Genomic DNA, 101,609 nt, shown 5'->3' with positions numbered 1-101,609 from the left:
GTCATTCGACCTGCAAAGGGGTCGCGACCCACAGGTTGAGAACCGCTGCTGTAAGCGTTCTTCTCAGGCCCGCCTCTGGCGAACATCTGGCCATTTAACTTCTCGGATCCCATCCTGTTCCCCCCCCCAACGTCCTACCGTTCGCCGGTCCCTCCCTTAACCTGTCCCCCCCCCCCTCCCCTCCCCTCCCCCTGCTCTCCTCCTCCCTCGGGTCCACGACTGGCTTTTCTTGAGACCCTCGCCCCTAGAGTTCCCTCCGTCCTCTGTGCTCCTAACAGGAGCCCTCCGTCCACAGGCCCCCGCCCGGGAGCCGCCCCTCCCCGCCCGGGGGGCGCGCGGGGTCCTCCGCCCGGCAGCCCGCGCGGTGCACTCTGGGGGAACATGGCCGCTTCCGGTCTCCCTCCCGGGCCGGCGCCGGCCTGACCGCGGGTCCCGCGGGCACTCCGCCCCCCGCCCTCCGCCCGGCCGCCGCTCCGCCCGCCGCCCGCCGCGCCATGGAGAGGAGCTCGAGCTGCGAGAGCCTGGACTCCCCGCCCGCGGCGGCGCGGCCGCCCAGCGCGGGCTCCCTGTCCAGGTAACCGGCCGCCGCCCGCCCCGCCCAGCGCCCGGGGGAGGCGAGGCCCGGCCGCTGCACCGTGTCCGCTCGCGGGCTCGGTTCCCCCGGCGGCGCGACTGACGTCCCCCGGACTCGGAGCCACGTCCTCCCTCTCTGGGGCTCGGAGGCTGGTAAAGAGGGGGCACCCCGCCGCCCCGGTGTCCCCTCCCCAGCCCCTGCTCGCTCCGCTCCCGCATTTCCTCTCTCATCATTTTCTTAGACAGCCCTCCCCTCCCCTCCCCGCTTCATCCCCTCCCCCCTCCCCCTTTCCATCCCCTCCCCCCTCCCCCTTTCCATCCCCTCCCCCCTCCCCCTTTCCATCCCTCCCTCCTGCCTCCCTGTCTCCGCTTCTCTTGCCCCAACTCCCCTCTGGTCTCTCTTCCATCCGCCCGTTTGCCTTTGGTCTCTGGGTTCTGGTCCACCCCTTTCCTCTCTTTTCCGTCCCTTCACTTCCTTATCTTTCCCACGATTTTCCCTGCTCTCGGGACCCCCCCCCCCCGTTTTTTTATTTTTTATTTTTTGCTTAAAGATGTAAATACAAAAGCCCGCAGTGCTCGTCTGGCCGGTCTTCCCGCCGAAAGGCGCCGTCGGGGACTCTGAGCCTCCTCGCCCCGGAGGGAAGGGGGGAGTTTCCTCCTCGGTCGCGCTCGGTCCCCCCGGTTCTTTCCCTTCTCCCCATGGGGCTTCCCCTCCCGTCACCTTGAGAATTTAGGGGGCAGCTTTGGAGAGAGCGCTTGCGAAGGAGTGTTCACTAGACGGGTTTTAGGTGCGGTTTTTTTCCCCCTTTGGTTTTAAAATAGTGATTTAACATTTCATTAAGTAATTGGAGATCTGTACTTGTTATGTAGCCACAATGAAATCAGGTTCTTTTTTTTTAAATCTTCACCCAAGGATATATATTTATTGATTTTTAGAGAGGGGGGGGGGGGAGACATCGATGTGAGAATAACATGCATGTGAGAGAGAAACTTCCACCTGGGTCTGTTACCTCCCCAACCGGCCCGATTGAGCCAGCAACGTTATGATGCTCCAACCCACTGAGCCGCCTGGCCAGGGTGAACGCTGGTTCTTTTCCGTTGGAAAATAGTGCACACACAGTTTTTCTTTTCTTTTCTTTTCTTTTCTTTTCTTTTCTTTTCTTTTCTTTTCTTTTCTTTTCTTTTCTTTTTTCTTTCTTTCTTCTCCCTCCCTCCCCCCTCTCCCCTCCCCCCTTCCCTCTTCCCTCCCCTCCCGTCTCCTTATAAATCGAAGTTGCTGTGTCTTTTTAAATTCATGTTGGACTCGGATAAATATGGGTGATGCTGGCATTTTCCTGTTGCTGTTCAGGGCCTCTTTGGGAAATTATTCGCTGATCCCACCGTTCTAAATTAGATTCCCTCCTCCAGGCACCTGCCCATCCCTTGTTTGGAGTCCTTAACAAGCGCCTATAATGGTTGGTTTAATTGTCTTCACTAGGCTATACTCCACTAGGCACCAGGACCATAGCTTACTCAGCTTCAGGTCCCTGCAATTAACAGAGACCTTGCATAGCAGAGTTGCTCATTAAATATTTCTTTGTTTTTAATTTGGAGATCAAATTATCCAGGAGAGAATTTTTCTTTGGTGTGATTATGTATATTCTGCATTTGTTTCAAGCATTTTGTGTTTATTAGTCTGGCATTTAGAAAGCTGAGGATTGACATGCTCAGTATAAAACCATTAAGAGAACAGATTGGAAATTCATTTCATGCGAAAGTCACAAATGACAACTGTGGTTCAGCATAGAAGGTAAAACCAGTGAGGAGACCCGTAGTGTCATCCAAGCCAGAGGATTTTTTAGAACCACCGGAGGCAGCATAGTCCGTTAGAAAAAGGAAAAGTACTCAAGTCTGGAGGCCCAGGCTCTCAAGGTCTTGTCTCAGGCCATGATTTGGGCTGTATCATGTAACTTCGCAGGTGTGCAGTTTTCTCATCTTTTAAAATAAGGGGGTTGATCTAGCAAATCTGTAGGTTCTTTTGGAACTTAAAATTCTGTCACTATTTTGGTAATACAAGAGAAATGCATTCTTATCAATTATTATCATTCTTGTCAATTATGAACACATTCTTCTCAGTTATTAAGATGAGGGCATTCTTATCAAATACTCCCTTTACAAATAGCCTTTGTTATGGGTTTCTGAAATTATACTAAATAAATGCTGTTGGTTATTATAAATTAATGCACCTAATTGTGCCACTTTGAAGCACATTTATTTCCTAAAGAGACCGCCTAGCTACTGTCATTAGACTTTATATATCTATTTTAACTTAATAAAAAATGATGTTACTGACTGAATAATTTCAAAAAATTAAGAACTGCTTGAAAGAATTTTGACTGTCATGTTAGCCTCATCCTCTCTGGACAAAAAGATAAGTATGACGCTCTACTTTCCACATGATAATGCCAGCTTTCATTTCTCTCCTCTGGAAGGTAGAAAGATAACATTTACTGAATCTACTGTATAGAATTCACCCTTACTAAATTATATCTTTTAGTTCATGAATCACACCTATTGGTGGCACTCTTTAATCAGCAATATAGAACAGCTGCATTTCAGACACTTGTTGGAAGGCTTTTAATCTAAGCTAACAGTCACAGGTGATTCTAATACAAAGGCAGTGGACAACCATGGTTATACCTATGTTAAGTAGCTATCCAGACTAAGTTTTTACTTTTGTTAGCCTATGGTTAACCAAAATACCCATGTTTGAATTATGTTATCTTGGCCTTTTGCAGAAATGTTGCACTTAAATTGTAGCTTATTTTTATACCTTCTGTTTTATATAATTAGGAAATTTTTAATTTCAAATTTTCAGTTAGGAAATTGCCTTATGAATTTGTCTTGATATCTCCTGGAAAATATAGTTAATAATACTGTTCCATGTGTTACAGATTGACTCTTACACACCAGGTTGACATAAATTTCTGCTCAGTTTAGTTCCAAGGAAAATTGTGCAAAAAATTAAGTGTGCTTTCTGTTTGTTTGAAAATGGAAACTATGTAACTGCATTGTCCTCTTCAGTTTAGCAAAAAGACTTAAGTCAGATTTGTCAGTGAAGTTGTTAATATACTTATCTCTGATTTCTTCAAATACTTATATTAGATGGATTAAGTTTAAATACTATGTTATGTTTAAATATGCTCGTTTGTAAGGTGTTTTGGGAAGTATATAAATCTGAAAAATAATACACAAACTCATCTGTTTGCCTTTTTTTTTTTTTTAATGACACCCTCCATTGAAGTTGGATGACTGACTTGTGGAATCTGTAGTTCACAGTAAACATATGTAGACTCTGTCTCTCTCTCTCTCTCTCTCTCTCTCTCTCTCTCTCTCTCATCTCTCATCTCTCATCTCTCTATCTCTCTCATCTCTCTGTCTCTATCTCTATCTCGACTTGTTATTGCCTTCCAAGTTGTCACAGGCCTGATGCCTTTGGTCACAAAAGAGCAATTTCATTTTTTCCTTTGATTAAAAAAAAGTCAATTACAGTTGACATACAATGTTTCAGGCATACAACATAATGGTTAGATATTTACATAACTTACGAACTAATCTCTGATAGGTCTAGGACCCACCTGTTCCATACGTGGTTATTACAATATTATTGACTACATTCCTTACGCTGTACTTTACATCCTCATGCATTTCATTCTTTATATGATATCCAGATAGCAGTTTCGTAGTTAGTATCCTTAAAAAAATCAGTTTTCTTTTGTGAGTCCTGCTTGGTATTTGCTCTGCTTCAGTGAGCTGTTCAGCAGCTCTTGTATATCCTGCTACTTATTATCCATTCTCCAACATATGAAGCCCCACAGAGAGTTGTGAAAATATTCACTTCAGCACAGTGATAATCTGGCTGTATTCCATAATTCTATTCTTGTTGGTCTTGCTCTGATTCTTGATATAAGTGTGACTTACACAGGCTGAAGATAAAACAATAATGTAGGCTAGAGATGATAGCTGTCTATGAGCGCCTCAGAATTGTACGAAAATTAAATTGAACACTGTATTGGTACTCTTCTGCCTTCGTCTGGTTTTCTATTTTTCAGTTTGTACACTGTTATAAAATTTACTGCTTGAGTGTGTTCTTTACTTTTACCATGCATAATCAAATGCTAATACAGCTGACCCTTGAACATAACAGTTTGAAGTGCACTGGAACACTTTTATGTGGGTTTTTTCCATAAATGCCTGTGCTGTTTCAGATGTAGAGGGCCACTGTATGTATTTATCTACAATGCTCTATATAGGGGACTTACGTATTCCTAGATTTTGGTATTTGCGGGGGTTCTTGGAATCAGTCCCCCACAAATACTGAGGAACAGCTAAGTTTTTGGGAAGTCAAAAGTTATGCTTGAATTTTCAACTGCTTGATGGTCGGCATCCCAATCCCCTGCATTGTTCAAGGGTCAACTGTATTATATCTAGTGCCAGATACGTATCCAGGGAACATTTGAATAAAGAAATGTTGACTCAGCGTTCATCACTTTTCTTATTTGTTGTTTCCATTCAAAGGATTAAAATGGGTTTCTCTAGCCTTAGCTGGTTTGGCTCAGGGGATAGTGCATTGGCCTGCGGACTGAAGGGTCTCAGGTTGGATTCCGGTCAAGGGCACATGCCCGGGTTGCGGGCTCCATCCCCGTGCAGGGGCCGTGCAGGAGGCGGCCGATCAATGGTTCTCTGTCACCATTAATGTTTCTCTCCCCCCCCCCCCCTTCCTCTCTGAAATCAATAAAAATATATTAAGACAAAAGGGGTTTCTCTCGGTTGAATTTTTTTTTCCTTTTTTCTCTGTTGTGTTTGACCTATAAAGTCACATCGTCAGGTGCAAGCTGAATTATTCTCCCATGAAGCCTCTCGACTTCCTGAGCTGATTTTATTTGCTGCATTGTGTTTTCGGTGTCTAGTCCTACGTATCTTCATGATATTACCTTCTCTTAGCCTACTTGTTTTTCCATTTGCTACTCTTGACTACTTTGTTCTTTTTCTTTCTAACTTACGTCGTCAGTCATTTTATTTAATGTGTATTTCTTTCATCCTTTATATATCCTCATGCAGCTATTCTCGGCGCCACTGGTTTGTTTCAGTTTATCAGCTGATTTTTAGTTTATAAATTCATTAGCATTTATGAGCACCCCTATTTACATTTAACTTAGATTAAAAGGATCAAAGGAGACGTAGCTATACCAAAAATAGTAGCCTCCAGCTGTTTATATTTTTAAGTGGCACATCTTCCTTAAAATTATCATCATTTGAAAACGGCAAATCCTGAATTTGTTTGCATGAATTTTGATTGTACCTATAGTCTTAAAGAGGTAGAAGAGGTTTTAAGATTTCTAAAACACATTTTGTTGTAAGGTCTCATCTCTAGTTTTATCTTCAAGGTCACTTAGAGATATGTCATCAGTAGGAAATGTGCTTTTTTGGGTTGTTTTCCAGTGGTGGTGATGGATTTGTGTCCAATCAAACATTCTTACATTTCCCTTGTGACTGACCGTTGGTGTGTCTTCTGAGGCAGCTGGCTAGGATTAGTGGTAGAAACTATCTATAGCTACAGAATGAAGTGAAGCTAACAGGTTGACCCTCCAATCTTGCTCTTATTATTAGCACCTTGAGCCAGACATTGAACATACTGGTAGCCTAAAAATTATTTATTTTGTATTTCATTATTCCAGGACTCTAACAGAACTTCAAAGTCCAGTATTACTATGAGCTAATCAGTATTGTGTAGATTTCTTGAAAGCACATTTAAAGAGATTAATTGCTAATCAAAAGTATATAAATTAATACTAAAGCTGAGATTGGGGCCCATATACATTTTTTTTCCTCCTCTGCTATCATCAGTAGTTTTCTATTAATGTAGATCCATAGTCCCTTGACCAGTAGTGTCAGCATTTCTTGGAAATTTGTTAATAATATAAATTCCCTGTTCCCACCTCAGATCTAACTGAATCAAAAACTCTGGAGCCCACAGTTTGTTTTAGCAAGCCCTCCAGGTGATACTGATGCATGGCAATTTTGAGAACCACTGCCTTCAATCTGTTACTAATTGTTGCCTAGTAACTCCATCAATATTAGTGGAAATGGACTAAGATCTATGTTAGAACTAACTACTATAAGCCTATTACGTGAGAGTATTGTTGTAAAATATTGACTGAAGTAGTAGAAAGTAAAAGTCATCTCTTGTAGATTAATTATATCTGATTGTTAGGGAATTTCCCTAGCTCTTTTCTTTCTCAGCCACAGATAACACAAAGCAAGAATACATGTATTGGGCTTTTTCTTAAAAATAGATCGTTGGTGACATACATTAGTGGTAACATGCATTTGAAAAAAGTGTTATGAAGAGGTAATTCAGGACATCACCTGAACTAGTAAAGCTTGGATTATGCCCAAGGGAAGGAAATAGCCCAGATACAGATGTCCAGAAAGCACTACGTTTGTTTTGGGAAGCTGCCAGGTTAATGCTATTGTATTCAGAATCTCCAGGGCCAAAGGTGGCATGGGATTCAGGCGTTGACCAGTGGAAATTCTCTAGATTTTAGAATAGAATATTTTCCCCTTTTAAGGAAATTAGTTTTGATTAGGTAAAGCACTTTGTGCCTACTGTATGATTTAGTTAAATCAGTTACAGTGGTTCTCAACCTTCCTAATGCCGCGACCCTTTAATACAGTTCCTCATGTTGTGGTGACCCCCAACCATAAAATTATTTTAGTTGCTACTTCATAACTGTAATTTTGCTACTGTTATGAATCGTAATGTAAATATCTGATATGCAGGATGTATTTAGGTGACCCCTGTGAAAGGGTCGTTCAACCCCCAAAGGCGTCGCGACCCACAGGTTGAGAACCGCTGGATTAAAAGCTATTGAGAGGCTATAGTCAGGGTTGGGAGTGATTTTATAAGCTGCTGTCCACAGGAAGTCAGGTTAAAAATGGAACTATTAAAAAAAGAAAAGATTGGTACAAGGTTATTAAAATTAAAGTGATTAGAGAAGATGCCCTCGTAATGAAAATAACCTCAATTCCCTTCCCTGTAACTTTATTACACAGAACTAATTGTGTTTCTCTCTCTTAATGTGTTTCTGTATATGCATCAACATTGTCATCACTGTAGACCATTAATGAGCAAGCTTTGTAATTCTTCCCCTGCTCAAGTACATAGTACCCATGGCAGTAATTGCTGATAAATTTTCATTCTTTCAAAGATTCTTACTGGATGTGATTAACTTGTAGGTTCATTAAATACTTTTAGTTTAGATTAAATAAGGGCAATGCATTTTTAGTATAATAAAAGTTAACTTAAAATATGTTTTAATCTGTAGATTTCAAAGAAACCTAATTATTGATACTTGGAAAACTTTTTTTTGTTTTCATTTTATTTTAAGTTAAGGTTTAGGTTTAGCAATGTATAACAGAAAATCCAAACTAACTGTAGCTTAAAATAGAGATCATTTTTTTTTAGCACATAAAAGCCCAAAGATATAGTCAGTATAGGTCTGATATAGATCTGAAGTATCAAGGACACAGATTCTTTCTTACTTAATATATCTTACTAGAGGCCTGTTGCACGAAGAGATTCGTGCAATAGGCCTTCCCGTCCCTTGGCTGCTGGCACTGGTTTGCCTCTGGCACCTGGGACCCAGGCCTTCGCTCTGGCGGGGCTCCGGCCGGAGCCGGCCCTGGAGTTGTCAGGCTTTGCTCCGCCGGCCCTGGGGCCGTCAGGCTTCACTGCTCCACTCTGCCGCTTGGAGCCTACGTATGCAAATTAACCGCCATCTTTGTTGGGTTAATTTGCATACTCCTGATTGGCTGGTTAGTGTAGCGAAGGTACAGTCAATTTACATGTTTGTCTATTATTAGGTAAGATTTTACATTCCAGTGTTATTTCATGAACCAAAATTGCTGTTGGAATTCTAACCACTGCATCTTCTTTCTAGTCTATATTGTAGCGGACAGAAAAGGAGAACTGTCTTTTGGAACACTCTAAACTTGGAGCATTTTTAACTTTCTACCTTTTTGTATGTATTATCTTGGGCCAGATTTTTATGATCCTAATCTAGGACCATAAAATAAAAGGAAGACACTTAATCATTGCTAGATCATTAGGTGAAAGGCAAGTAGAAAGCAAATGAAGAATGAGCAACTGTGCTGTTCATTTATTTCATTTGTAGAGCTCAAGGCATTGCATGGTAAAGTGGTGGTGGTGGTGAGGATGATGGCTTACACTCCTTATTCCTGGGTAGTTTGATGTTCATTTCCAAGCCATGTATCCATTTGTTTTATTTCTCCCAGAATACGCCTCAAGTTCTACTTAGATATCTTCTCTCATTTCAGAAGGTTTAGTCGCCATAAGGGAAATGAAGCTGGTCATTTTGGACCGTGCTTGTTTGTTTGTTTTTAAATATATTTTACTGATTTTTTACAGAGAGGAAGGGGGAGAGATAGAGAGTTAGAAACATCGATGAGAGAGAAACATCGATCAGCTGCCTCCTGCACACCTCCTACTGGGGATGTACCCTAACCAAGGTACATGCCCTTGACCGGAATCGAACCTGGGACCCTTGAGTCCGCAGGGTGATGCTCTATCCACTGAGCCAAACCAGTCAAGGCTGTTTGTGTATTTTTAATTGATTTTTTTTTTGAGAGGGGGGTGGGGGTGGGGGGGAAAGAGACAGCCTTAAATTTGTTGTTCCACTTATTTATGCATTCATTGGTTGCCTCCTAGATGTACCCTGCCTGGAAATGGAACTCTCCACCTTTGCACATTGGGATAACGCTCTAATCAACTGAGTCACCTGGCCAGGGCTTGGACCATGTTACTTTGTGAATGCTTTTGTACTTGTTTTTATATCTTTGACCTAAGAATTTGATTGAAAAATTTAGAGAAATCAGTGTTTCATGCATTTTCGTGTCACCTAACATAAATATTAATATTTTAAGCATGTAATGTCATACATGAAGACTTTAACATTTGAGAGTGAGTAGAAGAGGATAGAGAAATCTCCTTTGAATTGATACACCATTATTATTCATCGGCTCAGAGGGTCTACAAGTATATCCATCTCCTTTGTTAACAAGAGTTGCTGTTACTGATAACTGCAAGTGAGCAATTGTTCAAGTAGGACTTTGTTAGATGGTTGTATGTTAGCAAAAAAAAGATAACAACTTTGACTGATGATAGACTAGTGATTATAAGCCTTAATTTTCTTGAGCTGAACCAAGATGCTCAGCACAGTTCAAAAATAAGATTTTATATCAGATAGATGTCCTCTGTTACTGGTATAGGATAACAGTCTTCAATTATAACCAAAGGCAGTACCTAAAAATAAAAACACCTGAGATAAGCTTTGCTTTTCAAGGAGTAGATAGTTGTAGTAATAAATTAATATTCATATTATTAATCAATAATAATAAAAATGACAGCACTTAACATTTACTGAGTGCTTGCTATATAATGGGCGTGCTTCTAAATCCCTTAATACGTATTTTCTCATAATCCTTATAATTATATAAAATAAACAGTATTATTGTTTCCATTTTACAGATCAGAAAACTGAAAATTAGGGTGAAGAATTTGATGTTTGACCCCAAATCTGTTTAACTCCAGGCTCTATGTGCTGTAGAGAACCTGGAGATCTGGTGCCCAGGTCTGGGCTAATACTGGGCGGTAAGAGGGCTACCCCAGGGCAGGTTGATGGGTGGTAGTGACAAGAAAGGGAATTTCCTTGACCACTGCTGACAGGAGAAGGATAACGCACACAGTACGTTAGTGAGTTCAGAGTGTCCATATTTGGAGAGAATTTTCTCTAACTTGGAATGTTTTATTCTTCCTACAGAAAATAGGTTGATTTTGTTTCCTTCGCTTGATGATTAAGAGGATAGTCTCATTGCCATTTAAAAGAAGAGTTTTACATGCACCATCAGATAAATTGTGAAGCAAGAAATAAACAAGGTGCTCAAGTTTCCTCCCACCTCCACTTCTCCCTCCCCCACAGGATTTACAGAGTAATTTAGAATATTTTATTGTAGGGTTCCTTAAATATCTGAATTCCCCTAAGTTCCTTTGTGTTTGTTTACAGTTAATGTGTTAAGAGCCATTGACATTTGAATTTGAAGATCATCAGAAGTGAAGATAAAACATCTCAAAAATTATAATGTAAGTGAATCAGAAAATGAAAATAAAAAATGGACAAAATTAATATTGCCAACAGTATTTCTAGAATCCATATATTATCCTACATGAAATTTATGCATACAAATAAACAGTAACTACAAACTGTAGTTCCAGTTACAAGTTCCAGTTCTTAAAATTCTGTATTCTACCTGGTGAAAACTATGACTAAGTTTTAGTCATTGGTAATTTTTCATTAGAATTCTTTGGCTTCCATGTAGTGTTTTTTTTTCCTTTTCCTCCTTAGTACTTTGCAGTTTGACAAGGGCTCATGCTATATTTAAAATTGTGTGCAAAAAAACCAAAATTGTGTATAGAGACTGAAATCTTTGCCTTCTAGCTGCTGATGTATGTTTTACCCAATTTTAATTTTACTACAGTTTTTTATGTTTCTTAGCCAAAAATATGACCAGTTAGTTAGCTGCCTCCTCCCTTCCTTCCCTTCTTTCTCTATCCCCTCCCTTCCTCCCTCCCTCCCTTCTTCCTCTTTATAAATATTTGTTTAGCATCTACTGTGTTCTGCACAGTATGCTAGATCCAGAATTCCTAAGACCTTGGCACTGAAACAAATGATGTCATCTTTTTATACAGTTAGGGGCATAGGAGATTCTTTACTGTGTCTAGGACTTGTAATGTCCTTAGTGTGGCTGAGGCTCTCCTGCTTATTTCAATCACCTGTGGTGCTTGGTGAGCATTGAGCTTCCTAGATTCCAGCCCAGACATTGTGAATCACTGGGAGTGGGCCCCCAAATTTTCACTTAAAGGTTTTAGTAAGTGTATTCTAGTCCAACTCTGTAAGTTTGTTGATGAGGGAACAGATCTAGAGAAATCTAATAACCTACCCTACGGCACAATAAGTGTTAGAAGGCCAGGAAATATTGGTATTGTTTCCTCCAAAGTCACAGGGCTACTTCGTGCTATTTAGTGATCTCCTGACTTCCCGTTCTAGACGTCACTGCCACTTAGTGGTTTTTGTTGGGTCTGACAGCTTCACTGTGAATATGAAATCATAACATCTGCCATTGTTCCTAAAAAGATAACTAAACGCACATATTGATTATGTACATGAGATACATGGACTCTTTCTTCATCTTTAGTCAGTTACGCTACTGATTTTGATTTTGAAATCATTGGGTGGAAAAATTGTGGTAGTCTAGGTAGAGGAAAAATACTTGTTCTTTTATTCCCCATTGCACTATCCCTACTTTTTTTTTAAAATATATTTTTATTAAGTTCAGACAGGAAGGGAGAGGGAGAGATAGAAACATCAATGATGAGAATCATTGATCGGTTGCCTCCTGCACACCCCACACAGGGGATCAAGCCTGCAACCTGGGCATGTGCCCTGACCAGGAATTGAACTGGGACTTTTGGTTGATAGATCGATGCTCAGCCACTGAGCCACGCTGGCTGGACTCTGTCTCTACTTTTGACCTTTATATTTTATGCTTCTGAAGAAGAGGGGTCTGAATTCATTTTAGAATGATGGTAGTAACTAGCATAGTGCTTTGCAAATAGGTGCTTGGTAAATTGTAGTATGAATAGTATGTAGTTTGAACATAGGTAGTATGAAAAAACTTTGTTTTTTTTCCTTTGGATTCTATGAAATACTATTAGGAGTAGTTTTATTTGCTTGGTACAGAATCTGATGCTTTATATACCGAGCCAGAGACCTTAAATGATTGAAGTTATTTTATATTTTTATTACTACATTGTTGTGGTTGATATTCACAGTATCTGAGGGACTGAAATATTCTAAAGTATTTTCTGAACTATAAGTGTGAATAAATTTGGGAGTGTGTATTTTGTATTTTATTTTGCATAGTATATTAATAGAGACTTGCCTAAGCATGGAAGTTTTATGAATTTTTAAAATACACTTGAGAAAAAGCAGAATAACATTGTATTTCTATGATGACGTGTGAAATGCTTTGAAAACTGTAGTGTCACACAAATATAATGTATTATGATTTCTGCTATGATGATAATATGTCCACTGAGTTTCCTTGTGATTTAATTGAAAATGTTTACTATTGTTTAATGTAAAATAAGAAAAAAAATACATATGCTTGTTATTTGGCTTGTTCCTTTTTTTTTTTTTTTAATATATTGATTTTTTACAGAGAGGAAGGGAGAGAGATAGTCAGAAACATCGATGAGAGAGAAACATCGATCAGCTGCCTCCTGCACATCCCCCACTGGGGATATGCCTGCAACCCAGGTACATTCCCTCGACCGGAATCGAACCCGGGACCCTTCAGTCCGCAGGCCAACGCTCTATCCACTGAGCCAAACCGGTTTTGGCCGGCTTGTTCTTTTATCAGATTTTACTGAGTTTCCTTTAAGCACATGGTAGATACTTCATAGATCACCTGAAGTTCTTTCACTGTGCTAATCTAATCCAGATTGTCACTTAATATACTGTTATTATGCAAAACTAGAAGCCCGTTGCACGAAGATTCGCGCAATAGGCCTTCCTTCCCCTGGCTGCCGGCACGGGTTTCCTCCGGCACCGGGGACCCAGGCCTTTGGTTCGGCGCAGCAGAGAAGCCAAGCCTCGAGGCTAGGCTTTTCCCCTCCGGCCGCAGCGAGGCTTGGCTTCTCCGCTGCAAACCAAGCCTCTTCAGTCTTCACTCAGTGCCTGCTGGAGTCTTCAGTCTTCACTCAGCGCCTGCTTATGCAAATTAACTGCTATCTTTGTTGGGTTAATTTGCATAGTCGCTTTGATTGGCTGGTGGGCATAGTGGAGTGACACCAGTTTGCATGGTTCTCTTTTATTAGTGTAGATGCCCAGGATGATACTTCTATTTTTAGAAGAGTTTTGTCAGCAATTTTCTAAGAAAAAAGTGATTAATGAATGAATAACTGAATGTTAAGTATTATCAGTGTAATCAGAGTAGCTAATAGTAATGTTAACACATTTTGGTTTGATTTTTATAGTTACAAAGCTGTTTAACCTATATCACCTCATTTATTTCTATAACAGTCTTGTGAGGTAGGACTTCATTTGTCACATGGGTAAATGAAGCTCAGGGGAGTGACACGATTGTCCAGTGTCCCCTGCTTGAAAAGATGGAACCGAAATTTTGACTCTTAAATGCCATCTTGTTTCCACTGTGCAGCATAAATCATAACATAGAAGTGTCTTGGGATATACGTTTTGCTATTTAAATGAAACTCTAGATATTGGAAAACTTATGACAGGTTCATCTTGTCCAGCCAGCCTAATTATTTGGTGTGTACTTCTCTTGAGAAGTCTGACTCATTTTGCTACTCAAAAAATACTTAAAAGAGATGCAGGTATCTTTTGGATAACAGACTCATTCTTAGTGTGGCTACCATTGAATGCTGCCTAAAATTATTTGAGTGTTTAAATGTTTAACAGAGCAGGTCTTTAGAAGTATACTGAACTATATTAACTCAGAAAATGTACTGTGTGATATGATATAGCACAGTGTAGTGAAAAGTCTTGGTTATTTCTTAGTCTTGGGTTTTTAGTTCTGGTTTTACTTCTTAACTCTGACTCTGGATTAGTCACTTGATTTCGCTGATCCTGATTCCCTTATCTGGAAAAGGGGTTCTAAAATGATTGTCTTATCTTTATAGAATTACTAGAGGCCCAGTGCATGAAATTCGTGCATGGGTAGGGTCCCTAGTGGCTGTCGGCTGCCAGCCGGGGCCTCCCTTCCCAAGGTTCGCTGGATGGCCCTGCCCCTTGGTGGAACTCCCAGTCAAGGGGACAATTTACATATTAGGCTTTTATTATATAGGATTATTAGATCCAAACATAATGATTGCTTATAATAATTTAAAAAGTTAACAGCTATGTAGTGTGTACCATGTAGTTGGCACTGGTTTAAGTATTTTACATATATTAATTGTTATAACAATCCTGTGAGGTATAAGGATTATTGGTATCCCACTTTATAGATGAGGAACTCAGGCACAGAGAGGTTAAGTAACTTCCTCAAGGTCACACAGGTGATTGAACTAGAATTTAGTACCAGGCAGTCTAACCCCAGAATTGGTAATATGTATGGAAGATAATGTGTATGAGAGCATTTTTGCTGTTTTAAAAAGCCATGCTAATATTAAGTATTAATACTTTAAAATGATATTTAAAAAGGTATTTTATTCATCTTTATACAGATAGCGAGAAAAGACAAAAATAAGCGAGAAGATAGTATCTTTCTTATGATTTGTACTAACTAATCTGGTAAATAGGGAACAGTACTCAAAATTATGGAGGGATAAATCACTGAATGATGCCAATACTTTGCATTTTAACTTAACCTTTCCAGACTTGAAAGAGAAAGAGACATTAAATACTCTTCTTTTCCTACTGAATTTCTTAATTTAGTTTCTGCAAACAAAATAAAATACCTGTTACCTGTGCTAACATAGTGTGCTTGGAGCTCTAATGATCTGACTGGTCTTCAGTTTAGTATGACATTTTCTCAGTTAAACTGGTATGTAAGTAACTTTCTCCTCTAGGCTACTTATGAATCCAAATGAGTTTTCATTTTTGCTCTAGTTTGTCAGAGATTTTTGAAGAAGTTCTGAGAAGCTCTTTTAAGAGAGTGCTGAGGGTGTTGAGATTGATTGGTGCTGGAACCCAAGGTCCCTCCTTCTCTCCAGTTCTTACTGGATCCCCTATGGACACATAAATTTTGGCTAGCATACTTGGCTTTTGCCTGTTTTATTTATTTGTATTTCCAGATACGATCTTTGGAGAAGCAATACTCTGCAGGAAAAAAGATATATGTACACCATTTTTTATACAACCTGGTTTTTCAGACTTGCTGTTGGATTACCAAGTAATACACACCCTGACTTTTAGTTCAGGAAGTAAAGTTGATAGACCTTAAAATAAAATAATACAAATTAAACTGTATCCAAGGTCACATGTACCTTAGAACCTTGGGGTTTTCTAAACTAAATGCCAACAGGCACCAGCTGTCCCAGAGCTCAAATCCCCTTTGTTTCTCTGAAGAATACAAAGTGTAGTCTCTGATCTTTGTCAATCAGATGCCATTATGATAAGATCATTTATGCCATCTCTTTTATACTATAGATTGGTTAAATTAAAAAGTGCAGGGTTCTGGGGTAGCATTTTAAAAATAATTATGAGCTGCAAATAATTTTGTTTTGGGGGGTTATTTTTCTATTTTGGGGACTGCAAATAGTCTGACAATGAGTCTTTTGTGTCCCAAATTCTTTATACACACTAAAGGCCTTTTATTATTTTTTAAATAAAATGTTCTGCAGAATGACTAATAGAATATGAACAGTGCTTGTGACACTGTAGTCCATTGTGTAAGTGTTGAGAGTAAAATTTGCATTCCTAGAAAAGGTTTTTCACAGTCAGGATACAGAACTCATTCTTTAATGTCCTCTGGCAAATGTACTATGTGTGTGCTCAGGACATTACTACGGAGTATACTTTCCATGGAGTACTGATGAAAAATGAAATTGGAGTGAAGCGGTTTAAATAAGGCAAGTGGTCTAGACCTTATTGTAATAACTGTGGTCAGTAATGACTGTAAATTAGAGAAATGCAGCCTCTCCCAAGTCCTCTGGAGGCATTTGTTTACTATAATATGAAATGCATGTGACTTATTTCCAGATCGTTTTGAATTAAAATTAGTATGAATTGTTTATCTGTATTTCTCTTTTTCAGAAATACTTTTTTACTTTCACTAGAAATGTTTTTACTGGGTTTTGAAATATGTCAGGAGAAGAAGAATATCAAAACATTTATGACTGTTTATTACTGTGAAATACATCCAAGTGTTAATGGGACCGACAATAAAGTAATGATGATTCCACTAACCATCTGACAAACCAGCAGAACCAGAGCGAGCCCATGCTTTGATAATGGTTACATTGAAAAATACTGGTGATAGAACTGCTTTTGGGATTGAAGCTTTGGGCCAACCTTCTGCTTGAACATACCAAAAGTTACATAGGATGTGTGTATGAGAGTATATGTGTAATATATTTTTAAAAATTTTGCTCCTGATTTTTGTACTTTGATTAAGTGATTCATCTATTAACTAAAACTTCTTTAAAATTAAAAATGTTGTACATTCAGTCATCTTAGTCAAAGGAGGACAATTTACAGTGCAGATTTCAGTGAGAAGTACTTTTAGGGCCAAGTGCTTTCTTTCTTCACTTAAATTTAATTAATGAATTCCTTAATGGGAGACCTTTATTTCTGATTTCATCCTTTTTTCCCTTCTGAAGAGGGTGCTCTTGTATTTCCCCAATGCTATTTGAACACTTTCTACCAGCTAAGCATTTAGCACTAATTATTTTCTATAAATCATGCTTTTTGATCCTTATTACAGTCTTATAAGGTTTTGTTATTATATTTTATAAGAAAGAATTTAGAGAGATTAAGTAACTTGTCTGAATTATTATTTACTAACTGGTGAAACCAAGTCTCTGATGCTGAAGCTCATGTTTTCAGCCACTGACCAGTTCTGAGCTTTGTTTTCTCCTTGGGTTCTGTTGCATCCTTTATATCCTTCATCCCTACGCTCCACTGTTAGGAGGTACTTCACATACTCAGCACTTTCATTGGACTGTAAGTCCCTGAAGAAAATGAATCCGTTTTAACACTATCCCCAGTACGTAATACATTGATGATATTAGTAAATGTCTGTGCAAGAGTAAGAAAAAGGAGATTTAGGAAGTTCCTGCTTCCCAAATGGAAGGGGAGGGTGGGAAGAACCGGAGGGAAGGTGCCTAAGAGGCCTTTAGTTGGTGATAGAGGTTCTTAGTCTCCATCCTTGCAAGGTAGCTGAGGGGTGCCATGAGGCATATTTGGAGGTGATAAGGGAACCCCTGCTATCTGGAAACAAATTTCTCTGCCTTTGCAGCTTTAACAGGGATGCTTGTAAATTCAGTGGTATTGAGGCAAGAAGTAATCTGTAGTAGGTTCCCAAATTCATTTATTAAGACATAACTTTCTTAATTTGCAAGTACTTAGCTTGAATAATTCTCAGGAATAAGCATAACCAACCCCCCCCCCAAAAAAAAAAAAACCAAACTGAAACAAAATAGAAAAGTAGAGAGTACTTTATCTTATTAAATGATACTGTTTTGAAAAGCATATAGAGCCATTTCTATCCCCTTACCAATTATTCTTTTGTATAACTGTTCACCTAAATACTACACTTTAAAATAATAGAACTTTTGAGACCAAAAGGGTGGAACATTGCTCTTAGGAATAGTGAGCAGAGGAAAAAGACATTCTGTTATAATAACAGCAGGCCAGTAAATGAGTGGGAATGACTAAGAGATGATGGGATTTGTGTTTTGATCTTGTGGTGGAAAGAAAACTGTGTCACTCTGGCTGAGATAATGGCAGGGCTATTGAAAAACAGATTATGACTAGTGCTGGCCTTTCTTATTGTCAGCCTAAGTTCTGTTCTTTCATATGTAAGCATGGATATGTATATTCATTTGGTTATTTTGTGGAACCAGAAGTTAACATTTAAATAATATGGACTTGATTTTTTAAATAGGAATAAACAAAGTAATATAGTTTAGGGTGGAATGAGGAGTTGGTTAAAGAAAGGGGAATTCTAGTGAGAGTGACTTCCCACTTACAGGGGCCATGGCTCTGCAAATTTAGATACGTAAATGCATTTGTGATTGTAAAATTGTCCGCATGCTCATCTGCTTTAATTGCTCTTCCTAAGGGTTGATAATAAAAATTTAGTACATTAGACTATAATTGCAGTTTTACTCTGAAAGGTATTTTGAGCCTCTTGGAAAAAGGAGTCTACATGTGAATAAGTATAAATATAAAGAATAATTTACATTATTAAGAGTATCCCACAGTGCTAATTATATTTTGATCAATTTTGTTGCTTTTGAGAAAATATCCTCTCTGTAACAACTTCATTAATTTCTAAAATGTGTTTATGATTTTTTGACATAGCACACTCAACTAAAACAAATAAAAATATTAATGTTCTTGAAGACAGAAATTATGTTTTACCTACCCTCGAGGAATTATTACTGTTTTTGTTTCAAAGCACACTTAACTCTCCATTCTTATTAATTACTTTCAGGTTATCGAGGGCCTGGGAATTTTCTGTGTATTTATGGCTGAGCTCAGTGATGGCGAACCTATGACATGCGTGTCAGAGGTGACACGTGAACTCATTTTTTTGGTTGCTTTTTCTTTGTTAAATGGCATTTAAATATATAAAATAAATATCAAAAATATAAATCTTTGTTTTACTGTGGTTGCAAATATAAAAAAATTTCTATATGTGACACGGCACCAGAGTTAAGTTAGGGTTTTTCAAAATGCTGACACACCGAGCTCAAAAGGTTCGCCATCACTGGCTTAGCTATTTGAACCTTGTCAGAGTTTTTTTGTTGTGTGTGTGTGTGTGTGTATGTGTGTACTTTCAAAAAAGTATTTAAAGGAACAGAAGGGAATCACGATTATAATTTTATTTTTTTAATAACAACTCTGATTAAAGGTTTGGGCAGAGAAGTGCCCATGCTAAGTAAAAATGAGAACAAAATGCCATGATACTGCAGCTGTGCTAGGACCTTTCTGTGAGGAAAATTTCTGTGCCAAACCTAAGAAATGATGTTGAAGGACAAATCTTTGATTCATATTTCAAATGGGACAATAGTTTGTGTGGGAGGGAAAAGTTGGGGGCATTTTGATTCAAGATAAAAGATATGTTAAAATTTGTAAAAGCTAGTGAAAGATCAGAGGCCGAAAACTAGGACTACAGGCTTTATTAGAGGAGAAGGACCTGCTGGGCTGTCTGGCAAGGGGAGGACAGCAGCAGGTGCAGGGGTGGGCACGCCTTTTGAGGGGCGTAATGGGAAGGGGTTGGGACTTAGTTTACTCGGCACACACTGATTGGTGGCTTACTGTATGGTCCATATAGGAACAAGGGTTTAGGGTATTTGGCAGGTGTGGATTGGTGGTTCAATGTATAGTCCATATAAGGTACATGGTTAGTCACTCAGGTATTTCCGGGCTGCAGATTACGTCATACTTCGCCCACCAGTTGGGGGAAGGGAGGATCTATCAGCTAGTTTAGCAAATATTTCCAATATTTAGAACTATAGCTCTTCAGTCCATTTGTGATACTAGAATTTTATGTCTGTGCTCTGAATCATACAGTCTTAGCTTTGAACTTCAAGACCATCTTGTATAGCAGTTTCATCCCTCAGGTCTTCCTTATGACTTGAATATCATCATGGAATTGAATTCATTGAATGTCATTGATGTCATCATTCACAAAGCCAACACTTCCTGCTCCATTTTGGATACTATTCATGATAAAAGGCCTTGGATACAGAAGATGACCCTTTTTGTCGCCTGCCAATTAGAAGGAATATGGATAATAGAGAATGATTGCCTAGTTTGGAATCATAGCTGTGTGTTTCAGTTAAGCATATGCTGCGAAGTTTTTATTTTTGGTGGCTGAGGGCAGAGAGTTAGAGGTGTGGCATTTAGTGATTAAAGCAGATAGTATGGAAAGGCAATAATTTAATATAGTAATACTACAGTTTTAAAAATTTGTTTGAAATCTCTTTGTGAAACTTATGAAACTAAGAACCATTTAAAAATGTATTTGGAACATGAAACTGAATGTTTATATGTCATTGTTTCATTTTTGTGGCCAAATTTTATCCAATTTGGCTTTTGTCAAAAAATAAGTGATGTGACTTTGTGACTTTTCCACAAGTCACTTTTTCCTTTGTAATGATGGATTTGATAATCTCAAATATTTCTTTATTTAATGTTTTTCTCTATAAGTCAGTTATCCCTTTAAATTATTTTAGTGAAAATAGACCTGGCCTCTATATTTTATGAATATGTTGTAAATGCTAATCTCTAAAGAGTTCTGATTTTTATTTGGGAAGCTTTGTTGGTAAATAAATATTTATTGAGTTTTTTCATTTTATCAAACTAGAACACACAGATTTGCGTGAAAACTTAACAAAGAACTAATAAGAAATAGCTGTGAATTAAATACTAATGTGCTGAGGGGGACATCTATCCAGGGTCAACCAGGAGGAAGGATGTGAATCTGGAAAGTCTTCCTGAGGCGGTGCCTTGTTCCTTAGATAGCTCCATACATATTTGCTTTTTGCTTTAAACTTAAGTCATTTTAACAGTAACTTCCATTTTCCACATTTATTACATTGTCGATTGCAGGATGCTGGCTCCTTCCCCTTCCTGCCCTCTGGATTTTTTGTAAACAGTGGTATTTATATATAAAAGAATCTTAGAGTTTAAACAGCATTTTCACTTGATTTTTATAACTACCCAATGAAATAAGGAGAGCCATTGTTTTTATCCTTACTTTACAATATAAAATTGAAGCTCTGAGAGGCTATATATTACTTTCCATGACTTATGAGACATAATTTTCTTTCTCTTCTCCTACCTTAAACTTACATGTCCTGGTTGCAGTGGGAGAGTAGTTTATCTATGTTTTAGGATTTGCCAAAGTGTCCCTTGCATCATTGTGAAGATAAATTTTAGTATGGCTACATTTAATAGTGTCCCTATTAAATGCTTAACTTTTTGGTCATGAAATAAAATAATACACAGCATTTACCATGAAAATGGACAGGGTCTGTTTTTCTAACAATCCTATATAATAAAACCCTAATATGCAAATCGACTGAATGATAGAACGACTGGTCACTATGATGCACACTGACCACCAGGGGGCAGACGCTCAATGCAGGAGCTGCCCCCAACCCGCAGGACTCTACCTGTGGGGAGTGAGGCTGGCGAGCAGGCAGCACCGGGCCAGCGAAGGCGTGTGTGAGCAGGGGGCCCTGATTGCCCTGCTGATTGCCCCACAGATTGGCCCTGATCACTGGCCAGGCCTAGGGACCCTACCTGTACACAGATTTCGTGCACCAGGTCTCTAGTGATTTAATAATTAGAATTGGTTGCTAGAGGGGAGATACAAAATTGCCTTTTCTAGAGATTATTTTGTTTACTTGTCTTGTTTTAAACAAACTATTAACTTTTCTCTGGCAGAGATTATCTGATTATGGATGATTTACCACCTTCTTTAAGGATCAGATTGTTAGAGTTGTTTACATTGTTTTGGTGTTTCTGTTTGTCAGGTAATACATTAACCTTATTATTTTATTTTTATAAGTATATGAACTGTTCCTGGTATATAGTAAGCACTCAGTAAGTATTAACTAAGTGGAGGAGTCAGAATATTTTAAAATCAAAAAAATATGTCAGATGATAATACATATTCTAAGAAAAATAAAGGAGGAAGGGAATAGATAATGAGTGGGTAGGTTTGGTGCGGCTTACTTATAATCTATAATAATAATCTATAATAATAAAAGCGTAATATGCTAGTTAGACCAGACGTCCTTCCAGATGACCCTCCAGACAAAGCCAGGGCTGCAAGGGAAGCCCGGGTCCTGGGTGACTGCTGGCGGCTGGAGGAGAGCCGGGGTCTGGGTGCCAGAGGGAAACTGGTGCCGGCAGCCAGGGGAAGGAAGGCCTACTCTTACACGAATTTCGTGCGTCGGGCCTCTAGTTTTAAATAAAAGGACCAGGGAAAATCACATCAAGAAGGCAACATTTCAGCAAAAAAGCTGAACGAAGTGAAGGAAAATTGGGAATATTTGTGAGAAGAGAATTCTAGATAGAGATGACCAATGGTATAAAATTCTTTAAGTGGGAACTTGTCTGGTGTGTTTGAGGAAGAGCAGGAGTCATGAGGTGCAAGGGCACAGGAGGGAAGATAGGAGAAGATGAGATCAGGGAGATAAGGGTGGGGGGAGATCATGAAAGGCCTTTTAGCTATTTTAAGGACTTTGTTTTTATTCTGAGTGAGATGGGAAGATAGTGGCAGTTTTTTTGCAGAGGAGTGACACTGTCAGCTGTTTCAAAAGGATCACTCTGGTTGCTGTGTTAACAGACTGTGATGCAGAAGCTTGGAGACTGGTTATAGACAATTGGAATCATCAGGAGGGAGATGTTAGTGGTGGCTGAAGAGGCAGAGAGAAATGATTGGATACTGGACATGTTTTGTAGGTGCAACCAACCTTATTTCCTGACTAAACATGTCATGTAATAAGAAGCTCCCAAGATGACTCTAAAGTTTTTGGCTGAAGAAAGTTTAGGATAGAATTACCACTTACTAAGGTATAGAGCTGGTTTCCAGAAGAAGAGCAGGAGTTTGGTATTAGACATCCAGAATAGATGTTAAATAAGTTATTGGAATCTGCAAATCCAGAGAGAAGTGTGGGATAGCATTATAAATTTTGGTTTATCAAGTTAAGGATGTTCAAGCTATAAGCCTGGACGAGATTATTAAGCAAGGGGAAGTGTACATAATGAAGATAAGAGGTTCAAGGACTGAGTGTTAAGGGGTGTTCGAGTGTTACGATATAAGAAGGTAAGAAGCAATCATTACAGGAGACTTGAGAGAGAGTGTCTAGTGACTAGTGAGGTAGCCATAGTGTTTTGGAATCCCAGGGTAGAAAGTGTTTCAAAGAGGAAGGATCAACTATGTCAAATGCTACTTATGGGCGAGGCATAAGTGTTGACAATGGAGTATAGCAAAGTGGAGGTTCTTGATGACCTTTGAAAAAACATTTTTGCTGGCCTGATGGGAGTGAGTTCAAGAGAAAGTGAGATGTGAGGAATTGGAAGCAGTGACATAAACATCTCTTTCAACACTTGCTGTAAATAAGCTCAGAGAAATGAAGTGGTAGTTGGAGGGGTTGAGAGAAATAATAGCATGTTTCTGTATTGGTTGGAATGATTGAGTAGCGAGGGAAAATTTTGAACCAGAGGGAAGAACTGATAGAGTTTCTTGTGTAGATGAGAGAAGATGAAGTTTAGTGGAGAGCTGGCTTGAGATGGGAGTATGTACAATTTTTCCCTAGTAAGAGAAAGGAAGGCAGAGTACATATGCATAAGTGTACATAACTTGTGGTTGGGGGAACTTGTGGAAGGTCTTGATTCCTTCTGTATTTTTCAGTGAAATAGTAACAGATTATTAAAATTCAGGATGGAGAGGGTTAGGAAAGAAAAAAAAATCTGAAATAGTAGTCTAGAAGAATGAGGATATATGGATGAGGAAAATGTGGTGTGATTGCTGGGCAGTATTGCTGGGTCTAGTTGAGGTAAGTGATCATCAATTCAAAGTAAATCCAGGGCAGATGGGTGTATTTTTTTCCGAGACTATTCAACTGTATGGATGCAGGTCTGGAGTAGGCAGAGAGTTGGCTTTGACTAGCATTTCGGTGTTGCCAGGTAAGTACCATGAAGCAAGGGATTTACTGTAATGACAGGCCATGGAGTTTCATAAGTTGGGGAAAGAGAGAAGTGAAGACATGAAATAGAGTCAATGAAAGATAGTAGGAACAATGGAGGTCTTCATATGATTGAACAATTGAAGATGTTGGCTGGTGTACTAGAGAGAATGAGCTGGTGGTTTGAAATTTAAATTAAGGAGGGCTTACAGTTAATTAGTAATGCCAGTGTTAAGGGGATGATCATGATCTGAGATACAGTGGAGGACAAGATCATTGGAGCAGAGGAGATCAAGGAGCTGAGAGGCGAGGTATTAGGTGCTAATTTATATGAATACTGAAATCATTAAGAATTATGGCAATTGTATAAATATTAGAAAGAATGATGGTGAGCTTGAAGTTAATTCTTCAAAGAATCAGGGAGAGTGACGTAGATTGGTAGATAACTTCAATAAGGAGGAGGGATAGTGTGTAGAATACTGTGATGACATGAGATGAAGAGATTGAATACTTGGGGTCTTTAGACAGAGAAAGGAAGAATCGTCTGAAAAGTAGTAATGAGGAAAAAGACCCAATTTCCAGACCCAGTGGTTGGAGAGTGGTGTATGAGAAAAAATGAGGGCTTATTTTCCCATTTGAAAGAGCTGTAGTGAGAGCAGTGTCCTTGGGAAAACCAGGCTTTAGTTAGAGTAAAAGGTAAAGAGACCATTTAAGAAAGAGAGAGAAAGTAGAGGAACTTTTGTTAAAGATTGACTTTAAAATCCAGAAGCACAGCAATTGGGGGAGGGAGATGGTTACTTGAAGATGGGATCAGAAGAGGCAATTAGAGTCTGGTAGTTCTGATCTCTTATGGGAACTGCTGAAAACAGAGATCAAGGGTATAATGAAGTTAGTTCTTACAGTTTTTAGAATGGCATGTGGTGAGGCTGTAAGTGTTGAGTGGTAGGTAAGGGTGAGGTGCTGTAAGGTCCACTCACAATTCTGGGATCTCCTCTTCACTTCATCAATGGTATTGGGGCGGCTGAAGGAGAAATGGAGGGACATTCATACTCCAGAGATTTGGATTTCTGATGCCCTTTCTTAACTTCTGATGGAAGCTGGACACTGGGGGAATGAATGGCCTTATTGGGAACACAAGGAGCTGAATAAATGGCCAATTATGAAGTAGATTTTATCATCTCCATTTTATACATGAAGAAACAGACTCAGAGATGTAGAGCATCCCTCCCAACGTCTCATGACTACTGAGTAGTGGAGTAAGGAAATGAACTAGTCTTAAACTAGTCAGGGAACAGTAACATTCTATGAGATAAATTGTCATTTACTTTGAGATCCTACGGTAACACTTGGATTCATGCTGAATTCTAAATGTGGGATTTAATTAACAATTGAGTTTTTCATATAGAGTGTTTCCTGTGTTTTTTGTCCAAAAACTTTAAAAAAATTATGGGAAACAGTCCTAAATGCACTGTTTTCTGCTGGCCTGTTCTTAACCCACTTCTAAATCCAGTTTAGCTTTATCTTCTGAGGGAGCATTCCCTGATTATTCTTAACTGAACTTCGTCTTCATACAGTGAGCATGTGTGATAGAAGTATGTGGGAGGAGTGTGTGTGTGCTCATGCGCATGCACTCATTTTATCTCCCCAGTTAGATAATAAGCACCCTGAGGGTATTTCTCCTTTTGGTTCTGTACTCCTGTCAGAAGCAATGTGATATAATCAAAAGGAGACCTTCTTCTATAGCTGGTTCTGCCACTAATTTGATATTATATTTGAAACCATTCACTTCACTTTTCTGGGCTTTACTTTATTTGTAAATGAGGAAGGTTTCACTATCATGATCTCCAAGGTCCTTGAAAGTTATAATCTACTAGAGGCCCCGTGCATGAGCACAGGTAGGGTCCCCAGGCCCTGATCCCCAGGGATCAGGGCCGATGGGAGCCTGTGGGCTGTAGGCCGTGGGCCTTTCTTCCCTGGGGCCTTCCTTCATTCAGTGCCGCCCCTGGTGGTCAGCACATATCATAGCAGTCAGTTAAACTCCCAAGGGGACAATTTACATATTAGCCTTTTATTATATAGGATAATTTACTAACTGGCTAGCAGAATAATTGGTTAACTAATGCCTGATTTTGCATTTGAAAGGGACAATTTAAAAAATATTATTTGGTGTAATTCTAGTTACTTACCATACAGCTTAATGACATTGTAAGATGTGGGCTGTAGCCAAGCAGGATCAGAGAGAAATAGGGCCGGAAAGAGGTGAGTCAGATGGTACTAGCAGCAAGTATTTAGGACCAAGAACAATAAATATATGTTTGAAAATGGTCTGTTCTGAGGTGATAACTGAAGCTTTGAGAATCCATGATATTTCTGAGAGAGATTGAGTACAGAGAACAGAACCAAGGTCAGAACTTTTAACAGAATCTATATTTAGAGAGCAGCTGGAAGAAAAGAACCTAGAGAAGTTGAGAGAATATTAAAGAAAGCTAGTACATTTTAATGACAGTGGAAGTTTAGAGAGAAAATCCCAACAGGGAGGCAGTGACAGTAATGTCACATATTGCAGAGAAGAAGTTAAGGAAGACAAGCACTGAGAAATGACACGGGAGGTCATTAATGACATCCAGAAAGTAGTATCAATAGAATAGTTGAAGGTTGAATTCAATGTGCTATTAATGTTTCTGACAAATCATTGTTGAGTTCCTCCTAAATGTCCAGTGTTGTGTAAAGTGGATGTCTGTATGTATACTAACACATACCCAAAGGAGACTGAATGGGACAGGATAGAGAGCATAGAAGGAAGGACTGTCCTTGAACACGAAAAGCGTCATGCTGTCATCTAAGACAGGAAGAAAGAGAGGGAAGCCAGAAGTTGAAGACGACCATGCCTCATTGCCTCAATTTTTAAATTCAAATTAGATTATTGTTTCTAAAACATTATATAGAGTGTTGACATAATCATTGGTTTGACATATCTATTTAATAAATCCATTGGATTTTTCTCTTCTTTTACTTTTATTTAGCATTACATAATATTGGCTGCCTATTTTGAAACACTCTTCTTGGCTTTCACAATGTTTCTCTTGATTCTCCCCTCTTTCTATTTTTTCTTCACACCTACCTCCAGTCTTTATTTTATGAAAATGAATGTACTTCCGTTCACTAATTCTCACATCTCTTCTTGCTTTATATGCTGTTCCTGGGCTACATGATTCAGTCTCATAGATTTAGCTATCACTTAGCTATAATCTCTCCAGGGAGTGCCCAAACTGGACAAGTTTCATATTTCCACTTACATGATGAACACATCCACTTGGATATTTTGCAAGAAGCTCAAATTCAACATTAAAATCTAGTTTATTCTACATATCTATTCAAACTCTTCTTTATTTCTTATATCATTATGTGATCTATTACAATAGTCTAAGTAATCTAATTCAGTAGCCTGTTAACTAATATATCTTCCTCTAGAATCCCCTACTCCCTCAATTGATATTCATAACTCTAGCAGCATATATGACACTTCTGTTCAGAAATGTTTGATGGCTTCCTGTTGCCTACAGAATACAATCTTATCATGGTTTATTTATAGAACACAGCTTAACCTTTCTTGCTTTCAACCTGCCATGATTCACAAAGGCCAGTCACATTGGTTTCCCCAAATTTTTTACTTATGCTGTTCTGTCTAGAATATTTTTACTCTTCCACTCTACCACCAAATCTTACTAACAGGCCAATGTCCATCAAAACTGACACATCTTTTCATGTATCTCAGTCATATCCAATCTTTTCCTCCTGTGTCTTCCCATAGTATCTTTTAAACAACTCTTATACAGTCAGATTTGTAGACAGTTAGATAGGAGTCTGCCTCTCCCATGAAACATCATTTGGGAACGCATCTAATGTTGCTGTATCACATGTATCTTCACAATGCCACTCATCCAAAATAGAGTAATTAGTAAATCAACATTGCCTGAATGAATGAATGAATGAATGAATGCATGGTCAGGTAAAATCTAAAATGCTTTGGCCTACTAGTGTATATATGGTGTGCTGCACATTTCCCCGTTGATGTCTTGATACCAGCTCAGACTTAAGAATTCCAAGGTAGAATTCATCCCTCTTCAAACTACCTTCTTTTCTTTTCTTTTTAAAATACATTTTTATTGATTTTGGAGAGGAAGGGGGAGGGAGAGAGAGATAGAAACATCAGTGATGATAGAGAATCGTTGATTGGCTGCCTCCTGCATGCCCCACACTGGAGATATAGCCTGCAGCCAGGCGTATGCCCTGATCGGGAATCAAACCTTCCCATGACCTCCTGGTTCATATGTTGATACGCAACCACTGAGGCACACCGGCTGGGCACCTACTTTTCTTTTTTTCTCTCTAATTTGGCACACTGGTTTCTTCATCAATAAGATTGGGGTCATATTTTGTCCCTTTTCTCTCCCTTTCTCATCATGTCAAGTCAGTTGCCAAGTTCTGTTGATTTTATCTCTACAGTGTCTCTTGTATCCACTCCTATTTAATTTTTACTGCTAGTTTGCGTCTTTAGTACCTCTGACTTGAGGAGGTCTCCTAATAGTCTACTAGTAGATTTCCTGCTATTATCATTCACTCTTTGGCCTATTGTTAAAATAATCTTCCTAAAGCACAGAAACTTTCAGTAGCTTCTCACTGTTTTAAGAACTGCCCACCAATTTTGTAGGACCTGCCTCAGTTTAATCAAAACCTACCTTTTCAGGTTTATCTCTGTGTGTTTTAAGTAACCTATATTTCAACCAAAGTGGTCTGCCTCTTAAAATAGCTTTTAACATGCCCTGAATTTTCCACTTACCCTTCTTCCCCTTGCTATTCATTTGTTTAGTGAAATGGTTGAGAAGGTGTTAAAACACCTTTACTATGTTTTGGCTAACCTCAAATGCTGTCTCTTTCTTAAGCCCCTAAATTAAAGCTGTATATGAGCTTTTCAGGATCCAAACTTCCAAGTGTTTTATTTCTCTCTCATTCATATTTCATGTTCTACATTGTGTTGTGTTTTTAGTGCACTTGAATTTAGTACCTTGGAATGAAGGCTCATTAGAGGCAGCAACCCCGTGTTAAATATTTACCTCTGTTTTTCTAGGAGTTCCTAGAACAGTTGTATCTTGCATACAGTGGGTACTCAGGAGTATTGGTTAAACTGAGATATGGGATAACCAAAAGAATATGCTAGTGAAGGGAGATGAACATTTATAGTATCAGAACAGAGAAAAGACCATTATTATAATCAGGTCATTAATAATTATAGAAAGAGCCATTTTAGGGGGTTGATAAAGGCAAAACCTAGATTGCAAAGGATTAAGGAGTGAGTTGGGCACTGAGAAATTGGAGCCAGTGAGGATAGACAGTTTGTGGTAATGTGGAAGGTGGCTAAACTCTGAAGAAATGGAATATGGTCTGCAGATTTGGAAAGACTTGTGACAGAAAACCACAAGTCTCTTTGTGTAGTGTTTGAAAGAAAAATGAGTGTGCTGTCGGAAATGCAAGTGCCAAGTTTATTCCCAAGTCATGTGTTTTCATTTTTCACCTTGGCAGCAGAGAAGTACTCCACATGAGCCAGGCCACTGAAGCTAATTATGGGTTCCAGTGTACTGAGGTCACAAGGTTAGAGTAAGTGTGCAAATCACAGCGTCAGAAGTCTTGTAAGCATAACCCTGTTGGGTGCTGGCAAGGGTGATGTTCCGAGTCAATTGAGTTTATATTCCTCTGTTCCAGTTCATTCTGATGAAATTATTTAGGGAGGAGAGTTACTGAGACAAGTGTATATAGATATTTAGGGGCTCTATCCCTTTTATTATGACAGGTATATTTTGAAATGTAAGACATTTAAAATAAACCATTACTTAGCTAAATTAGAATATTTTTGAAATGTATTTTAAAAGATAATTATAGTTTCTGCTAAAATCACTTAATATGAGAACAGTAGAAATATTTAAAGAAACATGGCTTACATTTCTTGATAGGATGCCATAGCAGAGGTGTTGTATATATTTATAGAGTGATAGGCCAGAGCTCCTGAAATAAGTGTAGCTATTGGATTTAATTTTCCTGTGATTCTGTTGTACATAAACTTCTCTTACAGACTTTATTGTAAAAAATACAATATCGGAATATTTCTATTTAGTCTATGAGTCTTAACTTCATATTCAAGACTAAGTCTGTGATTACATAATTAGAAAATACAGTGTGAGGCAAAATAGGTTTACAGTTGTGAGTATGCAGAACAGAGTTTATTCTTGTATTATTATTTGTCATATTATTTTGCATAGAACTAGAAACCTACTTTTGCCCCACCCTGTATATATAGACACAAACACATATACATTTATTTTTTGGCAATTTAATTTTTCAGTATTTATCTAGATATTGTATGACCATTACAAATTATAGAATAGTCATTTCAGAAGCCCTAGATTACATTAGAACTAAAAGGTATCATTTGGGCCAGGGTTCTTAATCTTTAAGTCCCTGATGTTATAAGCAATTCATAGAATAGGTTTCATGAGAGTCTTAAGAAGGTATATAATCACCAAAAAACTAACCACTAAAGTAGTCTAGTCATTACTTTTCACAGATAATGAAACTGTAATGAGGAATGGGAATTAAGTCACATGGCCAAGGATACCGCTGTTAGCTTCATAGGACTAAAAACCTGGTTTTTCAGTTCCCAACTACTACTTTAATCATCCCAGTGGAAATAACAGATTCCTACCAGTTGTGTAACGATTATTTGTCATTCACTTAAGACATAGTATCTAAAGAAATATTTTCCCCAGTGTGATAAAAAGTTTTAAAATGGAAATGGGACCCTATATGTGGTATATAAAATAATATATACACAATAACTCATGAAAGAAAAATGAGATTTTATCTTCCCTTACCCTTGTTTTACCCCTTCCCTTGTTTTTCATTTTGTATTGGATGTTCTGATCATTGCCTCTGATGAATTTGATTAGAATAACCCAATCTTTTGATCATTCTTTCATTCATTAATTAATTCAACAAATATTTCTTGAGTGTGCTATGCCAGGCACCATGCTAGGTCCTAGGAATAGAATGGTGAGCACAGTTGACATGTTTCCTTGGTAAAGTTTGTATTCTTCAGGGACATAGATGTTAATCAGACATTTACAAAGAAATGTAAGAACAGTGGAAAGAATGAGAAGCACACAGGGCTTTGAGAAGAACTGCTAGGAGCACTGGTCTGGGACATTGGGTCAGATTTCAGTTGAGGAAATGGTGTTCAGTTGAGAACTTAAGTCAGGAAGGAGTTTGGTAGACCCATGCTCCCTGCAGAGGAGCCAGCTTATTTAAGGATTTCAAAGAAGGATGGTGTGGTTTGACTCAGGAAAGCAAGGGGGGGCGGGGGGAGAGAGAGAAATTCATGCATTGGTAGGGTCCCTAGCAGCTGCCGGCTGCCAGCCAGGGCCTCCCTCTCTTTCCCCAGCCTGCCCCACCCTCTGTTCAAACTCCTGGAGGAACTCCTGGTCGAGGGGACAATTTGCATACTACGCTTTTATTATATAGGTTGCTCATTCATATCGAATTTCCCCATATGTCTAAAAAAAACCTCTTTGTAGATGATTTATTTGAATTAGGATTCAGTCATATATATATATATATATATATATATATATAGTTAACCTCTTAATTTAGAGCAGTTTCCCCCCACTTTTACGTTTCATGTCATTGCATATCTGCAGATTTTTCCTTTAGAAGGTCCAGCATTCTGGATTGATTCTTTGTGGTTTATTTTATTGTTCTTGTATACTTGTGCTATCCAATACATTAGCACATGTATGTGGCTTTTGAGCACTTGAAATATGGCTATCTAAACTGAGATGTGCTGTAAGTGTAAAATTCATACCAGATAGTACGAAATAAAGAATAAAAATATCAATATATTTTTTCATTAATAACTTTTTATATTGACATGTTAAAAGGATAGAGAAAGGTTATTATTGATGACAACAAAATAGTTTTCCATTGGGACTGTCCTGTTGCTTTTTAAACTTTATAGAACTTGCAAGCCTTTTTTAAATTTATTTTTTATTAAATCTTTATTGTTCAGATTATTACAGTTGTTCCTCTTTTTTCTCCCCCCAGAGCTCCCCTCCACCCGGTTCCCACCCCACTCTCTGCCCTTACCCCCCCACCCCCACTGTCCTCATCCATAGGTGTACGATTTTTGTTCAGTCTCTTCCCACATCTCCCACACCCCTTTCCCCCCCAAGAATTGTCAGTCCACTCCCTTTCTATGCCCCTGATTCTATTATATTCACCAGTTTATTCTGTTCATCATATTTTTTATTCACTTGATTTTTAGATTCACTTGTTGATAGATATGTATTTGTTATTCATAATTTTTATCTTTACCTTTTTCTTCTTCTTCCTCTTCTTAAAGAATACCTATCAGCATTTCATATAATGCTGGTTTGGTAGTGATGAACTCCTTTAGCTTTTTCTTATCTGTGAAGCTCTTTATCTGACCTTCAATTCTGAATGATAGTTTTGCTGGGTAAAGTAATCTTGGTTGTAGGTACTTGCTATTCATCACTTTGAATATTTCTTGCCACTCCCTACTGGCCTGCATAGTTTCTGTTGAGAAATCAGCTGACAGTCGTATGGGTACTCCCTTGTAGGTAACAGACTGTTTTTCTCTTGCTGCTTTTAAGATTCTCTCTTTGTCTTTTGTTCTTGGCATTTTAATTATGATGTGTCTTGGTGTGGTCCTCTTTGGATTCCTTTTGTTTGGGGTTCTCTGTGCTTCCTGGACTTGTAAGTCTATTTCTTTCACCAGGTAGGGGAAATTTTCAGTCATTATTTCTTCAAATAGGTTTTCAATATCTTGCACTCTCTCTTCTTCTGGCACCCCTATAATTCGGATGTTGGTACGCTTGAAGTTGTCCCAGAGGCTCCTTACACTATCTTCATATTTTTGGATTCTTTTTTCTTTTTGTTTTTCTGGTTGGGTGTTTTTTGCTTCTTAGTATTTCAGATCTTTGACTTGATTCTTGCGATCCTCTGGTCTGCTGTTGGGAGTCTGTATAATATTCTTTATTTCAGTCAGTGTATGCTTAATTTCTGGTCCTTGTTCATATCCTCGAGGGTCTCACTAGATTTGTTGAGGGTCTCACTAAATTTATCGGCGGTTTCTAGAAAATTCTTGAAAAACCTTATAACCGTGGTTTTGAACTCTATATCCAGTAGTTTGCTTTCCTCCATTTCTGTCATTTGTGACCTGTTTCTTTGTCTCCGCATTTTGGCTGCTTCCCTGTGTTGATAGAGTGGCTTTCTGTGTTAGGTGTCCTATAGGGCCCAGTGGCTCAGCCTCCCCAGTTACCTGAGGTGGACACTCTTGGTGCACCCCCTTGTGGGCTTTGTGCACAGTCTTGTTGTAGTTAAGCCTTGATTGTTGTAGGTATCACTGGGAGGAATTGACCTCCAGGCCAATTGTCTGTGAGAATCAGCTGTGTCTATGGTGGGAGAACTTCTGTGCTGGAGACACCGTTATGGGGCAAGACTTGCTTCAGTGGGGCTTTGGTGCTCTCTGAGTCTGCCCCCTGAGTGTGCCCCTTATGGATCTGAGGAGTTGTAATCTGGATGGTCCCACTCCTTCCACTGGGTACACTGGTTCTTAGATCTCGAAGGAGGTGCTAATTTAGCCTTTGCCTGAGGCTACCCAGCAGGAGCTACGGAGAGGTCTGCAGATTCCTCTTCTTTGTTTGGGGTTTGGAGGTGCCCAGATGAGGCCCAGCTGTGAAACAGTGCAAGCTGCTGTGGGGCCTTGGACCTTCTTTTGGATGTTCTGGGTCTCTCTGACCCGGCTGCAGTTTGTTGGGTAATTTTAGATTGCAAAGGGCCCAGGCCATTCATATGCAAAAGCCTCTGCGCACAGCTTGGGTGGGGCGGGGTCTCAGGGAATCAACCGGGTGGAGCAAACAGCTATGGCTGATCCTCAGTCCTACCCTAAGAAGCCCCATGTCTCAGTGTCCTGTGGTAATCGCTGCAAGCACCTCTGAAAGCCGCCCTCGATTTCCACCTGCTGCCAAACAGTCCATTTTCTCCCCGTATGAGTCTGGGTCCCCAGAGACTTGCCCTCGAGCTTGTGTCTCCCTCCCGATTGAAAAAGACAACCGCATCCTCAGTTGCCAGCCTTTTCCGCGCAAGCCTTCGTACCTCTGCACTTTACTTCCGCACCTGCTCTGAGTCTCAGTGTGCTTTTCTCTTTCCTTCTAGTTGTAGAATTTCCACTCAGCCAGCCTTCCTGTGGCTCTGGATGATGTCTGTTTTGTCTTTTAATTGTAGTTTTGAAGTGGTTGTGTGAGGCAGCAATTTCAGGTGTTTACCTATGCTGCCATCTTGGTTTCTCCCTTGCAAGCTTTTTTTACATAAGAAAATATTTTTTATTTTTAGGAAGAAAATATTTTTAAATTATAATTTCAAATAGGAAATTTTCACTTCAAAAGCCAAGAGAAATTCCTTTGATGACATTCATCTTCTATGACTACTAGTCTGCTTGGGCTTGCTAAAATTCTATGGACTGGGTGGCTTAAATAATACAAGTTTGTTTCTCACAGTTCTGGTGGCTGGGAAGTCTAAGATCAAGGTGTTTGCTGATTTGATTCTTGGTGAGGGCTCTCTTTAACTGGCTTGCAGATGGCTGCCTTCTCATTGTGTCCTCACATGGCCTTTCCTAGGTGCTTGCAGAGAGAAGGCGGGACAGGGAGAGAAAGAGAATATAAATGAACCCCTAGGGGTTCTCTTCCTCTTCTTATAAAGTCACTAATGTTATCAGATTAACTCCCCAGTCCCCCCCCCCCCCCCGACTTCATTTAACCTTAGTTACCTCCTAAAAGCCCTGATTTCCAATTACAATCACATTAGGGGTTGGAGCTTCAACATACAATTTTTTCAGGGGAAGGGGGTGGGGCAGACAATTTAAATTTATTCCCTGGTAATGAATGACAACTTTAATTTTTAAATGGCATTCACAGTGCCAACACAAATGCTTTTTCAGTAGGAATGTTTTTTAATACCTCTAACATAATACTGTCCAGGACACATAATTCCTTGTTTTTTAAATACAAGGTCTTTAATTGTAGTTCTTGCCTTTTTATTCCTTCCAGTAAATCTTTAGTTACAGTTACTGGGGGAAATTTGTATTCTTACTTGTAATATGTTACAGCTGAAAGTAGTACTAATGAGAGGTGAAACAGTAGCTTTCCATTGTAATTTTATTTATAATGGCAGCTGATTGGACTTGGGGTAATATGTGTGCAATAACAGTTGTCATAAGTAATAATAGCTAACAGTATGTCAGCTATTCTTTTTTAGACACTTTACATTTTTTATTGAGAGCAAGGTGGAGAAATGATCTGTAGTAAAGAAAAATATTGGAATAGTATACAGTAACCAAACTATCTGAGAGGAGGAGCTTGTCAATCAATAAATGCAATGCAGTGTGACAGGTATTATGATAGAAATACATACAGTGTACATAATGGAGGAAGTAGTCACTCCTGTAAGATGGATAGCAGCAAACAGGGCATGGAAGTGTATAGAGGACATTACAGACAAAAGAAGCAGGCTTAGCAAATGACAGAGCCATGACATGGCTACAGATTTAAGGAATCTACAAGCCATTCCCAATGGCTTAAGAGGAATAGGAGCTATAGCTAGTTATGTAGACTAAGGGCTAGATCTTGGAAGACTTCAAGTATATGTTAAGGATTTTGGGCTCAATTCTGTAGGCAATGAGGAATCACTGAAGACGAATGATATGATCAGTTCTGTTTCTGAAAGATCACTTTAGTATTGATTTGGGATGATATATTGGATAAGTAGGAGAAAGGAGGCAGGTGACTTGGCAGTAGTCCAGGGAAGAGGTGTCTAGTTAAGACAGTAAAAATTATGATAGAAAAAGGACTGCAGTCAAAAGATGATAGGGAAGTAAACTCTACAGGACTTTGGATTGATTGGATGTGATGGGTTTGCTGAGCACTGCCTTGGGCTTAGCTGATATTTCTAACCATGAGTCCTCAGTGGCCCCAATGTGAATATTTTTTTTTCATTAATAGCCAAGATTTAGCACAGGACAAGGTAGGGATTAGCAGGGCAGTGGTGGCTGGTGGGTAAAGATAGGATTTGCCAAGAGAATATGAAGTGTTACACTATACATTCCAGGCTGGGTAAGGAGAAAGTGAATGGGAAAAAGGAGCAATAATGCATGACAAATGGAAGGGTTGAAGGATGAGTTCTCTCCATTAGGTTGGAGATTAGATGAAGGACAAGTTAAGAAAGTGAGACATTTGGAAAGGATAGCATCTGTAGTCAGAGATTGTTTTTTTTTTGTTTTGTTTTGTTTTTGAATTTAATATTATAGAGGCTGAGAAATGATAAAGTCCAGGGTATGACTACAGAAGCACATAGCTAAAGTGGGAATGTGGATGAGGGTTGTGGGAATTGAGGAAATTTGAGGTAGGTTGTTGCTAGTTTATCCTTAGGGACATTTAAATTCCCATGATGATGCAGCTTTGGAGGAGAAAGAAGCTTTGGAGAAGAAAGTAAGCCAGTTGAAAAGTCTTTAGTGAGCTAGGAGGAGTAATTAAAAGGTAGGTGGATGACAATAAGAGGCTGGATACCCAGATGCTATTAACCTCAGAGGAAGAAGGATTTTACATATGAAAATGGAAAAATTAATACTAGCGTATGAGCATGATAGTGGAGCTGGGGGAGTGCCGGTTTCACCTTTGGGCTTTGGTAGATGTAGGAGAAGAGAGTCTCCTCTAGAAATGGCTGCAGGAAGTGGATTCCTGGTCGAAAGTATTAGTTGAGGTGAAGAGGTGAGGGAAGAATTCTTTTTTTTTAGAGAGTTAGGAGGACGGACAAAGGGAGAGAAAAAGAGAGAACAGAGAGAGACATGGATTTGTTGTTCCACTTACTTATGCATTCATTGATTGTTGTATGTGCCCTGACTGGGGATTGAACCCACAACCGTGGCCGTGGCGTATCTGGACGATGCTCTAACAAAGTGCTCCACCTGACCAGAGCCTTGAGAGGAGAATTCTGTTGAGATTGTGAGGGAATTTATTCACTATGGAATAAAGATTCCAGTATAAATGTTAGGATGAGTTAGTAGTGGAAGGAAGACTTGGACAGGGAAAATAGATGGAGGAAGAAACATATAGTTATAGAAGCTCTGGCATTTTTGAAGAGAAACTTAGGATGACAAGGATAACAGCAATGTTTGGATTGATTTTAGTGAAGTTTATGGGCCTAGGAAAACAGGACCAAGTTGGTATTGTTTACTTGATTATATTAGCAAACTGCAGTCTTTGCTTGCATTTAAATGCCTTGCCAGTTGTTAGAAGATTCTTAATAAGGAGGTGGTCATGTTACCAAAAAGCTGTAGTCTAATGTGAAAAGTGTTAAGTGCCATTGTAGAGTATAGACAGAAGTCTACGAAAGTATAGAAAAACTTAGTTCCAGCTAGAAGTCCTGGGCAAGACTTCTTGGAAAAGCTAGCTTTTTACTGGGTTTTAAAGAGTAGGTAGGATTTTAATAAACAGATTGGGATAAAGAGGCATTCTATTTTGGAATGGCTTGAACAAAGGTATGAATTCAGGAAAATACAGAGCTCATTTGTGGGAATTTCAGAGAATAAAAGTAACTGTAGAGTGTGAGTACTTAGTTTAGTAGAAGAAGTGGATGTTTAAGATAGGTGGATGTTTAAGGTAGGTGGACATTTAAGATAAGCATATTAGAAGTATAGAATTTGATACCTGCCTGCGTGGCTCAGTGGTTGAGCATTGACCTATGAACTAGGAGGTCATGGTTTGATTCCCCGTCAGGGCATATGCCTGGATTGTGGGCTCAATCCCCATTGTGCAGTGAGCAGGAAGAAGCCAATCAATGATTCCCTCTCATCATTGATGTTTCTATCTTTCTCCCTCTCCCTTCCTCTCTGAAATCAATAAAAAAATATTTTTTAATAAAATGTAGAATTTGATTTGGTGGAAAGGTACAAGGTACAAAGACAGGCTTGTCTTTCTATCTTTATCTTCTGCTGTTCTGCTTGTCCAGCCCTGTTGAACTATTTGTGGTTTCTCAAATAGTCTGTGCTCTATGATGATTCTGTAACTTTGCAGTGCCTTTTGTTTGCTTTGAAATTCCCTTGTTTGTCAGTCAGCCTTGCAATTTCTTCTTTTAAGACTCAGTTGAAATATCATCTCCTCTGTGAAATCCTCTCTGAACTTCCTAGGTAGAGTTAGGTGCTTCCTTTTCTTTTCTCCCAGAGAGTGTGTATTTGTCCTGTCTGTCCATCTGTATCTGTATCTGTAGCTCTAGCTCTAGCTCTAGCTCTATCTTTATCTCATCTCTATCATTACATTGCATTTATTTATTGTCTGTCTCAGCCATATTCTTGTGAGCTTCATGAACACTGGGATGATAACATATTTATCTCCAGATGATAGTGCCTTGTGTGTAATGGGTTTACACATGATTATTCAGTGAATGTTCACTGGATGAAAGAATGGACGAATTTGATAAAAAGAATTAGCTGGGAATATTTTCACGAGTATTGGGGAAGTCTTCCAGAGGGCGTGTGGATGGTAAGTATACTTACCCATGCAGGAATACACAGTTTGCAGTTAATCCATATTTGGAGATAAGATTGAGTGGGCAAAGTAGGACTAGTTGGCAGTGGAAGTTTTGATAAATAATGGAGTTCTAATGAAAATTTCTCAAATCGGAAAGCCCCATTTTTCAAACATACTGTTGTTTTTTTATTTTGCAGTGCTTCTACTTCTCATTCAGAGAATTCAGTGCATACAAAATCTGCTTCTGTTGTGTCATCGGATTCCATTTCAACTTCTGCAGACAACTTTTCTCCTGATTTGAGGGTATGTATACTGTTTCTAAGTTCTGAAGAAGTATTCTCTGTTAGCTATTTGTGGCCAACACTATCAATGTAACCTTTAACTGAGTAAGCAGGAGATATTCATGGAATATTCTCAAAAGACCTCACTCAGTCTTTATAAAATATCTCAGAACAGGCCAGCAAATTGGGAAGTCTTATTTAGTTGAAAAAGAAATGTGTAATTCATCTCTACGTGTGATAACTTTTAAGTTCTTAGCCAAAAGATAAGTAATGAATTTCATTGTGGTATAAAATATTTTCATGATTACTCCCATAATGATGGCCAGTAATGGCTAACATTTATTGAGTACTTTTCATGTGCCAAGTGTTGTTCTAAGTGCTGTATGACATATCTCTTATGATATTTCTACCACTTCTGTGAGGTAGAGACTATTTTCAGTCTATATTCTACACATGATAATAACTAAAATTAGTAACCTGTCCAAGGTCTCATAGCTACTAAGTTTTAGTGCCGGTATTCCAGCTCATGTGTTCTAGTTCTGGAACTAAATCACTTAAATACTGTGCTATTTTTTCTATACATCTCATTATAGTTTTTAAGTATTCTCTGTTTATTATAGGCTTTGTTGCTTTGAACCTAACCACATTGGGAATATCCTGAAGCACTTTGTACATTTTTGGATTCATCTCCTTTTCTATAACTGCTTGTCTATGAATAATGAACAAAATGAATTTCATTTTTAGTGCTAACCCTTAAACTTATCTCAGAATCTTTTTATTCTGGTTTAGTAACTGTTTTCTCAGTGTTACACTTTCATAATTTTAACTAAAACATTATTTTCATTAATGAAGTAATTTGCTCGTGAGCTCATATTGAGAATATCTTATTTTATGCCTGTTGTCCCTTCAGGTTTAACATTAGATGCAAAAATAGCCTGAATTATTGATTCTCTTAGCACAAGAGTACCAAGGGAATCTGTTAAATTTATGCACCAGCTCCATGACTGCAGGAATTAGCTTCATTAGTGCCATATTCAGCATCTTTCACAACTTTGTGGGGTTCTCAGAATGTTTTTACTCGATGAATGAAGAGACAGTTGTTAAATGTTAAACTAAGGAGAAGATGGCTTTGATTAACAAAGGTTAACTGTACTTTCCATAGTAGAGTGCCTAAAGTGACAGAAATAAAAAAAGAAAATTAATATGGTAGCCTGCCTGTTACCTGTTTTGTCATTTTTAAGGACATCTTTGATTGTTAGGTATATTGTTGCTTGAATCGGTCTTTTTGTCAATTGTGGGAGAGAGATGAATGAATAACATGTTAAATGTTAGTATCATTTAAAAAATGCAGCCTAAGCTGATCGATGATTCTCTCTCATCATTGATGTTTCTATCTCTCTCTCCCTCTCCCTTCCTCTCTGAAATCAATAAAGAAATATATTTTTAATAAATGCAGTCTATTTCAAATACAGTGGGGCCTTGACTTACAAGTGTCCCGACTAACGAGTTTTTTGAGATACCAGCTGTCTCTCCGCCGATTTTTTTGCATTGAGTTGACAGAGTAATTTTAGTTAACGAGCTCCTTAACGAGCTCGGTCTCGAACGAATTAAACTCGTAAGTCAGGGCCCCACTATATATATTTTAGAGGTGGGGTGGGGGGGATGGATGTGCTTCTAATAATTGAAAAAAAAAAACATGTAGCCAGCTGTTGTAATAAACATTTATACATAACCCATTTAGCTTTCGCAACAATCCTGTGAAACAGACATTACCTCATTTATTTATTTTTTAAAAAAATATATTTTTATTGATTTCAGAGATGAAGGGAAAGGGAGAGAGAGATAGAAGCATCAGTGATGAGAGAGAATCATTGATAGGCTGCCTCCTGCACGACCCTACTGGGGATTGAGCCTACAAACTGGGCATGTGCCCCTTGATTGGACTCAAACTGGGACCCTTCACTCCCGGAAGCGGACACTCAATCCTCTGAGCCAAACCAGCCAGGGCTATTACTTCATTTGACTGATAAGAGAAACCTGATATTCAGAAGAGGTGAATTAACTCATGTGCTTAAATAGGCACACAGGTGTTGCCCTTATGTGGTCTCAGGTTGGTCATATTTCTATACAGCACACTACCCAGAGAGACTATCTTTGCATGTAGTCCTGTTTCTTGAAACGCGAAGTGAGATTTTTTATAATTAACAAGAGTATCCTTAATACACTTTTGAGGTAGACATAGCAATTTTTTAAAAATACTAGCGGCCCGGTGCAAAAAAATTTGTGCACTCGGCGGGGAGGGGGGGGTCCCTCAGCCCGGCCTGTTCCCTCTCGCAGTCTGGGACCCCTCGGGAGATAACGACCTGCTGGCTTAGGCCTGCTCCCGGGTGGCAGAGGGCAGGCCCAATCCCTAGGTGCAGCCCCTGGTCGGTCTCAGAGCAGGGCCGATTGGGGAGTTGGGGCGCCGCCCCGTCATGCACAGAGCAGGGCAGATCGGGAGGTTGCGATGCCACCCTCAGTCACGCTCAGGGTGGGGCCGATTGGGGGGTTGGGGCACCACCCCCTGTCACACTCAAGGCAGGGTCAATGGGGAGTTTGCGGCGCCACCCCCTGTCACGCACAGAGCAGGGCCAATCAGGGAGTTGGGGCGCTGCCCCCTGTCACTCACAGAGCAGGGCCCATCAGGGGGGTTGGGGCTCTGTACCCTGTCATGCACAGAGCAGGGCCAATAGGGGTTGGGGCGCTGCCCCCTGTCACTCACAGAGCAGGGGGGTTGGGGCTCTGTACCCTGTCACGCACAGAGCAGGGTCGATCAGGGTGTTGGGGAGCTCCCCCCTGTCACGCACAGAGCAGGGCCGATCAAGAGGTTCTATAATCGAAACACTGTTTCAACTTCAGCTCTGAGATCCCGGCTGGCTGAAAGCAGGTTTCTGGGGTTTTGTTTAGCTTCTATATTTGTAACAATGTTTCAAACTGCAAGCTCAGAGGCCGGCAAGGCAGGCGGAGAACGTTGGAGTCCTCCATCACTGAAGCAAGCAAGCCTCATGTTTGCTTCAAGCTGCCTGGCTGCCGGCCGCCATCTTGGCTGGCAGTTAATTTGCATATCGCCCTGATTAGCCCATGGGAAGGGTAGCGGAGGTACGGCTAATTACCATGTTTTTCTTTTATTAGATTGGATATTTTATTGATTTTTTACAGAGAGGAAAAAGGGAGAGGGATAGAGAGTTAGAAACATCAATGAGAGAGAAACATCGATCAGCTGCCTCCTGCACACCCCCTACTGGGGATGTGCCTGCAACCAAGTTACATGCCCTTGACCGGAACCAACCCTGGACCCTTCAGTCTGCAGGCTGATGCTCTATCCAATGAGCCAAATTGGTTAGGGCAGTGGTCGGCAAACTGCGGCTCGTGAGCCACATGCGGCTCTTTGGCCCCTTGAGTGTGGCCACGAAGTTTCAATCACACTCTACGTGTGCACCCGCACGTGGTATTTTGTGGAAGAGCCGCACTCAAGGGGCCGCAGTTTGCCGACCACTGGGTTAGGGCGATAGAGCAATTTTTAATATTACCTAATAAATGGGAATTGCTTTTCTAAATAATCAGAAAACAAGAGTGTTTGTAATAAAACCTGATCTCCCTCCGCCCCAATATTGTGAATGTTATTTTGCTTTTAGTATGTATACCTTTATTGGCCATAAAATGGTAGTACAGTCAGTCCTCGGGTTACGTCGGACTCAGTGTACGTCGTTTCGCGATTACGTCGCCATCTCCCATTTATTTATAAAGAAAAGTTCCGTCATTTTGATGTATGTACATACAGTAGGCCCTCGGGTTACGGGAGATCCGTTCCTACCGCGCGACGTAAGGCGATTTTGCCATCAGTCGGAACCCACCCACATAAGCACCTATGTCACTCACTTGGAGCACAGGCACAGCAGTAATGAAGTGAAATGGTAAAAAAAATTTAAAAGAAAGATAACAATTTTTGACCTTGTGGTAAATAAATAACAAAAAACATAAAGCACATATGTACATACGTCGAAATGATGGAACTTTTTTGTTTTATAAATAAGTGGGAGATGGCGACGTAACCACGAAATGATGTATGTCGAGTCCGATGTAATCCGAGGACTGTCCGTATGTGCTTTATGTTGTTTATTATTTACTTTGTTTACCATTAGAATACTACTTCTATTTCAGGGGTATTATGAGCTAAATGAATAACGATCTTCTGAAAACAGTGCATTAACTGGGCCAGTGCATGATGATAGATTCCTTGATTTGAGGCAAAATGAAAGTAATTAAGGCAATATTATATCTCTGTGTCTTCACAGAGCTGTCTTGTAATAAAGACAACAGTCATGTTGGGTTAGGGGCCCGCCCTACTCCACTGTATCCTTATCTTAACTAATTACCATGACCCTATCTGCAGTGACCCCATCTCTCTCATTGTCATAATTAACTAGCTAATAATAATACGAAGAAAGCAAAGGTGAGGCCCGACATCATCATAAGCATGGTCATCTGGGCAGCTTCACCAGTAAGCTATAGTGGCACACTCCCCAGGGAACACTGATCAGTTCCTGCAGGTCACTGGGGAAAGGGAGCAAAGAGAGAAATGGGCGCAGGCGCAGTGAAGTCAGGATGACTAGGGAAGGTGCTTGTCTGTCAGTCTTACCTGGGACAAAGGTAATTGCCTAGGGGCTGAAGCTACTGCAAGCTGTGAAATCTTGGAAGGTTAAAAATCTCTGGGCAAAGAATTCTCTCTCTCTTGCCTCTGGCTTTGCTCCTGCTCCCTTGCACTCTCTTGCTCAGTGACCTGTACTCGCCCGTGCGCTAGCCCTTCATGTGACCTTAAGCAGCGTTATGTCCGTGCAGACCCCAGATGCAATGGACTGCTCTTGGGAGCACAAGCTAAGCTAGCCAGATGCTGGCCTAGACTGTGCTTTGATACAGTGTGGAACCTCTGGGCAGTGGCTTTAATCCTAGCCTTGCTGAAGATAAGATTGGACTTCCTCCATGGTGGGATGGGGAAATGCAACATTGGAAACCCAGGGGTTTAATTCCACAGAAATAAATATCACTCATTCTCCAGTGCGAGTCTCAGGAAATTACTTTCCTTGCAACATTGCAAGAATTCCACTTCCACTGGCAACAGCTGGGGACACTGAGGGCACCCCACCTTTCCAGATAAGGTCACATTCTGAGGTACTGTCAACCAGGACTTCAACCTATCTTTATCTGTGGGAGGGCACAATTCAACCTGTAGCATGAAGTGATGCTTTTCAGACTGTACCTCTTAGATACCCTTTGTTGTTGAATCGTTGATGGTGATGTAATGTTATCCAATGTTTGCTAATTGTGGTTTCAGCTCAAAACCAAATTGTTCTTGGCAGTGTTATAAAAAGAAAGGGCTTCCTGTGCTTGAATTTGGATGTGCTTTCAAATGTATAACCAATAAGATCCATCCCAGATGCCAGTCTTTGACTCTACCCTGTTCAGATTTTATTTGTATGATTCATTTGCTTACTTTGTGGTTTGTCAGTTGTGGAAGAAAAAGGGGTTCTATGGAAAGTAACCTCATACGGTGATCTGATTATAAATTCCTAACTGGGCTGGTCATGGTGGGGAGTGATGCTCCAGGAATATAACTTTAAAGGCTTATTTTTGCCTTAAGCCCTGTTCATTGTTTCTGTGCATCCAAATAACATACCTTTTAAATGCCCCCTTACAGATCCCTCCTTCTGAAGCATGAGAGTCTCCTGCCTTGCTTTCTCCTACCTTCATGTAACCTTCCTTCCCTTGCTTTGATTTTTAAGTGCAGTAAAGTAACTGCAAAACTATTATCTTCTGGAGCCTTTGAGATCCTGCTCCTTGGCATAACTTGTCAGTTTGGCTCAAATAAACACATAAAGATTCTTTACGGGTTTGGAAGTTTCTTACGTCGACACAATCAAGTTGTATAAAAAAATAGACTAAAGTAAAATTGATGTAAACAATTTTCTTTAATAGAATTATTCAATGAAGAATAAGTTCATTATTTTTTCCTCTACTGTTTTAGCACATAAAGAAACTGTGGCGGATAGTTTGTAACTTCTACAGACTCATTTCTCCCTTTCAGATGATTTTAATTTAGTGTTCTGCAGATTTCAAAAAATTTCTTGCCTGTTTATCTGTCATCTGACATTCCATGTGAAAACTGATCCATAAACTTACCACTTGCAGATCCTTTATAATAATTTCCTGATCAGGGAGAGAAGGAGAGATGGGAGGTAGGTTAAAATCACACGGAAATTTACAGAGCTTGATAAAGAGGGCATGGAAGACAATGGGGAAAAACATGGTTGGGGAGAGAGCAAAACTGAATTGATTTTAGGAATATAAAAAGTATTAGAAATTTCTATCTGTGTGTTTTTTTCACCAGTAAGATTTTAATGTGATTTATAGACTTCTTGATAATAAGAAAAGGATTAAGTATTGTATTGTATTCAAAGAGCAGACCTTATATAATCTTATCTTTGATATAACCAGAACTCCGGAAGCAGGCAGTTCTAATGAATCTGATGGGAAACAGGTTGGATAGTCATTTAATAACACTATTTTGACCCAGCAAGAGAAAAGTGTTTTATGTGTTACAGGGGATTTCTCCAGGAGGGGATTTTTCTCCTCCTTTCAGACGGGGGAGAGTTATATAACTTTTTCCCACTAAAGGTATTTCCATGTGAATGCAGAAAAACCTGATGAATCAGTCTGGCTTTGCTGCTTTAATTCCACAAGCCCTTTTGTAGGCTCCTCGCATTTCTGAGTTGTCCTCTTGTTTTGATCTTACCTCCTTTCTTTGTTATATTTGCATTTCTTCTTCCATTACTGACATATCTTAAATGCAGTTCTTCTCAAGTAAAAATTAATTAATTGATTGTATTTGTTTATTAAGCCTCTGGTCACATTTAACTACTTTTTTCAACAAGTATCAAGTATTTCTCTTTGCTTCTAATACCACTTTATTTCTACTAATCCAGGATTTTGCTATTTCTCTCCTAGATTATTATCATTTTGTCTTTATTATATCCAGTTTTGTATACCTCTTTGACCATGCTATTAATCTCATCAGAGGTCTGCAGTGATTTTCCTTTACATGACTAGTCAAGTTTAAAATTCTTAATCCCCTTCCCAATATTATAAAAATTTCCAAACACACTACTGAGTTTTATGAGTTCTTTGTGTATTCTGGATATTAATGTCTTGCCAGATACATGCTTTACACATATTTTCTCCAAATCAGTAGTTTGTCTTTTCATTTTGTTGATGGTTTCCTTTCCCCTACACAGCTTTTTATATAGTCCCACTTGTTTGTTTTTCCTTTTGTTCCCTTTCCTTTTGGTGGGAAAACCAAAAAAATCATTGCCAAGATTGATGCCAGGGAGCTTACCCTCCATGGTTTATTCTAGTTTTATGGTTTCAGGTCTTATTTCCAAGTCTTTAATCCATTTTGAGTTGATATTTGTGTATGGTGCAACATAGGGATCCAATTTCACTCTTTTGCATTTGGCTGTTCAGTTTTCCCAGCACTATTGAAAAGACTATCCTTTCTTCCTAGTATATTCTTGACAACTTGTTGTAAATTAATTGATCATATATGCATAGGTTTATTTCTGTGCTCTTTATTCTGTTCCATTATTCTGTGTGTATGTTTGTATGATAATACCATACGGTTTGATAGCTATAACTTTGTAATATAGTTTGAAAGCAGGAAGTATGATGCCTCCAGTTTTGTTCTTTCTCAAGATTACTTTAGCTATTTGAAATCTTTTATGGTCCCATATAAATTTTAGGATTTTTTTTCTATTTCTGAGGAGATTGCATTGAACATTTTATGTATTTAATGTCACAGTTTACCTCATTTTATATTGTTCATGAAGAAATTATACTGGCTATAATTATTTTTAATACTCTTTCCGTTAATGTTTATAACACGGTCAGTTGGTTAACGCAGGATCCTATTACAGAATTAGACTTTTCTGAATCTGACTATATATTTACCAGTGAGTTGTACATTTTCATTTTACTATTAGCATCTTTTTGTTTTGAAGAATTCCTTTTAGCATTTTTTGTAAGGCAGATGTAATGGTGGTGAACTCACTCAGCTTTTGTTTGTTTGGGAAAGTATTTCATTTCTGAAGGATTCCTTTGCCAAATAGAGTATTCTTGGCTGGCATTTTTTCCTTTCGGCATATCAATTCATTCTCTCCCAGGTGGTAAGGTTCCTACTGAGAAATCTGTCCTTAGCAGTGGTTCTCAACCTTGGCTGCACATTAGAATCACCTGGGACTCTTTTTAAAATCCTGATTTCTGGGCCTCATCCTCAGGAAATTCTGTTTCTTTGTTACTAATGTTGTGGCACCACACCATAACAAAGAAACAGAATTTCTGGAGGATGAGGCCCAGAAATCAGGATTTTAAAAAGATTCCCAGGTGATTCTAATGTGCAGCCAAGATTGAGAACCACTGGTCTATCAGTGGTCGGCAAACTCATTAGTCAACAGAGCCAAATATCAACAGTACAACGATTGAAATTTCTTTTGAGAGCCAATTTTTTAAAACTTAAACTGTATAGGTAGGTACATTGTTATTAACTTAATTAGGACACTCCTAAGGCTTAAGGGGCCAAAGAGCCGCATGTGGCTTGCAAGCCACAGTTTGCTGACCATGGGCCTAGATCAGCGGTCGCCAACCTTTCAGACCTCATGGACCACCAGTGGTTCCCAGACCACCGATTGTCAACCACTGGCCTAGATAGCCTAATAAGGGTTTATAGGTTAGAAATTTTCTTTTATTACTTTCAGTATTCCCTCTTTATCTGTGATTTTTGACAGTTTTATTATAATGTGTCTTAGAGAGGATTGTTTTGAATTGAAATAATGAGATGATCTATGAGTTTAAGCCAGGGGTGGGCAAACTTTTTGACTCGAGGGCCACAATGGGTTCTTAAACTGGACTGGAGGGCCGGAACAAAAGCATGGATGGAGTGTTTGTGTGAACTAATATAAATTCAAAGTAAACATCATTACATAAAAGGGTATGGTCTTTTTTTTTTTTTTTTAGTTTTATTCTTTTCGCGGGCCATAGTTTGCCCACGGCTGGTTTAAGCACTTGGATGTCCAGTTCTCTCCCCTGGTCTGTAAGTTCTAATAAACTTTATGCCCCGTTTCCCTTTCTTCACCTTCTGGAACTCTGGTGATTCTGATATTGGTTCTCTTGATGGTGTCTTATAAATCATAGGTTTGCTTCACTCTTCATTCTTTTTTCTTTGTTCTCCTCTGACTGGGTTATTTCAAAGTTCCTATCCTTTAATTCACTGAGTCTGTCTTCTGCCTGTTCTATTCTGCTGTTGGTACTCTGTCTTGTGTTCATTTCGTTTATTGAATTCTTCAGCAACAGAATTTCTGTTTGGTTGTTTTTATGATTTCTATCTCAGTTTATTTCTCATTTTGTTCATTTATTGTTTTCTTGATTTAATTTAAAATTTTTTTTTAGTTCATTGAGGTCCCTCAAAACAGCTGTTTTTAATTCTTTATTGGGTAAATCACAGATCTCTGTCTTTGGGTTCAATTTTTGGGGTATTATTGTGACCTTTTGGTGATGTCATGTTCCTTTGATTCTTTATGTTTCTTGTAGTTTTGCATTGCTGTTTTGGCATTTGAAGTAGCAGTCCCCTCCTCCAATCTGTACTAGCTGCCTTCATGAAGGATTTTTTTTTTTGGTCAGCTTATATTCTGGGGCTGTCTCTCACCTTATATGATTGAATACCCCTGTTGTACAATTCTTGCTTCCTCTTGTGGATTCTTAAGCAGTTGATCTTACAGTAAACCAGGCTAACTGGTGGGAACCTCTCTTTCATTGTCACAAAGGTGGCAGTACAGCTCATAATTATGGTTTCTCCCTTGCCCACAGACCCCAGCTTTTCTGCATGCACTCTCTATCTGCCTGAGCTTGCTCTTGCTGTAGCCCTCTGAAACACATACTAGTAAAAAGAGCTGGCTCCAGAGTCAGGAAGGTATGGGTTTGGCACTTGGGGATTTGGGCGTTCCTGTGGGTCAGGTGAAGGAATCCTTGGGTGAGGTTTTTTCTGACAGCTTATGGATGGGCTTTTTGCTGGAGTCTAGAACACAGAAAACTGCATCTCTTTAATGCCTTCTGATACTCTCATCTGCCACTTTCCTGAACCCCTTCCTTCTCCAAGTAATGGACTTTTGCTTTAATACTCTGAATCCTGTGGGCAAGAGATGGGTTTCTTTAGCAGCCCCACAACTGGGGAAGTTGGGTGCTTACTCCTCGCCCTTTCCCCCACAGGGAGGGATCCCTGACTTCCTCTTAAGCTGTGCCGCTTCCTGGGCAAGGGTGATGCTGACAAAGTTCCTCTTATCCACTTTGATGCATCAAACTTGTATATATTTTTTGCCCCAGTGGAGTGCTGGAACTTCTGCAGAAACCTGGATTTCTATTAAGGCTTTCATATATATATATATATATATATATATATATATATATATATATATATATATATATATCTCTGATTTTTTACAGAGAGGAAGGGAGAGGGGTAGAGAGTTAGAAACATCAATGAGAGAGAAACATCGATCAGCTGCCTCCTGCACACTCCCTACTGGGTATGTGCCCGAAACCAAGGTACATGCCCTTGACCGGAATCGAACCTGGGACCCTTGAGTCCGCAGGCCAACACTCTATCTACTGAGCCAAACCGGTCAGGGCAAGGCTTTCTTATCTGTATGTGTCACGTCAGTATTTTCCTGCAATCAAGAGGGTTGGAGTCAATTCACAGGCTCCTGCTGATTCCACAGCCCTTACCTGGGTCTGGGGTCTGTCTGCCTATTACCTGATGCACTAGTGGGAGAGACCCTTTCCGGCTCCCTTGGCATATGGTGCTGGATTTCAAGGCTCCCACGGAGGCCCATTTATTTATGGAGAGGTGCCAAATTTTAGAAGTTAAAAGGCAACAAAATGAGGGACATCTTATGCTGCCATGATGCTGATATCATTCCTCTTAATTGCTTTTTTTAGAATAAGGTGCTCTTTTTTCTGTAGCTAAATCTAGAAGTCAGTAGTTGAAGAATTTGTGAGGTGGTGGTTCTCTTTATGTCATGCGGTCTCAAATATTAATTCTGTGTATGTTATTTTGTATAGTATATCAAATTTTATTTATGGAATTATGGAGATATTGTGTTTATTGCTATTAGATTGTAAGGTGTCATTAATCCCTATTTGTTTTAGAGCAGAGAAACAAAACACCACATGAATAGAATATTGTGAGATGAGGTGAAAACTTCTGTTGATGTGTCTGTTAAGTGATTGATAAGTATTTCTTACATTTTAATATAGCACCTTGCAAATCCCTTTATGTTTCAACTGTCTCATTTCATACAAACCTGTAAGGTGGATATTATTATCTTGATATAAATATGAAAGTCAGACTCAGAGATGTTAGTATGGTGGCAGGAATTTTTTTTTTTTTTTTTTTGGCTGTAGGGTCATTAGGATATAACAACTTAAGTCTTTGCTGTACACCACAAATTTCTTATATAGAACTCTTAATTTCGATTTCCCCCTTTCAGCTTAATTGCCCTCAGGCAATTTCCCCCCCAAAAGCAGAACATGTGGATTATATTTTTGGTGACATGGCATATCTGAGAATTACTTCCTGTTACCATCAATCATATTAGAGAGGTCATAGCATTTTTCTTCAAAGATCTGATAACATTTTGTTGTCTTCTAGAATATAGTTGATAAATTTGAAGCCAGCCTGATCTTGCTGTTGTACATTATCTCTCTCTCTCTCTCTGCCTGTGTACTCAAAGTTTGTCTTTTAATTCTTATATTTCAGAAGAATTTGCTAAAATGCACCTAGGTATATCTCTGTTCATTTTTTTAAGTTTGTGGAATCTGGTAAGCTTATTTTGATCAACAAGCTTAGAAAGTCATTATTTATTTCAAAAGCATGTTCTTCCATTATGTATTGGATTATTGTTCCTATTCTGTTTTGACTTTTTTCTTTAGGAAATAAAATTCTTTCATTGGTTCTTTATCATCTTCTCTCATGATTTTTACCTCTGTTCTTTTTCTATAAATTTGTGGAGCAATTTTTATGGTTGCCCTTCAACATAAATGCTGTTTTCTGAATAATTAATTTAGTTCTTAATTCCAACACAGATTTTGTTTCTGCTATTACATTTTTAAATTTTTTGCAGTCATTCTTTCTATGACCCATTTCTTAGTCTCAGTGTGTCTATCCTTATGGCGTTTGTTCCTGTTCCTTAGGAGATATGGCTGATTTCCTTTTGAGTATGCCAGCTAGTTTATTAATGTTTCTTGTAATGTATATAGGGAATTATTTTCAGAAGACTGCTCTTTTGTTGAGCATCAGGCTGATAGTTCCTTTTCCTTGTCAAATAATCTTTTCTTCTAGGTCCCCCCCCTTTTTTTTTTATGTTTGATGAAAGATAGCCATGTTCAAAACCAGTGATGGCCAACATATGTAGGGTACGGGTTGCCCTCCGCCTTGCTCTGTTCACTTGCTTGAGTTCTTTTTATATCTGTGGCTCTAATGTGACTTGTTCATACATAACCTCTGGTGTACACCTGTTGTTAAAAGTCTGTCACCTAGTGTAGCCTTTCTGGACGAAGATGGGGTCTTGCCTTGCCTTCTCTTCACTGCCCTTATTCTCTGGCATTTTGGTCAGAAAGTGTCCTGGGATAGGAGAGCCTGTGGTTCTCAGCATGCACTGAGTTCCCTGTCTCTTTTCTCACATTATAAAGCTTTACTTCTTAGACCTTTTATGCTACCATGTGCCTCTTCCAGAACTACCTTCCTCTCCACTCCTGTATACAATACACATATATTCTTCGATATGCAAATTCCTTCTGAAAGTAGAAATACAGAAAGAGAGGAAGGCGGTCATGGGGAACAACACTGTAGCAGCTACAAGAAAGTACACCTCTGAAATAAAGGAACTACTGCCCAGCTTTGTAAGGGCTATAATCTTTGTATTTCCAAATCACGTGGTAGACGATGGGCAGAAGATAAAGACTTTCTCATGGGGATCATTGTTTGATTTTTTTTTTAAAAGATACTGTGTTATTATTTGTATCTTTCTTAATCTAATTATGTTGTTTTCATAATCAGTAGAAATTCTTACCAGAGTTTGGTAATCAGTTTAGTTTTAATTTTTATTATTTGTAGTAGGAAATGTTTATTGAGTATATGTTATGTCAACACTGATATAAATGCCTTAAGTTATTAACTAATTTAATTTTTATAAAATCCTTTTGTGGCATACTATAATTATTATCATTTTATAGATGGGAAAATGAGGCAATAAAGAAGTTGGACACCCGGAGTAAGAGTACCTAGCTAGCATGTAGAACAGTCAGGATATGAGTCCAGGTAATTTACATATTTGCAAATTGCATTTTTATCCTGTTTTTCTGCATCCTCACAGACTCAGTCTGCTTCCTTTCTTCCTGCCTCTCTCCTTCCTTCCCTGCTTCTGTCTCTTCCTTTCTTCTATGACTATGTTACATATTAAGAACTGGCAACTAGATGTCATTAAAACATATGACCTTTTTGAGTTTTAGAATTTGGAATATAAAAGGCAAATATGTATTTTAATTCTTTAGGTACTGCAGTAAGATTACTTTATGAGATAAAATATTAAACTTTCAGAAGTGTGAATTTGTTCAGATTGCAGATTTATTGAACAGAATGAATTTGTTCTTTGTAGTTCTTAGCTTATTGGTCTTAGTTGAGCACTGAGCTATGGTAGTGATGCCTACTCCTTCCTAAGCACCTGACTTAAACTAAGGGATAATTTTTTTTTATTGAATAATTTTTAGAGAGAGAGGAATGGCGGGAGGGGGAAGAGAGAGAAAAAAAGGAGAGGGGGGGGAGAGAGAGAGAGAGAGAGAGAGAGAGAGAGAGAGAGAGAGAGAAAGAGAAAGAGAAAGAAAGATTTGTTTTTCCACATATTTATGCATTCACTGGCTGACTTCTATATGTGCCCTGACTGGGGATTGAACCTGCAACCTTGGGGTATCAGGACGACCCTCTAACCAAGTAAGCAACTTGGCCACGGCAAACTAAGGAATAATTTGGTTATCAGGAAGAATTAGATTATGCTCAATCCAAGCACCACTACACATATGGCTGTTGAGCACTTGAAATGTGGCTGGTCTGGATTGAGATGTGTTGTGTATATAAAATACACTCTGGATTTTGAAGGCTTGGTATAAACAAAAAATATAAAATGTCTCATTAATATTTTTAAAATATTTATTGCATGCTGAGATGACAGTAGTTTGGATTTATTGGATTAAATGAAATATATTAAATCACTTTTGCCTGTTTTTCTTTTTTTTTTTAAATATATATTTATTGATTTCAGAGAAGAAGGGAGAGGGAGAGATAGAAACGTCAATGATGAGAGAGAATCATTGATTGGCTACATGCTGCATGCCCCCTACTGGGGATTGAGCCCGAAACCTGGTCATGTGCCCTTGACCAGAATTGAACCTGGGATCCTTCAGTCCACAGGCTGATGCTCTATCCACTGAGCCAAACTAGCTAGTACTGTTTTTATTTTTCTAATATGGCTTCTAGACAATTAAAAAGTACATATGTAGCTCTTGTTACATTTCTAATGAGTATTTAAAAGTGTATAAGATAGGGTACCTCTTCCCTAGGAGTCTGGTGGGGAAGAAGACAGGCACTTAAAGTGGGTGGTAATTGCCAGTTTGGCGCTCATGCCCAGGAGAGATCTAGCCCAGTTTTGAGGGTCTACAGAAGGTGTCCTTTAGGGCAGTTAGCACCTTGTGTTTTCTTCCTTTTTAACCTTCTATTGAAGATTTTTAAGTCTACTTTTTGGATTGAAATAAATACAAGTCAAAAGCTTTAAAAAATGTTTGAGAATCATTTATTTTAGTGGTATTGGTTCTCACTCTAATGAAACAAACCAAGGTTAAAGTAGAAGGCATGTCTGCTTACAGAGACCACTGCTCAGCCCTCCCCCAGAACTGGCTTAGACAACGAAATGGATGGTGGTGCTACTTGCTAAGTATGGAACGCAGGTCAATTTAAGATCTGTTGAGTTCAAGGTGTCTGTGGGACATCTAGATGGGGAGGAACATTAGTCAGTTGGATGTGTAGAAATAGAGTCCAAGAAAAATTTCTGCTGACAGTGTAATTGATATTAGATGAAGTCATAGAGTATGAGATCATCAGGAAGTGAGTAAAGTGAAAAATGGACAAACCTCTGAGGAACAGGAAAGGTTAAGGCAGCGGTTCTCAACCTGTGGGTTGCGACCCCTTTGGGGGTCGAATGACCCTTTCACAGGGGTCGCCTAAGACCATCGGAAAACACACATATAATTCCATATTGTTTTTTGTGATTAATCACTATGCTTTAATTATGTTCAATTTGTAACAATGAAATTGGGGGTCACCACAACATGAGGGACTGTATTAAAGGGTCACGGCATTAGGAAGGTTGAGAACCACTGGGTTAAGGAAAAGGAATATAAAGGTCATTGAGAAAGAATGGCCAGGGAGATGCGCAGATAGTGTCAAAAGTAGCTAAGAAATAAAAATGAAGATGGAAATGTCCATTGTCTTTAATAATTAGGAGGTTATTGGGAAGAAAGTGGGCTCCCTCCTGGAAAGGGTTGGGTTATGTGAAAAACCAGATTGCAGAAGGTTGAGGAATTAATGGGAGGTAAAGAATTGTTGACAATGAAGTTTATTGTTTGGGAGTGAAAGGGGTGGAGCAGAGTGGCTTGAGGTAGCTTGTGTTTAATATGTGATGTGAGAGTGTGTGTGTGTTTGTGTGTGTGTGTGTGTGTGTGTGTTCCTTCTCTTGTTGTAAATCCACTAGAAAACTGGACTTACATTCTTGGAATCCAGTGTAGCATCTTTCATAAGGGAGCTAATTAGTAAAACATTATTGATCATGATTTTGATTAACTTAATATCTCTTTTTCAACAAGATTCTTTATCAACTCATTTCTAAATTCTCTAAATGTTAAATCTACATAAAAGCTTGATTTTGTCTGAGTTAGAATGCATTAAGGCCTTTAGACCTACCTTACTGGAAAGAAATTGGGCTTTGTAGTCCACTGAAAACTATAATTCAAATCTAGATTTTGACACTTTTTAGCTATGTGATCTTGAACTAATTGTCACTTCTGGCCTTTTCTTCCTCATCTAGGATTGAGGATAATAACACCTAACCTTAAAGGGTTGTGTAGGATTCAATGAGGAAATGTGTAAAGGGTTTTGTATATAATACCTTATACTAAGTAGGCATTCAGTAAATGCTCTGTAGAAAAATTGCAGCTTTATGTGTTACACACGCCAAAACTACAGTTTTTATAATTTAAAATAGTATGTGTAATATAATGTTATAACTTTACATAAGAGCAAGTATACTTAAAATTCAGCAAAAAATTAACCTTTAAGTAAAAAATATTTCTTTTCTTGTCCCTTCCTCCCCTTTCCAATCCAGGTCCTGAGGGAGTCTAACAAATTAGCAGAAATGGAAGAACCGCCGTTGCTTCCAGGAGAAAATATTAAAGACATGGGTCTGTAATGGTATTTTTTGCTGAATTTCCTTCTCCTTTCTGACTATAAAGACTATTCAGAACACCTTTCACCTCCACCCCTTTCACTCTCAATATACAGAGAGCAGGCTTACTGTCCGGAACACCTCCTGTCCTGTAGCACTTTTTACTGCTAGCCTTCCCAGCTATAGCCTAGGCTTAGACCTGTTGGTTTTGTTCGTATTTGGACTGCTGGGAAACATACAAACAGAATATTCTGCTGCTTCTCTGGTTTGCTTTATTTTCATTGAAAATAAGTGATTTGAAAAAATACATTGCTGAATTCTGTGAAAGAAAATGTCATTATTTTGAATTGCCACAGGAAGATAGTGGGTTGCCTAGATAAAAAACATTGAATTGCCACTTTGTACAAGTAATTTTTCTGAAAACACTTTCTGTCCTCTTTATTTTTTTCTACTCTGATTAAACTCAGCTCAGTTTTTGGGTGAAAATATTTCATCTCCATTGCAAAGCAAGCTATTTGCATATGGGTGTGTGCCTTTCTTTGTCCAGCCTATAGAACAAAGCATTAACTTATTGTATGAACTAGAAACTAGAAACATGCATTTAAGCTTTTTTTCTTTTGTCTTCATGATTTTACTTTATTTATTTATTTATTTATTTATTTAATTCTTTATTGTTTAAAGTATTACACGTGTCTCCTTTACCCCCCCCCCCCCTCATTTCTATCATATGGTAGAAAAGGAACCACCACCCTCGCCCCCATCTTCATGATTTTACTTTAAAATACCCATAGCTCTTGAGACTCAAGTAATATAATAGGAGAATAAAGTAAATGGTTTATTAACCTGGCCAGTGTGGCTCAGGGGTTGACCGTTGACCCATGAGCCAAGGGAGTCACGATTTGATTCCTGGTCAGGGCACATGCCTGGGTTGTGGGCTCGATCCCCAGTAGCAGGCATGTAGGAGGCAGCCTACTGATGTTTCTCTCTCATCAATGTTTCTTTTCCTCCCTTTTTCTTCCTCTCTCTGAAATCAATTAAAACGTATTTAATAAAATAAATGGTTTCTTAGCCAAAGTAAAACCACCAAAAAAAATTTTTTTAAAGGACTTAGTAAATGCTTAATTTTCCTTTTCCAGATGTTATTTTCCTGTGTAAAACTAAGCAAGCCAAAAGGTAACTACCTCCAAGTGGGGTGGAGAGAGAGAGAGAGAGAGAGAGAGAGAGAGAGAGAGAGAGAGAGAGAGAGAGAGAGAGAGAGAGAGAGAGAGGACTGACTCTGATGTGAGAGAGATACATCAACTGGTTGCCTTCCCGCATGTGCCTGGACTGGGGCTGGAGATCGTGCCTGCAACCGAGGTAATAGGTTTGTGCCCTGGCCCTATATTGAACCCACAACCCTTCAGTCCGCAGGCTGATGCTCTAACCACAGAACAAACAGGCTAAGGGCAAGAACTCTTTTTTCTGAACTCTGCTATCCAATCAATTACCAGATCCAGAGGAGTTGATCTCTAAGATAATTTCTTGAATTTACCTTTCCTCTTGGGTTTCATGAGCCCTTGGTATCGTATTTATGTGTATTTAATGTCAGGTGCCTATGAGAATCTTCCAGTGGAGATATCTAGGAGAGAGATCTTAGGAGATTAGGAGAGAGATCAGGGTTGGAAGTCCATATTTTGAAATAATCATAACATGGATATTAGTTGAAAAACGGGAGGAGGAAAATAAATCAGAGAGTGTATGGAGTGAGAAGAGGGCCAAGAACATAGCTCGGTAAATGTTTTGGAATCATATGGTAGAAAAGGAACCAGGGAAGGAAATCGAGGAGTGAAAAGTGTGATAGAATATAAATTACAGAGAACCACACTATATACTTACCTTTAAATAGGTACTTTACTTTCCCACTTCTGCATATTGGATTAGGTTTTTTCTCTGCATTGAGTGCTGTCTTATTATCCCTACCCGTCATTGGGGCACAATTCACAAGCCTGTGTTCCTTGAACCTTCTCTGATCTCATAGCTGAATGGACTTCCTCTTCTCTGTCCTAGAGCACGCTTTTGTGCCTCTCTTTCTGCACAGATTGCATGTTGTCATGTATTACATTTATTTGGATCTATTTTTTATCCTTATAGGTATTTATTCTCAAGGCCATTATAGTCTGTCTCCTGGAAATTATTATGGATTCTTCCTCTGTGAACTCAGTGAAAATTTGAGATTAGTAAACCTAAGCTCTTTTGGTATGATTAGGCAGTATTAGTATTGCAGATTTAGAGGAATATCTAATATACTAAATAAAATAATTCTGATTCAGAATCATCTATATAGACTTGAATATTGTGCAAAAATTAAATTTAATACATTGAAGTACAAAGCTAGAGTAATGTTGAATATGTTAATTTATGTAGAAAAGATGTTTGATTTTTAGTTGGTCTAATGTCAGTCTGTAGTTTATATGTTTTTTTAAAAGCTAGAGTAGTGGTAGGAACATGAACAGAATGCTTTAGGGAAGTAGCAAGCTCAGATACTGTGTCTTGGGCACGTCAACAGTAGAGGTGGCCTAGGCTGCAGTGTTGCAACCTTTGACACAGGAGTCAGACTATGCTACTCTAGTGGCCTCTTTGCACGATGTGGTTGGAGAGAGATTTGAATTTGTAGACAGAGGAACTGCATTCAAGTCTTAATCTTAGCAGTTACTGGTTCTGAAACATTAGGCATTTTATTTTACTTCTCTGAGCCCCGGTATTCTCATCTAAAACTTGTAGTTAATTCTAGGTCTTACATTTAACACATTAAGCACCCAGCCTGTTTTGTCTTCTGGACAGAAAGTATAGTGTCAGTCACCGGTGACTGACTGGGCGCTTAATGTGTTAAGGGTTGTTATGAAGATTGAAGGAGGGAGGTACTCAGATGAAAAGTACTTTATAAACTCTGAAGTGCTAAGCTGTCAGTGCTGGTTGTTATTACTGTCATTTGCTCTGGAAAGGTGCCTGCTCATAGTCTCCCTTTTACTTGGTACAAGCCCTGCTGAACGTAAACTCTTTACTCAGAGTGACTTAGCTGTCTCCAGCCTGAGGAGGAAGAGTAAAGTGGACGGAACAACACAGAGCCTATTGATGATAATAGTAACATGGGAATAAATCCTTGTATAATACTTTTAATTTTGAAAGCACTTTCACTTGTATTATCTCATGATATGCTACGTATCCGGTCGTCTGATTGTCCGTTTAACCAATCAAAGCATAATATGCTAATGATATGCTAAGGCCACTCAACCGCTTGCTATGACGTGCACTAACCATCAGAGGGCAGACAGTTGACTGGTTGGTCGACCAGTCAATGGTCTGACCAATAGGTCAGCTTGCTGCTGAGGTCTGGCTGATCGGGACTCAGCAAGACGGGCCAGACATGCCCTGGAGCCCTCCCGCGGTCCCCCCTACCTCCTGGCTGGCCAACCTCCCGTGTCCCTCCCTGGCCCCGATCCATGCACCGGTAGGGTCCCTTGGCCTGGCCTGCGCCCTCTCGCAATCCAGGACCCCTCGGGGGATGTTGGAGAGCCGGTTTAGGCCAGACAGTGGAATGACCAGTCACTGTGACATGCACTGACTACCAGGAGGTAGATGCTGAAGCAGGAGCTGCCCCCTGGTGGTCAGTGCGCTCCCACAGGAGGAGCACCGCTGAGCCAGAAGCCCGGCTCACAGCTGGTAAGTGCAGTGGCAGGAACCTCTCCTGCCTCCATGATAGCGCTAAGGATGTCCGACTGTATCCCCCCAGGGCTCATGGACTGCGAGTGGGTGCAGGCTGGGCTGAGGGGCCCCTCCTACCCCCTAGGGCAGCCGTGGGCAAACTACGGCCCGCGGGCCAGATCCGGCCAGTTTGAAATGAATAAAACTAAAAAAAAAAAAAAGACCGTGCCCTTTTATGTAATGATGTTTACTTTGAATTATATTAGTTCACACAAATACTCCATCCATGTTTTTGTTCCGGCCCTCCGGTCCAGTTTAAGAACCCATTGTGGCCCTCGAGTCAAAAAGTTTGCCCACCCCTGCCCTAGGGCATGAATTTCATGCACCGGGCCTCTAATTTTAGAATAAAGGGGTAAGTGTAACAAAAGCATCAGACAAGGAGGGACATACTCTGTATTAGAATATAGAATAATAAGGTTGATTTACTTGTGTAAGAAAATGGCTCTGCAGGGAATCCAGAAATGATTTTACTAACATGAATAAAGCTTTCATGGTTGAGGTAAAAATTCATAAAGTTAAGAAAATGTATGCAAGGCAAGTTTGTGTATCTTTCTATAATGATAGGTTTGTTTAATTTTAAAAGTTTTCCTCTAAATGACATTCATTGGAAACAATGATTTTTAAAAATATTGCTCATACTTGAACATTCCCAAAGGAACTGTTTTGAAATGTTAGAAATGTTGGTTAGATTAGTCTCTTGATCCTGAGCTGAGTAGGCAAATGCACAGAGAGTGGACCTGTAGCACACAGGCATTTACATTTTTTAAAAATTTAAGTTATTTATTGTTTAATGTATTACATAAGTCTCCTTTTTCCCCCATTGACCTCTCCCTGGTCGCCCCCAACACCCAGGGCATGTCCTCACCCCACCCCACCCCCATCTGTGTCCATTGGTTATGCTCATATCATGACTTCCTTCCTGTCCAGTCATCTAAAAACTACACTCTTACCCTTTGAGACAGCATGGAGGGACCTGGAGAGCATTATGCTAAGCGATAGAGAAAGACAAGTCAAAGAAAAAGACAAGTATCACATGATATCATTTATATGTGGAATCTAATAAAAATAAAATGATGAAAAAAACATTCAGAGACATTGAAACATGCAACAGACTAATGTATTTCAGAAGGGAGGATGGAAAGAGATTAAACAAAGAACTTAAATGTATATATGCATAGCCCATGGACAAACAATAGTGCAGGGAATCCTGGGGAGAGGGCGGGAGTGGAGTGGAAGGGATTAATGGGTAAAAAAGGAGGGATATTTGTAATATTTTCAACAATAAAGTTTAAAAAGAAGAAAAAATCAGTCTCATTTAAGAATAATAAAAAGCTGCTCTATCATGAATTCCATACAAAGCAGTCATTTCTTCAAAGTAATAACTAAAAAGCAAAGTCAGGAAGTTGCAATACCTTATTAAATGCATTTCATGTCCCTAAGTTTTCCCAGAAACCGCTTGAGTGGTCCTTATGAATTTGTTGCTCCTAATTGTGCCCTACTTCCTTGGCACAGTGAAGATATTTCTTTATTTGCTGATTGCTACAATAGTGACATTGCAGGAATTTATGAATATTTTAAGAGATAAAAAAACTTTGTATTGGGCGTTATGAATTTTACCATATTAAATATTATTTTGAGGTATTGGTTGGTAGCTGAGTTAAGTAATGCATGTTTTTAAAAGCCTAATGCTGTATAGATTTGTCATACATCATTTCATAAAGCATTGCTTGTGATTATTTCTCCACAAAGTTGGACATCAGTTGCTTGGTCAGGAATATAATATCCTCTTATTACACTATTATTTTTCTAAGAGATTATATTTCATATGCACTTCTCCCCTACAATACTTTCCCATAAATATAATCAGGTCGGAAGTTTTTGGTATAATATGTTTCAGCTATTGTATTTTTAGAGATATGTGGACAGACTAGACTGTGGCCAGAAGACCAGCAGATTGGCAGAGTGATGTTGAAACTATGATAAGATGATTGGTGACTGTGACATGAGACATTTACTGTTAACCACCATTACCACCACCCCTTCACCCACTGCTCCAACTGCCACCTCTATTCTATCCAACAGGGGGAGTGGCTTCTCTGTTTCCTTCTGTTCTGTCTCAGGGTAAGGGACATCCCTCTGCTTCTTCAAGTCCTTCACATTTATTTTCGATTTCTTCCCCTGATTACTGCATGTTTGGAAGCTTGGATTTGGTGTCTGTGTTTACTTTAAATCATTGATTCTGTGATTTTTGAGCATAAGTTAGAATAGCAGTCAGAATTCTATTAAATTTTACTTGTGAAAAGATGAGAGTGCAGTTTTTAATGGTGCATACTCTATAGTAAATTGTGGACCTTTCTCTTTTCAGCCAAAGATGTAACTTATATATGTCCATTCACTGTTCCTGTACGAGGAACTCTGACTGTCACAAATTACAGGTTATATTTCAAAAGCATGGAACAGGTAAGTCTTGTTGGGTTGGATTTTTATGTGTACATTTCTGTATTGTTTGCAGACAGTTTTAATCATTTTTAATCATTTTTAATTAAAGCATTACCAATTAAAATTTTTCTCAGCTATAATTGCTCAGTTTTGTTTTTCTCTTTCCTTCCTTTAGGATCCCCCATTTGTTTTAGATGCTTCTCTTGGTGTGATAAGTAGAGTGGAAAAAATTGGTGGTGCTTCTAGTCGAGGTGAAAATTCTTATGGATTAGAAACTGTGTGCAAGGTAAATTTCATAATATATATGCAGTTTTCTTTAGTATGGAAAACTTTCTATTAATTAGTACTGGTGTTTAGAAACTGGTTACCAAATATCTAATGGATCTTGGAAATGTTATTCTCGTAGAGGAAAACAACATTTAAGAGTAATAAAAAGCTGCTCTATCATGAATTAGACATGAATTCTTTTGGACCCAATAAAATGTACTTTAACATTCATTGTTTCATGTTGAGCCTCATAAAAATCCTGAAATAGGCATGATAGACATTATTACCTTAAACTTACATATTAGGAAACACAAGGATCTGAGCAGTGAAGATATGGCACTTTGTAGTGGAAAAACTGGTTATGATACATTCATCATCAACAGTCTTTCCTCCTTCTAGTTTTCATAATTTTTCTGAAACAATCGTGGGGAAAACTTGATATTTAGACCTTTCCTGTTTTCGTATCAAACTTGCATTCTTTAAATGTATTGATACTTGAACTAAACTTGGATTGTTACAATTTTAGCGCTCAGTCACAGATACTTAACACCACATGCCACTTTGCAGGTCACTGTTCTGCTTGCTGTGGCCTAATGAGTGCTCATCTCAGTTCTGGATCACTGTTGTCCTTTTTTCTGGCCTGCCTGTGCCAAAAGTAAAAGCAACAGTACATGCATAACTTTTAAGATTCTTTCATATGCTAATCTTTGTGAATCTATCATTAAAGGTAATGACTTAGTCATTATTTTTTGCTTTTCCATTATAGTCAGAATGGCTCTAAGAGTGTAGTAACTGTCAACCCTGGGTCAAGCGCACTGCCTCCTCGTCACTCCTCTGGAGTGTAATAGTAAATAGAGCATAGACACCAAGAGAAAATGAACGAGGGTGGCTGAAATCTTGATAATTTCAAGTGCAGTTTTTTTCATAGACAAGACCATTAACAAGCCCAGACATTTGTCAGGGCTTTTGCTGTGGTAGTTAGAGAGTGCTCTGTGGTTAACACAGTGCGTAGGGACATGTCTGCTGTTGTTAAGGTACTTACTGAGAGAAAATAAGGTGTCAGCGTAGTTTCCTGCACATGTTTGTTTTATAGGATGGTAGGGCTAACATTCTAGTTTTAGGTCAGATTTGTAATAAAATGTTCTATCTTTTCATGTACATTGTAGTGTGACGTTTGTGTTTGGTTTTATAGAACAGGGTATGTTAAAGCTATTTTGAGTTCTGCCTAGATTAAAACACTTAAATAAAATGAAGTCTTGAAATTATTTCTAATCCCAAATTTTTTACTAGCTGACGTAGCTCAGTCAGTTAGAGCATTGTGCCGATACGCTGAGGTTGTGGGTTGGATTTCCAGTCAGAGTACATACAAGAAGCAACCAATGATGCATAAATAAGTGGAACAACAAATTGATGTTTCTATCTCTGTCTCTCTCTCTCAAATCAAGAAATAAAAAAATTTAAAAAAAGACAAAGAATTGAAGACAAATAATGTAAGGGAACCTTGGTCTTTAGATCTAACTATAGTGCCCAGATGATACCAACCAAACTGTTCAGAGTTGATCTGCCAGTAGATGGTTGAAGGACTTGGACACGGAGTGGAGAAAGACGTTTAGGCAGAGTTTGGTTCTAGCGGTGTCGTAGCAGGAGACTTACAAAGTGGAGAGCATTATGCTTCAAATACAGTATCTCTATCTCCAGTGTCCACTTTCCTGGACCTATCTTGAGTCCATAAGCAGTGGTAAATTTTCTGTCCTCTGAATTCTGCCTTTTTATTTTTCTCAGTGAAGTGTTGTAATTTCCCCGCCTTCAGAAGATGTCTGAATGATTTTTGTGCCCCACATTTACAGATCTTAACATTTTCTTCCTTCTCCTCCTCCTCCCCTGTCTATCCCCCTCCCCACTCCTCCTCTTCCCAGTTCTTTAAAGCTTTTTAAAGAAAATTGATTTTGGCCCTGGCCCATTTGCTCAGCGCTTAGAGTGCTGGCTCAAGGACCAAAGGGTTACGGGTTCAGTTGCCAGTCAAGGGTGCGTACCTTGGTTGCTGGCTTGTGGAGGAAGTGACCAAATTCATGTTTCTGTCACATCAGTATTTCTCCCCCTCCCCCTCCCACCCCCCTTCCTTTCACTCTCCTTAAAAAAATCAATAGGAAAAATATCCTCGGGTGAGGATTAAAAAAAAATTACTTTGGAGAGAGAGAAAAAGACAAACATTGATTTGTTGTTCCATCCACCCATGTATTCAGTGGTTGCTTTTTGTATGTGCCCTGACAGGGGCTGGAACCTGCAACCTTGGGGATTGGGATGATGCTCTAACCAACTGAACTACCCAGCCAGGACCAGATCTTAATATTTTACAAGATAGTTCCAAGTTACCTAACTTTTCATTAAATAAAAAGTGAACAAACAATGAAAGATGACTTGAAGCCTAAATCTTTTTTAGGATATTCGAAATTTACGGTTTGCTCATAAACCTGAGGGGCGGACGAGAAGATCCATATTTGAGAATCTAATGAAATATGCATTTCCTGTCTCTAATAATCTGGTAAGATGTCTTCTTATCTTTGGAAAAACTGTATTATAATTCTTGATGTAGCATAAAGAAATTTGTCTAGGCTGTCTAGAATCTCTACATTTATGATCCTGCTTTGCCATTCAACCAGATGGGTGTAAGGTTTTAGCATAATCTTTTGGACAAATTTTTTAGTGTAAAGTGAGGAAGCTGGACTAGCTGATTTCCAACGTCCATTCTTGGTACTGACATTCAATAATTATATGATCTTTCCAGAGTGTATCCATGATGAAGAGCAGTATATAGTCTTCATTAGGGTTTGAAATCTCCTTTTTAATTGGGAGCTGACAGTTAAGTTTAGCAACTTTAAGAAGGTAGATACTTAACTGAGTCCCTACAACGTGCTATTAAACAGTGTTAGGCTCCCTCATTTATGTTACACTAGAGGCCCGATGCATGAAATTCATGCCGGGGGCGGGGGGGAGGAAGAGGGCAGGAACGGGGGTCCCTCAGCCCAGCCTTCGTCCTCTCGTAATCCGGGACCCCTTGGGGGATGTCGGGCCTCAAACAGCAGTCGGACATCTCTCTCTCAATCCATAATGCTTGCATGCACTAGTGTGACAATACTTTTCATACAGGTGAAAGTCATCTTGCTATTGTATGGGCAGTTACATTTTTTTGCCCTGATTATAAAAAGTAGTACATAACATGATCCTTCTGAGGCAGTAGTACTATTTTCCCCATCTTATGGGTGGAAGTAGAGAGAAGTTAAGTAATTGGCTTTGTCACGTAAGTGTCAGAATCAGGGCTGACCACAAAATGTGCATGTCATCACTGCGTCATCCTGTTTTTTTTTCAGTGCGAGTAGCCTTGCTAGGTTTTAATTTTTAAATCTAAGAGACTGTTCCCAATATATAGGGTAAGGTCCCAAGGTCTGGCTGGCGAGCAGGGCCATCTGTGGGGCGACTGTTGGGTGGGACAATCTGGGGGCCCCTACTGGCACCCGCCTTGGCTGGCAGCCTGGCGCCATCCGCCGGCTGGCTCCTCCCCCCGATCGCTGCCACTGGTCACCTTCCTCTCAGGGGGTGGACACTCAACTCAGGAGCTGCCCCCAGTCGTGTAGGGGAGGGCAGCTCTTGCATGGAGCGTCTGCCCCCTGGTAGTCAGTGCATGTCATAGCGACCAGCCGTTCCACCAGTCATTCCACTATTCGGTCAATTTGCATATTAGCATTTTATTATATAGGATAATTTTAACTTCCAGAGTAGCCCTATGGTGGTCAATAGTATTTATCCCAATTTTAAAGTTGAAACCAGGAGCAGGTAAGTAATTAACTCAAGGGCTTAGCTAGTAGGGAGTAAAATTTGGAAATAGTACTCTAGTTTTTGTGTTTTTCATCAAAGCTGCTTAACTCCTGATATCTGTGATGTCACACTAATTAATTATATCAGAAGACACCTTTTTTATTAAATGTCTCATTATTTAGCGGTAAACCTAACACAGCTGCTTGTGATATCTGAAGGAATTATGGTGACATGTTAACATTTAATAAATCTTGGTGGTTGACCTGTGCTTTTCTATGTTTGAAAGATATGAAAAAACAATACGTTTTCAAAATTTTAAAATAAAGCTGAAAGAGCAATATAAAAAAAGGATGCCAATACAAATATCCTGGCAGAGAAGTAAATGAAAACATTGGATTTGATGAGGATACATTTCTGATTCATTATCTCCTTAACTGTCTTTTTAGCTCTTAACTCTGTTTACTTTTTTGTAGCCTCTTTTTGCTTTTGAATACAAAGAAGTATTCCCTGAAAATGGATGGAAACTATATGACCCTCTTTTAGAATATAGAAGGCAGGTATGTACTTTTTTCTTTCAATTTTAATATACTATATTCTTTTTATTACAACATTTTATGGGAAGAAGTAAACAGATATATGCTTTAGGGGTGTCTTTCAGTTCCTTAAACTGCTCTTCAGACTATGCCAGTGATTTTTAATGAATCTTTACTTATCTAAGAGTTCACAGATAAATCAATTTGTTTTTTTAAATGTTTAATAGTTTTTAAAATAAAAAGGCAAACACATTAAATTTTAATGTGCTTATAGCATTAAACATTATTTACTCAATTTTTCTCTTTTGGGTATGCTGTAATTTAATTCGGAAAACATTTCAGATAGTTCTGTTTATAATGTAGCTCCACCTAAAAGTTTGAAAGTTTTACATATTCACCGAGGCTACACACTTATGTAAAATGTTAACAAATCAAATCTGGTATCATGACTAAGGTGGGTTGGTTTAATATTTGAATGCTTATCAGTGTGATTTCATTTACCACAATAAGAGATATAGCTGAATCCAATCTTGAAATCTGTGTTATAGTGAGTGTATCATTCTCCCTATTTTTCCTCAGTACACCACTTCCCAAGAGTTCCTGTTCCACAGCATGTGCCCGGGCGGGAGGGGGTGGGGGGGTAGGGAGTGGGGGAGGCCAGGAAGGTAAATGGGGGAAAAAAGGAGACATATGTACTACTATTTATAATACTTTAAACATAAAATAAATTTTTTAAAAAATAAACACTACCTAAAATAGGCTTTATTTTCAACTTTCCACATGTTCATGGTGCTATCTTGAGAAATTAAGTGCAGACACATTGATTGCTTTTTGGTAATCATTAGATTTGGTATCCAAATTATTCTAGAATTCAGGTATGAAAATCATTAAGCTGTGATTTTCATATTTAGATTTCAAACATTGCATTTTAATTACCAAGTTTATCATTTAATCACGTGTGGCAAGTATAATTTGAAATTCCTCATTCAGTTATAAAACCATCTGCTGACAAATATGAAGCAGAATACAGAATAAGTGGGTCAACTAAACCTGGACATTATAAGATTTTTGCTAACCCAAATCTTGGAAAGCAACCAGCATATCTAACAAATGTCTTTATAATTGTAAAAATATTCTTTGAGAATCTGGGTAGAAATTGCTATCTGTTATTGTAGCATTCAAAATAGAACTTTGGAAAGCAGATGAGAATAACCATGTCTAGCAAAAAGAAATAAATTATTATTAAAAAGAAAAAAATAAGTTAAAGAGTAAATGAACAGCTATTCCCATAAAGAGAATTATGAGTTTTGGAAACATGGCAGTCAATAGAGCATTGACCTCTGCAATAAATATATGCTTATGGTTTTTGACCTACTAGATGAATTTGTTGAATTTTTTTCTACAGATACTTAATTTGTCTCTGAGTAAACCCAGCTAAAGTCTTAACAGAAAAGACACTGTATTTATAATTAGAAGGCTCAGTTTATAAAATATATATATATATATATATATATATATATATATATATAATTTTATGTATATTATGGAAGAAAATGAAGATAATCTCTTAATATAAACCTTAAGATTAGACATAAAGCATCAGAGTATTCTTTTTTTAATTGAAAAATATTGAAAGTGGTAATTGCACACTACATAAAATTCAGAAGGTACAAAAGGGTATATTGAAAGGTAGGTTGGTTATCTTCTAGGCCAACCTTGGCCCCTTGCCATCCCAGTTCCTCTCCCTTCAGGAAATATTGTTACTGGTTCTCCATATGTCAGTTCAGAGATTGTATGCCTGCAGAGCTTGTGTATCTATGTATATTACATTTTTAAGCAGATGATAGCATTCTCTGCACATTTTCTGTGCCTTTTTCACTGTGTATGTATGTATATAAAGAGGCTGCTGGCATAGTGCCTGCACATAGTAGGTGCTCAATAAATACATTTTTTACTATAATTTGGTTTCTTTTATTTTTTTCTGTGATGATATGAGTTGTCAGAGGTCAGAAAATTTAAAAAAATATATATTTTAAATTCCAAACATTTAATATAAAGGCTTTTTTTTCTGTAGAATGGAGGGTGAAAAAATTTAAGGTCTTAATAAGCAATCCTGTAGGTGAAGTAGTACCCTAATTTTATTTATATATATATATATATATATATATATATATATATATATATATATATAGAGAGAGAGAGAGAGAGAGAGAGAAAGTAAGTAAATATTGAAGGACCCAATGAGAGCTTAATAATCGACGTGTATTTTTAAAAAATGTTGTATTTCCCTTGACTCTTTTTGTCTTTGCCTTCTGTTATCCTTGCTTTTCTAATATGTTTTAGATTAGAAGTATTCCATTAGTACTATAATGTAGGAGTGAAAACTTTCGTATGGAAGTGGTAAATGTATATATAGCATTGTGGTGGACACTTGGTGTCTTCCCTCTCAAATTTCTTTGTGTAGGTGAATGGCAGTAAAATCAATAACTCAGTGAAATTGAATGATACTGTTCTTTTTGAAGACAGGGAATATTTGCAGTCCCACCATTTGCTTCCTTCCCATTGGATATGTTTAGCACAGACCCAGCACACAAACAGTACTTAACCTATTAACATAAAATCGAATGCCAAAAAGAATGTATATCACTGTTAGAATCTCTCAACCTAATAGGCTGATCACCACAGGCTGAACAGAACTATTCCAACAACTTAAGAGCTGGACAGTGGAGATGAGAGAGATTGAATAGGATGACTTCAGTTTTCTTGTCTTATATTTTAGGAACGTAGTAATTTGTCTTATGTTTTTTCACATACAGGGAATTCCAAATGAAAGCTGGAGAATAACAAAGATAAATGAACGCTATGATCTTTGTGATACATACCCTGCCCTCTTGGTTGTGCCAGCAAGTATTCCTGATGAAGAATTAAAGAGGGTGGCATCCTTCAGATCAAGGGGCCGAATCCCAGTGAGTATGAAGCTGTGATGAGACTTTGCAGATGCTTTTGTACTGAGATTAAGGACTTGGAGAATGGATGCAGGATAAAAATAGCTATAGCTAAAGGTGTTTATGGCGATATTAGAAAATGAATTATTTAATAAACCAAAAATAGGGTAAAAGCTGATTAAAGAAATGTCTGAAGAGTGTGACATGGGTATTAGGTGCACAGAATTGCGTGATTCTTAACTTGAAAACAAAGTTGGTTCTTTGTATTTTCACTATTTATTTATTTTGTTGCACATTCTTGGTGATACATGCTCTTTTCCTTTAAATCCTAGAAACAAGAAAACTTTACAAAATCTTGAATTACTGTGTTCTAGAAAGACCAGCTCAAATAATTTTAAGTACAAAATTCATAGATTCACAAGATTTTATAAGTTGGGCAGTTTGCTGATATAGTAATAAAACTTTAAAAGTGGGACTTAGCCCCTTTTTAAGGTAGGTTTTGTAGAGACAACACTTCCCAATAATCAATGACTTTTATAAGTTAATATCTGATAAAGGTATTAGACCAAGTTTTCCACATCCCAGAGTTGGTTTGAAAGAAAGGTGATGATATTTGAGAGCAGCTCCAATATATCTTTTCATGGCTAGGGTTTGGACCCAATTAAAAAGCAGAGTTTTATAGAGTAATTTTTTCTTAGGAGAATTATAAACAGACAAGTTTATAAAGAATGTGCTGCCATTTCCCCCCATTTAGGTTTTATCCTGGATTCATCCTGAAAGTCAGGCCACAATCACTCGATGCAGCCAGCCCATGGTAGGAGTGAGTGGGAAGCGAAGTAAAGAAGATGAGAAATACCTTCAAGCCATCATGGACTCTAATGCCCAATCTCATAAAATCTTTATATTCGATGCCCGGCCAAGTGTGAATGCTGTTGCCAATAAGGTGAGATTACTTTTCAAGTAAGTAATTAATATTATAGTTTCACGAATCAGCTGAGTTTGACAGAAGCCACAATGCAGTAGAAAGAGTTCAGGCTTTCCAGTGATAAAGATGGAGATTCTGATCCTGGCTCCCCTTGCTGGTATGACTCTGAGTTCATTATTTAATCATTTTAGACCTTGATTGTTCATCTGTAAAATGAGAATAACAACAGCTAACAGGACCTAATACAAAATAGTGCAGAACCCTGTACTTACATAGAGGTAGGTGTTCAGGAAGAATCATTATTCATTCTCCATCCTCCAAACGCACCTGAGTTCATGCCCGAGTCAGGTCTGCCCAGCACAGCTGTAGGAATCAGGAAGCAGTGTTCTGAGTGACCAGCGGTGCCCTCTCCTGACAGCCCTGCCCCTGTACAAGCTGTTCACACTGAAGACTTGCAGTTAGCTGGAGGAGTCGTCCTGATTGCTGCTATAGAATAAAATTTTGCATTGTGGCTTATATGCATGCATATAAGCATAACCAATGGACACAACATACTGGGGGGGTGGGGTAAGGGCATGTGCCGGCGGGGTAGGGGAGGCCGGGGGAAGGTCAATGGGGAAAAAAAGGAGACTTATGTACTACTATTTGTAATACTTTAAACAAGAAAATACAATTTTTAAAAAAAAGATTTACACTGTGGAAATAGAAAGTCTGGTCAGTTGACAAAATCTACTATAGGAAAAGGTGAGAGAAGAGATATAACTTAGCTTTAAGAAGGTACTTCTCTTTTTAAATCCCCACTAAGCAATGTATATGTATTACAGAAAATTACCTAATGCAGATGAGAAAAAAAAAAAAGAAAATATTTAAAACCACCCTTAATCCTGTAACTAGGAGAGAACCATAATTAAATTGTGCTTCTACTTCCAGACCTATGTATGTATGCATACACTCATATATCTGAAACAGAATGGGATAATTGTAACTTAAAAAAATTGACACTGTATCTTTCTATGACAGTAAACATTCATCTATAACATTTCATCTATTACATTACAAAATACATAGTAGACAGTATAAAAAATTAGGAAGGAATAGAAAAGATAATCACATATAGTCACTAAGATTTTTTATATTTTCCTTCACTATTTTTTCTATTCATTGAAGTGTTGGCTATTTTGTTTCATTGTTTTTTTCTCTTACCATTGTATTATAAGAACCATTTCTTTTCATGAAATATTCTTGAAAAGTAATAGTACTCATCATGTAGGTGTATTATCATTCATTTAATCATTTTTCTAATATTGGGCATTTAAGTATTTACTATTTTAACTATAGCTGAAATAGATATATTTTGTTAGCATCTTTGATTTCCTTAAAATAGTTTTCTAGATATACAGTTACTATATTAAAATTTAAAATATGCATATTTTTTAACATTTTCATATTGCAAATATTCTTCAGAATGGTCGATCCAGTTTACTAACTTGATGTCTCCCCTGCTCCACACTATCTATACTAATAAAAGGGTAATATGCTAATTAGACTGGATCGACCAGACATCTTCTGGACGTCCGACTTCCTTCTGGACAAAGCCATGGTGGTGGGGCAGAGGCAGAGGCGGTTGGGGTGATCATGCCGGCGTGGGGGAGCAAGCAGTTAGGGGTGAGATCATGCCGGCGCGGGGGAGCAAGCAGTTAGGGGCAAGATCAGGTTGGTGTGGGGGAGCAAGCAGTTAGGGGCGATATGATCAGGTCGCCAGGGGAGGGCAGTTAGGCGGCGATCAGGCAGGCAGGCAGAGGTGGTTAGGGGTGATCAGGCAGGAGAGCAGCTAGGAGCTAGCAGTCCCAGATTGTGAGAGGGATGTCTGACTGCTGGTTTAGGCCCGATCCCACAGGGTCCCAGGTTCCCACAGGGATTGGGCCTAAACCAGCAGTCGGACATCCCCCGAGGGGTCCCAGATTGGAGAGGGTGCAGGCGGGTTGAGGGAACCCCCCCCCCCCATGCACGGATTTCGTGCACGGGCCCTCTAGTCCTATATAATAAAAGGATAATATGCAAATTGACCCCAACGTCAGAATGACTGGTCACTCTGACATGCTCTGACCACCAGGGGACAGACGCTCAACGCAGGAGCTGCCCCCTGGTGGTCAGGGCGCTCCCACAGAGGGAGCTCTGCTCAGCCACAAGCCAGGCTGATTGCTGAGAGTGCAGTGGTGGTGGCAGGAGCCTCTCCTGCCTCCTCAGCAGCACTAAGGATGTCCGACTGAAGCTTAGGCCTGCTCCCCGCTGGCAAGTAGACATCCCCCGAGGGCTCCTGGACTGCCAGAGGGATGTCTGACTGCCAGCTTAGGCCCGATCCCCTAGGGAGCGGGCCTAAGCCAGCTGGTGGACATCCCCCGAGGGGTCCCAGACTGCAAGAGGGCACAGGCTGGGCTGAGGACCCCCGCCCCCCGCTGAGTGCACGAATTTTTGTGCACCAGGCCTCTAGTATTGAGATATAATTGACATTTAACATTGTAAAAGTTTAAGGCATACAATGTAATGATTTCATATATGTATATATTAAGAAATGATTATCACAATAATTCCAGTTTAACATCTATCATCTGACATAGTTACAACTTTTTTTTCCTTATGATGTGAACTCTTAAGATCTACTCTCTTAGCAACTTTCACATATACTGTAAAGTATTAACTGTAATCACCATGCTGTACATTAGATCTACAAAACTTATTCATCTTATAACTAGAAGTTTGTACCTTTTGACCACCTTCACCAAACTCCCCCACTTATCCCCCTTTTTGCAAAAGTATATAACCTTGTTGGAACAAATTTTTTTTTTTTGCCTGCATAGTAAGAAAAATCGATATGAATATGACAAATGCTCTTGCCAATGTAAAGAATTAAAACTCTGCTGGGCCCGGCTGGTGTGGCTCAGTGGTTGAGCATGACATATGAACCAGGAAGTCATGGTTTGATTCCCGGTCTGGGCACATGCCTGGGTTGCAGGCTTGATCACTGTGGGGGATATGCAGGAGACAGCCAATCAATGATTCTTTCTCATCATTGATGTTTCTCTCTCTCTCTCTCTCTCTCTCTCTCTCTCTCTCTCTCTCCCTTCCTCACTGAAATCAAAAATATACATTAAAAAATAAATAATGCCCTAACTGATTTGGCTCAGTGGATAGAGCCTCAGCCTGCGGATTGAAGGGTCCCAGATTTGATTCCGGTCAAGGGCATGTACCTTTGTTGCGGGCACATCCCCAGTGGGGAGTGTGCAGGAGGCAGCTGATCCATGTTTCTCTCTCATTGATGTTTCTAACTCTCTATCCCTCTCCCTTCTTCTCTGTAAAAATCAATAAGATATATTTAAAGAAAAATAAATAAAAATAAAACTTTGCTAGCCATGCTCTGGCCAGGTAGCTCAGCTGGTTAGAGCATTGTCCCGATATGCCAGGGTTGTGGGTTATAGATCCTGGGTCAGGGCACATACAAGAATCAGCCAATGAATTCATAAATAAGTGAAACAACAAAAATTGATTTCTTTCTCTCTTTGAAATCAATACATAAAAATAAAAAACATAAACAATCCCTGGCCCGCACTAAAGGATTGAGGGTTCAATTCCCAGTCAAGAGCACATACCTGGGTTGCAGGTTCATTGTTCCCTGGTTTCGAAGTCGAGGCATGTGTGGGAGGCAACCAGCCTGTGTGTCTTTCTCACATTGATGTTTCTCTTTCTCTGTCTCCCCTCCCTTCCACTCTGTCTAAAAATCAATGGAAAAAATATCCTCGGGTGAGGATGTCTTCCACGCGTGCCCTGCACCAGCAGTGGTCAGTCGGTAGTCCATGGACCACTGGTGGTCCATGAGGTCCGGAAGGTTGGAGACCACTGGTTTAAGGATACCTTTGGAGCAGCGGTTGCCAACCAGTAGTCCGTGGACCACTGGTGGTTCGTGAGGTCCAAAAGGTTGACGACTGCTGCCCTAAACCAATCAAATTCACTTAATACCATCTTCTTGCATTTCTTTCTGCTTCTATTACAGCAGTGCACATACCTGGACACTGTAGGTTCGTCTCTACCTTTTTACATATTGCGTTGGATATGTCTTTTAAGTATCTCTTAATTTAGTCTGTCTTTGCCTCAGTCTTTTTTTCCTTTTATTTTATTTTTTGGTTTGTTTCTTCGTTAATCCTCATGGGAGAATATTTTTCCTGTTGATTTATTTATTTATTTATTTTAGAGACTGGAAGGGAGGAGGGAGAGGGGGAGAGAGAAACATCAAGATGAGAGACACGTGTATAATTGCAGTGACTCTTCATTATTTTTCCAATTTTTCCTAATTAGTGCTCTAAGAAGTGTGATTTTTATACCTAAGATAAGTAGGAGATAGAAGAATTATTTTATTCATAAAATAAAGATTAATCCAGAAAAATTATTCTCCTTTTCAGCCACAGTTTAATTCAAAGCAGGTATTTCCCATCTGTTCTATAGATGTAGATTTATGTCTCTGAGAATAGTAATAGTAATGCATTATAGTATTTGTGCTTTTATACTTATTCTGCCTTTTTACTTAAAAAAATTATGTGGCTAAAATAAAAGCAAGTCCTTATGATTGCAAAGTCTTTTGTAAATATTAGATTAGAATAAGGTGAGGAAGCATGAGCCAGTGGTAAAGTAGACATAATTCCTGGACAAGGAATTTACTGGTCTGGTGATTTCAGTCTTCTGTAAGAAATTGTTTGCATAAGGACTTGAAATATGGGTAGGTAAATTTAGTGCTTTAAAATGTGTAAGCGCCTTCACATATGTTAGCACATTTAATTTTTATAACAGCCATATAAAGAAGTCAGGGTGAGAGTGTATATTGTTTTATAAGAAAACTTGGGGTAGCGAGTAGAGTGGTGTTAAGCAGCCCTGCATCGTCCATATTTTCCTGTGAGGTGTCCTTTTCATCAGTAGTAAGTATTCTCTTTTATGCTATTGGATATTTTATGGCACTTTTTCATGGGTGTCAATATATTATGGATGTGCGTTCATTTTTTATTTCTGTGGTGTGTGCTTTGTTTCCAGGCAAAGGGTGGAGGTTATGAAAGTGAAGATGCCTATCAGAATACAGAATTAGTTTTTCTAGATATCCACAATATTCATGTTATGAGAGAATCCTTGCGAAAACTCAAGGAGATCGTGTACCCCAACATCGAGGAGACCCACTGGCTGTCTAACTTGGAATCTACTCACTGGCTAGAGCATATTAAGGTGGGCTGTTTCCTGTCCTGTTACAGAAAGGGTGCCAAACAAGGGCTTCCTCTGCCCCTTTCCTATATTGGCTCTTACCGCTGAGATGAAGACGAAGGTACCTTGCTCAGCAGTGCAAAGTTGATACCTGCTTTGATAATTGAACTACTTCTAAGTTTTGGTGCTTGAATGAATTAGTTTCCCATATTGTGCATTTGGGTCTGTTGGAACTTCTTTCACTTTCTTCCCCATCCAGTCTGAATTCTCCCCATCCTTTAGGTCCCCGTTCATATTTTACTTATTCTGGAAGTCTTACCAGATTGCTGTTTCCAGTTTCTCTGAAGTTTTCACTTTATTTTTTCTTTCCGTTTAATCAGTCCTACGTCGCACTTCATTTAATTACTTTTGTGTGTCAACTCAGGGGAGATCAGGGCTGGACAGATGGTGATCATATTTTTTTCCCCTCAGGAGCTAGGGCAGCGCTATCTGTGAGCAGCAGGCACCCAGGAAATGCTTGTTGCGTGGCTTGTGAAGTGATAATCATGCTGGTCAGGGGAGTGAGGTGAAGAAGCTGAGTGAAGGATACCCTTTGAATGCTAAGTTATTTAGAGACTACCATGTGAATGCTGATTTGCCTAAAATGTTAATATAATGTGTGAAGCACCAAATGTTATTAAATAGAGTTGTATATTTTTTTCAGATATGGTCTGAATTTCAATAACATAGCTTACCAAAATATTTTTATAGCCTCATATATTATTAATATTATAAAATAAAGGGAAATGAGATTTTTCATAAGTAGGAGCAGACTTATACTCACATCAAAATCTCTGAAATTCAGACAAATAGAAGAGAAGCTAATTTAATGAGAATTATAGACTATTTATTTTTTATTACTTCTTTTCTAGAAGCTTGAATGTAGCTAGAGAATAGGTTCCTGTGGCCCATCTGTTTGTTGCTTGATGTGTAGGTAGGAACCCATAAGATTGATTTAGAGCTAACATACATCATCTCTTTCACTTCTGTAAATTCCATTTCATAGCAGGTGTAACATTCTCTCCAAAAGGCTGCCTGTACCAGAAACAAGCTTCCTTAGAGGCACAAGAGGTGCAGTTGTGCCTGCACGACCTTCTCCCCAGTCCTCTCACCTGCAAGGCTTATCCTCTCACTTTCTCAGATCCTTGCTCAAATGTCATCTTCCCAAAGAGGCTTTCCCAACTACTACGTACAAAGTGACAGTTCTGCCTGAACCCCCTAGAACTGTGGTGTTTTTCCACTTACCTCCCTCTGACACAGTATATATTTCCTTATTTATTTGCATCTGGCTGGCCTCACCAGCCATTAGGGAAACTTCATTAAGCCAATACTCTCTTCTGTTCACTGCTTTATCTCCAGCACCTAGAACAGTGCCTGCCACATAGTGAGGGGCCCCATAAATGTTTATCCTATCTAATGAAGAGGGAATATGCTAATTGACCCCCATCTATCATAAAGATGGCGGCGCCCACAGCCAATAAGGATGGAATATGCTAATTGACTGCCCTGCCCTCAAAGATGGCGGTGCCCACAGCCAATAAGGAGGGAATATGCTAATTGCCCCACCCTCAAAGATGGCAGCGCTCAGTCCCCACAGCCCCACCAGGGCGGCAGGCTTGTGGCAAGGCCGGGCCCGCTCCCCCCAGGTGGGCCGGTTGCTCCGTGCACCTGCCTCTGGAGTGCCCCAGTCTCCTTAGTCCTCATGCTGCCCAGGGCCAGCCCGAGGTGCAGGCAAGTCTCAGATGTCGGCTACCCAGCTGCCCAGGGCCGCCCGAGGCTCAGGTAACCAGGGCTGGCTGAGGCTTGTGCTGCCAGCAGTGGCAGCAGCAGAGGTGTGATGGGGGCGTCGCCTTCCCCTGATCTCCAGGTCGCCTCCCGCCCCTGAGGGCTCCCGGACTGTGAGAGGGGGCAAGCTTGGCTGAAGGACCCCCCTCCAGTGCATGAATTTTCATGCACTGGGCCTCTAGTTGTTTTATAAACAAATGCATGAGTTAAATGACCACTTTGGGTCAGTCTTATCTTCCCAACTGTTTTGGTCCTTTTGGGTCAGTGATTTGTAAGTCTGGATATGCGTTTGAATTATTGGTAGAAGTTATTTAAAATAGTGAGTTAGGATTAGTGGAGATTGGAGTCCAGGCATTTTAGAAAAAGGCAATGCTTCCAGATGACTCTGGCATAGTCAGGATTGAGGTTGCTTCAGCGAGCACCCCGTTTCCTGAACATGCTGACAATAAGGTTAGAGGGAGGCTATTGTGAGATTCTTTAACCTGGTAGTAAGTCACATTTCTTTCATTCTGATGTTTGGGGAGCCATGCTGTTCTGTATGTATGATCTAGTCACTGAAGAGACGAATAGTACTAGAATGTCCATTTTAAAGGATAGTATACTGTTTCTGTTTTGGTTACATATAATTTTGTCTAGTTTTAACTCAAGATCATCTTCATTAAATCATTTTGCAGAGTCTGTGCATATTTAAATCAATAACTGAAATTATTTTAGATACCAGTTAAATTGACCTGGTAATATATTGAACAGATAAGAATTTTCATTCATCCCGATACAGAAAAGTACTTACTCTGAAGTTTTATACTGTGTTCTGTGTATGCTGTATGCCATATATAAAAAGAGTAAAATGCTGTGGAAGCTATAGAATATCTTAAAAGAGATCAATTTTATTGTTTCAGACATTTTAATTTGGTTAAGCAAGCATTGTTATAAATAACAGATAAGACTTCAGTTGGGATATTTTAAGTGGTTGATACTTGGAATATTGGAAGATTCTTAGAAACAGTCCTTTTTAGAACTTAGATCTTTTTTTCTTTCTCATTCTGTTGATTTCTATAGAACCCAAGGGCACCTTTCATTTGTATATTTCATTGTGCAGATAAATAGGAGTCTGCATTGATGAGATTTTTCTATTTTTAAAAGCAAAATTTATAGGCCTTCTACCACTTAAAAAAATTTTTTTTAGGAAGGGACCGATGTTTGTTTTTCATGTTATTGAGACAGTCATCCCTGGCAAAAAATTATCATTTTAAAGAAGGAAGCATTTAAAAAAATTTTCTATTTTAAAAAAACAACAACCTGTTTTGCAGCTTATTCTTGCCGGAGCTCTCCGGATTGCTGACAGAGTGGAATCAGGAAAGACGTCGGTGGTGGTGCACTGCAGCGATGGCTGGGACCGCACCGCCCAACTGACGTCCCTGGCCATGCTCATGCTGGACGGGTACTACCGAACCATCCGCGGATTCGAAGTCCTCGTGGAGAAAGAATGGCTGAGCTTTGGACATCGATTTCAGCTTGTGAGTAAAGAACCTTGAATCAATGTATTCCATGCATCCCACATCAGGTGTGTGAAAATAATGCCTTCTATTCCTTAGCTATTCATCTAGAATCGATCATTTATTCTAGAGGGTTAAGCTTCTCAGGAAGCTTTTTGTTTTGGAAAGCATTAGCGTCTTCTGTCCAGGCTTTGCAGCCTGGGCCAAGCCTGGCTATTTGTTAGGCCCCTGACCCGGCCTCTTCTGTCATCTCTACCAGGAAACGTCAGGTCTCATCCCGTGATTTCCATGGGCGTCTCCTGTCCTCCTGCAGTTGATAGTTCAGATTAGCAAGAATGGTTGTGGAATTACAAGGCACTTGGAGCTTTTCCTGTAGACTTAAAAAAAGATTAGAATGGCTGAATTATTATTCCCAACTTAAAGTAGCCCTACAAAGTAGCATTGCTCACACAAGATCAGGGCCTAAAAATACTGGGACTGGAAGAAAAAAAGTAAAATGTAACTCAGAGTTGGGAATAAAACAACTTTCCTGTTATCCTTTTTAAGGCACTAACACTTGGCCAGTGTTGCAGCCCTGGCCAAGTAGCTCAGTTGGTTAGAGCGTCATCCCAATACGGGGTTCCATCTTTGATCCCTGGTCAGAGTACATACAACAAGTGACCAGTGAATGAATAAATAAAGTGGAACAACAAATTGATGTATCTCTTTCTCTCTCTTCCTAAAAATTAGTAAATTAAAGTGTTGCAGTTAGTTTTATGGAAATGACAAATTGTTGTGCCTCCTGTTGTTGATGTTATCGTTGGTATCAAATTTAAGAGTCAGAAGGAAGTCAGAGCCCAGCAGTTGTTGAACATCTGTGGTGTCCCACAGTGACTGGTGTCCTCATTGACACCACAGGGAAAAAGCCGCAGTCTCTCCCCGAGGCTGTCAGTCTCCCCCCGGAAAGTCTACCTATTCGAAACCTCTTCCTCGTAGGGAACTAAAATCTGCTTCCCAGTGTTTCTACATTCCCCTCTGGAGACAAGAAGAACAAATGTAACTGCTTGTTCATATAAGATAGCCCTTCAGATATTAGGAAGTAGCTGTCCGCTCATGTCATTTGTAGTCATCAGTTCTTCTGGCTAGCCATCCACTTTCCTCTCTTGTCCTAGCTCCTCCCTCCTAGTTGTCCTCAGGACCTTTCTGCAAGTGGGTAGCCAGAACTAATCACAGTTCCTGAATATACAAATGGGTGTATTATGTCCCTTTCACATGTGCTTTTTTGTTACATCACACTTTGGATTTGTGTAGCTTTTACATAAACACACATTTAAGTAGTTTCTGCTAAACACTAAATTTGGAATCAGAAAACTTGGTTCTTATGTAATATCTATTTGTGTTAGTTGCAATCATAGAATTTGGAGAGTGAGGAGGAGTAACATTTTTACACAAATTAGGAGCAGAGTGAGCACATGTCTAGAGAGTTGAGCGTGGCAAGAGTAGGGATGAGGGAGGGTCAGGTTTAGAGAATCTTGGCCAGGGGAGGAGTTAGTGGGTCAGGGACCATAAAACCACTGAGAGTGTGGCTCGTGGCAGCATTTTCCCAGATCAGCTGAAAGGCTTTGTGAAAGAGGTCTACCCAGACGCTGTCTCTAACGTTAACCTTCAGTGTCCAGGAGTTGCCGGCGTATGTGGGCATTGTATATAAATGGCTTGAGAAAAACAGACATTTAATGGTAAGTCTGCTCTTTTGAACTTCAGCTGTGAAGTTGGGCATCTGGAGTATCTATTCAGATGGCTCACATTTTTCAATTCTCTAGAAAATGAGAAGACTATTTAAAAATAAAACACAAAAAACTTACTTCAAAGAATAAAGTTTTAGTCAGCCAAAGCTGCACATGTTACATAAATGTGACCAAAATCATAAACATAGCAAACTGTTTGAAATTGCTATGGATTCCTAAATTGTCAGCTCTGGTTTTCTACTCCATTTACCCCAGGTGTTAGGTGAAAGCAAAATTTGACCAATAAAGGACATCTGGTCAAGATGCTGTGCTCACACATGGTTAATACAGGGCACTGATTCTCACACTTGTTGATTTCAAGACCTTTCATTCTTGACAATTATTGATGACCCCAGAGAACTTTGCTTACATGGTTTATGACTACCAGTATTTACCATATTAGAAATTAAATTGAATACTAATTAAATACTAATTAAAGAAATAAATCTATTTGTCTTAGTCCATTTGGACTGTTATAATAACATAGACCAGTGGTTCTCAACCTTCCTAACCCCGTGACCCTTTAATACAGTTCCTCATGTTGTGGTGACCCCAACCATAAAATTATTTTCGTTGCTACTTCATAACTGTAATTTTGCTACTGTTAGGAATCATAAGGTAAATATCTGATATGCAGGATGTATTTTCATTGTTACAAATTGAACATAATTAAAGCATAGTGATTAATCACAAAAACAATATGTAATTATATATGTGTTTTCCGATGATCTTAGGCGACCCCTGTGAAAGGGTCGTTTGACCCCCAAAGGGGTCGCAACCCACAGGTTGAGAACTGCTGCCATAGACGGTGGCTTATAAACAACAGAAATTTATTCCTCACAGTTTTGTTGTTAATCATCATCCAAGGATATTTTTTTCACTGATTTTTTTTGAGAGTGAGAGGGAAGGAGGAAGTGGGGGAGAAAGACGTCAATGTGAGTAATTGCCTCCCACATGCTCCCCAACCAGGGCTGAGGATCGAACCTGCAACCCATGTATGTACCATTGACTGGAAATTGAACCCGCAACACTCCAGTGCACAGGCCTGTGCTCTAATCATTGAACACACTGGCCAGGGATATTTCTGTTGGAGGGCTAATAGTCCAGAGTCAGCGTGCCAGCATGGTGAGGTTCTGGTGAAGACACTCCTTTGGGTTGCAGATTGTAATCTTCTCACTGTCCTCACATGCAGGAAGAGGGCTCAGAAGCTCTGTGGGGTCTTTTTTGATATGAACACTAACCCCATTCATGAGGGTTCCACCCAGAGACGACTCTTCCTAATATCATCACATTAGTGCAAAATAGGAATTTTGGGGAAACATTAACAAATAATATTTTAAAGAAAAATATATTTAACAAAACAAAGAAGTTTTCATGAGAAGCATTGTTTTATGGTTTGGGGGTAATTTTTAAAATTTGGCTTAATATGACAGCTAAATTTCTTTTCTTCTGCATTCATTCTGCTGCAGTATGTTTTACTGGTTGAAGTATATGACAGAAGAATCTGACCACACACAGACAGATACATAGTTTGGAAAGTAGAGTCTTTTAGTAGCTTTTTTAGGGAATTATTGGTATTAATTCTTTGTTATTGTACCAAAACTTTAAAGGTAGTTTCTTAGAGGTTAATTGTAATGTGGAATCCAAAACAATGTGGAATCCAAATCAGTGAGGTTTTTGTTGTTTGTTCCATTGAATTCTATTGGTCCATCTCCCACTTTGAATAGATCTTTTACCCACACGGGATTTTGTACCATCAGATGTTGGATATGTGGAAAATGCTTGCTTGCTGAGCTATATACCTTTTCCACTGTTAATGCATTTTTTAAAAATCTTTATTGTTCAGATTATTACAGTTGTTCCCCTTTCCCCCCCCATAGCTCCCCTCCACCCAGTTCGCCTCCCCCCCCGCCCCCCCCCCCCATCCTCATCCATAGGTGTACATTTTTTGTTGCTGGGTCATACACATGGAAAATGTAGCTACTTCCATCCACGACATGTCCCTGTGTTCGGCCTCACAGGGGCCATCTCAGCCTCCCAGGGGCCGTCGCAGCCTCACAGGGGCCGTCTCAGCCTCCCAGGGACCGTCTCAGCCTCACAGGGGCCGTCTCAGCCTCACAGGGCCGTTGCAGCCTCCCAGGGGCTGTCTCAGCCTCCCAGGGGCCGTCTCAGCCTCACAGGGCCATTGCAGCCTCACAGGGACCGTCTCAGTCTCCCAGGGGCCGTTGCAGCCTCACAGGGACTGTCTCAGCCTCACAGGGGCCAGCACAGCCTCGCAGGGGGCGCCATATCCCACGTTGGGGGTGAAAGTGTGAGGCAGAAGCTCCTCTCACTGTCTCTCCTGCTGCTCCCTTGCGTATTGCTGATGCTAGAAGTTTCTGAGAGCAGTCTGCAGTTGCTGACATCATACTTTAACTGGGCAACATGAAGTTTGGCATTCTGTCTTTTGTTGGGCAGCTCCTTGCTGGACAAAATCTCCAGGCGTTCTTGCTGGCTGAATATCTGGTATGCTTGCTTGGATTTCGTTTTCTACTAAGTGCACAGACTGCTTGTCTGCTGTCTCCCGGTGTCCCATGTGAGACTGGATCTGGTGGACCTGTGCGTTTGCTGGTATAGCGGTTCCATGTTGCCGGCCCAGCCGGGTCTGGTTCCGGCTTCCTCCGAACCTGATTCTGCTTCTTGAGTGTGTCCCTTATGGGTGCGAGGAGTTGAAATCTGCAGTTTGTTGGGTTAAGCTACAAAAGCGCAGGTGGTTCCTTTTGTGCCACTGGCACAGCTTGGGCGGGGATGTAAATTGAGTAGGGCGGGGTCTCGGAATCACCAGGGTGGAGCAAACAGCAATGGCGTTTCTACAACTCCTCGCCACTCCGTGTCTCTGCATCCCTGAGTGCCGGTGAGCAGCTCCTCGAGAAAGCCACTCTCGCTTTCCGACCTGCTGCAAGGCCGTCCCGCTTCTCCCCATAGGGGTCTGGGACCTCAGAATCCCGCCCCAAACAAGCTCAGTGGATTCGAGAGTTTGTAACCCCTTTTGATTGAAAAAAACCGTGCATCCAGTTGCAGCCTGCCTGGCACGCGACTCCGTACCTCTGCTCTTGGCGACTCTGCACCTCCTACTCAGTCTCAATGCGATTCTTTCTTTCCTTCCAGTTGTAGAACTTCCACTGGGCCAGCTTTCCCATGGTTCCGAATGATAGCTGTTTTGTCTTATAGTTGGTATTTTCAATGTTGTTGTGGGAGGCAGCATGCACAGATCTGTACCTTACGCAGCCAGCTTGGTTCTTCCAATGCATTTCTTTATATAATCCCATAAACCACAGCTGTTAATACCACCACTTATTTTATTGGAAGTCTTTAAGTATTATCAAACTTATGTGGCAGGTAAAAGTTTTCCAGAAATCTAATTTTCACTCAAAAGCTTGAATTTTATCATTGGCAACAAATACTGTCCATTGTATTCCTTGAAGTGACACAGTCACTTTGTACATTTTCAAAAAGTCTGCAAGATAGTCAAGTCTTCGTAACCATAGTTCACTTATCAATTGTTCTTTTAAGTCAGAACGATGTTCTGTGAAAAAGTGTCAGTTCCTATCGTTCTACTTAAGTTTACAGCAGAAGCGCATCATGTGCATTTCCCATTTGTTACACAGAATAGTAAAAAAATGCATTTAATGTTAATACTTTTTACTGCTTCAAGGAAACTGCTCCAGAAATTGGCTCTAGTCCCTTTCATTAAGTGCGTGTGTGTGGCAGGGCAGGATGTAACCAGTGCAGCTTGGTTTCACTGCCTTGCTTGATTCCTCCTAAGGTACCAAAAAGTTTGATCCTTCATCACTTTTGCACCATGAGTGCAAACGACAATGAATTTAAAAAGGCAGATGACATTTTAGGATTATGAAATTAGTTTGACCTCACAGTCCCTCCCATCCCCAGAAGTCTAGGGATCATATTTTTAGAATCAATGGCTTTAAGATAGGGAACAGGGGTCTGTTTCAGTCATCTGGGGCAAAGGTGCTCAGAGAAAGAAAAAACTGAGAACCTGGGTGAGTGCATGCTTGGAGGGCAGAAGTGAAGCATATTTTAAAGGTTTATGAAGGTTTGTGCTAATGTTGATTCTTCTTGATAAAAAGACTGGAGCTAAGATGCAACAGGTCCCCTTCATGCACTGGCCAAGGTGTTAGAGGAGAAGGGTACTTTATATGACAACATAATATTCAGGGGGAAATTAGATCTCCAGAACAAAAATCTGGGCTCTGAGGTCTGACTACTCCAATCTTCCATTATCAGCCTTTTAGGTCTGGGTTTCATTTATTATTAATTTTAGAGAGAGGGAGAAAAGAAACATTGGTGTGAGAGGGAATATCGATAAGCTGTTCACCCCCCCACCCGCCCCCACTTATTACTGGGGATGGATCCCACAATCCTGGCATGTGCCCTGGCCGGTGTGGCTCAGCTAGTTGGCCATCGTCCTATGCACTGAAATGTTGTCGGTTCAATTGCCTAGGTTTTATTTATTAAACAAAGTTGTAATTCCTATTAAAAGCATCACATGTTAAACCTGGCAGTTTGCACATAAAAATATTTTCTTTTTATTGAATTTATTGGGGTGATACTTGTTAGCAAAGCATATACAGTATGTGTGTGTGTGTGTGTGTGTGTGTGTGTGTGTGTGTCTATAATGGTCTGGCCCTCTAGCAACTTCAGTGCGAAATTATAGCTGATTTGCCTACAAATGTCAGGTGGTCATAATCTGGCCATTCAGTGTAGGTTTCAGGTGCACGAGTCTACTGTATGGACATTTCATAGGTAGGGTGATGGTGATGGCTATTTTCTTTGCTATGCTCTTTTAAAAAGATTTTCTGGAGTTTAAAAAATATTGACAAAATAGTATTTTTATTGGAAATTTATTTTCATTAAAAAATTGACATTTTTTTAAACTCCACAAAGTTCACATGCTATTTCACTGTCTTTCTTCAGAGACTTGGGCATGGAGATAAGAATCATGCAGATGCCGATAGATCGCCTGTTTTTCTTCAGTTCATCGACTGTGTCTGGCAAATGACAAGACAGGTAACTTATATATATCCATCCTTACATCCCTTTTTTAAGCCTTCCAGTTGGAGTTAGGAGATTTGGTCACTGATTTTCCTGTATTTCATGTAAAATGAAAATTCTTGTAAGGTTTCTAGGTAACATAACTATTACCTAATTATCACGTTGTGAATTAAGCTGAAGAATATTATTTGGGAGTAGTATTAAACACTTGACAATTTGATTCCATCAGCATTTCAGTGAGTGGCTCCGTAATAACCCAAGAGGTTTCCTCCTCTATAGACAATTAGTAACATCACGCAGCATGTTCACCCAAAAGCTCATCTGCATATTGTTAAAAAGGTAAAGAAATGAAGAAACAGGCAAGTAAATTTAATGAAAAATGGGTTGGGTGGGAAATGATGGCAAGATAGGTATATAATGGATTCTTTATTTTTCTTAGGTATGGAGAGATTGGTTTTTTAGAGCTTCTACCAACTTTCTAATAAACCAATGTGAAATCTAGTGTAAATGGTTTGCTATATTTAGATAGCACAAAAGAGAAAAAAATCTGGTTAATTATGGGATCACCCCCTAATGAGGCAAGGGTTTGGGTCATAAAAATATTTAACTCTACTTTAAGAAAAATCATCTCAAAACCCCAAAGTTGGATACAACTCACTGGTATGTCAGTTAACTATCACCCAAGGGTTTATTAGACCTCAGCTGGGAGTCTGGTTTGTTTTTAGTTAGATTCTCATGTGACTATAAGGTAGGGAAATTGCTGGCTCTGCTCTGCTTTAGGGTCACATTTTAGCTTCAAGAAAATACTATTTAAAACTTTTTAAACAGGAGGCCAGTTCACTGTCCCTCAGACCGTTGGAGAGCCGGACTATAGTTTAAAAAAAAACTATGAACAAATTCCTATGCACACTGCACATATCTTATTTTGAAGTAAAAAAACAAAACGGGAACAAACACAATATTTGTATTTGCATGTGGCTTGCGGGCCGTAGTTTGAGGACCCCTGATTTAAAAGGAAGTGGTGATCCTTAGGGAAAAATACACCAGTTACAGTGTATATTGAAGTTTGTTTCTTCCCAAAAGAATTTCAATTTGGGTGGATTATTTGGAAACTTGCTGGGTTAAACTGTGTTGTAGATATGACCACAGTATGAAGAGGCTGGTATTTTCACACATATTCTACGAATGTGTATACAATTCAATTTTGTTCTGTGCATCAGGTTCTCATATGTTGTGGGAGGGGAGATGCTACATACTTATTTTAATGTTCACTACTACTTGGAGCAGGTGAGAAATTTTCCTTTGGAATTGCCTTCGAGGTAGTGTATCAGCTATACAAATCCTTACCAATCCTTTTTTGGGTTTTGACTAAAAATAATAGGATCCACTTTAAAAAAAAAAAAATCCATGTGAGAGACACACACTGATTGGTTGCCTCCCACATGTACCCCTACAGGGGCTGGGAATTGAGCCTGCAACTGAGATACGTGCCCTTGACTGGAATAAAACCCAGGACCCTTCAGTCCAAGGGCAGACTCACTATCTACTGAGCCAAACTGACCAGGGCAGGACCCATTTTTGGCTATTACCATATTCAGTTTCTAAATAGCATTTGGCTGTTGGCAAAAATCAAATGCCCTAACAGACTAGGAAGGTTGTGTGAAGGCGTGGCATCATTGATGCTTATATGAACTGCTTCCCAAGGGGACTATCTTAAAGGGGCAACATAAGTGAATATATTAGTTCTGGTATGCTTGTTAAAAAAAAAACTAAGTTACCAGTTGTTTACGTGGCAGAGTATATGACTAGTACATGTCTTCCTTAGTAGCTGTGTTAACTTTCTATATGCTATATACCTAAAAGCAGTCTTACTTCAATGCTGAGCTTAAGGTACTATAAAGTAGAAAATCAGTTTAATCTTGTTTCTTAGATAATCTAAAATACATTATAGAAGTGATGATTCTTTAGACATCTAGTTATGTTTTATGTACATTTTCTTCCTGAACATAAATGTTACAATGTTTATTGGTAATCTTCAGTTTTACAAATAATTGCATGTTTATTCAGAGATTTAAATACCACATTTGTCAAAATGAGAATCATGTTGTAGTTAACCAGATTCCACCTCTGTTCTTACTCGCATCTTCAGGAAGCAGTGGATGAAGGGCCCTTAAGATGTTAAATATGCAAGAACAAAATATTCCTCTTCTGTTTAAGATTTTAAAAGTAGTGCCAGCAGTTAATGCTCTGCTATTTTAGTGTTGTTGTGAGGAAATGCCCACTGATTAAGATATCTTCTCATAACTGAGCTAAAAGCCCTGCCAAGAAGAGCTACCCACAGGCTCAGCTCTTCTGGATTGCTATTTCATGAGTCAGAGTACACGCATAGTTGGCTAATAAATAAGGCTAAGAGTGTTAATCAGGTGATGGGATTTATTTTGTAAGAAAATGGGATTTGGCCAAGTTTCTTAAAATACTTGGCTTTTCGTTGGCATGTGCTTGATCACCTGCTGCATTCATTCAGTTCCATAGCCACAACACGGAGTTATCATTTATTCTTTGAGAAATCTGCTATATTACCCTGCTTAGGGCTTCCTAAAATTTAGGAAATTTTAAGGTAAAGTTGTTTTTAACCCTGTCCCTTTTGCTTACAGTTCATGCTATTTTCCTTCACTACTGGGTAGGAATTATTCTAAAAAAAACTTACTTGAAGTGAATATTTTCCATCTCTGCAATATGAGTAGATCCTTTATAATATTTAAAAGTAGGCTAAACAATATTCAAAACTATATTTCTAAGCCATTATGGCATCTGCTTGGTTTTCTGTTCAAAAATCACTCTGCCATTTAGTTCTAAGATTATTTCTCCAAAATCTTTTCTTATGCATCAAGAATTTGAATGATCTGACCTTGATGTTTCTGATCTACATCTGCTAGCCCCACAAGCTGAGGAATTTTGACCTGGGCAAAATGGAATTCCTTTTCAGTTGTGTAATTGGTACAATCTTACATGGAAACTTTGGGATAATTTTGAACTATTACATTGACAGGATGGATTAAACTAAATCCTTTACCTTCCTGTGGTCTGTAATTTGACCTTGATAAAGTCCCCACAGATTGTGTTGTTTGTATAATATTAAGACATCCAGTAGGCTGCTGCCGTTAGGTTATGGAGAAAGTGAATTTTCTTTTTAATTAGAGGCTGCCAAAGTCCTGGGTTCCACGATACTCCCATTTGCCTGGCTGCTCCTTGAAAAGATGAGCAGGTTCGCTTTAAATGATCTGCACATCTGCCTGGGGCAGTTATTTGTGTGCATTGCTGACATTTTTTTGGAGACATTGATGCTATTTTTTTGTAATTTCTAAAACAAAACAATGTTTTTGAAATTTAAAGAAAAACCTTATGTTGTTTATGGTCACTTTTGGCAGAGAAAGATTAGAGTTTCCATTTTGCCCAGGTCAAAATTCCTCAGCTTGTGGGGCTAGCAGATATAGATCAGAAACATCAAGGTCAGATCATTCAAATTCTTGATGCATAAGAAAAGATTTTGGAGAAATAATCTTAGAACTAAATGGTAGAGTAATTTTTGAACAGAAAACCAAGCGGATGCCATAATGGCTTAGAAATATAGTTTTGAATATTGTTTAGCCTACTTTTAAATGTTATAAAGGATCTACTCATATACTACAGGGTGAATATACTTGAAAAAAATGCCTTAATAGTTTTGTTTGTGGTGTTTGATTTGCAGTTTCCTACAGCATTTGAATTCAATGAATATTTTCTCATTACCATTTTGGACCACCTGTATAGCTGTTTATTCGGAACATTCCTTTGTAACAGTGAACAGCAGAGAGTAAAAGAGGTAAAATAATGAGCCCCTGTCCTGGTCTATCCTCAACATGTATTTTCCCTACTAGAGTGTATGTTGTGATGGATTGCAACTGAATAGTTGTTCTTTTGAATGATTTCTTTGGCCATACTTTATTATGATTCCTTCTTCCCAAACTTCTGAGCCTGATCTACTAGTATTTTAAAGTACCTCTGTTGCAATGCTAAAGTGCCAGCTAGCTGCCAGGTGAGTTATGGCTAAGGAGCACCAGTGTACCTGTTATCCTTGCAGGATGGAAATCCTTCAGAACAGGTGCAGTACATATAATTGGTAATATATGATAAAACATAGATTTAAATAAATGTATAACTCAAATCTGAAAATATATTGTTCATGAGACACTTTAGTTTTTAAAATCGTAAAATAATACTGTAAAACATTTAAACACTGAAAAGATACTGTGTATACAGTTATTTTGTTACCCCATTTAGCCAAAGATATTACTGGTGGTTGGTATTATTTACAACAAACCATGTAAGGATTACCTCTGTATGAAATTCTTAATCCTACTGATCAGTGTATCTCCCTGCATCAATTTTCATTTTTAAAGAAGTGGTTATAAAATAGATTTTCCATGCTTTTCTATAAAGCAGTAGTGGGGAACCTTTTTTTCTGCCAAGAGCCATTTGGATATTTATAACATCATTCTTGGGCCATACAAAATTATAAACTTAAAAATTAGCCTGCTATGTTTGTCAAACATTGAATGAACTCCCCGTAATGCCTTGGCAGGGCCAGTCGTTCTCACCATTGCTAAAGCAGAGTGGAGAGCTGCTTGCTTTGAGCCAAGCTGCCTGATTCAGACCTTGGATTTTTCATTTACTGTGTGACTTCCGGCAAGTTAATTTCTGCTTCTGTAAAATTAGGGTAATAGTACTTATTGGTGTGAGGATTCCACCATACAAAACTCTACAATCATTGCTATGTAGTAAGTGCTTCCTGGACTATATTAATTCACCATAGTATCTTCAGTGTCTACACAGTAAATAATTGCCTGCATAATAGACACCCAAGAATTGGTTAAATGTTAGATAATTCAGAATAGCTAAGTTCCTAAATACTTTCATTTTTTGAGCCTTGAATAGGATTTACTATATCTTGATATTTAAAAAGGAACATTTTTACTGAGGTATAATTTGCAATCCACAAAATTCACTCTCTTAAAAGTATATAGTTTAGTACAAGCATGTCAGCAGGCACGAGTTTGACATGCTTGGTTTAGTGGTTTTTAAGGTATCTAGAGTTGTACAAACATCAGCACTATGTTCACAACATTGGAAAGAAACTGTGTACCTGTTAGTACTTATTCTCCATTCTCCTGCCCTCCCAGCCCCTAGCAAACCCTAATCTGTCTCTGTGGATTTGCCCCTTCAGGACATTTCATGGAAATGGAGTTATTCAGGATATGGCCTCAGTGTCTGGCTTCTTTCACGTAGCATAAGGTTTGATTTGTAGCAGTTATCAATACTTCATACCTTTTTATGGATGAACGTTCCATCATATAACTATTTTGTCCATTTGTCAGTTGATAGACGTTTGGATTTCTACTTTTTGGCCATTATAAGAAATGCTGCTTTGAACATCTATGTACAGAATTCTATGTGCCTGTTTTCAATTCTCTTGGGTATAAACCTAAGAATAGAATTATGGGCCCAGTAACTCTATGTTTACCTTTTTGAGGAACTGCACTGTTTTCCAATATCCTCTGATTTTAATGTAAGTGGGGATGTCACTGAAGTGATCACAACATACCTCTTTATAACTTTCATCTAAAGTACAAAGAGCTTATGTGATGAATCTCGACTTTTCCTTTTTACAGAACCTTCCTAAAAGGACAGTGTCGCTGTGGTCCTACATAAACAGCCAGCTGGAAGACTTCACTAATCCTCTCTATGGGAGCTACTCCAATCACGTCCTTTATCCAGTAGCCAGCATGCGCCACCTAGAGCTCTGGGTGGGATATTATGTGAGGTGGAATCCATGTATGAAACCACAGGTATGCTGTACAATACACAGCAGGAGTTTTCATCCATGCAATTGTATAGTAACTAGAAAAAGTATGTGCATATTTAGAACTTTTCCCTTTCCTGATTAATAGTTACAACTGTATAGTAGAAAAAGCACTCCACAGGGGTAATAGGTATATTTGGTTCTTATCATTCCTGACTTCGATTGGAATACTTTGGAAATAACACTTCTGTTTCGTCCTTTCTCCCCTGTACAATGAAGGTGCCAGACTGGATAACTTCTAGAGGCCTTTCTTAATTAGGTTAGAGAAATAGGAAATTTTGGTTCAGTTTGAAATGTGGATTACTTACTACTAAACTCTTTAAAAGACTAAAAACCTTAACCTAAACTATAGGAATTACTTGACATTGGCTTTTAGATTGTATTGTTAATTATTTGTTATATTTGGAAAATTGCCAGTTTTAGAGTATTCTGTGGAAATACTTAGGGGCACTGGGAAAGCCAGAGGAAGAGCAGTGGTGCTAGAAAAAACCCCACATTTTAACATTTAGGGACAGAACTACATACCAGAATGTGACTTTGGGTTTGTTTAGAACTGCCTAGTTGGAATAATTTTGTGGTGTTTTGCTTTTGTAGGAGCCCATTCACAATAGATACAAAGAACTTCTTGCTAAACGAGCAGAACTTCAGAAAAAAGTAGAGGAACTACAGAGAGAGATCTCCAACCGATCAACCTCATCCTCGGAGAGAGCCAGTTCTCCTGCACAGTGTGTCACTCCTGTCCAGACAGTGGTGTGACAGGACCGTTAGCCGGAGCCATCACAACCACAAACTCCTGATTACAAATGGCAGCTCTGAGTAAAGTCTCCTGAACTTAGAACCCATCTATGAGAGAAAGTCCTTTATTTATTTAAATCTGAATTCAGAACTGCAGCAGTGCAGGGGGCTTAAGTGGAATAGCCACGTATATAACTACATGCTCATAACACTAATATTAAGTTACCCAAAGAATATTAAAATGCTTCAATCCTAAATCTACAGTGGGAATAAGTTTGATTTTAAAAGGAAAATGCTCATAAATTTTGGTGTCTGGTAAAATCAAAATACAAACCACTTCAAAAATATAACTCTTGATGGAAGAGAGCTCATTGCACAGAGGAGAGGAGGAGCATCACTTTTCAAACCAACACAAGTTCCATGGCATTATATACACTGTAATCTCATGACAGATCAAATCTGACGCACCTTTCCCCATCCTGCGTTTTCTTTTTATTTTTGCGTGGTAATTGATCTACTTTGGTCACCCACATTCTTCATACATGATAAGGCAAAGTCTTGGAAGATATTATGGTGTAGTTGAAAATTTTGTGGTCATTATTTATGTACTTATTTAAGATGCATTACTGAGTAGCTGTCCAGCATTTCAAAGAATTCCACATCCTTCAGATTAGTTTCCAGTTGACCAATTACTAGAAATAACATTTAAAAGCTCATTATCTACCCTACTTTAGATTTCTTTTGGCGTATCTGAGCACAGAATTGCTAAATTTTGAGGCAATATTTTAAAGTTTACAAGGATTGATTTTTTTCTGAAATCTATAAATTGCTTATGATAAGCATTATGCTCAAATTTTACATGAAATATTTTACTACTGTCCTTTGTAAAGTCTGTACTTCCACTGAATGATAAAGTCTACCAAAGAACTTACTGCATGTAAAAATGTATTACAATCTGAAAGCCAGAAAAGGAACTCCCGCTTCACTGTGCACCTGCTGCAGCAGGAGTTCAGTACTGGTATAAACGTGGACTCCTTGATGCCTGTGTCACTCTAAAAGAGCCATAGGTTATGTACTGTAACAAAGGAGCTTCTTGGCCCTTGGGTCTTTAAATAAAAGCAAATTTCAACTGACTTCTAAACGTTGACCTTATCCTATTTATTTACATTGTTTCTTTTGCAGAAATGTTATTAGGATTTTTTTTTTTTTTTTTGAGGAAAGTGGTATGCTCCTTGCATCTGTTTCAAAATGAAATGTTCAATTTGACTTGTATATTAGAGGGAAAATAGGTTCAAACAATACGTAGTGTTTTTCACTATAGTCTGAACCTTAGCCCTGCTCTTCCTGTCTATGCAAAATTTTGTCATTATGTGTAATTTCTTAAGGAAATTTATAATCAGGAGTTAAGTGGCCAGTCTATCAGAATTAAAGCTGAGTTTTCTATTCCAAATATTTTATACATCCATTCTCCTCATTTAAGCTTTTATTATCTTGGTCTGATATGTAGATGACTGCACTGCACACCAGGACACCCAAGAGTTCATCACCAGTACATCCCAAAGGGGGTGAACTGGACCGAGGAGGAGGCTAGAGCCACGGAAGCTGCAGAGGTGGTGGAAAGTAAGAGACGAGGGAAAGTCTGCTGAGCCACCTGGACTGTAGCTAAGGGTCCCATTGCTCTTCACCAACATCCACCTGAGCCCTCTCTGACTGGGGAAGGGGACTGAAAAGGAAAGAAGAGAAGACAAAGAGCTGAAGGTACACGTTTCCTGCTGACTGCCCCAGGATTTCAGCAAGAGGCCTGCCTCTGGACTAACTTGAGGATCGTCCTACTGGGCTGTGGGCAGAGTCAAAGCCATGACCATGCTAAGCACACACCTCCTCCCCTTCTGCCACCAGCCTGTTTTTGGAAAAGCCACCTTTTTTATGCACGCATTTTCAACTTTAGCAGCCAGTAGGCTCCAATAAGATAAAAACTTACGTTATAGCACCACCTTCTGGAAACTGAACTTCTAATTGTCAATCTGTTGAATTGTTAGAATCAAAGTAGATGCATGAAACCTTATCTAAATAAGAAAGATGTTCACTACCCAAAGGTGGCAGCAGAGGCACACTTGTCAAAACTTATGAAAAATCATGGCAATATATCACAAAATGAAAAAACTCCAGCAAACAAAACCAATGACACAGCATACTGTGGTCCAACTGGTAAAGAATTCAAAATATGATGAAATTCAACAAGCTAAAAGAAACTAAGAAAGGCAATTCAATAAACTCAAGAATAAAATCTGGAGTTGGTGAACTCAATAAATGGGAAGAAGAATGCATCAGAAAGCACTGCAAATAGAAATCAGAGGGATGAGAAAGTAAAGGAATTTAGAAATTATTCAGGTGAAAAAGGAGAACTGAAATTTTTAAAAAGTGAAGAAACCCTACAAGAATCATCAGACTCCATTAGAAAAGCCAACACAAGATTATTGGGTAAGGAAGAACACTTCCAAACTCTTGTGAGGCCAGCATTACCTTAATTTCAATACCAGATAAAGACACTACAAAGAAAATGAATTACAGGCCAATATCCCTAATGAACGTAGACGCTAAAATCCTCAACAAAATGTTAGGAAATCAGATCCAGCAATACATTTGAAAGATCATATATCATGACCAAGTGGGATTTATTCTGGGGATGCAAGCTTGATACAATATTTGCAAATCAATAAATGTGATATAGCACAAACAGAATGCAAGACACAAATCACGTGATCATATCAATCAATGCAGAAAAAGCATTCCACAAAATACAACATCTTTTTTTTTTATTAAAAACGTTCAGCAAAGTGGGAATAGAGGGATCATACCTCAACATAATAAAGGCCATATTAGGACAAACCTACATCCAACATCATAATGAGCAAAACTAAAACCATCTTCCCTAAGAACAGGAACAAGATAGGGATGCCCTCTTTCACCACTCTTGTTTAACATAGTTCTGGAAGTCCTGGCCATAGTAATCAGAAAAAAAGAAGAAATAAAATACATCCAAATTAGAAAAGAGGAAGTAAAACTCACCTGCAGATGACATGATACTGTACATAGAAAATCCCTAAAAGACTCCCATCAGAAAACTACTGGATTTAATAAATGGATTCAGAAACATAGGATACAAAATGAACACCCAAAAATTCATAGCATTGTTTTATACCAATAATGAACTCTCAGAAAGAGAAATGAATAAAACAATCCCAAATACCATTGCAACAAAAAAATTAAGATACTTAGGAATAAACTTAACCAAGGAGGTAAAAGACCTGTACTCTGAAAACTACAGGGTGTTTAAAAAAGAGACAGAGAGATATATAAAAAAGTGGAAGGATATATCATATTCATGGATCAGTAGAATCAACATCATTAAAATGTCCATAATACCCAAAGCAACCTACAGATTCAATGCAATCCCTATTAAATACCAACGGCATTTTTCACAGACCTAGAACAAACACTCCAAAAATGTATATGGAATCAAAAAAGATCCCGAATAGCTGCAGCAATCTAGAGAAAGAAGAACAAAGATGGAGGAATCACAATACCAGATTTCAAGTTATACTACAAAGCCACTGTGCTCAAAACAGCCCAGCACTGGCACAAGAACAGGCATATAGACCAATAGGAACAAAACAGAATCCAGAAATCAACTCAAGCGATTATGCTCAATATTTGACAAAGGAGGCAAGAGCATACAATGGAGAAGAGACAGTCTTCAATAAAAGGTGTGGAGAAAATTGGACAGGTACATGCAAAAAAAATTACACTACACCACCAACATACACCATACAGAAGAATAAACTAAAAATGAATATGAGACTTAAATGTAAGATGTGAAACCATAAAAGCCCTAGAAAGGCAACAAAATCTCAGACATCTCTCATAGCAGTATGTTTAGGGATACATCTCCTAGGACTATGGAAACAGGAGAAAATAAACAAGTGGGAATACATCAAAATAAAATCTCTGCACAGCAAAAGAAACCATCAACAAAATAATAAGAGCCTACTGCATGGAAGAACATTATTGCCAATAATAGATAAGGGGTTAATCTCCAAAATATATAGGGAATTCATACAACTTAACAAAAGGAAGACAAACAATCCAATTAAAAACTGGGGAAAGGACCTAAATAGACATTTCTCCAACATGGGCATACAGAAAGCCAAGAGTCACATAAAAAAATGCTCAAAGTCAGTAATCAGATGCAATTCAAAATGACAATGAGGTATTGCCTCACACCTGTCAGAATGGCTATCATCAACAAATCAACAAGCGTTGGTGAGGTGGAGAAAGGAAACCCTTGTATACTGCTGGTGGGAATGCAGACTGGTGCAGCCACTAGGGAAAACACTATCAAGTTTCCTTGAAAAATAAATGGAACTCCCATTTGACCCAGTAATTGCACTTTTAGTAATATATCCTAAGAAACCCAAAACACTCATCAGAAAGAATATATGCACCCCTATGTTCATAGCAGTACAAACAGCTCAAACTTGGAAATAGCCTAAGTGCCCATCAGCAGATGAGTGGATAATAAAACTATGGTACATTTACACAATGGAATACTACTCGGCAATAAAAAAGAAAGAAGTCTTACCATTTGCAACAGCATGGATGGACCTGGAGTGTATTATGCTGAGCAAAAGAAGCCAGTCAGAGAAAGACAAGTATCACATGATCTCACTCACATGTAGAATCTAATGAACTAAACTGATGATCAAAAATAGACCCAGAGTCACAGAAGCATGAACACATTGTTGAACCTCAGAGGAAAGGCAGGGGAGGGTGGGTGGGAAGAGATCAACCAATGAATTTGTTTGCATATATGCATAACCCGTGAACACAGATAATGGGGTAGTGAAGGCCTGGGGAGCGGGGGTGCGGGGGGGGGATATGAAGGGGAGACAGGAGACAGGAGCAGGTGGAAGAGTTTAATGGGGGGAAAAAGAGGACTTATGTAATATTTTCAACAATAAAGATTTTTAAAAAAAGATTATTGGGTATAAAGAGAAGAGAGAAAGCAGCAGATCATCTAAAGAAATAACAGCCAAGAATTTCCCAAACCCGGGGAAGAAACTGGACATACAAGTTCAAGAAGCTAATGGAACACTGAATTATCTCAATGCATAAGACCATCGCCATGATTATCAAATAAGTTTATAAAGAGTTTTAAATGCAGCTGGGGGAGGGGGTGCCATTAACCTACAAACAAACTCCTAGGCTATCTGCAGATTTCTAAGCAGGAAATTCTACAGACCAGGAGACAGTACAAAGACATATTCAAAATGTTGAAAGATAAAAATTGCTACCCAAGAATACTTGCAAAGAAAGTTATCCTTCCGATACGCAGCAGAAATAAAAATTTTCTTAACAAAAAGTGAGGGAGTTCACCAACTGCCTTGTAAGAAATGTTGAAAGAAGGTCTTCAAACAAATAAAAAGATGGAAGTACACAAAACTCTTACTAAGGTGACAGAATTTGAAAACTTTAACTCTATTTTAGAATATAGTAAACAATTACAGCATAAAGGTAGTATTTAAAATAACTATAGCTACTACAACCTGTTAAAAATTTCACAGAATAAAAGGATAATCTGTGACATCAAAAAACACAAAAGGGAAGTTGTGAAAAGGATGGAACTTTTATAGGTAAAGAATGATAAATTGCTATCAGCACAAAATGGACTATTTTATCTGAGATGCTTTATGTAAACCTTATGGTAAACAAAAAGCAAACATTTAGAGAAGACACATGAAACATGAAAAGCCAGCAACTTACAAAAGTAGACTCAAAACAGAAGGAAAAAGAAACAATGGAGACAGAATAACTGGACAGTAAAATATGAAATGGCAGTAGTAAGCCCTTATATTAACTAGTGGCCCAGATGCACGAAATTCGTGCACATTAAAAGGGAATTAGAGGAAATATTTTAATATTGCTAATTGCCCTTTGTCTATAATAGGTATGTCAGAGATGAAAGAAAATTAGTAAAATGTGTATGAAAATCTTCCTCCTGTCAGAGTCTGGGGCGCACTGTGGGACCCAGAGTCAAGTCCCCATCCACCCGTGCATGCCTCGAAATCACGCAAGACCCAAACCTGGCCGCCATGACCCCCATTAGGCGAGATCCAGACCAGGCTGGTCCCACCCCCATCAAGCCCCGCCGGGTGGGGCGGCGCAGCCTCAGGTTCCCCAGCCCGGCCCAGGGATAGGGTCACGGCCTGAGGTCTCCCGGCCCAGCGCTGGGGCGGGGCGCGCTTTGAGGTCTCCCATCAAGCCCCGCTGGGTGGAAGGGGTGGAGGGGGGATGCAGTCTGAGGTCCCTGGTCAAGTACCGCTGGGCAGGGGGCGCAGCCTCAGGTCTCCTGCCCCGGCGCCACGCTGATCGCTTATGACGGCTTGTTATAGGAGCCCCGCCTCTGCTGTGGCCGCAGCCATCTTGTGACAGCATTAGGGTTAATTTGCATATTACCTCTTTATTATATAGGATAAAAACCCTAAATGTAAATGGGTTGAAAACAAGACACAACTATATGCTGTGAACCAAAAACTCATTTTAGCTCTAATCCAGTGGTTCTCAACCTTCTGGCCCTTTAAATACAGTTCCTCATGTTGTGACCCAACCATAAAATTATTTTCGTTGCTACTTCATAACTGTAATGTTGCTGTTATGAATCGTACTGTAAACATCTGATATTCAGGATGGTCTTAGGCAACCCCTGTAAAAGGGTTGTTCGACCGCCAAAGGGGTCGCGATCCACAGGTTGAGAACCGTTGCTCAAAGGACACATAGGCTTAAAGCGAAAGGCTGAAAGATGTATTTCAAGCAAGTGGAAACCAAAAGAAAGCAGGCCTAGCCATACTTAGATCAGTCAAGATAGATTTCAAGCCAAAAATGGTCAAAGAAAATTGCATAATCGTAAAACAATCATAAATATATATGCTCTGAGCACCAAAACATATTAAGCAAATGCTAAATATGTCTTAAGGAAGAAATAGACAAAAACACAATAAGAGTAGGGGATCCCCACTGTTACCAATGGAAAGATTGTCCAGAAAAGAAAATTTTGGAATTGAAACATACTTTAGAACAAATGGACTTATCAAGCATATATATATCATTCCATCCCAAAGCAGCAGAATACACACTCTTGTCAAATGCACACAGAACATTCTCCCAGATAGACCATATGATAGGACACTAAACAAATCTTAGCAAATTTAAGACTGAAATCATACCAACTGTCTTTTCTGACCACTGTAGTATGGACCTAGAAAGCATGAGGAAAGTGAAAAGATCTACAAATATGTGGAAACTGAACACACTTATACACAAATAAAAACTAAAAAAGGAAATAAGTTATCTTGAAAAAAAAATACAACATACTGAATCTTGTGGTTCGAGCAAAAGCAGTTCTGAAAGTTTATAGCAACAAACATATATTAAGAAATTAGATCTCAAAGAAGCTAACTTTATACTTTAAGGAACTACAAAAAAGTGCAGCAAATTAAGCCCAAAGTTAGCAGAAGGAAGAAACTATAAAGATCAGCACAGAAATAAGAGAGAGAGCAGAAAAACAATGGGAAAGATCAATGAAAATAAGAGGTGGTTCACTGAAAAGATAAAATTGACAGACCTTTAGCTGGAATAAGTCAGAAAACTTTAGAAAGCAAAGAGACGACACTACATACAACTGATACTACAGAAATATGTAGGATCATTAAGAGAGTCCTATGAACAATTATATGCCAAAAAATTACATAACCTAGGAGAAATGGATGCATTTCTAGAAACACATAACCTACCAAATTTGAATCAGGAAGAGATAGAAAATATGAACAGACCAATAATGAGTAAAAAGGTTGAATCAGTAATCAAACAACTACCAACACAGAAAACTCCAGGACCAGATAGGTGATGGCTTCACTGGTGAGATATTCAAGCATTTAAACAAGGATTAACGTCCATCCTCCTCAAACTCTTCCAAAATATTGAGGAAGAGGGAACACTTCCAAACTCATACATAACAGGAGGCATTACATTGATTAAATAAACAGAGAAGGATAGCACAAAAAAACTATAAACCCATATCCCTGATGAGTATACATGTAAACATTCTCAAAAAAGAAACCAAATTCAAGAACACATTTAAAAGTATTATACAGCATGATCAAGTGGAATTTGTCCCTGGGGTACAAGGATAGTTCCAAATATACAACTCAATAAATGTAATATATCACATATCTAAATTGAAAGATAAAAATCACATGATCATTTCAATAGGTGCAGAAAAAACACTTGGCAAAATACATCATCCTTTCTGGATAAAAACTTTTAACAGACTGAATATAGGAGGTACTTTCCTCAACATAATCATATGAGACACATCCATAGCTAACATACTCAACTTTGTTCCTCTAAAGTCAAGAACAAAACATTGATGCCCACTTTCACTACTTATTCAATATAGTATTATAAGTCCTAGCTAGAGAAATTAGGCAAAACAAATACATAAAATGCATCCAGGTAAGAAAGGACAAGAAATATTGTCTTTATTTACTGATGATATGATTTTATCTATAGAAAATCCCCAAAATCAATTCTAATGGATCAGACTTATACATAAGTCTTGATACCATAAAAAGCACTAGAAGAGAATGTAGAAAAGAAGCTCTTGGATATGATACTTTTACATGACGCTAAAAGCAAAAATCAACAAATGAAACTACAACAAATTCAAAAGATTCTGCACAACAAAAAACAATTGCAGAGTGGGAGAAAAGACAACCTGCAGAGTGGGAGAAAATTTTTGCAAACCATTTATCAGATAAGGTATTAACACTCAAAATATATGAAGAGCTCATAAACTTAACAAACCCAATCTAATTTTAAAAAGGGACAGAATTATTGAAGACATTTTTGCAGAGAACATTGAGTTTTATGTATCACTTCATAAATAACTATGAATATTGGTCATATAGGAACTACTTTTTCCTTTAGGATAAGGAATACACAATTTAGAGACCAATATGATTTAAGTTGAAGCGCCTTAGTAGCATCCTGTGACTCATCTGCTTACCCTATTTTTCTTATCTGCATACATCAACATTTATGTATGTACCAGTTCTACTTAGTCACAATGCTCCTATGTAAACTGCAGATTCATTTTATCTTGTTGACCTGAAACTGTTCTCCCTTGTGGCTAATTCCTATTCTCTAGTGTTTAGGCATCATTTCCTCCTCCTGGAG

At 38.9% G+C, this 101,609-nt stretch overlaps 1 protein-coding gene across 3 annotated transcripts; it reads left to right on the top strand.

Moving 5' to 3' along the window:
- The first annotated feature begins 326 nt into the window (after positions 1-326).
- MTMR2 (myotubularin related protein 2) lies at positions 327-93,762 on the top strand. 3 transcript variants are annotated; one of them, XM_081100153.1, is made up of 17 exons: positions 327-574; positions 10,455-10,570; positions 10,698-10,774; positions 38,931-39,036; positions 55,586-55,661; positions 61,752-61,846; positions 62,001-62,111; positions 64,533-64,634; positions 66,379-66,462; positions 69,255-69,404; positions 70,138-70,326; positions 75,385-75,570; positions 78,681-78,887; positions 85,604-85,696; positions 89,430-89,543; positions 91,390-91,566; positions 92,175-93,762. In XM_081100153.1, the coding sequence occupies exons 5-17, from the start codon at positions 55,616-55,618 to the stop codon at positions 92,334-92,336; spliced, it is 1,716 nt and encodes a 571-aa protein (XP_080956279.1). In that variant the 5' UTR covers positions 327-574; positions 10,455-10,570; positions 10,698-10,774; positions 38,931-39,036; positions 55,586-55,615; the 3' UTR covers positions 92,337-93,762. The 3 variants fall into 3 exon arrangements, with proteins under 3 accessions (XP_080956279.1, XP_080956277.1, XP_080956278.1); XM_081100151.1 differs by lacking the exons at positions 10,455-10,570; positions 10,698-10,774 and having other exon boundaries at positions 375-574; XM_081100152.1 differs by lacking the exons at positions 10,455-10,570; positions 10,698-10,774; positions 75,385-75,570 and having other exon boundaries at positions 375-574.
- Positions 93,763-101,609: the final 7,847 nt, after the last annotated feature.

The sequence above is a fragment of the Myotis nattereri genome, assembly GCF_964212035.1.
Source record: "Myotis nattereri genome assembly, chromosome: 9".
In the NCBI taxonomy this organism is placed as follows: domain Eukaryota; kingdom Metazoa; phylum Chordata; class Mammalia; order Chiroptera; family Vespertilionidae; genus Myotis; species Myotis nattereri.
The sequence above is the reverse complement of the archived record's forward strand: the minus strand, read 5'-3'. Positions and strand labels throughout refer to the sequence as shown.

Excerpts from the sequence above, each read along its gene's own strand:
- MTMR2 (XM_081100151.1), top strand. The coding sequence starts at position 495 with ATGGAGAGGAGCTCGAGCTGCGAGAGCCTGGACTCCCCGCCCGCGGCG. Across the intron at positions 64,635-66,378 it reads TTCCTGTCTCTAATAATCTG|CCTCTTTTTGCTTTTGAATA; the intron begins GTAAGATGTCTT and ends ACTTTTTTGTAG. Across the intron at positions 69,405-70,137 it reads GATCAAGGGGCCGAATCCCA|GTTTTATCCTGGATTCATCC; the intron begins GTGAGTATGAAG and ends CCCCCCATTTAG.